The sequence below is a fragment of the Rhineura floridana genome, chromosome 16, assembly GCF_030035675.1.
Source record: "Rhineura floridana isolate rRhiFlo1 chromosome 16, rRhiFlo1.hap2, whole genome shotgun sequence".
Classification (NCBI taxonomy): Eukaryota; Metazoa; Chordata; class Lepidosauria; order Squamata; family Rhineuridae; genus Rhineura; species Rhineura floridana.
Window position 1 is genome coordinate 20229236 of NC_084495.1, and position 143091 is coordinate 20372326.

At 45.3% G+C, this 143091-nt stretch overlaps 4 protein-coding genes across 10 annotated transcripts; 3 read left to right on the forward strand and 1 right to left on the reverse strand.

Moving 5' to 3' along the window:
- The first annotated feature begins 13142 nt into the window (after positions 1–13142).
- On the forward strand, positions 13143–60233 carry XPNPEP2 (X-prolyl aminopeptidase 2). The gene is made up of 21 exons (XM_061598335.1): positions 13143–13374; positions 23068–23141; positions 23824–23934; positions 25452–25515; positions 26722–26826; positions 30579–30665; positions 31580–31726; positions 35150–35251; positions 37869–37950; positions 39774–39972; positions 41439–41528; positions 43303–43412; positions 43507–43584; positions 46066–46137; positions 48460–48520; positions 50852–50921; positions 52671–52775; positions 55737–55796; positions 56727–56803; positions 59054–59152; positions 59728–60233. Exons 1-21 carry the CDS (start codon positions 13326–13328, stop codon positions 59920–59922), a joined length of 2037 nt encoding a protein of 678 aa, XP_061454319.1. The 5' UTR covers positions 13143–13325; the 3' UTR covers positions 59923–60233.
- A 4463-nt stretch (positions 60234–64696) lies between these two features.
- Positions 64697–79382, forward strand: SASH3 (SAM and SH3 domain containing 3). Its single transcript, XM_061598925.1, has 8 exons — positions 64697–64897; positions 69266–69361; positions 70663–70815; positions 72480–72585; positions 73101–73261; positions 75504–75710; positions 77716–77866; positions 78441–79382. The coding sequence occupies exons 1-8, from the start codon at positions 64757–64759 to the stop codon at positions 78620–78622; spliced, it is 1197 nt and encodes a 398-aa protein (XP_061454909.1). The 5' UTR covers positions 64697–64756; the 3' UTR covers positions 78623–79382.
- ZDHHC9 (zinc finger DHHC-type palmitoyltransferase 9) lies at positions 68803–101698 on the reverse strand. 6 transcript variants are annotated; one of them, XM_061598930.1, is made up of 10 exons: positions 101515–101698; positions 99164–99420; positions 87744–87904; positions 86847–87005; positions 85868–86005; positions 85661–85709; positions 85382–85484; positions 84588–84691; positions 82424–82568; positions 68803–82160 (listed from the first exon to the last, which is right to left on the reverse strand). In XM_061598930.1, exons 2-10 carry the CDS (start codon positions 99328–99330, stop codon positions 82059–82061), a joined length of 1128 nt encoding a protein of 375 aa, XP_061454914.1. In that variant the 5' UTR covers positions 99331–99420; positions 101515–101698; the 3' UTR covers positions 68803–82058. The 6 variants fall into 6 exon arrangements, with proteins under 6 accessions (XP_061454914.1, XP_061454912.1, XP_061454910.1 ...); XM_061598928.1 differs by lacking the exon at positions 101515–101698 and adding an exon at positions 101107–101501; XM_061598926.1 differs by lacking the exon at positions 101515–101698 and adding an exon at positions 101100–101501.
- UTP14A (UTP14A small subunit processome component) lies at positions 101544–116017 on the forward strand. Of its 2 annotated transcripts, none has more exons than XM_061598922.1 (15): positions 101544–101782; positions 102576–102739; positions 103612–103685; positions 103805–103869; positions 104203–104345; positions 105105–105260; positions 107552–107671; positions 107799–107893; positions 109341–109464; positions 109577–109654; positions 111179–111494; positions 112115–112470; positions 114427–114617; positions 114704–114803; positions 115238–116017. In XM_061598922.1, exons 2-15 carry the CDS (start codon positions 102677–102679, stop codon positions 115526–115528), a joined length of 2172 nt encoding a protein of 723 aa, XP_061454906.1. In that variant the 5' UTR covers positions 101544–101782; positions 102576–102676; the 3' UTR covers positions 115529–116017. The 2 variants fall into 2 exon arrangements, with proteins under 2 accessions (XP_061454906.1, XP_061454907.1); XM_061598923.1 differs by lacking the exon at positions 101544–101782 and adding an exon at positions 101974–102078.
- The last annotated feature ends 27074 nt before the right edge of the window (positions 116018–143091 follow it).

Sequence of the window (143091 nt, forward strand, 5' to 3'; positions counted from 1 at the left end):
CAAATCACATAAAAGTTCACATAACACACACACGTTTAGATCATTTATCACTTGTTAATTAGTTGAATATCTTGGAGAGAGGTCATGTCTTTGTTTTTTTATCCACAAAGGGAGAATTTTTGCAAAGTAGAGGAGTTTGGATTTACTGAAACACTGAAGGGAACCACGGTTCAAGTCTAGGGTTGCCAACTGGCCAGAACAAAGTAGAGTAGGGATTGAAAGTTCTCTCAGTCTCGGTTCTCTCAGTTTCTCATTCTCCAATCTTAAATTCAGTTCTCCACATTTCTGCAGCAATTTGCAATTTTAAAAAATCCTCATGAAAATTCTGTAGCATTTTAGTGTGAATTTCTCCTAGTAAACACATGTTTGTAGGCACTTTTAACTAATGTACACATCTTGGCAAGCAGTTTCTCATCATATAATGCATTTTTGTATGTTATTTTCATACATATATTCATTTTTAAGCACACCTTCCCCTCACATACGTTTTTGTCTGGATGGCAAACTGCATTGAAAAATTCAAGTAAGTGCAAATTTCAAAGGATGGCTCTGTTTCGATTCTCATATTGTTTCAGACAGTGCAAATTGGATGGATTTGGCTTGAAATGTGAACTGAATCAATTATTTTGCCCATCCCTAATCCAGAGGGAGTTGCTGTTAACAGGACCGCTACAGTTCAATGTTGGCAGCCCTATTTAAGTCCCATCCTTTACACAGCAATACTATAGGGTTTGGGGCAAGTTCCATAGTCTCCAGTTGTCTCTTAGCTTTTTAGAGTGTGTTTTAACCTGGCTTGATGCACTGGCATATCTCTGATTACTGTTTGTTTGATATAATGTCGTTGTTTTATTGTGCTTTTAATTATTGTTAGAATTCTGAGAGCCTTTGGGCTGAAGGATGGGATAAAAAACACTGGCTGCCTCCAGTCTGTCAGTATTCTGTGGGAGAGATTCAAGCCAGAAATTTAGGTTTGAACACTTAAAAGTGGATTAAAGAGTTCTTTTAGGCCCCTTCTCAATCACTGTCTCTATCTTTGAGGAACGGATTGTTAACATTGTACTGTGAGATGCTATCGTTTCTTGAGATGGTAAATGTCTGTCCTGTGTTTCTTCCATTATGGAACTCAAAGCAGCATACATGAGGTTCCTAGGTATCTAGCCATTGACCAGACCTAGTCCTGCTTAGACTGTACCCTGGGATCTGTTGTGCTTCTGGACAACAGCTTCCAGGCTGTTGCTATTTTTGAGTGGGGTTCAATCACATACCTGCAAATTCAGGTTGAGCAATTCAAGTTCATTTGGAGCTCTAGTGCAACAAACCCATTTTGAGGGTTGGGGGAGAAGTTCAGTTCAGTTCGCTACTGAATGTGCGCAAAAACATGGTGGTGGCAGAGCATAGCCATCATGGCTAATAGCCATTGATAGCCGTATCCTCCATGTATTTGTCTAATCCTCTTTTAAAGCCATCCAAGTTGGTGGTGATTGAACTTGGGACCTTTTGAGTGCAAATCAGATGCTCTACACCACTGAGCTACAAAGCCCTTCCCCAAGGAATAAAATAAAAAAGCAAAAGTTCAGGCCATCCAGTCTGCCTCTCTCCTCATGTTTAGATACTTGCACAGAATTAAATATTTACTGATAGTATTATCCCTATCTCTGGCATAAAGTGAGTACCGAAATATGAGATCTTCTCCCCTCCCCAATGAATCAGCATTGCAGTGCAGGAAAGATGACATTAGACTCAGTACCCAGACTGCCATTAAGAGAATTTAGATGCTCAAACAGCAGGCTGGTCACCATATGAATGGGAGACTAGATAAGTGGCCAGTTAGGGTGCTATTTTTAATTACCAGCAGCAGTGAAAAGAAAAATACCTCGCCTCCTTGTTGCCGTGGCAACTTCCATTCCCACCAACCTGAAACTTTAGTTTCCATAGCGATAGGAACTGCCGAGCCACTTCCATCAGGAAGGCCCTAAAAGGAAATCAAGATGGCTCCCTTAGAAGTTGATGTTGGAGGCTTTCCACACCTGAAAATCTTGGGTGTCACTATTTCTCCAGGGTGATGGTAGAGGGAGAAACCAGCCGTTTGTATATGTGTTGATTAATGTAAATGTCTAAGCGTTCCCTTGCCTTGAATTGAGGTTGATTTTAACAACAATAAATATTAAAAACTATAGTTTGAAAAAGTGGGGAAAAGCAATGCCCAGTTGAAGTATGATTCAACACCATGTGTGGCTACATACACTGAACAGGAGGTAATCTTCCTTTCAAAGAGTATCCCATTATTTCAGCATCACTTAGCATTTGTCTCTCCATAAGAAACTCCCCCAAATCCCTATAAAGGTGGGGCCTCAACCTCCCATAATGCATCTACCATTCTCCCAAACTAGGTCTGCAGGCCATCATCAAATGGAGAAAAGATGGCATGAAAAATGTAATAATCAGTTAATAAAACTGTTCCAGGGTTAGGGTTGCCAGGTTCAAGGCCTGAGACTGATCCTGTATCTTTAGGAGAAGAGAAAGTCAGCCAAGTGCAGGTGGAGGCCACCAAGAGGTCTTTTGTATCTTTAAAAGTTGTGCAGGGGAAAGGAAGAATTCCATCTTGTGGTTTTTCCCATTACAGAGTTGCAAGAACACCTGCATTTGGCTGACTTTCTCTTCTCCTAAAGATACAGGATCAGTCTCAGGCCTTGAACCTGGCAACCCTATCCAGGGTTCAGCCCCAGCTATGAAAGCAGAGTCCTGGCATAAATTAAATGCACAGGTACCCTGTCAGAACACAAAATGACCACAACAAAATGACCACAAAATGACATTAAGTTCTAGGCCTGCTACTGGAAATAAGGCTCGTGGCTGAGCTTTAAAGAACTCTGGCTTCAATAAACCCTACCCAATTGTGCCATTGTGTGGGAGACTCATATATACCATACCTAGAAAGCTGCTTATACCATTTCAGACTATTTGATTTGTCCAGCTAGCTCAGTATTGCAGGGTCTCAGAAGGAGCTCTTTCGCATCATCTCACCTTCTGCTTGATCCTTTCAACAGGAGATACCTGGGATTGAACCTGCAGCTTTCTGTATGCAAGGCATATCCTTTACCACGGAGCTGTGGTCCCTTTGCTGTAGCAGACTCTATAAAGCCAACACCACTAGAGGGCAGTCAAGAGCTGGAGGGGGATTCCTGTTACTACCCCAGCCTTACTGCATCTCAATAAGATGCTGCTGACAGCTATTCTGATGTCAGATGTGATGGATCGGGGGGGGGGGATTCAATCAGTTTGTATTTAAAGCCAAATTTATCAGATTTGCACTTTCCAAAACAATATTAGAACCAAAACGCAGCCATCCTTTGAATTAGCACATATCCAGAGATTGCCATGCAGTTCTCCAACCTTGTAGTGTTTACAAAAATGAATACATTAAGGGAAAGTGTGTATAAAAATGAACATATTAGTGAATAACATACAAAAATGCATTGTATTAGGAGATATTGCCTCCCAAAAATGTGCTTATTAGGAGAAAATTCACACTAAAATGCTGAAGAATTTTCATGAGAATTTTTTGTCTTAAAGCAAATTGCTACAGAAATGTGAACTGAATTTAAGGCTGGAAAAATGAGACGCGGAGAGAACCAACATTGACAGATCCCTCAGTGCCCAGATCAGGGGTGACCAGGAGCCTCAGGCCTGGAGTTCAAATGCAGCCTCTCAGGACTTTCTACCTGGCTTTTTGTTCAGGCCACACCCTCACCGGTTCTGTTTGGCACCCTTTGAATTTGCCCTTAACTGTGATCACGCCCCTTGCTTGCCTGGTTCTAGGATACAAAGATGTGTGTCTGTGCAGAAACAGCTGACATTTATGTGGCGGGAATGTAGCCTACTGTACAAAGGTAAGAGTCACCTCTGTTGTTCCACTCACTTTTGCCTCTTTTGCTGCCTACCACTAGAATGCGGTCCCAGGAAGCTTACCCATGAGGAAACGCGGCCTCCAGGCTAAAAATGTTCTTCCACCCCGACAGAGCTTGGAAAAGTTACTTTTTTGAACTACAACTCCTATCAGCCCCAGCCAGCATGGTGCTGGCTGGGGCTGATGGGAGATGTAGTTCAAAAAGTAACTTTTCCAAGCTCTGCACCCCGAGACACAGAAAGAGAGAGAGAAATCCTAGAATGGCAACAGGAATTGAAGGGGACCCATAGCTCAAGAGCAGAGAGCAAAAGAACATAAAAACACGAGAGCCTGCTGCATCAGGTCAGTGACCCATCTAATCCAGCATCCTGTTCTCATAGTGGCCAACTAGATGCCTGGGGGAAGCCCACAAGCAGAACCTGAGATCAGCAACACTCTCCCCTCCTGTGGCTTCCAGCAACTGGTATTCAGAAGTATGCTGCCTTCAGCTACGGAGGTAGAGCATAGCCGTCATGGCTAGTAGCCATTGATACCTTATCCTCCATGTATTTGTCTAATCCTCTTTTAAAGCCATCCAAGTTGTTGGCCATCCCTGCCTCCTGTGGGAGCAGAATCCACAGTCTAACTATGCACTGTACGAAGAAATACATTCTTGTGTCTGTCCTGAATCTTCCAGCATTTAGCTTCATTGACTGTCCATGACTTCTTGTGCTATGAGGGAGAAAAATATTTTCTCTATCCACTTGTTCCACCTCATGCATAACTGTATACACCTCTGTCATGTCACCTCTTACTTGCCTTTTCTCTAAACAAAAAAGCCCCAAATGCTGTAACCGTTCCTCATAGGGGAATATTCCTTGTATGCTTAACGGTCTCTGATTGAATCCTTGGCGATTCCAGGCAAAAGCCTCTCAGGTCCCAGGACTGAGGGCAAACCCCATCTGAAGTTGCTAAGAGCCATTCCCGGCCGCAGTAGACAGGGCCAGGCTAGGTGGACCAGTGGTTTGATCCAGTAAAAGAGAATTTCATATCAACCACAACCACTGGACAGCCTTGCCTTCTCCTGGCAGTTGTATCCATTCAAACACCATCTGCTTCCTCACAGCAGGACAGCATGTGTCATGACTATCCTGCAAACCTCCCCTTTTATTTTCATAAAGGGCCTCAGCCCCCTCCGGCCAGTACCCAAACCCAGCCAACCCCATCTGTAACTATAATGCAACTGGAGTGCCATCTAGTGGTATGTCCAAGATGCTGCTAGGTAGTCTTTTTATGATACAGGAAGCTTTGTTATTTTAAAAGATTTGCCTCTCTTATTCCAGGACACTCTTTTGTGGTCATGTTGTCCTGCACTGATGGATACAACTATGTTCCTTGTTCTCTTTCCTGTGGCACCATTCATAGATAAAATAGGGACATAGGAAGCTGCATCATATTGAGTCAGACCATTGGTCCATCTAGCTCAGTATTGTCCACACGGACTGACAGCAGCTTTCCAGGGTTTCAGACACGGAACGTCCCCAGCCTTACCTGGAGATGCAAAGGACTAGATCTGGGACCTTCTGCATGCAAAGCAGATGCTCTACCACTGAGGTACAGCCCTTCCCCAGCTTACAGCCTTCCTGTGAGCCAGATGATTGGATCATCTAGCTCTGTATTCTATACACTGACTGGCAGCAGCTCTTCAAGATTGGGAGATAAGTCTTTCCCAGCCCTAACTGGAGGTGCTGGGAACAGAACCTTGGACCTTCTGCATGCAAACCATGTGCTCTACCACAGAGCTATGGCCTTTCCTAGCAATAGTGCAGAGGACTCAATTTCCCCAGTAGCAATAGATGGGACATTTGGACGTGTGCTGAAATATAAAATATCTTTACGTTTTCTTTGTTTGTTTGTTGTAAACCACTTAGATTTTCTATTTACAATCAAGTGGTATATAAATTTTGTTAAATAAAAACAATTAAAAGTAGGAAAGGTGGCAACTTTCAAGTACTGTTAGTGTTTAATATCCAAAAGATTCCAAGTTACGTCGAATGCTTTGTCAGGCAGCTTACACACTTGAATACTTAACAGTTTGAGATACGGGTTTTACAGTCACCAGAGAGAGAGACTCTTTCCCTTTGTTCCGTTATAATAATTTGACAGGCATACTATCTTACTTTCATGCTTGACCCCACCTTACTCTTGCTCCTCCTCTGGATCCATCCCCCATTCCTATACTCTTTCAAGTGAGATTGCTGGGGATGGACTTCAGCACAAACTCCTTGACCTCTTTCTCTCTCTCGTCATTATTGAGCCAACCACTTAGCATCACTCTTGGCCTATCTCAAAGCAGCAACATAAGAAGGGCAGCCACTGCTATGTTGGTTTCAAGTGATCTTTACGAGTCCCTTAAGTTTCGGTCATTCGATGCTCTTCAGTTTCAACAGATTGCTGAATAAATGGCTGCATTTCAAGAAACTGCAGATGTTTGGCTCAGGATCATTCCTACCCTGCCCACATCTTTTTTTGGATTCCAGGAAAACAAAACACTAAACAGCTTGAGACACAACAACAGTTGCAGTCACACACCTTTCTCTCTGGCAATGGGCAGGGTGTGCGGGGGGGGGGGCTTGCTCAGCAAAAAGCAAATAGGGCTGCATATTTCTAATATGAGGGAAACAATCTGAACGTCCGGTTTTGCTACAGCCATGTGTGTGCGATGCCAATGGCCATTCCTGCAGAAGGACGTCAAGTGATAGAAACTGCAGCTGGACTTGTCTCTCTCTGTCAAGTCCAGCTCCTCAGCTTGAAAGCAGGTGGCCCAATGTCAGCCTCAAGGAAAGAGCTGGAGAATGCCCTTTGGAGACCTTGAGGAGCGACTTTTCAGAGCTCCACACACTGTCAGCCTCCCTGAAATACAGAGTCTTGCTACAGACTACTGTATAGCAGGCCCCACCGGGAAGAAGTTTCTACCAAACCAACAGATGCATCACCTGTGGACTCATCTCAGTGATAACTTTCATCAAAAGTAGGGAAGGATAATCGATTCTGGTTCCCTCTGTTTCTAATTTTTCACATCTTAAATTCATTTCTCCACATTTCTGCAGCAATTTACAATTAAAAAAACCTCATGAAAATTCATAATAATTCTAGTGTGAATTTCTCCTAATAAACATATTTTTCCTATGCAATTTTAGCTAATATGCACAGTTTTGCAAAGTGATTTCCCAAATATAACACATTTTTGTATGTTATTTTCATTAACCCATGCATTTTATGCACACTTTACCTTAATATATATGCATTTTTGTACACATTACTTGATTGGAGAACTGCATTGCAAAATGCGAGAAGTGTGAATTTCAGAGGAAGTTTGGTTTCAATTTGCATATTGTTTCAGAACGTGCAAATTCGGTAGTTTTGCCTTTAAAAGTAAACTTGATCGAATTTCTCCCCCATCCCTAAGGAGCAAACAACACAAACTCTGCATTGACCAGAGGCATTGGTTCGTGAAGCTGTTAGGGTTGCCAACTTTTCAACAGGCTCCTGCCACTGTGTCTTTAAATGCTGTTTGATGTGCAAATATTAGTAGATGACCATGTGTACCCTCCATGCTGGGGACAGAAGGGACACTTCACCTGCTGATTTCTACAAATTTGAATGCTGTTAAAAGCACAATTGGAGAGGGTTATGTTGTTGTTGCTGCTTTCTTCCATGATTGCTGTTGGCCATATGAGTCCAAGCAGGTCAAGGAACTCTCCCCAGAAGCAAAGAGTTGGCTATTCTAAGCCTGTTATGAGTGCCTGCTCAATCTCCGCTGTATACCTGATTTCCTAAGCACTTTGCACGTTAAGATTTCCATATGTGTTCTGGTGGCTTTAATCAGTTGAGCAAGCAATGCGGAGATGTGAAAAGGGCAAGCTGGCTGGCTTCTGTGTGTTGGCAGCCAAGGAAGAGGCTTCCTGGGGAAACTGCAATGTAAGGGATCAGTTTCCCTTGGAATTTGCCTTTGACTGGGTAAGTGTTCTTGAGGATCCAAGAAAGCTCAGTGGTGGAGAGAAGTGAGTCGTCATGGCACAGGGACTGTAACAACAATGACTGTTTAGAGCACCTGTAGGGCTCTCACTATTCCACAAGATAATCATTCAGGATTTTGAAAACATTTGGTATAGACATGTGTACTTTGTGATTATTGAAACTAATACAAATTAACAGTTTAAAAACTACATACATGAATAAATATTATTACGTACAGTAATACTTTTGTATAGAAGCTAGTTTCTACACAAGTTCACACATCGCTTGCTCTCTCCTCCACCCAGACAAAAAAGAGGTATTATCAAACTTCAAGAACATATTCTAGCCAAGCAAAAACACTTGGGGTGCAAAGCAGGGCCAGTGAAGGATATGTCCTGGGAAGAATTCCAAGAGCCAAATAGAGAGGCCCGGAGGGCCACATTTGGCCCCCAGGCCTAAGGTTCCCCACCCTTGCTGTAGAGGGAGCAAAAAAGGGGGATCAGAAAAGGGGTTTGGTGAGTCCTGGGGTGAAGTGAGGAGTTGCTTGATAAGATGAACCGCTGCAGCCCATAAAGTCTTGAGGACTAAGAACAAATATACAGGGGAAAGGAGAATCCTTGCAAAGTGTGGTATCTACCTGACATAGCTGTTGAAAGGGGATAAGCATACACCCTGATGGGAGTGGCTGTTATATTTGTACTCCTAGATCAGGTAAAGCAAGGGAATGTTTTGCCTGTGGATCCAAAATTACTGTGGTCTCTCTTAGGGATGGGTGAATCTGTCAATTTCGACTTCTCTTCCTTTCTAATTTTTCCAATCTTAACTTCAGTTCTCAACATTTCCACAAGAGTTTGTCATTTTTAAAAAGAAGTCCTTGTGAAAATTCATCAGCTTTGTAGAATTTCTCCTAATATACACATTTTTGTATGCAATCTTGCCTAATAACATACACAGTATATGCAAAGCAACTTCCCCTAATATAATGCATTTTTATGTTGTTTTCACAAATATATACATTTGTATCTACCCTAGTATATGCATGTTTGCACACATTGCTTGGCTGGAGAACAGCATTACAAAATGCAGAGAATTTCAAAGGATGTCTGTGTTTCGGCTCGCGTACTGTTGTTGGAAAATGCGAATTAGGGAGGCGCACCTTTCAACATGAACGGAAGCAAATTTCTCCTCCATCCCTAGACTTTACATCCTTGAATGAGTGGTTGTGAATAGATACAACAGCAGAGTTGTTACTTCTGACAGGTGCTACTTGCAATTCCCCCAGAAAAACACAGTGCCTCCAGGGGTAACTGAAAAACCCTGAAAGATCCTTCTTGCAGTTGGCAGCAGTTGTTAGCTTAGGGCAAAGGGCAACCCTAGAGCAGCCTGCAGGTTCTGATTTTGCCTCCCTTTGCACTACCCTAGCAGGGAAGACAGAAGCAGAAGGAAGATAATCTGTAGGCAGCGAAACTCTTGCTAAAATCTGGGAGTGGCTAATGGAAGCACTTCCAGGAATTTCTGCGTGCATTTCTGCACGTTAGCAAAGACATGGGAGGCTTCCAACAAAGAGCAGGGGGAGAGAGAGAGATGGTATATTTCTTTTGCCAGGATGCCCCGAGTGAGGCCTGCCAGGTCTAGGAGGGAAGAAATGGTGCACCAGCTGCCCTCTGAGTGCTAGTGCCTTGGCATTGCCCATGGAAAGGAAAGCAGCTGACTGTCTCCTGCTTCCTAGAGAGACTCCTGTTCAGGGCCATGGCTTGAAGGCACAGCCGTCTCTGCTGTAATTTGATCAGCATTTATTAGACTTACATAACCCACGCGGATCTTGGCACTCACTCTGCCAGATGCCTTCTTGAGCAGCAGAGTCAGAGCAAGGGCATGACCGACTGGGACAGCAAGCGAAATCCTCTGCTGTTGAAAGTCAATCTGGAGATGGGAGCAGAGGTGTTGTCTCTCCCTCTCTGTATCTTTCTCTCTGCTGCTGTTGTACGAGAGGAGAAAGAGGAGGCGGCAACAGAGCAAAATGTACCAGTCAGAAGCCAATGCCAGGCTGCTGTTGCTGTTCCCATGGTAACAGCATCCCTGAGGATTCTCTGAGCAAGGCTATTCCCCTTCACCCACAGAGGTGCAAGTAGCAACCCTTGCATTATTGTCAGGGCTAGGGGGCAGCTTTGCTAGTTCCTCTCTGAATGTTCTATTTGGGCAGGTTATGGTCCAGCATTTTGGACTGTAGAATCGCCTTTAAAACACCCGGCCCATACAAACTTGGGAAGGTACATCCCAAAACCTAATCCAAGAACAGAAATGATCTCTGAGGTAACATTTGATCATTCACTTCTTACAAACCATCAGCATGGTGGCAGCATCCAATCACCATTGCCTTGTGATTTCCCTGTTGCTCTTATATATATATATATACACACATCTATCTATCTATCTATCTATCTATCTATCTATCTATCTATCTATCTATCTATCTATCTATCTATCTATCTATCTGTCTGTCTGTCTGTCTGTCTGTCTGTCTGTCTGTCTGTCTATCGGGCACCAGGTTGGTGAAGACTGGCCGAAACAAATCTAAAAAAGCAGAACAGCTTTCTCAGAGGAACAGCTGAAATAGCCTCATACAAAACTCCACCTGTTTTTTTAAGCAATTCCTCTGAAGAAACTGGTTCTGATGTTGAGAATGACTCAAAACTAGAGATGGGCAAAACTGTCAGTTTTGGTTTTTCTTGGTTTCTCATTTTTCCAATCTTAAATTCAGTTTTCCACATTTCCACAGCAATTTCTCTGTGTTAAAAAAAATGAAAATATGGTCAGCATTTTTGTGCAAATTTCTCAAAATATACTCATTTTTGCATCCAGTTCTAATATACACACTTTTGCAAGCACTGTCCTCCAATAAAATGCATTTTTGCATGCATTTTATACACTTTAATTGTAACCGACTAAGTCCTTCTTAGAGTAGACTCACTGAAATTAATGAACTTAAGTTATTAACTTCAATGTTTTTTTCTTAGTAGAACTAGCACTGAATACTACACTATGATTTTAGCGTGTATCTCATATTCCTCCATTTTTAGGGTACTATTTATAAACGCCTGTTATTTAGAGTTCTTTGGTAAGCAGGGTATTTTGGACTATCAAAGTTGGGTACTAAATGGCAGAACTTTAGGTCATGTAGAAAGATACTTTTAAAAATGTTGATAGTTTGGTAAATGAGAGAGGGGCAATCACAAACATTTTTTACAACCAAACATTGACCACATCCACACTATACATTTAAAGCAATATGAAACACTTGTAACAGTTATGGTTTCCCCCAAAGAATCCTGGGAATTATAGTTTGTTAAGGATGCTGAGAGTTGTTAGGAAACCTCTGTTCCTTCAAAGAACTACAATCCCCCCAGTGGTTTAACAATCAGTCCTTCCTCCCAGGGAACTCTAGCAATTCTAGCTCTATGAGAGGAATAGTGGTCTAAACTCTTGGCACCCTTTGCATACTACAATTCCCAGGATTCTTTGGGAGGAGCCATGGTTGGTAAGTGGTATAATACTACCTTAAATGTCTGGTGCAGATATGGGCATTCTTTGGTGTGTTTTCAATTGTTTTCTTGGGGTTACCTTTGGACCTTATGGTGAAGGGCAGGCAAGAAATCTCTTAAATAAATAAATGCCTAATAATGATAAATAAATAATAATGAAAATCTCCATTATTGAAACAAGAAGCATCATAACTGAAACAAGAAGTGTCTGGTGTACATTCCACATTTTTCCTTGAGTAGAATATCTTACGTTTGGACACAATTCATTCATGTCGTCTTCATGCCCTTTGTTAAACTAAAATCTGCAAAATCCTCTGCTCTTGAGGCCACAGACCCATTCTCTCCACTCTTCAATCCAACCAGAATACCTGGAATGGCATTTCCTACGTGTCTTATTCGAGAATGATTTCGTCCTTTTTTATTTAAAAAATCTCATCACTCCTTTCCTCCTCCACCACCAGATTTCAGGCTGAGTGTTTTCAAGAGAAATGTCAGGCTGACCTCCAACTTCCTCTTCAAACTTCAGCAGCATCAAAGGACAATTTCCCCTGTTTATCTTCTTCAGCTCCTTTGAAGTTCTGCACTTCTGTTGTAAGCAGCTTGTGTTAGATGAAACCACAGAGCAGTTTGGAGTACCTTCATTCTGATAGGAAAAAACCTTTCCCAGCCTGCATATTCTGGGTTGGGGCAGGGCTTATAGTTTGACATAATTCCCAAATTGCTTAACCCTTCTCGCACTTGCAGTGGTACATTAGGTAATTTTAGGCTGAGTACACACAGCAAATGTTTAGAACACACTGAAAGCATGTGACTTCCTCCAAAGAATTCCAGGAACTGTAGTTTACATCTCACAGAGCTACAAGTCCCAGCACCCTTAACAAATAACCATTCCTAGGGTTCTTTGGGGGGAAGTCATGTGTTTTTAATGTGCTCCAAATGTATGGTGTATATGCAACCATAGGTTCTGGAGTGTGCGAGGGGGCTCTTTAGATGGCAATATACTCCACTTCAAAATGGGCAGCTTTGCTTCATTTGGGGGCCCTCCTGCTCATTCCGCTGAGTGGGACCCTACACTTCTGCCCCAAAGTCCTGCTCAGATGACACCACTGCCTGCCTGCCAGTTCTGCTCTCCACTGCAAGGGCTCACAAGACCAAAAAGAAATCCCACAGGATAGGGGAAGAGAGAAAACAACCGGAGGAGATGTATGCAGTGGAGACTAGTCGCTCTGATGTCAGTGCAGCAGTGACTCCACTCTGGGTTTTAGACTGAACTTTCAAGGGGCTCCTTGAAAGTTCGGACTAAAACCCGGGGCAGATTCACTGCCCCACTTACACTGGAGCCAACAGTCTCCACTGGATGTAAGTTCTGGGAAGAATATGTAGCCATGAGAGGAATGAAGCACCCCACCCTCCTCCCTGCCCTGCCAGTTTCCCCCCACTAATGGGCCCTGCCCACCTCGAATCACATTATCTCAGCAAACACACAAGACAGGGAACACTCTTTGACCAGATAATGTGCTGGTTTGCCCTCAGACGTTAGAAGTGTTGAACAAGTCATTACAGATAATAAATAAATAACTGTCAAAACCACCAGGAAAAAAAGCTGCAACAGAAAACAAGGTTTCTGGGGCTGTCTGGAGGTTGGACTTTGTAGCACGTGCCTTGTTATCTGTTTGTTTCATCTGGCCGAGAGAACCTGATCTTTGGAGCACAACAGCCAGTAGAATCTAGGAGGTTACTTGGGCTTTCTTGTGCCGCTCTGCCACCTCTAACAAGTCCCAAGCAGTGGCAAAGCCAGGTTTTCTCGCTGTGGTTGATGTTTTAATCCTTCTTCAAAACCTTTACTTTGGTGAAGTGCCTCTAGTCTGAACAAAGACATGGTCCATTTCAGCTGCAGCTTGGTGGTCTGGATTTTTCTCCTTCATGGTACGTATGCCGGTGTGAGAGGTGGATCCTCTTCCCTGAAGTGTAGAAACAGGGAGGAAGGGCTTGCCCACTGCACCACCCCAAAGGCCAGGCCAGACTCGTTCACATGACCATATTTGCATGGTGAGTAAGGAGGAATTGAATGGATCTTCTGGGCTGATTTGGCACATAACGTAACAAATTGTGGGTTGCTTTCCTGGCCATCCAGTTCACAATTCAATGCAGGCGTACCACGCCATCCCACTTTCCTCAGTGCTGCAGCGCCTGCGGAGTCAACCACTTCAGCACCTGGTATCCATGGAGAAAGCCTTGGGGCGCCTCCAAATGACCCATTTATTGAGCATTCATCTTAATCTGCTTGCACAAAGTTTACGGAAAGTTTAGATTGCATCCAGTCCTTATTGAGCATTTGTTCTAATTTATTTTCAGAGTGGTTATGCAACAACGTGCATTTATCCTGATTTGCTTGTGGGGTGTTTACATGTCTTCCAGTTAATTATCCGGTGGCTTTGTTTGTGCTGGAGTGACAGAGCCCTTAATCCACTTTAGTTGCACAAAAAGCATACCTCAAGTTCTGATATGCCCTTGAACCCCTTTTGCAAAACATGAACTTTTTGGAGACATCCTTGATTGTGTTGATTCCCAGTGTAAAGGCACAACTACATGTTATCCAGGCAATACAGGGTTCCCAGCCATGTCATGACTTAATACTAATTTTCAGAGGGTAGAAATGTTAGTCTGCTGAAGCAAAACCAAGAAAGGGTCTTGTGTCACCTTAAAGACAAACAGATTTATTATGGCCAAGCCTTTCATGGACTACAGTCTACTTCATCAGATGCACAAAGTGTTATCTTGAGTTACAGGGATATACTATGTACACATGTTTGGGGGTGGAGGTGGTAATATTAATTTTAATGTAGGGTTGGTGGAAAGAGGTTCAGGGCATCCTCAGCAAGGGCAATCCATAGGGGATGGAACATAGTTCTGGAAGAATGCATGGAAGACCAAATTATTAAGGCAGCCAGAGTGAAAAAAAATTAAAAGCTGAAATATCAGTCCAGTAGGATGTGGGGAGACAACAGATAGATAGGGAAATAAGAAGCTGGAGTTCCATGGGAAGTGGGATTGTTAAACCAATCTGTACCTCTGCAAGGGGAAGAGGGGTCTCCTACCAACTCTCAGTAACCTTCACAAACTACAGTTCCCAGGATTCCTTGGTAAAAGCCATGACTGTTTAAACTCGTGTGATAATGTTTTAAATGTATAATGCAACTGGGGCCTCAGACAGGCAAGGCTTCTTTCAACTAGACTAGACTAGGCAAACTTCTCGGGATTGACCTGGAAACTCTTTTGGCCAGCCCAGTGGTCCTGGGATGCTAATAGGCTTTTCTGGTGTGGAACTTTGCTAGATCCTGAAAGGGGCAGTATTCTCCCTGCCCACCTCCTCACTCTGCACAATGGTGGCAACTCTTGACAAGGGGCACCTGTGGACAGAGCAGGAAGTTCTTGCTTCAAATCCTAGCTAACTCGGTACCCAGCCAATTCAGTCTCTGGTAAGCTGGTGAAGGACATCCTTTCCTTCAGCTCACAACATTTGAATTGTAAGCTGGAGGCATGCTCAGCAAATCATACATTGTGCCAAACACAGCCATTTGACTTGCAAGAGATCTCATAGGTGATCTCAGCAACCGCTTTGCTGCAACAGACCCTGGTTCATTTACTGCAGGCAACTAAGGATGGATAAATCTGCCTATTTCAGTTTCTCTCCATTTCCCATTTTTTCAATCTTAAATTCAGTTCTCTACATTTTGCTCTTCATAGGAGACCTGGTTCTTCCCGTTTTGTATCTGAGTAACCAGGAGTAGCTCCTGGTTACTCTGCAGTCCTCGGTCCTCTCCATCCTTTGGCATGTCAGCAAAGCTTTTGGTGTGTGTGGCGGGAAAGGGAAGGGGAGTCAGCACACCAGAGCACAAAAAGGAGCCCCAGGCTGCATACACACCATACATTTAAAACTTTTCTGTTTAGGCAAGCTTTGCCAGACACATAGATGTTGATCTGGTTTAACCCTTTTTAGTTAGAAGCTAATTGTTTCGAATAAGTTTTTCATTACTTGTATTTAACTGTTTTATTGATAATATTGTTTTGGGTTTTTTTGTAAACCCCATAGAGGTCTTTCCATTCAAGCAGTATGCCATATTTTGTTAAATAAATAAAATAAAATAAATTTAAAGCTCATTTAATCCCGACAACCGTTGTTGTTAAGGGTGCTGAGAATTATAGCTCTGTGAGGAATAAACTCCCATCTAGGATGCACACCTTAACGTGGTGAGGGGGTTTGAGAGTGTTGAAGAAGCTGAGAGCAAAGCCGTCAGGAGTCTAGACCAAGAAGCTAGACTCCTAGCAGGGGCACCCAAGGCAGAATGGTCAAAGCTGAGACACTAGACTAAGATGCATCCAAACTCAGAGGAAGGCAATGGTAAACCACCTCTGAATATGTCTTACCACGAAAAGCCTACAGGGTCGCCATAAGTCATAGTCAACTTGAAGGCACATAACAACAACAATGAGGGATAAACTATAGTTCCCATGATGCTTTTTTGGGGTGGTGGTGGAAGGTGCCTTAAATGTACTTTGAATGTATGGTGTGTACACAGAACAAGCCTCCAAGTGATACTGAAATATAAGAAATATGAACAGGAAATAAGATGCTCAGAATTATAAAATGACCACTGCATTTTGGTGCTCCTTGCAAGGACAAAGGAATATAACTTACTATGATACTTTGGTAGGGTATGATGTGTTGCAACATTATATGCTGAAACATGTTGGACATTTTATATTTTGGGGCATCTCATTTCCTATAAAAATGTCATATTTTAGCACCATTGCCAACTTTGCCTCCTCTTCGCCTCCCACCAACTGACTTTGCATGCAGAAAGAGAGAGAGAGAGAGAGAGAGAGAGAGAGAGAGACGTTGGTGTGCACAATTTCCTGTTTAAGTTTTTTTAAAAAAACAAAAAACCTTTAATCCCAGCCCAAACTAGGGATGGGGGAGAAATTAAATTCTGTTTGCATTTGAAGGTGAATCTATCTAATTCACACTTTCTGAAATAATATGAGAACTGAAACACAGCCTTCCTTTGAAATTTGCTCTTCTCCGAATTTTGTGATGCCTTTCTCCAACCAATGTCTACAAAAATGCAGATATTAGGGGAAAATGTGCATAAAAATGAATATATTAGTGAAAATAATATACAAAATATATCAGGGATAATTCCTTGCCAAAATGTGTATATTAGTCAAGACTGCATACAAAAATGTATTTATTAGGAGAAATTCGCACTAAAATGCTGAAGAATTTTCATGAGGATTTTTTTAAAAATCACAGATTGCTGCAGAACTGAATTTAAGTTTGGAAAAATTAGAAATGGAGAGAACCAAAACTGCAGATCCATCCATCACTAGCCCAAACTGATATCAAGAGGAGGAAGTACCTAGGTGTAGGAAACACTTGAGGAATAGCAGATGGATATCAAAGGACACAGAAGAATGGCCCTAAACAATTAGTTAAGAATTGCAAAAGTGCAAATGGAAAGCTCAGAGGACGCACCCAGTCAGGAAGCTAGACAAGAACTTTATTGCCTCCGGCAAGGAGAGAACCAGCACGGGAAACTCCTGATACAACTAACTCCAATGTCATCTAGTGACTAAACCATAGCATATGCCGTTATCCGCACAAGCATCCTTTGGGCATTTACCCCCAAACATGTGGCTGAAATAAATGTAACATGATCTCTCCATATCTTTTGCAAAACTTAAAACCAGGCGGGGAGGTGAAAAGTGACTCACAGCAGCAGTGTTAGGGAAATATTGTTTATTTATTTATTTATTATTTCAATTTATATACCGCCCTTAGCAGAATAGCTCTCAGGGCGGTGAACAAACAAGATAAAATACAATATATCATAGTAAAAAATCACAAAAACATGTACAAACAAACAACAGAAAGCACAACAAAAACGAAATACAACACAAATTAAGAAGGATACATGTTAAAAGTAGAAAGATTAAGAAAATTAAAAGATTAAAATGCCTGGGAGCATAAAAAGGTCTTTACCTGGCGCCGGAAAGATAGAAGTGTAGGCGCCAGGCGTACCTCTTTGGGGAGGCTGTTCCACAACTCAGGGGCCACCACAGAAAAGGCCCTAGATCTAGTAACCACCCTCCGGGCTTCCCGATGAGCTGGTACCCGGAGGAGGGCCTTAGATTCTGAACGAAGTGAACGGGTAGGTTCATAGCGAGAGAGGCGTTCCACAAGGTATTGAGGTCCCACGCCGTGTAAGGCTTTATAGGTCAAAACCAGCACCTTGAATCTCGCCCGGAAGCAAATAGGGAGCCAGTGCAGACGCGCCAGAATAGGTGTTATATGCGAAGACTGACTGGTCCTCGTCAATAGTCTGGCAGCTGCGTTCTGCACCAGCTGAAGCTTCCGAACTGTCTTCAAGGGCAGCCCTACGTAGAGCGCATTACAGTAATCCAATCTTGAAGTTACCAGAGCATGAACAACGGAGGCGAGGTCGTCCCTGTCCAGATAGGGGCGTAGTTGGGCTACCAGACGAAGATGGTAAAATGCATTCCGTGCCACCGAGGCACTTTGAAAGAGCCAGTGTGGTGCAGTGGTTCGAGGGTTGGACTATGACCTGGGAGACCAGGGTTCGAATCCCCACACAGCCACAAAGCTCCCTGGGTGACCTTGGGCCAGTCACTGCCTCTCAGCCTCAGAGGACGGCAATGGTAAAAACCCCTCTGAATACCGCTTACCATGAAAACCCTATTCGTAGGGTCGCCATAAGTCGGGATTGACTTGAAGGCAGTCCATTTCCATTAGCACTTTGATTTTTTTTTAATGAATAGCAGTATTGAAATATTTGTATAAATAAGTGCCTGTAAGCAGCTTTGTGAGTTCCACCTATGTGGAAATAGACATACAAATACACATACAAATATGTGTTTAACCCTTGCCCCCTGTGCATTTTCTTTTATCAAAATTCCTCCCCAGGTTGCTAATAATATCCTTATGATGTGGAGGTGGGAACCTCACGAAAGGGGGACCGGCTGTGTCTTTCCAGGTGGTTCTATCAGGACTCTTTGCAGGCCCTTCCCTTTCCCCTTAGAAGTACTAATAGCAGTTTCAGTAATCTCTTTTCATTGTTCGGTATGTCAGAACTTTGGGACTTGGGCTTTGTTTGTTTGTTTGTTTAACCACATACTATAATATACTACATGCCTATATGTTCTTGTTATTGGACGGGGTTCCCGTCATTTCCCTAGCAATCAAATCCTGTTTCATGACACATTAGTGCCCTTGAGGTCTTTCCCTGGTGCCCACAAAGCCTCTGAGTCCTCTTGGTCATGAAGCACAAAGAGTGGTTAGTATCTTTTTCTCCCTTGAACACAGAGCTGGAGGAAGTTGGGAGAGTGACGTTCTTTCCCACCACTTCCTCTTTCAGCTCTATGTGCTTTTCATGGCTCAGATTAATTCTGCTGAATCTGACTTTTACCCAGATCCCTGGGGAAATGACCGGTGTATGTGCACATTTTCTCTTTTTCTTTCTCTTGGAAAGGGGGTCTGATATGGGGGAGAATGGTGACCAGAGTGGGATGCTTATAGCATTCAAATCAAAAATCCAAATGTGCCCACGGGCAGTGGTGGCTATTCCATTATGGCAAATGGGTCACTGCCCCACCAACCTCAGCCAGCTCCCATCTACCTGCCTTCTTACTTACAAACAGTTCAGAAGGTGGTGGCCCTGCTGTTAGCTTTCTCCCCTTCCTTCATCTCAGTGTTGCCCTTGTAGAACTCCACAGGAAGGAGCCTGGGGAAAAAAATATAATTAGTTGGATCTGCCTGTCATTGGCTGTGGCTCCATCTACAGCTGGGCTCTCTGCTTTCTGCCCCACGAGTCCCATTGGGCACCAGCCACCTTTGCCCCTGTTCTAGGATCACCAACATTTTTTTACTGGCCCTGTTAAGTAAAGGAAACTTTTCCTGGTATGAAGATAAAAGTGATGGAGACCATTTTCCCCGCATGATTTCTGCATGTCACCAGGCGACTATTGAAAAAAGCACAGGAACAAGGCCAGTAAAAATAAAAGCACACCCCCATTTCCCCTCTGTTCCATTAGCCCTCTCCAAACATGCTTTCAGTGTTGGTCATGACTAGCCACATCTTCAGTGCTGCAGTGCACACAAACCCTCAAAATAGAGGCGCATGCTCTTCCAGCGATGTCAACCTTCGCCTGCTGCCAGCGGTAAGAACGTGGCACATCTGCTGCCAATTCTTAGAGCTGATGACTCTCTTGCCATCCTTGCTGATGGAATGGACCACAGACTGCCACGCAAAGTATGCCGTCTTTACAGGAAGCCAGTTATGACATTAACCTAATGGAATCAGCTCTGCTCAGCCTCCTCTCTTAGCAGGACACAAAAGCTTGTAAACTTCAGACACTTGGCCTGGGACACCAGGATCAGGCAGAGCCATGCACCTGAAATCAATCAGGCGGCAAAGCAAAATGATCCTTGGGACCCCTAGACCCAGTGATTAGGGGAAGAGCATCTGTTTTGCATGTAGAAGGTCCCAGATTCAATCCCTGGCATCTCCATGTCTGAACCTCTAGAGAAGCCACTGCCAATCACTGTAGACAATACGGAGCTAGGTCTGACTCTGCAGAGGCAGCTTCCTATGTTACACATTTTTAAAAAACTGGGTATCTTGTTGGTAAATTTTGTGATGGTAGGCTCATTCAAACATTTGGGTATCTTGTTAGTAAATTGTGCTGCATTGGCTGGTGAATTGGATGCATGAATAAGCCATCACAGAGGTGATGGCTAACATCAGAGGTCTTGTCTAAGGATGGTCAGGTGTTTTAACTTTACAGAACACTCCTCCATTTGAAGGATTTGAAGACTGTTGCTTTATGCAGCAGAGTTCATTGGAGATATAAAGGAATATGAAAGAGAGTGGGATTTATCTTAAACAAAATAAACTCATTTTATTAAGAAAGTACACATGCATATGAAAGCTTAATCATGTACACTAGCTGAATTCAAAAGAGTAGGGAGAGAGAAAACTGGGGGAAGAAGGAGAACTGGAAGTGATGATAGCCCTGAGAATATTGCACTCAGGTCCTGCTTGCGGGCTTCCCCCAAGCAACTGGTTGGCCACTGTGAGAACAGGATGCTGGACTAGATGGGCCACTGGCCTGATTCAGCAGGCTCTTCTTATGTTCTTATGTTCTTATCAGTCTAACCAATCAGAGGCATGCTTAAACTCGAGGAAAGTAACAAGCAGAGAATTCAAGCAAGGGCTCTTTCAACTGACTACTATATCTATTGCCTCTAGTGGTCAATAGATTCAGAGCACACAGCAAGACAATGCATTGATTGAAGTGAACCTTCCAACAGGATTGTCAGAGAACAGTCCTTTATTGGAGGTCGCCTTCTGTTTGAAGGGTTGTCCAGTTTAAAGAAAAGAACCAGGGGCATCGCTTGGTACTTAAAAGCTGTACAAAGTTAGAGAAGAACAATTCAAATTATTGGATTAACCCAAGGCTTTGTGTCATTTGAAAATCATTTTCATTTGGATCTCCACACTGGGACTATTTATTAATGCTGACAGATAGAATCCTGTATTTGAACAAGCATGATTTATGTTCCAGTGAAGAACTTCTATATTAAAGCCACTGGCATTGTTTGGCCACTGAAGAAGAACAAATGGCAGATACGCATCTGGCCAACTTATTCTCGGAACACTTATTTTAAACTGGCACACATCTCATTAGGACATATGTTGTTAATTGCTGTGTTTAGTTTGCTTAATGGTTATTAAATATTTTAGTGTTTGCAACCCATTTTGAATTATCCTCCTTCACTTTTGTTCTTTCTCAGATTGTCTTTTATTAAGGAAAATCAAACCTTTTTGTGTTTTAAGCCAGAGGCACAGACCCCATGCTAATTTAAATGCATGTATACAAATTTAGGTTGACTTTCAAAGGGGAAGAACCAGACTCTAGTTCTGAGGGTTTACTCTGAGCTACGGGGTGCCAGTAGGAGTTTCTGGGCCCAGTGCACCCCACTCACATTGGCAAGATGCATATGTATGTACATATTAAAGGTAAAATAAGGTCCTCTGGGTGGATGACGATGGCATTGGCAGGTGGCTGGGATTTCACTGGCACTGCACTTTTTAATGCACCCAGTTGCTGTCCAAGCAAATTTTTTTTCTCGAAAAAAAGAAATTTAAGTTTAGAAAGGGGGGGGGAGAACTGAGATGGAGCAAAAAAGGCCTGAAACTCAGGCCCCCTGGACCACCCCTTAACAATACCCCTAAGAAGGAAGAGCAGGGGCTCTGAAGTTGTGTCTCAGCAGTGAGTAGCTGGACAGCACACTGGTCACAGCCTTCCCCACAGGCAGAGCAATCCAAATGCTGGGGAGCTGGCAGAAGGGGGGCCGGTGGAGGAGGAGTCATCAGAAAGGCCAGCAGGATTCTCCTCCTGCTCGGGAGCCGGTGGCCTGGCTGAACACTGGCTCCTTTGGGGAGCTGCACTTACGAGCCAACCAGGGACTGCTGGCTCCCACAAACTGGCCTCCTAGGGAGTAAGTGCGCCCATAGAGGCCCATTACAATTTTTTACTGCCTTCTCGCCGGCAGAGTTTCGGGCAGATCAGGACCTGGGGGACACAAGGAGGATCTAGCATAAATCCCCCCCATGGCTACATCCCCCGCGCCCCGGGAATGCCCTGTTTTTGGGGCTTCTGCCAGCCCCCAGTGTCGCCAACAGGCTCCTGGTGGTGCTGTGGCTCAGCCACGGCAGAGTGCTGCTGCTGACAGAGGCCAGCAGAGCCCATTGGCGCCAGGAGCCTGCCAGTGCAGCTGAGGGTCCACGGCATCCAACTCCCCCCAGCCCAGCAGAAAGGTAAGTTGGATTGCACCCTAAATTGGGATGTATTGTATATCTATTTAAATTATAGTAATTATGTCTAAATTTATATTGGAATTTGCATTCATTAGTATATGCAAATGTTATGCAAATCTGTATCCTCTCTTGCCCTCTCCTTTTGATGATGCATTTTCCTTTTTCGGGGAGGGGATGTGTTAAGTGGCCACCCAGCATGGTCTACACATACAGTAGAATGAGAAAGTAGAATGGAATGTGCCAATTTAGGCTCCAAAAGGGTATGCAAAACTCACTGCAGGTTAAAACAAGATAAATGAAAAGCCTAGCACATCAGGGGAAAGTGTTTCAGCCTAACATGGTTTTTGCTCTGCTAGTTTTCTGTTTGCATACAGTCCCCTTTCATGCTGATTGGTTCTTAGGATGCTGGAGACATCGGGACCCAGCTTGGACCCTGCTCCCAAAAAAGGAAAGGGGTCTAAGACCCCCCAAGACCCCAGACGACTACACCCTGCTCTAGTCCCTTTATTTATAGAGATACGAGAGGGGATGTGCAAGCAACCAGTATTCCATGCAATTGCTCAGTAAATAATAAACCTACTCCTGACTTCCAGCATTTTAGCAAATGAGTGCAACAGGACAGGGATGACAAGCAAGCATTTGGCCGGCTAGCCTCTCCCCTGTCCCCCATACCCAAACCACATGGACTTAATTGTATGAGTGTTTCTTTCCTTCCTAGGGTGCATCACAGATAATTCCAAAGAAAGAACATCTGAATCAGAAGACATCAGAAACTGTACATCCATCCCTCCGGTGAGGTCTTTAACATTGCTAGAAATTGGAGAGGTCTATAATCCGTGTATGTGTGTGTGTGTCCATGTGTGTGTGCATATATATGCCCTTTCCAAAGTCACTGGCATCTAGATGGGGGATACATTCAATTCAGTTCACCTTTAAAGGCAAGTTATCAAATCTCCACTTTCTGAAAACAACATGCAAGCCAAAACACAGCTGCCCTTTTGAAATCTGCACTTCTCCAAAAGTTGTGATGTAGTGCCCCAACCAAATGGTGTTTACAAAAATGCATATATCAGGGGGAAGTGTGTGTAAAAATGAACACATTGGTGAAAAAAACATACAAAAATGCATTGTGTGAAGGAAAATGGCTTGCAAACAAGTGTGTTTATTAGGGATGCGCACGAAAATGCTGACGAGTTTTCATGAGGATTTTAAGAGAACTCATTGTGAATTGTTGCAAAAAGGGAGAGAAGTGAATTTAAGATGGGAAAAATGAGAAACTCAGAGAAATGAAATGGACAGTTCCTTCCATCCCTACTGGCATGTGGTCTGGCAGCTTGTGAAGCCTCCTGAAGTGTCAATGAACCAGCAGTAAAAATGGAACAGAGGATCAGTGTGAATGGTTGGCCTCTTCCCCTTTTGTCCTCTTCCTTTGCCCTCACAGCACGCTGATCATTTTTTTTCTTTGCGATGTCAGTACTTGCCTCCCACGGCCACCAACACGAGTGAACGGCTGAGTGCTCTGCGGCTGCACATGCAATCTCACAACCTCTCTGCCTACATCATCCCTACCACAGATGCGCACATGGTAAGGCAAAGGGTGCAGCAGCTCCACCATAATTGGCAGCGGGAGATGAGGGTGCTCCTCCTTGCTGTGTCGAACTAGGACACTGAAGGAAATACCCACCTGAGGATGTCTGTTGACCTGTTTCCCTGTCAGGCAAACTCACTCTGTCTCTCTAGGGCAATGGTTCCCAACCTTTTCTCCCATGGACCGCAGAAAATTGCTGATGGTCTTGGTGGACCACTTAATGATTTTTTCTGCCTGTTGTAGCTATTGTAATGTGCTGGGCTAGTTGCTGTATGGTCTTAATTGTATTTTTAATGGCTTATTTTCTTTCTTATATTATATTACAATTTCCATTCTACAGAATTTAAATTGCAGTACAATGCAATAAAAGAAATAAAAGAAGTAATAAGAATACAATTAAAAATCAATATGAATATTTAATGTGGACTTGCCATGGACCACCTGAATGAAGCTCGTGGACCATTGGTGGTGGTCCACAGACCACAGTTTGGGAACTGTGCTCTAGAGTATAGGAGGATAAGAAGTTGCCTTATGAGTCAAACCCTTTGCCTCATCTACCTCAGTACTGTCCACCCTGACTGGCAGCAGCTCTTCAGGATTTCAGACAAAGTTCTTTCTGAGCCCTACGTGGGGATGCCGGGGATTGAACCTCGGACCTTCTGCATGCAAAGCAGATGCTCTACCACTGAGCTATGGCCCTTCCCCTGCTTATGGCTTTTGCCGTGCTGGCAACAGGACTATTCATTCCTTCTGAAACTGAAGACAGGAACTGGGGGGCTAAGTATTCTAAGCATTTAGATAGACAATATTATGATTTTGCTGTGGACCTTGGAGGAAAATATAATCACTGAGCTACACAGACTAGCTAATGGCCGAGTGGTGTGCATTTTTATGAATCAAGAGCAAAGCACAGAATTTGGTCTAAGATACAGAATTCATCAACCAAAGAATCTCAGTTTTAATTTAAAAGGAAACAAAGCATTGCATAAGCTGCAAAGATAGGATGGCAAGCATGTGGCAAGGCAAGGCCTTGCAAAATTGCTTGCCTTGGATGGGGCTGAGCAGGAGTTCCTATATATTTCAGGGTGGGGCTTCAGATTCCTGCATGACAGGCAGATGCAAGATATATTATGCAAAACAATCCCTTTGCATAATATGTATAATGTATGCAGATTGCAGAATTCTGTATTTTGGACAAATAAATGTGTGTGTGTGTGTGTGTGTATGTGTGTGTGTTTAAGTGCAGAGAACAGTTGCGCAGTGGCTCTGTGTCAATGGGGCAGTAGAATCTGTTCTGAGGTTTAGTCTGAACTTTCGAGGAGCTGTCCAATGTGCTTTGGCCAGCTCCTTGAAAGTTCAGACTAAAACCCAGAGCAGGTTCCACTAACCCACTGCCATGGAGCTGCCACTGGCAGAATATACACAGGTATGTTATCGCAAAGGGGAGCCCTTCCTCACAGCAGTCTCTGAGGAGGAATATTGTTCCATACATTCAGAACTTTTCTGCTTTCCAGAGTGAATACGTCACAGAACGAGACAAAAGGCTTTCCTGGATGACAGGCTTCACAGGATCAGCAGGTGAATCCTCTTTCAGACTTGCCATGCACTTTGCCTGTTCAGCTTTGCCCAGCACCTCAAGCCCCACACATCCTAGGTAAGGATGGGGAACCTGTGGCCCTCCAGATGTTGTTCGCCTCCAGTTCCCATCAGTTCCGCCAGCAGGGCCAGGGGTCAGGGATGATTGGCATAGTTGTCCAGCAACATCTGGAAAGCCACAGGTTCCCTACACTTAAAACAAGTTGTTACTCACCAAGAATTGGAATCAACACGTAACCTGAAAATGTGTAAGAAAAGATGAGTAAATAAGTAAATATTGGGATTTGTGGAGAAATAACAAGAGCACATAATGTTGACTCATTAGGAATACATGGAGGAAGAAAGACAGAGAATAAAATGTCTTCACTGAACTTTGGAATAAGAAAAATGTGTGGTGCAATAACCGCATTTAATGTACTGAAGATGTTGGAATGTGTCAGATTCAAGTCACTGGATTAATTTGTTTTAAAATAATAAAAATGAAAGAGGAAAAAATGCACAAAGGGCAAAAATCTCCCACATCTGTAATTTGAGTGCGAACCCTGCATTGGCTCAATTGTGTATTTGCTCTAAAAATAGCTCTCATTTGCTCTGTGTCTTGCCATTAACATCATTGATAAATTATGCACTCCACATTAAAGAACACTCACAACATTAGTTGTGAACATTCTTTTAGGTCACATCCATTCCACACCATACATATAAAGCACATGGCTGCCCCCAAAGAATCCTGGAAACTATAGTTTACTTCCCACAAAGCGACAATGACCAAACTACAGGTCCCAAGGATTCTTTGGGGGAAACCAAAGCTCTAAATGTGCTTTAAATGCACTTTAAATGTATGGTGTAGATGTGACCAGTTTTAAAGCCTGGTTTCATTTTCATTGGGACTTCACCCAGGAACATCTAGTACAGAAGTTTCAATGCATGTACAGAGTGCCTTTCCCTCACCAAAGCACTTCTAGCAAGTGCTTAGGGAAGAGAGCTCAATATTGAAGGAATATGTTTTCCAAATAGGCTGAGGTCACAGCACCACTGATTTTAGAAATTAACCCTGATACACACATATTGGTGTGGTAATCAACAATAGTCCTCCTCAGCGTAGACCCATTCAACTCAATGGGCATGACTAACTAAGGTTTATTCTTTGAATACCACCCACTGAATCTTTCTGCTTGCTTATCTTAGGGACCGGTGTGGTCACTTTGCAGAAAGCAGCCCTCTTCACAGACAGCCGCTACTGGACCCAAGCCACGCGCCAAATGGATTGCAACTGGGAGCTGCAGAAATCAGGTCGGTCCTCACCATAACTGTCTTGGTGTGCAGTTCTCTCCCTCTCTCTGGCTCTAGGATGGGATGGGGAATAAATTCAATTCAGTTTGCATTTATTTATTTACTTATACATACATACCCTACGCTTCATCCCAGTTAGAAGCCCAGGGGGGCAAACAAAAGCACTAAAACACTCTAAACATCATAAAAACAGACTTTACAATATATTACAACAAAACATCATTAAAAACATATTAAAGCAAAACATCTTGAAAAACATATTTAACAAAAAAAAAATTCAACACTAGGATAAGGTCTCTATTTAAAAGACTTGTTGAAAGAGAAAGGTCTTCAGTAGGCACCGAAAAGATAACAGAGATGGCGCCTCTCTTAATATTTAAGGGGAGGGAATTCCACAGGGTAGGTGCCGCCACACTAAAGGTCCACTTCCTATGTTGTGCAGAACAGACCTCCTGATAAGATGTTATCTGCAGGTAGCCCTCACCTGCAGAGCACTGTGATCAACTGGATACATAAGGGGTAAGATGGTCTTTCAGGTATCCTGGTCCCAAGCTGTATAGGGCTTTATACACCAAAACCAGCACCTTGAACTTAGCCCGGTAGCTAATAGGCAGCCAATGCAATTCACTCAGCAGGAGGGTGACATGTTGGCGATACCCTGCCCCAGTGAGCAGCTTTGCTGCCGCATTTGCACCAGCTGCAGCTTCCAGACCAACCTCAAGGGCAGCCCCGCATAGAGCACATTACAGTAGTCCAGCCTGGAGGTGACCAGTGCATGGACAACAGTGGTCAGGCTATCCCCGTCCAGAAACAGCCTCAGCTATCTTACCAGCCAAAGCTGGTAAAAAGGCACTCCTAACCACTAAGGTCACCTGGGCCTCTAGCGACAAAGATGGATCCAGGAGCACCCCCCAGACTACCCCCAGAGGATGACCCCATCCAAAGCAGGCAACTGACCAATTACCCGAATTCAGGAACCACCAACCCACAGCACCTCCATCTTGCTAGGATTCAGACTCAATTTATTGGCCCTCATCCAGCCTACCACCGTGTCCAGGCAGCAGTCCAGGGCTTGCATGGCTTCTCCTGATTCAGATGTTACAGAGAAATAGAGCTGGGTATCAACAGCATACTGCTGACACCTCACCCCAAATCTCCTGATGACCAAGGGCTTCATATAGATGTTAAGCAGCATGCGGGACAAGATAGCACAACTACCAGTGGGCCAAAAGATAATCACCCAAAGCTATTATCTGAAAACTACCCTGGAGATAGGATTGGAACCACTGTAAAACAGTGCCTCCAACACCCATCTCACTAAGTTGGCCCAGAAGGATACCATGGTCAATGGTATCAAAAACCGCTGAAGGATCAAGTAAGAATAACAGGGTTGCACTCCCCTGTCCTTCTCCTGATAAAGGCTATCCATCAGGGCAATCAAGGTTGATTCAGTCCCATAACCAGGCCTGAACCCAGATTGGAATGGGTCAAGATAATCTGTTTCATCCAAGAGTACAATCCTCTCAATCACCTTTCCTAAAAAAAGGGGGGTTGCAACCAGGTGGTAGTTGTCACAAACCAATGGGTTCAGGGCGGGCTTTTTCAGGAGTGGTCGGACCACCGCCTCTTTCAGGGTGGCTGGAACCACTCCCTCCCACAACAATGCATTAACCACACCCTGGATCCACTCGGTCAAATCCTCTCGGCAAGCTTTAATAAGCCAAGAAGGGCAAGGGTCGAGAGGACACGTTGCTGGCTGCATCATTGCAAGTACCTTATCCATGTCATCATGCCGCATCAACTGAAACCAATCCCTAGAATTTGCAGCAAATGTTGCACTGGACATCTCACTGGGGACTACAGTAGATGTGGATGGGACATCAAGATTGTTATGGAGGCAAGCAACTTTACCCTCAAAGTGCCTTGCAAACAATTCACAGTGGGCCTCCAGAGGGTCTAAAACTGTATTTCCTGGGATTGATGTCAACAAACCCCTGACAATACAGAAAAGCTTCACTGGATGGCTACTTGAGGATGCGATAGTGACAGAGAAGTGAGCCTTCTTTGCTCCCCTCACTGCCACCTTAGGCATGGTTATGATGTTTTACTCATGCCCGATCAGCCTCACAATACGCTTTTCACCACTTGTGCTCTAGCCGTCATCCAGCCTGTTTCATTGCCCTTGTCAATCTTCCTGACATTTCCTTATATGTTCATTTTCATGTTTTATGAGATATTTCACATAACATTAAACCCACTTCTGGAAATCTAGTGGAATCTAGTGGAAATTTTGTGCTCATTTCCATGTTAATGGTTTCCAGAAAAAAACCTGTCTGCAACCCTGGAAACCCGGAACATTGCGGGGAATAGGGTTGCATTGTAAGTTTCTTGCAGTGCTCAGAGAACCTGCCACCATCACTCAGAAAACAAAATTCTCGGTGGTATTTCGGCATACCACACAGTCAATCAAAAGTGCACCTACGTGGAAAAGGTGGGGGAGTGGCAACATGTCCGATGACTAGACACTGAGCTAGATGGACAAATGGTCTGACTCAGTGTAAAGCCACTGCTTATGACAGTAGGATCCACAGCAGAGCAAGAGGCTCCAGGGCTTAGCGGTGGGACCTCTGCTGGGGCTTAAGTGTCATCAGGAACCTGACTGTGCCGACTCCTAATATTGTGATCCTGTCCTGCCCACAGCAGCAGGACTTTAATGGAGGCTTTGGTCTACAACCCCCTCCCAACATAGGAAGATACCTCTGAGCTATGGTTCTTCCCCTCAACATTGGAAGCTGCCATATGCCGAGTCAGACCGTTGGCCTGTCTAGCACAATGTCATCTACACTGGCAGGCAGCAGCTCTCCAGACAGCGTCTTTTCTAGTTCTACTTAGAGATGTTGGGGATTGAACCTGACTTTCTGCATGCAAAGCAGGTGCTCTTCCCAGTAGTGGCTGATGTGATAGGGTACAGCAGCCCTCACAACACTGGCATTGCTGCAGTTTACATGGAGGTGGCTGGGAGCAGGGCATGGTGAGGCGGGGCTGCATGAACCTATCAGCGGGAGGGCTGGATTGGCTCTGCTGGTGCATCCATGCAGCCCTGACCTTGCTGCCACTCTGCCGTGCCTCCGGACCCATCTAGGTAAGTTGCAGCAATGGTGGTGTTAGGAGCAGTACCACACAGGCAAATTCAGAAGTACAGAGTCCATTCATGATAGTCACACCATGCCCCTTCATAGCCACGTCCCCATTTCCATTTCCCCTCATCTCCCTTGCTCTGTGTGTCTTCTGAGTCCACACTCCACTGCAACAGGCATCCCTAGGAAATAATCAGCATGAAAGACGAGGCTGTGTGCTAGCTACTGAGAAGAGTCTTCTCAGTGGCTGACTCACCTCCTTTCGCTCTGTTTGGCTCCAGTCAACATGAAAGGACAAGGACTCTTCACAGTCGCTCACACATTCCTGTTTCATGCTGATTGGATTGTACATAAGGACCTGGCTGGGACTCTGCTCCCAAAAAATTAAGGAGTCTCTGACCCACCCAAGACCCCTGATGACTACACCCCTGGTCAGGAGGGTGGCTGCATCCCACCACATTGACTGTGACTGGCTCTACCATTGACCTGCACTGTTAGCTGACTCAGTGGCCAATGGATTCGGAGTGCGCATCTGTTGTGATGGCCACTGCTGTTGCCGGATCCTTCACCAAAGGCACTGAAGGAGTCTTTGCTGATCTCTCCTTTGTCTTGCAGCCTGGCTTCACTCTATTGGGGAGTGGATTCTTAAGGAAGTTTCAGCTGGAGAGAGAATTGGATTGGACCCCTTCCTCTTTTCTATTGGTAAGAAGCATCCTTGAAGTGAATCATAGCGAATCGCAGCAGTGCCAGCCTTGGGAAAGGGATCCTCAAGGGCTGGCCTGACAAATGCAAAGAATCACTTCCTCTGAAAGATCCCAGGGTCACATTCTTTCCATTGCCTGCCTCTACCACATTGGCATGCTTGGGTAGTCAGGCAGCCAGTAGCACCACCAGGGCAGGACTTTGGGGGAGAGGTCCAGGGCCCTACTCAGCAGAACAAGCAGTGAGGAGGGGAGGAAGGACACCCAGACACAGCAGAGCTGGTTGGCCACATTTTGAAGTGAATGAAGACACATTATTGTCAATCAGTCCCCACTCAGCCATGATTCTCAGCAGTCACAACTCTGCCATCTAAAGTGGGGTGGGGAGGCCAAAGTCTGTTACATTCAGAGTCTGAAATTAGCTAACTGCACCACTGTGAATAGATTCTCTTGCTCTTCACTCTCCCACAGCCCCTGGCCCAGGGATGTAAGGAGGCATCACTTTCCATTCCACCCTTTACTTGTCAGATGCAGCACTGTTTCCTTTCTGCTGCAGTTTGTCTTCCACCAAAAACATTATTCCTCTCACTGTCCGCTGTAGCAAAATTATGTAATTTACATTTAATTGTGTAAATTACATTGCCTTTACAGTATTCCACCCCATTCATTTCAGTGCAAAGGAAGCACAAAGCAAATGGGGGAGGGAAACGTAATCAGTTATGTATCAGTTGCAGAGTGAAAGCAAGAACAGTGAATATCAATTGTATTCAGTGGATTGATTTCTGTTCTGGACGTGGGAAGAATAACAATTTCTGCTCCCATTTCCATCGGAATTCTCTGACATCCTCTGGCCAGCTCTGGGCAACTGTGATATGATTTTTCTAGGCTAACCTGCCTGACATCCTCTTTCCTCAGCTTACTGGAACAGCTACAGCCAGGTCCTGGAGGGTTCAAATAGAAGCATCGTTCCTTTAGAGGACAACTTAGTAGACCAAGTATGGGGTGCACAGAGGCCTCTTCCACCTACCAGCATGATCTATCAACTCTTGGACACCTTCACTGGTATGTTCTTGAGCCACGCATGAAAGCTGCTGCCTGCCTTCTTGAGGAAGGGCTGCAGCTCAGTGGCAGAGCATCTGCATAGCAAACAGAAAGTCCCAGATTCAGCCCTCAGCATCTCTCGGTAGAGCTGAGAACGTCCCCTGTCTGAAACCCTGGAGAGCTGCTGGTTGTCAGTTCAGACCAGAGGTTCTCCAACTGTGGTCCATGGGCTTTATTCACATGGTCTGCAACATATGTGTGAAGAATGGCGGGAGCAGCAGCTGCTCTGTCATTCTTAGAACCTGGTGATCCTGGGAAGGTGAGCAGGACAGGGGGAGGCACTTGCAAGAGTGGAGCGGATTAGCAGCAAAGTTAATGGGAAGCTAGAATTAAGAAGATTAATCTTGATTCAATTAAAAATAGTGCAGCATTTAGCACAGCTCATCAGAGCTGCTTGCTACAACAGGCAGAAAAATCATGATGTAGTTCACCAAGACCCTTGGCAATTTTCGAGTGGTCCCTGGGGAAATAGAATTGGGAGCCACTGGTGTAGACAATACTGAGCTAGATGGACCATTTATCTGACTCAATTTAAGGCAACTTCCTGTGTACTTATATTACATCATCCTTGGCAGGGTTGGCCTGTTTTCTGCCTGCAAGATTAATGGAATGCAGGGGAACCAAGAAGAAACAGTCAAACTTAGCCTGGCCCATTGCCCTAGTTATTCCGGCTTGGCCGAGCATCAAGCAGATATGTTCTACTGTATACATTTCTGATGTTCATCTGTTGTTAGCCTTGTCTCTCCTCCCTTTCCCTCCCTCTGTCATCTTCCTCCCCTAGTCTAAATATAATGTCTAAGCTTCTCAGGGCAGGCACCTTTGCTTATGTTGCTATACGATGTGCTCTCTATATTGATGGCCCTAGGTTATTGCAGCTGCCTCCAGTCCAGGTGTAGTGCACCTTTGGCTCTCCGGATGTTGCTAAACTACAACTCCCATTAGCCCCAGCAAGCATGGTCAATGGCCAGGGATGATGAGTAGCTCAGCAACTTCAGGAGGCCAAAGGTTCCTCACATCTGCTCTAATGCTTTAATTTCTGGATCGTCAAAACTGCCTTTGACTTCACAAGGTTGGCCCAACTGTTAGGTAGAGCTGAGGGAGCCGCCTCGAGCAGATGATTTTGGTGGTCACGGAAGACTGGCAAATTGTTATTTTATTTATTATGATTATATTTATCTACTGCCAAGGAGGGATAGAGATGCTTGTAAATATTTCCACCTTGATTGGCCTTGGTTACTGCGTACCTTGGCTTCAGTGGTGAAGAAGCACCATTTTGTTACTCTGCCTCAAGCAGCAAGATGTCAGCGGCAGGCCCTGAGGCTGTGTACAAATCATGTGACAAAATCCAGACACAGAAGGTATTTCTGAGTAGGCATCAGCATGTACATCAGACGCAGAGCTTGGAAAAGTTACTTTTTTGAACTACAACTCCCATCAGCCCAAATCAACGGCCATGCTGGCTGGGGCTGATGGGAGTTGTTGTTCAAAAAAGTAACTTTTCCAAGCTCTGCAGATGGGGAAACCTTTTTGGACCAAGGGCCACGTTCCATTCTGGGCAACCTTCCTGGGGCCACATGCCAGTGGTGGGCAGGACCAGAAGCAAAAGTGGGTGGAGCAATTAATGTAAATTTTACCTTTATACAGTAGGCTAGTTTCTACATACGCTCTTCTGTATTCTCCATCCAGGCAAGCAAGAGGCATTATCATGGTTCAAAGACACATTCCAACTAGGCAAAAATACTTGAAGAGAGTGCAACTGGCAAGAGGATATGGTCTGGGGAGAGTCCTGAGGGCCAGATAGAGAGGCCTGGAGGGCCAGAATTGGCCACCGAGTCTGAGGTTCCCCACTGCTAATGTAGATTATAACATATGACTATAGTACATGTATTCACTAGAAAAGACAATAATACTGGGGAAAACAGAAGGGAGTAGAAAAAGAGGAAGACCAAACAAGAGATGGATTGATTCCATAAAGGAAGCCACAAACCTGAACTTACAAGATCTGAACAGGATGGTTCATTACAGATGCTCTTGGAGGTTGCTGATTCATAGGGTCACCATAAGTCGTAATCGACTTGAAGGCACATAACAACAACAGTAGCACATGTATGTGTGACTTAGCTGCATCATAAGGAGTTGCATCATGTGTGTCTGAGATCATGGCCAGATTACTGTAACACGCTCTACGCAGAGCAGCTTTTGAAAATTGTTCAGAAACTCCAGCTGAATGTGGCAACTTGAGTTTTAACAGGGCCTTGGTTTTCCGAGCATTTGATTTCGCTGCTATATCACTGGCTTCCAATTCATTTCCAAGCCCAATTCAAAATTCAGGTTATTTATGGCTTTCTTATGGGCATTTACATCCTGCCCTTCAAAAGAATTCCCAGGATGGCTAAGAAAATCGGATAGGCAAATTTAAAATGCATAAAATACCTGGCGTACAACACAGGGATATACGCCATAAAGATATAAAAGCAGTTAAAAATCTACAGCAGAGATGATTACCAGTGAAAGCTGAACAGTGAAAGAGATGAAAAGGCCTGAGAAAATAAAGCAATGCACGTCGTTTCAGCCATTGTAGGGTAGTTTTGCAAACAGCTCATTATTATCGGTGCAAACGCTTTCAGAATTGTGTATTAGACCATTGCCAGAACTGTGGCAATTTGTAACCTTGTTTGCTCAAAATGTAGACATGAAACTTTGCTGCCTTTGTACTGTGCCATTGAAGAGATCCATGAAAATCAAACGCTTTTAGACTGTAAGCAAAAAGGGCTGTTTTTAACATAAGCCAGTGATGGGGAACCCTTTTCAGCCTAAAGAGCCGCATTCCGTTCTGGGCAACCTTCTGGAGGGTTACATGAGAGTGGTTGGCGGAGGCCAGAGGCAAAAGCGGGTGGAGCAACACATGCAAATTTTACCTTTGTGCGGGAGGCGAGTTTCTACATGCACTCACACACCCCTCTCTATCCTCCATCAAGGATAGCAAGAGGCATTTTCAGGCTACATACACTCTCACATCCTCCATTCCCAGACAAGCATTATCCGAGTCCATGTTCCAGCTAGGCAAAATGACTCAGGGTGCGAAGCAGGGCCAGTGAGGAGTGTGGCCTAGGCAGAGAGGGTGTGGCCTGAGTACAGTCCCAAGGGCCTGATAGACAGGCCTGAAAGGCCACAGTCAGCCCTTGGACCTGAGGTTCCCCACCCCTGACTTAGGCATTCCACAACTCCTTGTTTTCAAATTGCTTATTACCGTTCTTATTGTTCTCTCCTGTTCCTTGGGGTTAACATGGCAGCTGCTCTCTGCATGGGAGGCAAACAGGCCAAAGCAACCCAAGGTTTTAAACAGCTGGTCCTCCCATTCCATCTCACCTCCTTTTCTTTCAGGGAGCACTTGGCAAGAGAAGGTTACTGATATCCGGACCCAGATGGAGAATCATAGCAAGAAGCCCACAGCTGTCTTGCTCTCTGGTCTTGAGGAAACGGCCTGTGAGTGCACTATCCTAGTCACTTAATGCACACGACATGCCTCCTCTGTACTCAACACCGCCCCTTCTCATCCCCTTCCCCACTACCGTAGCCTCCTCAGGGATGACGGTCCACCTTCCCTCTGCCCTCACTCACTAGTCCTCAGCTAAAGTGGTGGCTGGTCCATTAGGGCAAGCAGGGCACTGACCCACCAACCTCCATCTGCCCTCGCCCTGCCCTCACCTGCCTGTCCTCCTACCAGTTCATGGGGTTCTTGTCAGCCTCCTTCTCTTTAGTTTCAGTGTTGCTCCTTGTAGAACTCAGCAGGGTGGAGGATGTTAGTTAGCTCCACCGATTGTTGGGCTCCCTGTCTTCCGCCCTGCCTGCTCCAATGAGGACCATCCACTACTGCTAAGCTGTGGGTAGGGATGGGGCATCTTGATTGGCCAATGGTCTGACTATGGTCGTTTCCTATGTGCCTATGTTCCTAGGTAGGTGTCCAGCAGAGTTTTCTGCCCTTCCTCATGCCTAGAATAAGCAGAATTAATTATGAAAAATTAGGAGATTAATTAACATAATATATACAGGCATCTGAAATCAGCTGTCGTAGGCATATAATTTCATGACCCAGAGTTTTGATATATTTAGTGCAGTCTTCACAGGCCTGATTATACAGCCATTATACAAAAACAGCTTACAGTGCAAAGGCAGCTGGGTGATCACTTCTGCAGGCATTTCTCTGGCTGGCGGTTCTTGTTATTAACTTCCAAAGCTAGACATTGCCCAGGGAGAGGTCATAGCTCAAAGGTACAGTGCCTGTTTTTGCATGCGTAAGATCCCCAGTTCAGTCCCCAGCAGCTCTGTCTGACAAAGATCTCAGGGGGTGAGGCTCTGAAAGCTTTCTTCCAGACTGCTTCCAGACTGTTCCTTTGGGGGTGGGGTGGGGTGGATTTCAATCACATGCAGGCAAGTTCAGATTGTGTAATTCAAGTTATTTGGAGCTCTTGCACAGCAAATCTGCTCCCCCACCCCCAACAGTCAGACTTCTTGCGACAAAGAAAGTGATGGGAAGAGGGACTGGAAAGTATGGAATAAGATTTGATGCAGTGTTGTCGAACCTCCGTGCAAACAAGCCAGACTGAATGCTCAATAAATTGCCAACATCATCCAACCTCCCTGCAACCTTTGTGCAAACAAATCCTGGTAAATGCTCAATAACCCTGTTGTTTAGAAGTGACCCATAGATAGCTACGCTGATCAGAGTAGATAAAGCTGGGCTAGGTGGACCAATCCCATGATATAAAAACAGATGGCCCCATGAAATGAAATGCAGACCATGGTAGCACTCTCCTGTAGTAGTTGGGTACCCAATAAACAGGTCGTCTGGAAGCAGGCTTATATATTTTTTCAAGCCTCCCTTTACAGCTTTAAGGGATGCAAACGTGCAAACATTGAATGCTGAGGTTTTCAGGATGTTCAAGATCTGGTCTCGTCTTTTCATATCCCTTTCTTGTTCCCTTTCTCTGTTCCACTCAGTGGGTTCCAGTTGCCTCCTCGTTCCACAGGCTCCTCCAGATGACTTGTTTATTGAGCGTTCTTCCTGATTTGCTTGCACAAAGCTTATGTGGAGGTTATGTCAGCTCTTTACTGAGTGTTCGTTCTGATTGGTTTGGAGAGGTGATATGACAAGGAGTACTCATCCTGATTAGCTAATATGGAGGGGGCAGTGACAGCTGATGGCTCCCTGTCAGTGGGGCAGTGGAAGCATCTTGGACAGATCCTTGAAAGTTCAGATTAAAACCCAGAGCAGATTCCACTGCGCCGCTGACATGGAGCCAACAGCCAGCACTGGGACGAGCTTATATATCTTCCCATCAAACAGTTGTTGATCCCATACTATTCAGGGCATTTTCCCCATTCCGAACTGCAAAAAGTCTGGTGCTTTTTAAAAGTGGATTTGTTGCAAAACAGCACTTTAATCCCATTTAGGATCACAAACTTTAAGATCACATACCTACGTTTTTGGAATGCAATTGAATCCCTTCCTCAAAATACTGACACTTCTGTCCGAGAGCTGTTTTCCCTGCTTCTCTCTGTACTTCCTGGGAATGGAAGGATCTATCAATTTTGGTTCCATTTCTCATTTTTCCAATCTGAAATTCAGTTCTCCACATTTCTGCAGCAATTTGCATAATTTTTTAAAAATCCTCCTGAAAATTCTTCAGCATTTTAGTGCAAATATGTCCACATATACATTTTTTTACATGTAGTTTTGACTAATGTATACATTTTTGCAAGCGGTTTTTCCTAATGTAGTGCATTTTAATGCGATTTTCACTAAATATGTTCATTTTTATGCAATCTTTTTATGCATTTTTGTAAACACTGGTTGGCTGGAAAACGATATTGCAAAATTGAGATATGTGTGATCCAAAGGATATCTGTGTTTTGGTTCTCATATTGTTTAGGAAAGGGCCAATTTGATGGATTTGGCTTTAAATGCAGGCTGAATCAAATTTCTCCGCCATCCTTAACGCCTATTCCGCAAGCTAATTCTTCCAATCACTCGTCCTTCAACCACTTGAAGGCCACCCCAGCACAACAATGGAAAGTGTAAGAAACGCCTATCTTTTCACAGGGCTCTTCAATCTTCGGGGAGATGACATTCCTTACACACCCGTCTTCTACGCTTACACACTTCTCACCAACACAAATATCAGGTACATGATCCCCCTACTCCCTATCTCTGCCAAGAGTCTGGTTCACACCAGTAGGAACTACGACCAAATGTTACCGTGTCAAATGCTCCCGTACAGGGTTTTTGCTAGCCAGCCATGTCCCCTTCCAGGATACTCCATTCCTCCCCCCATTATACTCCCCCCCCGACAGAAATTCATCATTCTGTGTCCACTGCGCATGCTCAGTCCTCGTGGGGCTATTCTGGGGATTGCCTCCCCGCTTACCCAGGGAATCCCAAGTTTTCTCAAGTTTTTATGTACTTCTGCCAACTTTGGGGTTCCCCTGAGCCTGTTGATACTTCTCTCTTGAGTGTAGACAGTGCTGTTTTGGCTGCATAAGCATCCACACCCAGAAAATGAGATCACTATGCACTTTATTAATGTAAAGCTTTTTTTAAAAAAAAAAACCTCTGCACCTGCTCAGCAGCACTCTGTTATTGTCGCCAATGATCCGGGACTAAAGCGTGGCTCTACTAAGATGCTCCAGGACTCAGCTTTTCAGTACAGGAGTTGTTACAAATAATGCAAATTTTGGAATTTAGCTCATGGATTATGAGTACATCAATTGCTATTAGCCATGATAGTTAAGTTAAACCTCCATGACCGGAGACAGTGTACCTCTAACCACTAGGTGCTGGAGACAGGTGACAAGCAAGGACTTTTACATGCTTCCCCCCCTTTTTTTTTTTTTGCTTGTGAACTTTCAGATATGTTTATAGTATTAAATTTATGTCCCATCCTTCCTTTGCAAAGGAGCCCAGGACAGCACCAGCAGATATCTGGCTGGCTGGATATCTAACAACAGAGTACCAGCTGGAACTTTGAAACCAGACAGAACTTTGGTCTGATCTGCCGAGACAATTAATTGTTGCATTCTTAACAAAGAAACAGATTGCTTATACAACCACAAAAAACATTAGTGGGTCAGGAGGAGAGCATGAGGGAGAGGCCATTTTTTCATCAAGTTTATTTTGAAGCCAATGTAGATCTTACATGAAAAGCACCAGACTGAATGTGTCCGTGTAGTGCAGCTTCTCTAACCCTGGTGCACTCCAGATGTTTTGGACTACAGCTGTAAAATATAGTCTAAAATATCTGAAGGCACCAGGTTGGCAAAGACTGGTGTAGTAGCTTGTATTAAAATAACTTGGCCATTTGTGATTAAGGGGGTGTTTTTTTTAAAAAAAAATCATTCTAATTGATAGCATGTGTTTTATATTGTTTTTAAAAAGATGTGTTTTACATTGTATTTGTTTTAATGTTTTTAGTTGCTGTAAACTGCCCAGAGAGCTTCGGCTATGGGGTGGTATATAAATACAATCAATCAATCAATCAATAAACAAACAAACAAACAAATAAATAAATAGCTAGTAAGTGCTACATTTGCATATACTTTAAATAAACTAAGGTATGCACCGTGCCCAATGGCCATTCTTTAAACCTCTAGTGACAACAGTGCCTAAAAGACATTCCTTCCACACCCAGAATAAACCCATTCTACCCTGCTCCAAGACCTCATGCCCAAGCCCCACTGCAGTGCGGTGGACGGAGTGTTGGATTTAGACTAGGGAGACCTGAGTTCGAATCCCTACTTGACCACAAAGTTTGTTGGATGACCTTGGGCCAGTCACCAGTTCTTAGCCCAAAACTACCTTGCATGGTTGTTGTTGGGGGGAAGGAAGGGGTGGTGCTAGATGCTGTCTGAGCTTCTTGAAGGAAGGGTGGGATAAAGGCCAAAGGGAATAAGCAACTGAATTGCCTACAATTGGGTGTTCTTCTGACCTCACATGGTTTGCCCCCCTCAGTCTGTTTGTGGGCCAGAGTCGGCTGAGCCGAGAGGCATCCAACTCCCTGGCTTCTCAGTGCCCAGGGGCCCTGTGCGTGAGGGTGGAGGACTATGGGCAAGCAAGTGCCAGTCTGAGAAAGTATGCCCAGCAGGACAATGTTCGAATCTGGATCGGAACAGAATACACCAACTTGGGGCTCTACCAAGAAATCCCTGTGGTAAGATTGAAAGGCAAGAGCCTACGTGGAACATTAGAAGCTGCCTTATATTGAGTCAGACTGTTGATCCTTTTCGCTCAGAATTGTCTACACAGCTGCTGTCCGGGGTTTCAGGCAGGAGTCTCTCCCAGCCCTACCTGGAGATGCCGGGGATTGAACCTGGGACCTTCTGCATCCAAGGCAGCTGCTCTACCACTGAGCTATGGCTTTTCCCCCATGGAGACGAGGGACAGAGCAACATTTGAAAAGGAAAGGACCTGCATTGGAAAAGCGGTGGAGAGAAGCAACTGCTGTCCTATGGAGTAGCCAGTCATTTTAATGATTGTTTGGATGGCTTTAAATTGTTTTATGTTGCTGTACACCGCCCTGATGCTTTGCAAGAGGGCGAATATAAATATTTTTATAATTAATATTTAAAAATATTATGAATGCAGGGCCCCCAGTTCAGATTGAGATCATAGTGGAGGGGGGGGCAGAGGGATAGTTAAAGCTCTCCTGCTACCCATGCTAGGTTCCAATCTGGATTCCCCACCAACCTACCCTGTGCTGGCAAAATTTGAAAGAAAGAAAAGCAAGGGCAAGTGATGAAGTACACCTTGCGTCTAATTTGGCCGTTATTAGACTGCTTTAAAAGGGTTTTTGACAAACTCAGGGAGGATAAGACTATCAGTGGCTACTAGTCATGACTGCTATGTATTTCTCTGAACTACAGATGCTAGGGTGCAACAGTTAAAGAGGGCTATTGCCCCATGCTTTTCTTGTGGGTTTCCTGGAGGCTGCTGGTTAAAAAGAGGATGCTGGACTAGTTATAGGGATGGGGGAAGAAATTTTATGCAGTTCACATTTAAAGGCAAGACCGCCTCATTTGCGCTTTCCAACACAAGAACCAAAATGCTTATACTCAGGTAAATGTGTGCATAAGAATGCATATATTAATGTAAATAACATAAAAACACATTATATTAGGGGAAATTGCTTCACAAAATGTGGACATTAGGCAAAAATTTCACAAACTGATGTGGAAGTGTGAGTAACTGGGCTTAAGACTGGAAAAGTGAGAAACTGAAATTGACAGGTTTGTCCTGGCCCTAAATCTCTACAGACCTTTGTTCTGATTCAGAGGGGCTCTTCCTATTTCCTTATGTCCATTACTGCACATGTGCTTTATTGCTAAGCTCTTCCAGGACCAAAGGTAGCGAGTCCTGTCTCAAATGAAGCTTAGTTGAAGAATGCTGCACACATCAAGAGATGATTGTGCATGCATGTATGCATAGAGCATGGAGCAGCTCTAAGACATCTTATGAGAACTGTCATGTACAGAACACAGCAAAATCAGAGAGAGAGAATGCACAAAAGCCTCTGTGAGTGACAGCAAACGCCTGTCCCCAGCTGGTCTGTGGCAGGTGCATCCCTCTAGAGGCGTGGGAAAGGCCTGCTGACGTGGCTCCCTCCTTCCTGTCTTACAGGAAAAGCTCTTGGCAGAGGCTTACTCTCCTGTCATGATCACCAAGGCAGCCAAGAACTCCAAGGAGCAAGAGATGCTGCGAGCCGCCCATGTACGTAAGCCCACCCCGTGCGCAAGAGCATGGGACCATTGTGGTATGATGATGATCTGTTGTGAATTCAAATCGGGTGGGGAACCTGTGGCCCTCCAGATGTCGTTGGACTAGAACTCCCATTGTCCCAGTGACCACGGGCCATGCTGGCTATGGGGCTGGTAGGAGCTGGAGTCCAACAACACCTGGAGGGCATCAGGTTCTCCGTTCCTGGTTTAAAACCAAAAATATCAGGAGGGGTTCACAAAGAAGAGCGTAATCTTGAGTGTGCAATAGAACTCTTCAACAGATTTAGAATCAGTCAGAGGTCAGCAACCTTTTTGGGATCTGTGCGTACATTTGGAATTTTGAGAGAGTACCATGGCACCCCACCTCACCCCATGGTTTCTTCTCCTTTTCCCTGTCAGAGAGAGAAAGAGTCTTTATTTTTTTCCATGGGTGTCTGGGTAAAAGTAGAATTAAAATGGATTCTCTTGAATTATTTTACATGATTTAACATGATTTTTATTGTTTTATCACGTGTTGTTTACTGCCTGGACTCCTTCTGGGAGGAAGGGTGAAATTTAAATTTAATAAACATAATAAACAAAGAAACAAATAAATGGGGTTTCAGCAAACAACCATCATCAAATTAAAGCTTGCTTTGGTAACTGCATAGATCCAGTGCTTGCCAGCAGCACAGAAACATTGATCTAAGCCATGCACTGTCATGCTTCATACACAGGATGACAACAAAACCACCAACACACCACAGAGGTGACCTACGAGTTGATGGTGAGTTTGAGGGCTCCCTTGTCAAAATTATGAAGATCCATACGGTTCCGTGGCTCAGATCTACTGGAAATCTGCATATCCATGATTCTTATGGTTTAGCCAAGAGAGACAGATGTACCTGTGATTTGATGATGGTGGCGATGGTGGGAAACCCATGAAGAAATAATGCAATTTCAAGAGGATCCATTTGACTGGATCCGACCGGGGTGTGTGTTTGTGTGTGTGTGCGCCTCCTTTCTCTCTGGCCCTCTATTCTCTCTCTCCTTGAGACTCCATTCTCTCTCTCTCTCCCCCCCCCCGCCTCCCCACACTCCATTTTCCTCCCTGCTGTCTTCCAGATCACTCCCCTTTCCCTCCTGTCTGCTCAGATCAGGCACTCCATTTTCTGTTTAGGTTCCTCAAAAAGCACATAGAGATGAAAGAGGAAGTGGGAAAGAGCATTGCTTTCTCAGCCTCCTCCTCCAGTTATATGTTGTGGCACCAACACTTTGGAATTCCCTCCCTTTAAATATGAGACAGGCGCCATCTCTGCTACCTTTTCGGCCCCTACCAAAGACCTTATTCTTTCAACAAGCCTTTTAAGTGGAGATCTTATCCCAGTCTGTGTCTGTGCTGGAATTGCTTTTTAAGATGTTTTGAATGTTTTTTTTAAAAAAGATGTTATTAAAGTTTTTTTAAATATGTTTTTAAGATGTTTTGTTTTAATATGTGTTTAAAGATGTTTTGTTTTAATATGTTTTAAAGTCTTTTGTTTTTAAGATGTTTTAAAGTGCTTTTGTTTGCTGCCCTGGGACATAAATTAATTAAATAAATAATACTTTTCAAAGGGCAGGGGAGAGGCTCGCCACCTTTGCCTCCTCACGAGGAAGGAGCAGTCGCAACTGGTGGCTCCATGTCAGTGGGGCAGTACAATCCGCTCTGGGTTTTAATCCGAACTTTCAAGGAGCTGTCCAAGGTGCTTCAGCAGGATATAAATACTAAATAACAATAACCATCATAGGTACGAGATGCCGTCGCTGTGATCCGGTACTTGGTCTGGCTAGAAAAGAATGTGCCCACTGGTTCTGTGGATGAAATCTCCGGCGCACGTTACGTGGACCAGTTGCGTAGGTCAGTCTAAACAGGGCAGTGCCTCAGAGCTGTGCTATTATTAGGCAGAGGATAAAAAGATACAGAAACCAGAGGTTTCTCTTTTCCTTCACAGGGAAGAAGCGTACTGCCAGGGTCCCAGCTTTGAAACTATCTCCGCCAGTGGCCTGAATGCAGCTCTAGCCCATTACAGGTAGGGAAGCATAGAGGATAAATTTGGTTTTGTTTGCATTTATGGATGAGGGAGAAATTTGATTCAAATCACATTTAAAGCTAAATCTATCAAAATCCTGGGAACTGTAGTTTACCCACACACACACACACACACACAGCATCCTTGGCAAACTACAGTTCTCAGGATTGTTTGGGGGGGGGGAGCCATGTGCTTTAAATGTATGATGCGTATACAGCCTCATATTAAAGGGCCCAGCCTAAAAGCTCTGAGCACAGAGAAGAAAAGCACATTGCCAGCAGGACTCTGCACAAAGGGAGACAGGATCTAAAAATGGCGTGGCCAAATATAGGCTGTGGTTTGCACACATGGGTTCAAGCGCAGGCCTGTTGCATCTGTCTCTGCAGAGCATGGAGAGCCCTGCTGGTGATGAATGTAGCATCCTGTTTCTCACACTGGCCAGCCAGCCAGATGCTTCCAGGAAACTCACAAAAAGGCACAAAGACAGTCTTGGAACATGGAGGTGCTACTATTGAATTTGCTTCCACAAGGTCTCGTGACGGCCACCAACCTCAATGGCTTTAAAAGGGGATGAGACAAATGTATGGAGGATAAAGGGATCAATGGTTACTAGTGGTTCTCTTTATACACTACCTCCAAGATCAGAGACAGACTGCCTATCTGAATGCCAGTTGCTGGGGAGCAACTGTGAGAGAGAGAGCTAGGCCACAAAAGCACTATCAAAACAGAAGGGAGTAGAAAAAGAGGAAGGCCAAACAAGAGATGGATTGACTCCATAAAGGAAACCACAGACCTGAACTTACGACATCTGAACTGGGTGGTTCATGACAGATGCTCTTGGAGGTCGCTGACTCATAGGGTCGCCCTAAGTCTTAGTCAACTTGAAGGCACAAAACAACAACAACACAACATACCTCTTTAAACAGTCATGGCTTCCCCCAAAGAATCCCAGGAACTGTAGTTCTTTAAGGGTGCTGAGAGTTGTTAAGAGACCCCTCTTCCCCTCACAGAGCTACAGTTCCCAGAGTTCCCTGAAAAAAAGGGTTGATTGTTAAATCTCTCTGGGAATTGTAGCTCTGTGAGGGGAAGAGGGGTCACCTAACAACTCTCAGCATCCATAACAAACTACAGTTCCCAGGATTATTTGGGGCAAGCTATGACTGCTTACAGTGTTATTGTAATGATTTACATGTATGGTGTGAATGTGGCCCTATTGCCCTCATGTCCTGCTTGTGGGGCTTCCCAGAGCCAATCTGTTGGCCACTGTGGGGTACAGGAAGAAGATGCTAGTCTTTAGTCTGATCCAGCAGGGCTCAGCTTTTCAGTAACAGCCGGTGTGATGGAGTGGAGCCATCCTCCCAACACCAGCGTCTCTGCCACTTACCTGGATGGAGCTGGGGTGGGCTACAGCAGTGGTGAGAATGGGGCTGGGTTGACACACCAGTGGGAGCGGTAGGTTGGCTTCCAGTGCATCCACGCAGCCCTGACTTCACCACCCCCTTGCCCCATACCAGCCCTATGCAAGTAAGCCGCAGCAACACCATTGTTGGGAGGGTAGCTCCGCAGCTCAGTCCCACCACACACAGGCCACTAGTCCTCATTAGGCCCCATCTGCACCCTACATTTAAGGCAGTATTGTACCACTTTAAACAGTAATGGCTTCCCCTAAAGCCATGGGGGGAATTAGTTTCACAATCCCTCCTCCCGCGGAACTTTACCAGAGTTCCTTAGGAAATGGGATTGGTTTTTGGTTTTTAAGTGTCAAATTTAATAAGAGAAAGAACAAAGATTTTTTTAAAAAAAAGATGGGAAAAACAAACACAATACATACTGTCAGCTCACACTGAAAATACAACAGCATCAGTTCCATCTAAAATTAAACATATAAAGAATTTATTGTTGAACTACTCTTGGAACTGTAGTTCTCTGAAGGATAGAAGGGTCTCCTAATATCTCTCAGCACCCTTAATAAACTACAGTTCCCCTTCTTTGGGGGAAGAAATGGCTGGTTGACGTGGTACGATCCTGCTTTAAATATATAGGGCAGATGTGGCCTTATATCCTTATCCTGTTCTGACTGTAAATTGCTTTAAATGATTTTAACGTATTTTTATATCATCATCATCATATTTACTGCCTGCCCTTCACCAACATGTCCCAGGATGGGTTACAGCAGTCTAAAATTCAATATTAAAAGCAATTAAAACAAATTACAAATATTCTTGTAATTACTCTGGGATCTTATGGTGACGAGTGGGGGGGAATCATCATCATCACCTAAAGAAGGCCTCTGAGTATCTAGGGCCACATTTTCTTAAGGGCCTCCCAAATCAGTCTGAGAGTATAGATTTCCTTACTATTAGGGGGGAGTGTTGCCACCTTGTCCTGTTTTGAATTTCCCTGGGGCTTCTGCCTACCGAACCAGTTGCCAGACCCAACATGCCAGTGCTGATGTTCCTCCCTCCACCTTTCCTCTTTCAGTCCATCCAACGCTACCAGCAGAAAGCTGTCTGTGGATGAGATGTACCTGTTGGACTCTGGCGGCCAATACTTGTGCGTATGTGGGGTGCTTGTTGGTAGCTTGTTTCTTTCTCTTTGGTCAGGCTCAGGTGCCTGCATTTGGCAGAGGGATTTATGGAGAAGCAGCTTGCCGGGTGGGGGAGAGCCTCTATGCCAATGCCCCTGCAGGTGGGTCACCATTGCTTACTGAGAGGGAAGTCTGCATGGCGCAAATGTGCTAGTGGAGCCAATCTGGCATTCTTGCTGGTGTATTTGCTCCACACCAGTCTTCCCCCCCACCTCACCCCTCCAGATAAGCAACAGCCACTGACCTGCCGAGAACCTAGAGTAGTGGCTCTGCCCCCCACCCCAGCAAAATGCTTCTTGATCCGTGGACTTCCTCTTGTCAAGGGTAGGGATGGGGGGAAAGTTTGATTTGGTTCCCATTAAAAGCAGAATTGATCAAATGTGCACTTTCCGAAGCAGCATGAGAACCAAAACACAGCCACCCTTCAAAATGTGCAGTTATCCAAACTTTGTAACGCAGTTCTCCAACCAATGTTTACGAAAAATGCATATATTATGGAAAATGAGCTTTAGAATGAATATATTAGTGAAAATAACATACAAAAATGCACTATATCAGAAGATTCCTTGCAAAAATGTGTACATTAGTCAAAACTGCATACAAAATGTGTTTAGTAGGAGAAAGTTGTGCTAAAAGCTGAAGAATTTTCATGAGGACTTTTTTTAAATTGCAAATTGCTGCAGAAATATGGAGAACTGAACTTAAGACTGGAAAAATAAGAAAAGGAGAGAGCCAAAGCTAACAGATCTTTCCGTCCCTAGACAAGTAGAGCACTTTGGGTGTCTTGGGAAAACAGCTGCTTGTACCGTAGGGTTTGTTTGCTCATTTTTAGGCCCCTTTCTCAAAAAGCTCCCCCCGCTAACTTTTGCAAGCACTTTACAACGTATAAATAGTCAAAATATATACTACCCATCACAAGAGATTGCTAAAATAAAAATGACTATGTCAGATACATAAAACATCAACAGATACCTAGGAGGGTGTGTGGAAGGAAGTGCAAGGGTACTTCCAGACTGTCGCTATTTTTTGTTGGAATGTATGAGGTTCAACTCCAACTTGTGGGTTGAGGCTGCATGGGGTTAAAAAGGGTAGCTAGGGAGGAGACCTCTTGGTTGCTAGGCTATACCTGTCCTTTGATCTCCAGCTGTCTCTCCCTTCCTGCTAGGCTGATATGCAAAGGATGTTGATCCCAGTTCCTTCCCGCCTTCCCAGTCTTCTTCTTTTTTCTCGAGAGGGGAGCAGCCATTTTTCCTTTGTCTCTCCCTTCCAACCAGCATGAGGTCTAGCACTGGGACCAGTGCAGGCTGCTCCACCATAGCTAGATCTAGAACTCTTTCCTATCAAGCATGTACTTCCAGAATAAAGTAGTTATTTCTTATTTTAAAGCTTAAAGTCTCTGTCTGACTAATTTGCAGGGAAGGTAGAATCTTAGCAAGGATTCAAACACACACACACAAGCTCGCTCAAAACTCTCCGTTCCGCTACGCAACTCAATAGAATTCCGACATTTTTCAGGTGGGATTCAGTCACATATTGGCAAATTTGGGTTGCGTAATTAAAGTGGATGTGACACTCTTGTGCAACAAACCCACTCCCCACCCCCCACCCCGTTCCCAAAATTGGACTTCTTACAGTAAGGAAAGGGATGGGGAATTGCACTGGGAAGTGTGGAATAACAATTGCTTGACATGATGTCATATAACCTACCTGCAAAACAATCAGAATGAATGCTCAGTAAACGGCTGGCCTCCCCACAAAGTTTATGCAGGATGTGTGCTCAATAAACAGGTCACCTGGAGGTCACCCAGGGCACAAGTGCAAGAACTAGAATGGAAAAATACACCTATTCAGGATAAAAATAGGTAGCTGGAGGAGAGGGGTAAGGGCATTACTAAGAATGAAGCCTTCACTTCCTAAGTCAGGCTAAAAGTGATGCAAGTCTCTGGGTGCTACAGATTCCACGCTGCAGAGGAAAAACTGCTGTTCTCAGCAGAGCGCCAGGTGCTGAATATATTTGGCATGAGTTTATTGGGGCTACGTGAAGGGAGTTCTGTCCATCAAACAGTAATTTTAGACTCTGGGCTTAATGGCCTCCGAGAGTGGGGGATGTGCCTCTTTGCATTACTTGACTTACTTCAAAATGTGATATACTAGCCTTGCTGGGCTTTGGGAGGCTTTCCTGCTCCTTCTGCTGAGTGGGGCTCTGGATATCTGCCCTAAAGTCGTGCCTGCCCTGATGGCACCATTGTTTGACAAACCTTTCACACTTGCTTCTCTTTCCGCTGCAGCGACGGAACCACAGACATAACCCGGACTGTCCACTGGGGGGAGCCCACAGATTTCCAGAAGGTGATGCTTCTTATTTCCATACGCAGACACCTGGATTGCACACCTGGGGGCTTGGGGACAGCCATAGACCCAAACACCTTGCTTTCCTGCAGCTGACTTTTCCCCCAGCTTGCTCCTTCGTTGCTTTGCCCTTCTTTTTTCCACTACCATCAGGATGGCTTTGGCACCGCAGGTGGCTCTCAAGGTGCATTGAGGATGAGAGGCCACCTTTGGCAAAAATCTCTCCACTGACTTACCCCATGTCATCTGTCCTGATTCTGGGGAGACTCCAGCTGTAACCAAGCCAATCAGTGTACCCATTCTCTTGTGGAGTTCATGTCCCTGATACTTTTGCCTGTAATTGGCAGTTAGTGAGAGGTGGCACAGGTCTGTTTTGAGAGGCATAAAGAACCAAACATTTAGCCTAATGCAATGCAAAGCTTATTGTCATTCCTTCTATTTCCATTGCTCAGCCTGTGAGTGCCGTTCCTTATCTAGACAAAATGGCACCAACTACGCACAAGAGGGAAGTCTTAGCAGGGTCAAAGAAACCCCAAGATTTGCAGAAGTAAAAGTTTTTTTTTTAGAAAAAAATATGAGGGAGAGGATGGGAGAAAAACAGCCCAATGAGAACCAAGTATACTCGGTGGCCATGAAATGTTGGGCGGGGGCTAGGGAATGGAATGGAAAACGTGGAGTGGAGTGGAGTGGCTGGACCACAGCATCCTACAATGCAACGTTTTGTTGCAGGGGTCACTTGTCAATTTAAATTCATTATGCTGAATTGAAACTCGCCTCCTTGCTCAGCAGTGGGTTTGGCCTTGCCAAACCAGGCAAGGAAATGGAATGCTTAATAAAGTATATGATATTTTACTACAGAAAGAGAAAGAAATGTTTGTGCTTGGGGAAGTACAAATATGGGATTATGTTGTAACCCAAGGAACTCTGAGTGAACGGACACCATGGGGGTGGGGTGTCAGAGATCTTCACAAACTTGCTGTTTCCCTGCCATCCTTTGCTTTCTCTGTAGCGTGTGGTCCAGCTGACTGACATAGGCAGCAGAGTCCTAGACCAGGGGTGAGTTGCCTGCCCCTGTATTAAATACACCATAAGAACATAAGAACATAAGAAGAGCCTGCTGGATCAGGCCAGTGGCCCATCTAGTCCAGCATCCTGTTCTCACAGTGGCCAACCAGGTGCCTGGGGGAAGCCCACAAGCAGGACCCGAGTGCAAGAACACTCTCCCCTCCTGAGGCTTCCGGCAACTGGTTTTCAGAAGCATGCTGCCTCTGACTAGGGTGGCACAGCACAGCCATCACGGCTAGTAGCCATTGATAGCCCTGTTCTCCATGAATTTGTCTAATCTTCTTTTAAAGCCATCCAAGCTGGCGGCCATTACTGCATCTTGTGGGAGCAAATTCCATAGTTTAACTATGCGCTGAGTAAAGAAGTACTTCCTTTTGTCTGTCCTGAATCTTCCAACATTCAGCTTCTTTGAATGTCCACGAGTTCTAGTATTATGAGAGAGGGAGAAGAACTTTTCTCTATCCACTTTCTCAATGCCATGCATAATTTTCTATCATGTCTCCTCTGACCTGCCTTTTCTCTAAACTAAAAAGCCCCAAATGCTGCAACCTTTCCTCATAAGGGAGTCGCTCTATCCCCTTGATCCTTCTGGTTGCCCTCTTCTGAACCTTTTCCAACTCTATAATATCCTTTTTGAGATGAGGCGACCAGAACTGTACACAGTATTCCAAATACGGCCGCACCATAGATTTATACAACGGCATTATGATATCGGCTGTTTTATTTTCAATACCTTTCCTAATTATCGCTAGCATGGAATTTGCCTTTTTCACAGCTGCCGCACACTGGGTCGACATTTTCATCGTGCTGTCCACTACAACCCGAGGTCTCTCTCCTGGTTGGTCACTGCCAGTTCAGACCCCATGAGCGTATATGTGAAATTAAGATTTTTTGCTCCAATATGCATAATTTTACACTTGTTTATATTGAATTGCATTTGCCATTTTTCCGCCCATTCACTCAGTTTGGAGAGGTCTTTTTGGAGCTCTTCGCAATCCCTTTTTGTTTTAACAGCCCTGAACAATTTAGTGTCGTCAGCAAACTTGGCCACTTCACTACTCACTCCTAATTCTAGGTCATTAATGAACAAGTTGAAAAGTACAGGTCCCAATACCGATCCTTGAGGGACTCCACTTTCTACAGCCCTCCATTGGGAGACCAATGGTTTGTTCCTCCAGGAGACCAATTATCTGTGAACTTGGTTCATCCTTTTTCTTATCATTGTGTTTCATATCATCTCTTTTTTTTACCCCTTCCACTTCTTAGGAAGCCTACACACGGGTGCTGATGGGGAACATTGACCTGTCCAGGCTCATCTTTCCACCCCAAACTTCAGGTGAGACTCCTTGGTAGTGGTGATGGGGGAGCAAGTAAAAACAGTACAGCTGCTGATAGCAAGTGTTCCCTCCACCAAATTTAGGCTGTGTACACATCACCAGCTGAAGACGCAGCAAGGTCATTGTACACATCAGTCTAACTGGATGTGTTTCCAAGTCGTTCACTGTCCAGCCATACTTGAGGGTGGAGAAGGGGCTTGGATGTGTTCGTATGGCTTCAAACTGACTGCATCAAACGACAATATCTCTCGAGAAATTACAGGATAGGTGTGGATTGTGGCTAACATTGTGTGTGCATGGCTTCACAAACCAGCAGTGGAAGGGCAGTGGGCGCTAAGTAAATGGCAGTCCAAGACATTTTGCTGCCTGAGTCAAAGGACAAGATCTTGACATCCCCCATTCCATGGAGAGAAACTGACTGGACTGGCAGTTGAATTTGACATGAAGACTGGTGGTATTGTCCACCACAACAGAGGGCAACATACTAGTGTAGGGGGTGTAAGGCAGGGCATGGATGGCACATACTGCTCTGTCTTCCAACACCTCACGACTACCACCACCACCTTACTACCTCTGCTGCCAGAGGTAGCTGCCTCATTCTCCCTAATGGTAGAGCTGGCCCTGTGGACACACTTTTAGAACAGGTAGAAATCTTCCTGCAAGTTCTTCTGTCCCCTCACCCTGAAGGGCAGAGCCTGGATGCTGGTCTACAATCTACCCAAACTGGGAAGGACTACTATATATGTTACTTCTCATTTCCCTTTCTGAATGCCCTGACCACTTCCCTCTTGTGTCTCATCTCTATTACATTTATGTTCTTACACAGGGGTTGCCAACCTTTTTGGATCAATGGGCACATCTGGAATTTTGAGGAAGTGCCATGGGCACTGGTCACAAAATGGTTGCCATGGGGGCATGGCATAACACAAAATGGCAGCCCCTTCTAAAAGAGCAGAAAAAGAGGCAGGGCCACGAAAATGTGTGAGCATGTCCCCCCTCAGTCGACCCCTCCCATCAATGCACTTGCTTGCAGAGAAAAGCTATTTGCACCTCTCATCTGTTGAGAACAAATGGAAGGATGTGTATCCAATCCCCCAGATCCAATGAAATGTGGACATGTTTAAGGAGACGTAGGAGATGCTGAGGCAGTGCAAACAGGAACTACCAGGAAGAGCAAAGAGTCTCTTGTGCATTGTGGATTTTTGAGGGAGTATTTACTGAGCCGTTTTGCAGGTGCCATAAAAGGTACTGGCAGGTACACCGGTGCCCATGGGCACCACATTGGCAACCCCATGGCAAAGGTGATTGATAGGACCTCATTGGTCCTTTCGTGTTGTGGCACTTCCTCTTTGGGATTCCCTCCCCATAAATATTAGACAGGCACCCTCTCTTGTTACCTTTTCGGTGCCTACTGACAACTTTCCTCTTTCAACAAGCCTTTTAAGTAGAGACCCCATCCCGGTCTGCATCTGTGTTGGAATGGTTTTTAAGATGTTTTAAGGTGTTTTGTTTTTAAGATGTTTTTATTGTTTTATCACTTCTTGTTGCCACCCTGGGCTCCTTTTGGGAGGAGGGGTGGGAATAATAATAATAATAATAATAATAATAATAATAATAATAATAATAATAATAGCAGCAACAACAGGCAAATGGACTTGTATGGATGGAAAGAAAGACAGATGAATGTATGGGAAATCTAAACGTGCTCCCATGCTGGTACTCCACAACACCTGACTTTTATGTTTCAGGGAGAGTAGTGGAGGCCCTCGCTCGCCGAGCCTTATGGGAAGCTGGACTCAACTATGGCCACGGCACCGGCCATGGCATTGGCAACTTCTTGTCTGTCCATGAGTGTAAGTAGCATCAGGATCAGAGTGGGCTGCATCGACCCTGCTCTTCAACAATGACAAGCCATGAAACAAACATTTCTAAAATTCTGCACTATGATAACCCAGCTTTAACACCACTGGAAGCTGAATTCTAGAATCTCTATAAAAATGTGCACATTTGCTTATAGAACCTGTTCGCTATAGCAGAGGGCAGTCATCTGTGCAGAGCACTGAAGCTCTGCCCTTTTGACCATTAATGGTTCTGCTTTCAGCAGGAATTCTGGATACGTAGAATTATATTCAATGCTAGTTCTTATCAGAGTAGACTGAAGTTAATAGACATGATTCACTTTAATTTAAATGGGTCTGTTTTGAGTAGGACTTAGTTGAATACAGCCCATACTTTTGGTGGTAGCTAGTGACAACTGGACCTAGTGGGGTGGATAAGGGAGGTCATCAGAGGTGGACCAATTTGTTCAAGTTTCCTCTCCATCCTCCTACCTTGGGAAGATACAGTGGACACTTCAGCAATGCAGTAGGAACATAGAGCAACATACATAGGAAGCTGCCTTATACTGAGCCAGACTCATTGGTCCATCTAGCTTAGTAGAGTCTACACTGACTGACAGCAGCTCTCCAGGATTTCAGGAAGGTGTGTTTCCCAGCCCTACCTGGAGATGCCAGGGATTGAACCTGGGACCTTCTGCATGCAAAGCAGATGCTCTACCACTGAGCTATAGTCGTTCCCATTAGCATCAAATGTTACTCAACCCTGTAAGGATATTTTCAAGCTTGTCTTTGTAATCTTTAGGACTAGAAACGTTGTGTGTGTGTGTTTAAAGAAAAATGAAAGCTGAGATTTTCATGACAGTTTCTGCCTCCTGTGCCAACTTCTTGCATAATTGCAGAATTTCCACAGCTTTGGAAAAAAGCTGTAATGGGAGAACTGGTTTTCCATCAGCTAAGAGATGTAGAGGAAGGGATCATAGCTCAGTGACAGAACATGTGCTTTGCATGCAGAAAGACCTGCATGCAGGTTCAATCCCTGGCATCTGCACATTAGGGATGGGGTTCACTGCCTAGTTCTGATCTGCTTGTATTCTGATAGTCCGTCGTTCAATCCCGATCCACTTTTTTTGTTCCTGCTTGCTTTTGCACTTGCTGATTCGATCCGCAGTTTGTTTGTTTTGGCGGTGAAAAAAATTACGTAATTTTTAACATAAATTCTTCTGTGAATCCATGGAAGTTAATGGATAATAACGATTGTAATTACGAAGATAATTAAGTAAAATTGGGGGTGAGTTAAAAGCCATGCTGATTACAGCTGTGGTCTGCTGCAAGAAATCAGTGCGGGTCTGAAAAGACAGCAGACTGTCGGATTCAGTCAGAATCCGGTTCTAAGTTCGATTTAGCAGATATTCTACCCCACCCCTACTGTAGATAGGGCTGGGACTGTCCTCTGCCTGAAACCCTGCAGAGACACTGCCAGTCATAGTGGACAATACTGAGCTATATGAACCAATGGTCTGACTCAGTATAAGGCAGCTTCCTACCTATTGCTTCTGTGGTCATGTGAAGTGGCAAGCCTTCAGGTGTGCCAATGAGACAGCAATGCTTCTATAAGCTACAGGACTTTTATCTTAATGGCCAACCTGTTCCAGAGATATGTGGAGGAAGCAGCTTCGGGGTACAGATATTACATGGTTAGCATGATACCGAACTGGGGATTTTATTAGGAGACTACAAATAAAAGAGCAGGCACTTTGGTTGCTCACCCCTTTTGAAATTTTTCTTTGCTCTTTTGATATGGATACCTAGAATGTATACATTGCGACTCGCTGCTGACCCAGGATCAAATACAGGGATGGAGTGACATGGGACCAGGATTGGACTATTGACATAGAGCAGCCTGGACTATAATTCCCATCATCCCTGACCATTGGCCACGCTGGCTGGGGCTGATGGGAGTTGTAGTCCAACAGCATCCCAAAGGTTGGGGAAAACTGACACAGAGGTTTCTGTATGGAATCGGTTTCCATTCTCCCCTGCCTCAGCTTCCATCAGAGAAACGACACAATCTTTCAAAAGTGGTATTTGACTCCTTTATGCTTCTCACAGATCACATCAAATCACTCCCCCAGGTGCTGGAGGGGCATGTGATGGCATTGTAATAAAGCAGTAGTATTTTTAGAGGCAGCGTTTGCTGAAATATCTAAGATTACAGGTCAATGTGTAAATAAATCACCTGAGTTAGCCTTAATGAATTTGGTTTTTTGGGGGAAATAAGGATGTACAGTTTAACAGTGCAATCCAACATAGGTCTACTCAGAAGTAAGCTTTATTGGGTTCAATGGAACTTACTCTCAGGTAAGTGTGTATTGGATTGCAGCTTTAGTCTTGAATCAGTTTTTTACTTATAGCAGTGAGGCTGGTAATAGCCCAATTTTGGAAATATATTAAAGGGGCCTACCCTTGATGTTTGGTTTAAGAAATTTTGGTTTTAGAAAAACTAACCAATACAATGAGATTGGCGAAGGGTAAGAAAAAGAAGGATTTATTTCCTACAGACTGGCATTGGCTTATCGAATATACCAGTGATGAACGCAATAACAAAGGAATGCCACCAGTATGGTTAGCTTAGGTTGACTTAAAGTTATATTATTGAGTTCAGTGATGGATTTTAAGTTGTGCTCAACGGATACATTATAGAATATTGTAATTAATTCTGACAATACCATGGCTGTAATATTTGGATTAAGGGGGTAGGGAACAGGAAATCTTTGTATTCTTTTGGATTATATTGATTTTTATTTTATTAAAAAAAGAAAAGAAAAAAGAAACAGCAGTGCACCATTTGATCCCCTGCATTGCCACATAGGATGTGGGAGTCTTGCTCTCAGATTTAGCAACAGAGTTTGTTGGGGGAGAAATATTTCTTGGGCCGGTTCTGGTAACAGCAATAATTTACCATCAATCTCACTCTAGGGCCTGTGGGCTTCCAAACCAACAACTTGCCCTTGAGAGAAGGCATGTTCACCTCCATCGGTAAGTGCCACACGATCTCCTCCGGCCCTGATGCCACCAAGCTTTGCTCCTCAGCCAGAGGCTGGAGCCCTCCCCACCCCCTACCCCCAAGTCTGGGAATTGCTAGAAGCTTCCTTCATCCCGCTAGAGGAGTAGTCATATTTATTTATTATTACATGTTATGTCCCACCTTTCCTCTAGGGAGCTCAAGGTGGCATACAGACATGGCTCTCTCCCCCCTCCCCCATGTTATCCTCATAACAACCCTGTGAGGCAGGTTAGGCTGAGAGGCAGTGACTGGCCCATGGTCACCCAGTGAGCTTCATGGCCGATCGGGGATTTGAACCCTGGTCTCCCAGGTCCTAGTCCAACACTTTAACCGCTACACTACACTGGCTCTCTAGCCATAGGAACATAGAAAGCTGCCTTATACTGAGTCAGAGCATTGTTTGGTCCTTTTAGCTCAGTACTGTGTACACTGACTGGCAGTGACTCTCCAGGGTTCCAGACTGAGGTCTCTCCCAGCCCTACCTGGAGATGCTGGGGATTGAACTTGGGACTTTCTGCATGCAAAGCAGATGCTCTAGCACTGAGTTATGGCCCTTCCTCATCGGATTAGTCTGCTACCGCAAGCAGAACTGAGAGTCTCGTGATGCTTGAAAAGACAAACGGCGTAATAATGTGCACTTTTACCAGAAGTAAATGTGTTCACGATTTCGGTCTAACATATTTATTGCCGCGTTTGGGGCTCAGAGCCTGCTTGGTCAGATCTGCCTCCTGCCCCAATGCCCCTGCTCCAGGAATTTGCATTGATAAAGAAGGTCTCATTGAGACAAATAACCTCAGTTGTTGGAGCAGGGAACAAAAAAAGCTTGCCAGGTGTCGGGAGGGGGGCATAGAAGCACTCTCTGACGTCTTTCTCCTGTCCTTCCGCTTTGTCCCTCTTTCCAGAGCCAGGTTATTACAAGGATGGTGAGTTTGGGATCCGCCTTGAGGACGTCGCACTTGTGGTGAAAGCAAAGACCAAGGTGATGCTCCTTCTCCACCTTTGATTGGTCCATCCACAGTGTCCTGTCCACCAATGGGCGGTATGCTTTGCACAGGCTTAGGGACATTGTGGGTGCAAACTGAAAGATATAACCTTGAACAGGTAGAGATTCTGCAACATAAAGACCAAGGCTGCAAACATGACACCATACATTTAAAGCACTATCCAGACACGTAGCTGCTGATGTGTTTAAATACCTTTTCCCGTACTGCTGATTGTAATTGTCTTTAAAATGTTTTTAACTGTTTTCATTTTTAATATTTCTTATAAGCCACATGGAGGATTTGTTACACTCAAGTGGTATATACATTTTATTAAATAAAAAATAAGTTTAAAGCTGATTCTTCCCCCTGTCAAAAAATCCTGGGAGCTGTAGTTTTTTTAAAAAGGGTGATGGGAATTGTCACTCCGTGAAGGGAAAACTAGTTCCCAGGTTTCTCTGGGGGACGCCACGTGCTTTAAATGTTGGTGGGTACACTGTGTGGATCTTAGAGTATCCCCCCCCAAAGTTTCTTTCATTCCTGTTTGCCTTTCTAAAGGCCTTTCTGCATATTCAAAGAAAGGAGCTTTGACATTGACTTTTGTGTGCAGTGCCTGCAGTCCCTCATCTAGGGCCAATTGCATAGAAAGAGGAGACAGGGAACTATTATAAGTAAGGGATCCTTTTTTTGGCAGAAGAGTGGTATAAGAATCCAGAAGAGTGGTATAAAAAAGGCTGGCTGGGGCTGATGGGAGTTGTAGTCCAGCAACCTCCAGAGGGCTACAGGTCCCCCATCCCTGTTACAATTACGGATGGGGTTCTCTGCCTAGTTCCAATCCGCTTGTATTCTGATAGTCTGTTGTTTAATCCTAATCCATCCTTTTTTTGTTCCCGCTTGCTGTGGCACTTGCCAATTTGATCAGCTGTTGTTGTTTTTTGGTTGCGAAAAAAATTGTGTAATTTTTAACGTAAAAGCCTATGTAAATGATCACGGTATTCCATGTGGTTTGTTTTTTCCTATTTATCACACCTTTATCACTGTTACAAATGCATCAATTTAGAGGAAATTACGAAGATAATTACATAAAATTGGAGGAAAAAATTGGGGAAAAAACCCTTGTGCCGATTACAGCTGCAGCCTGCTGCAAGAAATCAGTGCCAGTCCAAAAAGATAGCAGGATGTCGAATTCAGTTGGAATCCAGTACTAAGTCCGATTTAGCTGATATTCTTCTCCATCCCTAGTTACAACACAATATCCCTGGCAAAGGTAGGTAGCATGTGTCACCTGTAGGATGATGCAGGAGAAGGGGGATTTCCCCAGAAACAATCCACTCATGCATGGCCATCATTTGATTTTTTCAGCCTATAAACTGGATGGCTGTCTGTTTAACGTGTGAATGAACTTCATTGAGGACCAAATTAGATTCAACCCTAAAGATGTCATGACAAACCATGTCTGTGTTCTGTATTTAAAAAGAAGAAAAAGAAGTACAGAGGTCTGTGCTTTTCATCAGGACCAAAGAATGCAAGGAAGTATGCAAGGAAGTGAGGTCAAACTTACCCTCCATATGTGCTATGATCCAGATGAAAATTCCCCCATGCTTGCTTTTTAAAAAGCTAACTAATTGTGGGAAGGGCCAGAGGACAGTGGTAGAGCATCTGCTTTGCATGCAGAAGGTCCCAAGCTCAATCCCTGGCATCTCCAGGTAGAGCTGGGAAAGACTCCTGAAACCCTGGAGAGCCACTGTCAGTCAGTGTAGACAGAACTGAGCTAGATGGACCAATGGTCTGACTCAGTATAAGGCATGTTCCTGTGTTCTTATGTAAGAAACACAGAGGTGGTTTGTAACGATGCACTGAATGTCATGTCTCGTTTGGCTCTGAAACAGCCTTGCCTCTGAGAAGGTACAACGGATTTAACAGTGGAGTTTTTGGCTTGTTCACACGTTCAAGTCATCTCTTGATGCTGCAGCCACGAAGTGAAAAAAGAATGTGCATGTCAAACCAGGCCTCACAAAATTGGTATACCGCTTCCTCCAAAAAGCCTTCCAAAAAGCCTTTTAAGCAGAGATATTTCCCAGTCTGCATCAATATTGGAATTATTTCTAGGTGTTTTTAGGTATTTCATTTGGGTTATCGTTTGTGTGTTTGCTGCCCTGGGCTCCTTTGGGAGGAAAGGTGGGCTATAAATTTAATAAATAATAATAATAACAAATGTGAGCCTTCCTCTCTCTCTTTGTCTGCCACAGTACGGTGTGACTGAAGAACCCTACCTGACTTTTGAGACAGTGTCGCTGGTGCCGTACGACCGGAACCTCATCGATGTGAACCTCCTGTCTCAGGAGCAGGTGTGTGCAAGCCAGGGACAGTCAGAGCCAGCCATTTCTGGTTCATTCAGTAGTTCATTCTCCACAATTTAAACAACAAAAACAAAAATTAACATTATTATTGTAGGTGCCTTATCCTAAAATATGAACTTTTGTACACATTTGCCCTGAAGCATTCATTCTGTAGACCCGTTATCCTAAAATATTCACTTTTGTATGCACTTCAAGCAACAATATGCTTTTTTATGAGCCAAGAACTGCAAAATTTGGAGAAGTGTGAAAGCTAAAGGAGAACTGTGTTCCTTTCTATATATTTCTGTATAATTAATTCATTCAGAGATTTCTTACCCACCCTCCACCGCAAGGTCCCAGGTCAGGTTATTACAACCATACGATCATATAGTATTAAACTCCAATAAAGCACTTTCAATAAAGAATGAGCTGGGAAGTGCACAAATTAAGTCAGTTTGCTTAAAATTGCAGACCGAATAAAATCGTCAGTGCAAACTGGGTGGGCAACGACAGCAGGGTAGGGCAGCGAGGGAGAACCTACCACCTCACAGAGCTGCTACCTCTTCCTCTCTCTCTCTTTGCAGATCCAGTACATCAACAGGTACTATGAGGCTATCCGTCAGCGCATTGGCCCTGAGCTACAGCGACACAACCTGGATGAGGAGTACCTGTGGCTGCAGAAGAACACGCAGCCTCTTTCCTGTACCTTCCTGCTGACAGCATCCCTGAGTACCTTGGCTATCAGCAGCCTGGCTTCTACGGTCCTGCCTGGGGCCTAGGACTGGGTCTGGGTATTTTCCTGCCTCTCACTGCTGATCCTCCTCAGTCCTTAATCTGCAGGCCCCCACTGAGAGCCAGGGTGGTGTAGTGGTTAGAGTGTTGGACTGGGGTTCGAATCTCTGCTTGACCATGAAGCTCACTAAGTGACCTTGGGCCAGTCACTGCCTCTCAGTCTAACTACCCTTGCAGGGTTGTTGTAAGGATTAAATGAGGAGAGGGAGAACCATGTATGCCACCTTGAGTTCCTTGCAGAAAAGATGGGATGTAAATGCAATAAATAAATAAATTAGGCCCTTTAAAAACAAACAAACCCTGAGATGCCCATGTCTGAATGTTCATTTGAGGCGCTCCTTCATTCCTGCTGCATCCTGTGTCAGTGGCGTTTTTCCTTGTTAGGAAAAGAGAAACCATATGTGCATGTAATATTTTCACACATGGAGGGGGGCAGGGAATCTGCATTTGACATCGGCATTTACTACAGCAGTATATTATATTTAAAAACCTGGAAAAAGGGGGGTGGGATGTACTGGATTCACTTGAGTTGGCATTTCATCTGCATATGGGAGCCTCTTTATTATGTTTCATCAATGAATATTAAACATCAAATCCAAAGATAAAGCCTGTGGCTACCCCTACCTAGTGTCCTCCAGAAGTTTTAGATTACAACTCCCACCATCCCTGACCATTGGCCATGCTGGCTAGGACTGCTGGGAGTTGTAGTCCAATGGCATCTGGAGAGCACCAGATTGGAGAAGGCTGCAAAAATATTTCTTGCTACCATTTGTTCTGGTGATAGCTCCACCACCCTGCCCTCTAACCAGGCCAAGCTGCTGGGGTCAAAGAGGAAAGGAATTAACAGACTATGCATTGATGAAATTTGCAGGACAAACAGCAAGAGAACAAGATCAGATCGCTGCACTGAAAAAATGGCCTAGTAACTGAAAGGCTGGACCAACCCAAAGCACTGAAATTTCTATTGGTGCTGGACTTCCATTTCTATTCAGCAAGATTTCTGCCTTGAAATGGAAAGGATTTGATCATTTGAAACACTGCAACATAGACCTTTTTTCCAATGTTGATGTGGCCCCCTCCATATGTGAGACCTGGGGCAACTTGGCCACTCTAAAAAAGGACCTGCTTAGTAATATCCAATGGTAGAGCACATGCTTTGAATGCAAAAAGTCCCAAGTTCAGTCTCTGGCATTTCCACTTAAAACACCTCAAGTTACAGGGCTCAGCCAAACCTCTGCAGGACAACACAGAGAACTACTGCTAATTCGTGTAGTACGGGGTACTTCCAAAATGTTACACCTTTGCTGGAGGCATTCAAGTATATACCAGAACTTTAGGTTTGTGCGATGAAAGTGCAATAGTAACCATTGATAGACCTTGCCCCACACTCACCCTAGAAATATTTCAGTGGACACTCTTGCCTGCAAACAAATCAGAACGAATGCTCAATAACGAATTTATATAATCTAATCTCCGCATAAGCTTTCTGCAAGCAAATCAGAATGAATGCTCAATACACAAGTCATCTGGGGGAACCTTAGATGGACAACCAAAAAACAAAACACAACACAAAAAGTGTGTAGACGCTTTAATATGTATCTGGAAGACATACTGAATAAAAATATGCATATGAAAGTAATTATATGTCACCAGATCATGAGCATCATCGATATTCCAAAATGTGTTGTGTTCAGTTATCAAACAGTTCAAATTGGATAACTGTTTGTGTAAATGTCATGCTCCTATTCCTCCCATGTGAAAAAGAAGCATAATATAAACACATCTCTCTCTCTCTCTCTCTCTCTCTCTCTGAAATCTAAACAAGTGCATTTGGGATGCTTGATTGTCATTATCTGGTTACATATTATTTTATATATTTATAGTATGCCTTGCAGATTATATACCAAACCCTAATGGAATGACACTTCTGTTGCTTCTACAAATGTATCATGTTTTCAAACTTGGTTACAGTACCCTCTTTTTTGGCTCAGTATAAAACAACTCCTGGTATGATAGTTCCATGATAGAAGGTCCCTGATTCAATCCCCAGCATCTCCACAGACTGAAGTATCAGGGCTCAGAAAGACTATGAAGAGCTGTTATCAGAGTAGACAGTATGAGGCTATGTGGGCTAACGGTTTGTCACATAGGGTGCTGCCAGATGTAGGTACTGAGCAACATCCAGTCACTGTGTTCTGCTTTAAGCCACAAGTCAAATGGCAACTCTGCTTCCAGACTGCTGGAATCTAAATAACATTCCATAGCCAGGTAGACAGTCCCACTTTCCGTAGCCCCAAATGTTTTGGGAAGGACAATTTTCATTGGGACCGTGATGGTGTGTGGGGGGGAAGGGGTTAAATACCCACTTCCCCCTCACTGCACTTCTGATCAGGATCCCAACCCTGCTGCAATTGGAGAAGCGGGGAGAGAGAAAAGAAACAAATATAAAAACAATGCTGTTTAGGAAGTGAAGGGTTAGAGTTGGTTCCAAGAGAAGAGAGATGGATCATACAGAAGGAAATGGCTAGAGCAATCTATATACAGTAGACCATCTACACCTGGGGGGAATGCACAACTGTTCCACTACATTTTAAAAGTCAGATTTTGTGAGCACTGGGTGGTGATGGTAAACAGGGAAAACACGAGAGGGGCATGTTTTGAACATGATTCCATGCAGGTGCCCCATTAAAAGTGAGTGAACAAAGCATAAAATTCCACAGTAAATGCCCAACATGGAAGCAGCCAAAGTGTCAACTTCATATGTATTTCATGGGGGCAGAATCTACTAGATCACTGTTCTTCCACCTTGTGTCCCCAGATGTTGATTGACTGCAACTCCCATCATCCCTGACCATTGACCATGCTGTCTGGGGTTGATGGGAGTTGTAATCCAACAACATTTGGGGACCCAAGGTTGAAGAACAGTATACTAGGTCATGCAGCTGGGCCATGCTTGGATGCATCATAGAAAAAATCCTATGCTCTTTTTTATGAAGTCCAAATGATCCCATGATCTGTAAGCATGAGCAGTGTCCTTCATTCTTGACTTTGCGTGAGGCTGGATTAAACATGCTGCACAAACCTATTATGCATGCTGAGTTTGTGGCCCTTTATAAACCGTGCGTGCCTGGATCCTCCTCGGTAGTGCTGGAAGTGTAGTCAGTTTCTCCCTCACCTCTGGTTTTATTTAGACATTTATCTTCTGCTTTCAGCACCAGAGTATTATTCATCCACTTTGTTGGATTTCTTCTTTATTGCTTTCAGCTCATTGCTTCAAATCACCAAGGCCATGTTAATCTTCTGTGGGGGAGATTCATTGTGGGCCAAAATAAGGTGGCTGCAAGAGCAGCTGAGAGATAAGAGCACATAACACACACAAAATGAACACTAGTACAGGGCTGTGTATATTATTGTGCTGGGTAATGTTTGCCCAGGGTTGCTACCAAAGGGCTCCTCCAAACTGGTGTTTTATTGCAGGTACTTTTGGCAACATGCAACATAGTGCATTAGTGGTAGATTTCTTCTGCTTCAGCATATTCTGCGTTGCATCCCCAATATTACCACATAGATTTAAAGCACTATTATGCCACTTTGTCATGGTTTCCCCCAAAGAAATATGGGAACTGTAGTTTGTGAAGGGTGCTAAGAGATCCTTATTCCTCTCACAGAGTTCTTTGGGAAGAGGGACTGATGGTTAATCCACTCTGTGAATTGTAGCTCTGTGAGGGGAAGAGGGAGCTCCTAGCAACTTTCAGCACCTTCAACAAACTACAGTTCCCAGGATTCTTTGGGGGAAGCCATGACTGTTAAGGTGGTAGAAGAGTGCTTTAAATGTATGGTGTGGATGTGATAATAATTGCTGTCTGGAGGGTCTATAGCGCAAGAAAAGTGGGACAGACAGACACCAGAACATTTGTGTTATAAAAAGTTATGGGAGTTCAGAAAGTTACAGGATATGCACTGTTCGGAAACGAAGCAGTTTGACCACCCCAAAACTTCTGCAGGCGCAAACTACATTGAAAACAGGATTGTGTGTGACCATCATAGCACAAATCATCACAAATGTGGAATAAAAAGTATGTCTTGAGGGGCCCTGCTCAGAATGGAATTTGTGTCAAGATGCAGTGTTCCGTCAGTGCAAAACCATGCTCTGAAATTATATGCAAACTTTCTGAAATTGGCATCACTATTTACCCAATAAATGCTCTGTTGCTTTTAATGCCTGCAAAGTTAGCATTCTATGTTCTCTCACTATCCTGCAGTTCAAATCCCTACTCAGCCATGATGTTCACTAGGTGACCACTTTCAGCTAGTCACTCGCTCTTAGCCTATCCTTCAAGAGGGAGGAAGAACCACATACACTGCCCCATTGAATCCCTTACAGCAGGCCAGATGTTACTGAACTAAAACTCCCCTCAGCCCTGGGTAAGCATGGCTATCGGCCAGGGATGATGGGAGTTGTAGTGCAACAACATATGGGGGGGGGGTCACAGGTTCCCCACAATTGCCTATATATATACACACACTCAGATATGTGTACACACATATACACATGTACCACCACTAAGGCAGGGGTCCTATCCTTGGTTTTTTTTCCAGGGGAAGTAGTGCCTTGTGAGTCTCTCGTTCACAGACAGGCATCTACCTCTTGCTCTCAGGCAGAGAAGTCTGTATGAACATGTAAGTTGCCACTTCCTTCCTGTGCAAATGTGCAAACACAGGGCTGGGCCCCGGCTTCTGCTACGGGAGGCTCAGTTGCTGAGAAAGGGGCTCATGTGATACAGTGATTTCCTGCGTGTTTCCTGGCTTCTGCCGCTGCTTATGCTCGCCTGCCCTCTCTCCCTCTCTCTCTGGCTTATTCTTTTGCTTTGTCTGTCGATAGATGCACTCTCTGGAGAGAGCACCATGTTGCGCCGGAAGCCATCCAATGCTAGCGAGAAGGATCCAGTGCAAAAGAGGAAGGTGAGTTGCAGGGGAGCCAGGGATCAGGCCCTTGCCTCTTCCCAGAGTCTCTGCTCTGGAAAGCAATCTGATAGCAAGGTCACAATAGCAGTGCTTGCATTACAAGGGGGTCAGAGAGGACCAGGGCCTGGACCGCTTTTCTGTTGTGTCAGCCCCTTGTACCTACTGTTTTTTGAAGGCGATGGGGAGGGGAACATCATCTGTCAGTCACAGGTTTGGATTATCAGTGGTGGCTGCTGCCCACTGGGACAGGTAGGGCGGGAGGCAAGGAACCCAACAGTAGGTGGAGCCACAGCCAATGAGAGGCAAAGCCAGTGAATTCTAGTTTTGTCCTCATCCTTCTCCCTGTGGAGTTCTATAAGGGCAACACTGAGACAAAGGAAGAGGAGGAAGCCTACAGCCAGGGCAACCACCTCTTGAACTGGTTGTGAGTAAGAAGGCAGGTGGATGGGGGCTGGCTGAGGTTGGTGGGGCAGTGACCCATTTGTCCTAATGGAGCAGCCACCGCTGCCCGTGGGCACATTTGGATTTTTGATTTGAATTCTAGTTTTGCCCGTCCTCCTTGCTGAGACTAAGGAGGAAGAAGCTGGCGGCAATACCACTTGCAGTGCCAGTAAGATGGCAGACAGGTAGGGACTGGTTGGGGACAGAATGAGGTTGGTGGGGCAGTGCTCCATTAGCTCTAATATACCAGCCTCCGCTTCGGGTGTGCAGTTTTCCTTAGGGGGCCACACTCCCTTTCTCCAGGAATCCAAGCACTGCCTGGCACCGGCCACACTGCAAGCTGCCTTAGGTATCTTTGCGGTCATGCTACATTAGGCAGAGCTGGCCCCAGCATCCCAAGTGGTCTCTTGGGGCAGCAATATTGCCTTTGCTGGGGGCAGGGATGGGGAATGCCACACCAGTGGCTCTGGGTGGTGCAATCTTAAAGAGATGCATTCCAGGACAGTTTACAGCCCTGCAAAGACTTTCCAAAAAGCAATCCCAGAATGGTGCATCATCACAGCTATCGGTAGCAGTAAAGCGTCTCAAGCAGATGCTTTTAGATGAGTTGGCTAGCTTGCTTTATAGGCAGGGCTAGGGAAGCTGTGGCCCTCCAGACATTGCTGGACCCCAACTCCCATCAGCCCCAGTCTGCATTTCTTTACTGCATTGACATCCTGCCTTTCCTCCAAGGAGCTTGAGGTCTACATGGCTCTCTCCCAGCTTCCTTTTCATTCTTACAACCCACCTGTTACATAGGTTAGGGCAGCTAAGACAGGGATGGGGGGACCTGTGGCCCTCCAGATGTTATTGGACTTCAACTCCATCAGACCAAACCAGCATGGCCTGTGATCAGGGATGATAGGAGTTGTAGTCCAACATCTGGAAGGCCACAGATCCCCCACCCCACCTTTTTGAGGTCCATTTGCATCAGCAGGCACCCCTGTGATTCAATGCATGTCTGTTCATTTCTGTGTGTTTGCTGGCTCTAAGCTTGTGCTAGTTTAAGTGGTACAACAGGCAGAAAGTCAACAGGGACACTTCCTCCTATTGCATCTCCACACCATGGAAAACTGCAGCTGATAAGAGCATAGTACTTATACAGGGGGGGGAGGGGACTTTATCTGTATCCCAGATTCACAGCACTGGAAGAAGCAGAACCTTAAAAGGTCTGTGTTCTGTGCCCACTTTGCTTTCCCAGGGCATGCTCTTTCTTCTAGGGCTCAGGCCAATTAAATAAATGTTAATGAATTAATCACATGAGTTTTATTTGTTAATCTATCAAATTTACACACAGCAAAAAAATGTTAATGAAGCAACAAGCCTGTTTTAGGAACATAAGATGCTGCCCTTGTACTGACCATTGGGTCCATCCAGCTCAGTATTGTCAACACTGACTGGCAGCGGCTGTCCAGGGTTTCAGGCAGGGGTCTCTTTCAGCTCTACCTGGAGATGCCGGGGATTGAACCTAGGATCAGACTCTCTGCCCTAGAGCTACAGGCACGGTCTTCCCCAGATTTAAACTATACAGATGTGCTGTAGTTTGCATCAGGAGATGCTTACATTCTATGAATGAAACGAGGGAAATGGTTTTGTTATCTGCAGTTTTTGTATGCAGTCGCATAAAAAACGTATCAGTCTGCTGCCTGGTTGATCGCTGGGCATTTTCCCCCCTCATGGATTAATACATTTAATGTTGCAGCCCTAGTTTCTTCTCATTCTAAGTTTGGAGGATACTGCTCCCTCTCTCCATCTCTTCCTGTAGCCTCCCTACTTCATACACTCCTCTCTCTTCCAAGACCCCACGATGATAATGGCGCAAATTCCAACAGAGCATCACCCATTTTAGAGACTGGCAGGTTTCTTAGTAGGGGCTGAGCTTTGCTAGGCAACAGCGTCCCTCATCAGATGCTTCCATCTCGGCCCTCTCAATGCATCTGATGAAGCACAGGCTGCGGCCCGTGAAATCTCAAGCTACAGTTCAACCAACATACTCTGCGAGCAGACTAATAGCTGTCCTTGTACGCTTCCATTGCGGCCGCTCCACCTGGGATCCTCCGAGCAAATTAGTCCCCCAGTTTTGCACAGCGTTGCTGCAAACTGCACGCGGACTGAGCTGCAACGAGCTTCCAGAAGGGTAACCAACAAAGCGCAGAGATGAGTGTACGTGTTGGGTGTTATGGGCTGTAGTTCCTTTTCCCCCAAGGAAGTTGTGGCGCGGTGGGGGGGAGGGCATTGCAATGATACGTTTTTGTATCTGTGTGAACTGAGAGCAGTCTGGGCTCGGGACTGTGTGGATCTGGTGCGGGCTACTCTGCAATGTGCCAGTTCTCCCCCTCCCGCTGTGCAAAATGCCCTGAGGTGTGCATTCCGATTTACATGCGTTTGCAAGTCCAGACCTTAAATGCGCACGCGTAAGGTTGCAAGACGCTCTCTTCTGCCTTCAGCGGCTTCTCTGTTCGGAAGCCTCCCCGGCCTTTGCCGCGCTCTCTTCCATGTGTTGCGGCTTCAAGAGGCGCACTTGCTGTTGGTCACGTGGTACTAACCCACTTCCTCCCTCTACCGCCGATCTAACTAGGTGTCGGTTTTTGAGCAGCCTTATGAAGAAAAAAAAAGCACGCGGAGGGGCGAAAGGGCTAGGTTGACTTTTAGGCTGGCGATTCTTCCCTGTGCAATTCAAGTTTCCCGTCTCCGATGGCGGGCAGCGCCCACTGCTCCAGAGCAAGGCGTTAATAACGCACGGACAGGGGAATCATGATGCTAACATTGTACTGAATTGGACATCGACCTGTTGTTGTGTCTATCAAAACGTGCAGGCAGATTTTGAGGAGTGTTGATGAGGAGCTTCCCTTTCCCCAATAACAATTCATGCTTCCTTAGAGAGGCCTACTTCCTTCTTCGATAAGCAGCTACCTCTCCACGGTTCCGAATTGCCAGATCATCCCCTATGTTAGCTTAAAATGTAAATATACCGTACTGCGCCTTCAAGTCGATCCCGACTTAGGGCCACCCTATGAATAGGGTTTTCATGAGGCTGAGAGGCAGTGATTGGCCCAAGGTTACCCAGTGAGCTTCATGGCTATGTGGGGATTTGAAGGTCGTAGTCCAACACCTTAACCACTACACCACACTGTTAGCTTAGCTATTAAAATAAGAAGAGCCTGCAGGATCAGGCCAGTGGCCTATCTAGTCCAACACCTGACAGTGGCCAACCAGATGCCCCCTCCAGTTTCCAGCAACTGGTATCTGGAAGCACACTGCTTCTATGATAAAAGTTGATAAGGGAAAGGATTTTACGACACAGCCTTCACCAACCCGGTACCCTCCAGCAGTTCTGGACTGATGGGAGTTGTAGTCCAGAACCGCTAGGGGCACCAGGTTGGCAAAGGCTGATGAAATTAGTGCCATCAATATCCATGGTGCTGCATAAGAGGCCAGTTCTCTGCCCCACAAGCTTCAAATCTAAAAATTCAACACAGCAGACACAAGAGGAATGACAGGAAATCAAGAGGCCGGGATAAATGGAAAGGATATGTCATTTTTTCAGTCACACTGGCTTGAGCTTGACTGCAGGATTAGTTACAAGAGCCTGTGTTATAATGAGTCAGACCCTTGGTCCATCTAGCTCAGTACTGTCTACACTGACTGGCAGCAGCTCTCCAGGGTTTCAGGCACGGAGTCTTTTCCTAGCCCTGCCCAGAGATTGAGCCTGGCACCGTCTGCGTGCAGAGCAGATGCTCTACCACTCACCTCTGGCCCTTCCCTGCATGAGAACTAGGAGGCTGAGCCCGACAGGTCCCTAGTTGCCAGTGGGCACTGGTGGCTCTTTTGTATTTACCTGCTGCTGCAACCACCCACACGGGTCTCTTGTGCTCCTCCCATTAGCTGTCCCTGCAGCGGTCTGGCAGCTTCAAGGACTTTGCCAAGTTCAAACCCAGCTCCCCTATGACAAGCGAAAAGGAATTCAACCTGGAGGAGGAGGTAAGTACACACACCCCCATAATCTCAGAGCATCCAGCTGTGCCCAGGCTTATTGTTTAATCTATCTAGTCATTTATTTTCTTACATTTATATCCTGCCTTTTTTCCACCATGCAACCCAGGGCAGCATACATGTGGTTCCCAGTCACCCGTCCAGGCACTGACCACCAGGTTCAGCAAGGCAATGGTCTCGTGTAACTTCTGACCGTACACAGGGACCAGGGTATGGGTGAATCCAGCCCCTCTCAAACCTGCCTTGGGCTCCTACTGCTACTCCCCCGAATCATCTGCACAGATACATTGCTAACATCACGATTTTGTGACATACACATCATATGTTTAAAACATATTGGTCCCCTCACCACAAACCCTGGGAATGGTAGTTTACCCCGACAAAGCTACAAGCTCCAGGATTCTTTGGGAGAAGCCACATGCTTTAAATGCGCCTAATCCAGCATCCTCACAGTGGCCAACCAGATGCCTATGGGAAGCCCACAAGCAGGACCTGAGCACAACAGCACTCTCTCCTCCTGTGGTTTCTAGCAACTGGTATTCAGAAGTGTACCGTCTCCAACTGTGGAAGCAGCACACATGAGCTTCGCCCAGGGGTGGGGAACATGGACCCTCCAGATGCTGTTTGGACTCCAGCTCCCATCAGTCCTAGCCAGTATGCCCAATGGCCAGGGTTGAAGGGAGGTGCGGTCCAGACAACATCCAGAGGGCCACAGGTTCCCCATTGCTGTCTTGGTGTTTATTGCAGGTGTATTCTGCAACATATTCTTGGCACACTAATAGTGCATTAATGGTGGATTTACTAGCTGTTCTGTGATGCTTCCCCAGTGCTACCACATTACTGTTCTCTGGAGAGGTTATAGCACAACAAAAGCAGGGCAAGAATGAACCAGAACACTTGTGGTATAAAAAGGTATGCACTGAATGGGGGAAAAGCAGCATGTCCACCCCAAAACATTTGCAGGTGCAGACAGTATTGAAAGTGGGATCACGTATGACTGTCCCAATAGCATCGTGAACATAGATCAGCATGAATGCACAATAAAAAGGACATCTAGAGGGGGACAGTGTTCTATCTCAATATCCACAGCTCACCAATGGCCTTGTGAAGGTTCTCTTCTTTGATGGAACCCTTCTTACCATTACCTGGTCTGTTTCAAAAGACCGACTTCCGCACATCTGATGCTGGGGATGTATGGAAGGTTTGGTTCATCTCATCCCACGTCCAACTTGAAGGCGTCCTCCTTTCCAAAAGGCCAGCTCCTCCCAATTTGTTACCTCTCTACACAGGTCCCTGAAAGCAGTCAGGCAGACTCTCTGCCCAGCCCAGATGACTCAGGCCGAAGCAGCAGCTCAAAGCTGAGCAAGAGATGGAGGGCTGTCATCTCCCGCACCATGAACAGGAAGATGGGCAAAGCGGCAGCCAGAGCGCTTGCAGAGCAGGTGAGGAACAAGGCTGTTGCCCAGACAGAGAGGAAAAGACAAGCAGAGGATTGTTCTTTTCACTGCCCCAGTGCTTGGAGGGCAGGTTAACAGGCAGATGGCAGCAGCAGAGCAGGATGGCGGTGGGAGCTCCAGGGATCAGCAACGGGCGCCTTGTCCACACGCAGGCCACAGCACCTGCCTGATAACACCAAGTCCTGAAGCAAGTTCTGGAATCCAGCATCTTGTGTGAAATTCTACCATCAGGACCTGTGCTGGCACCTGCTTCCATATGCCCAGTGCACCTCAGCTCAAGAGTCCAACAATCTTATGTTTTTCATACATGCTAAAGACTTTTCAACCAAGCCTTTCCACAGTGGCTTGTTCGCCATGCATTTCACTGTCTCTTACTTGGCCACTGTGATGTTTGAACAGTAGTTTATGCTATTTTGGTAGTTGGTGTTGTTTACCCTTTATCCTTTTCTGTACCACTCTTGAGATTTTTTGGATATTAAGTAGCTTATAAATATGTTTTTTTAGATCTCTGAAAATGCTTGCCCAAAGACTATTAAGACTGAAGTCTGAGGACCAAGCTAGATGCCGCACTAAATGAGTCATTAGTACCCGTTTGTTTTTTAAAAATCAACAGCAAGAGCAGAGATCTCATTTTTTTTGTGAGGATCATATGGATAAAAGGTTTAACCCTCCCTTTTTTTTTTTACACACACTGTGGTCCTGCTAAAAATGCTCCCTACAAGCTGCTATTAGCCCATCATGAAAGTACGCACAGGAATTTTCCTTCTGAAACTAATAGCAGCTTAGGGAAGGGAAGTTTCACACACAGGGAAGGGGGAGAAACTGGTTAAAACTCCCTGCATCATGCAGGTAGGGAAATAGGAACCTGCTTATACCAAGTCAGAGCATTGGTCCATCTAGCTCAGTATTGTCTACACTGACTGGCAGTGGATCTCCAGGTTTCAAACAGAGAGCTGTGTCCCAGCCCTGCCTGGAGATGCCGAGGACTGAACTTGGGACCTTCTGCATGTAAAGCAGATACTATACCCTGCCCCTGCTTGGGGGAGGTGTTTTTTTAAAAAACCTACATGCACAGATGTAGTTGCTAATGACATTTTTAGCATTTAAACTAGCTAGGTTAGAACTTTGGGGTAGAAATCCAAGGCCCCACACAGTGGAATGAGCAGGCCCAAAACCAAACACAAGAGAGCTGGCTTACTGTATTTTGAAGAGTGAAATAATTCATCTTACCCTCTAGAGGGCACATATCATTAAGCCCAGAATCTGAAATTTGACAGCGCTGCTGACATCAAGTTTGGGCCTGAATAGCTCAATGCTGATAGAACATGTGCTTTGCATACTCAATGGCCCAACTCAACCCCAACACCTCTAAGTTAAAGGGTTACCCAGCTGGAAAAGACATTTGGCAGATGGATGCGGCCAAGCAGAATAGTTAACATAGGGTCAGGTTACTAAAAAAAAAAGCCACTCAATAATTTCAAATGGGAAGAGGTGTCCTCAGAGTTGGGGAGCAGAGAAGGAACAGAATCAAACAAGAAGCTGCAAAGAAACGGGGTCGGGAGACGAACCCACAGCAAATCAAAAGCCAACCTTCTGTCTCTGCTTCAAGAACAAAGGGACATTAATGGTGCCTTGTTGCCTTAATGCAGGGGGAAGCTGATGACGCTGCATCTCCCATCAGTAGCCCCATTGAAGACGAAGCCCCCATCTTCCCAGAGGCAAGTGACGAGACCAGCAGCCCTCAGTCACCAAATGGTGAGTGGGTCCTTCTTCAACTATCCCAGCATGAAGGCTAAGAGGTGGTAAACCTGGGGCTAGGTTACAGCACTTCAGATTGCGGGTTGGAGCTCACATAGCAGGATGCTAGTCCATACCCAAAGCAAAAAAAAAATCTAAAAGCCCAACAACTCCCTCCCTCTGTACAGAAGATATTGCTTTTGAGCCTCACCTTTTCCTTGACATACTAGCTTTCAATGTGCAGGGATTATTTATTTATTTAGATGGCTGGAGGAATTGGGGAAGAGCACATAAGCTGGAGTGTAGCATTACAGCCACACCCAGCCAGACTGAGGGATGTGCCTTGGAGAGATTTCCAAAAAACACAAGAAGTTAGTCCCTCAGGGAAACTGCTGAAAGGGGACAGTTTGCGTTCACTAGGCACACAGCCTCCCCTGCACCCAACCTAAAAGAGGCCCAATGTCCACAAGCTGTAAATTCCTGCAAAATCAACCCACACTTTCTTGCTTCTGACCTAAACTCTCCTCCTGCAGGGAGTAAGTTGTCCAGTCCCAGACTGATGGGGAGCAGCTGCAACAGCAAGATGGGAGAAGAGGGTGGCCCCGTGCCATATGTTGGCCCCTTCTGTGGAAAAGCCAGAGTTCACACAGACTTCATCCCCAGCCCATATGACAAAGATTCTCTGAAGCTTCAGGTGGGTAACTAACCATGCTACACTTTGCACTACTTCTCCATTTGGAGTCTGGGAAGGCAGCCCGGTCTAGCAAAGATGGCTGTCGGCAACCTACAAAAAAGGTCTTCCACTTCAAACTATTCATCAGCACATGTGGCTTTGTGGCATCATCCTCCCAGCAGATGAAAAAAGCTGCCCCCCTGTAGGATTTACACCAGATGTGGGGAAACCTTTGGATCTGCCGATGTTGCTGACCTACAGTCCCCTCATCCCCAGAAAGCATGGCTAATGGCAAGGGATGATGGAGATGCAGTTCAGCAACATCTGGAGAGCGAAAGGTTCCCCGCACCTGATTTAGACTCTATAGTACCGGCTATAAACTTATCAACTGTTGTTGGACTATAGTGTGGTGCAGTGGTTAAGAGTACTGGACTATGACCTGAGAGACCAAAACCCCACTTGGCCACAAGCTCACTGGGTGACCTTGAGCCAGTCACTGCAACTCAAACCTAACCTACTCACAGGGTTGTTGTGAGGACAAAAGTCAGGGGGAGGAAAACTGCTTGCACACTACCTTGAGCTCCTTGGAGGAAAAGTGGGATATAAATGTAATAAAATAAATCCGCCCCAGACAGCATGGACACTAGTCAGGGATGATGGGAGCTATAGTCCAGCAACATCTGGAGGGCCATGGGCTCCCCATACTTAGACTCTTATAACAAATGAGAGGGGGGAAATTGAATAGAAATCCCTCTTTGTCATTTCTCAAATGTTAGTTCTGCCTGTTGTCCACAAACCACTCAGCTGTACCTAACAGCAGGCATGGGACCCTCTTTCAGCCTAGGGACTTGTGTGGCCAGATAGGCGGCCTAGAAATAAATTTTATTATTATTATTATTATTATCCACACAGGAGCCTAACTTCGTACTAATGAAGCTGCTTTTACCATTGCAATAGCTTTTCAAGGTCCACACTTCTTGCTCAGTGGTAGCTTCCAATCCTCTGTTCCCCTTTCACAGAAGTAGGTGTTCCTCTGGAAAGGTTTAGTATTGTAGTTTCATTGTGGCCCCGCCCCCAATTTTACATGTTTACTTCTTCCTGAGTGTAGATATTGCTAATGGATAAAGGGTTTTTTTTTTGGTCAGTTTCATTGTTTCTTGTCAATTGCCCCCTCTCTCCCAGCAGGAGAGCTGGGGTGCACTTGAGAAGAAACTATATGAAACAGATTAGAAGGGGGAGTGAGTGAAAGGCAACGTAGGCAGCTTTTGTGGGCCGCAGAGAGAGCGAGGGAGCAGGCAATGGGGCATAAGAGCGCCTGCCCACTAAAAAAAAAATCAAAACAAAGCACCTACGCTGAGGAGCACAGCAAAGTTGAAACGGGTTTTCATTTCCTTTTTGCATTATAATTGTCCAGGCAAACTACTGGGGGCAGTAGTTTACCCCTCACAGAAGTACAGTTCCCAGGATTCTTTGGGAGAAGTCATGCTTTAAATGGATGGTGTGTACGCACTCCCCGTTTTTCAGGCAGGCAAAAGCACTCACGATAAAGCAGGGATAGCAAGAGGTGAGGCCTAGAGAGAGTTTTGAGGGCCAGACAGAGAAGCCTGGACAGCCACATTTGACCCCTGGGCCCAAGGGTTCTCTGCTTCAGCCTAACAACACATGCGACTAGCCTTGGCCATAAAGCTTGAAAACATAGTCTTACCTGCCCTAGCAGTAATAGAGAATTTGTGGCCCTCCAGATATTGCCGGACTGCAATTCCCATCATCCCTGACTATGGGACATGCTGGCTAGGCCTGATGGGAGTTGGAGTCCAACATCTTCATCACATAGAAGGCCCCACGTTCCCTATCTCTGTGCAACAGGCACAGTACCGGTGCCTATAGAACGGAGATAGGGGACAGTGAGGGATGAGCTCCCTGCACCATTGTTAAGCTGGACTAGTTTTCAGGGGGAGTCATCCAGCATAAGGTAGATCCAGGCTGATCACTACTCGGTGCTAAAGACAGCAACTCAACAGTAACATTCCTATATGCCACCCTGGGCTCCTGCTTGGAGGAAGGAAGGGATATAAATTAAATAATAAATAAATAAATATGTGACAGAAGTACCACATCTATCCTCCGCTCTGAGGGAAGTGGACAAAGGCTAAGCTCATACCAATACTTATGTTACTGTAGGATTGAGCATTCATGCTAGATCTCACCCAGAGGCAGATCAGAACGGATGTGACTAAAAGATGTCATTTTGCATTTGGCATAGAAAGGGGATGTCATCCACATCATTGCAAAGGCCCCTGCAGGCACGTGGACAGGCCTGCTAAACAACAAAGTGGGCTCCTTCAAGTTCATCTATGTGGACATCATCCCAGAAGACCCTGCGCCAGTTACAAAGAGCTGTTTGCGAAGCAGAAGCAAGAGGCCCAAACCCAAGACCTTGCATGAACTGCTGGAGCGCATGAATCTTGAGGTGAGGATATTGCCCGTCCAGCTGAGCTGTATGCAAATCTGCAGTGTTACTGGAGGAGAGGGTCCGTGGCTCAGTGGTAGGACACACATTTTGAAGGTTCAGTCCCTGGCATTTCGGGCTACGGCTGGGAAAAGACACCCATCTGAAACTCTGGGGCATCACTGCTAGTCAGCATCACAATACTGTGTGGATGGCCTAATGGTCTGACTTGGTAGAAGGAGAGGTTCTGTGTTCCTTTGTTTCTCATGGATAAAATAATGGCCCTGGCTCTAACAAGTCCCTGAACACTCAGATCACAGGATTGTCTGGCACAGAATCATCGCTGAGCGTTACTTTATAAGCAGGAAAAAGCAAAGGCCATTTTCAGAGATGGTAGAAAGCAGAAATGCAAGTATACTTTTGAATGAATATTGTGCCACCATTTAAAAGGGACAAAACCGTTCTAAAAGCTAGAAGCTCTGATGGTTGCCATTTCAGATACACAACATTCAGCACACGTGTGCTTATTTTATTGCAACAACAGATTTTTCCCCTCTCTCCAAAAACAAAGTGATGCAGCACATTAAAGACTGACAAATTTATTATGGCATAAGCGGTCATGGACTCGAGACTGTGTCATCAGATGCATGAAATATTACCCTTGATAGGCAAAAGGGTGGGTACACATGCATGCACACACTAGGGTGTAGAGAGATTAAACACACACTCACAAGGAGTGAGGTCAACTGGCAATGAAATGCAAGAAGTACAGTCTATGACAATTCAACCCAAAAAAATGTATACAAAACAAGCGGAGTGGCCATTCACAACAGCACTATGTGATAACACAAGTTGTAACAACACTAGCACTGCTTATGGCATAATAAATTTGTTTGGTCACCTTAAAAATTTGAAAAACTCTTTTGAGTCATTTGTGGGAAATGTTTGGAGGTTGTATGTAGCTCTAGCTAATCATTGGCATTCTGCTGTAAAGGGAGTAGGCTAGGAGCATTCACAATTAACCAGCACAGGCTAAGATGTAGACCACATATATATGTACAGTCATAATTTGCTCCCAAAGGTATAATAGGCCAGCCTGAATTTTAGCAGCCTAAGTTCACTTACATAGAGCCATTCCAAAAAAACTCTTGCGCATGTGGCAAACAAGGGTCTAAACGTCTCTGCACACATTCCAAAGGTGGTAGTATTTATGAGTTCCACATGCACCATATATTTACTGAAGGCTTGCTTCTTCCGATTACATCTATTGTATAGCTGGATGCCATTTTCTGCATCAAGCTGCTGGTCCTCTTTAAATTCTCCATCTCCCTATTCCAACACTTGTTCCTGTTGTTAGGCCTGTTTTACATAAATGCCTGTCAGAGCTGTCATCTCCCTGTTCTTGTTCCCCCCTTCATGGCTGTACATCAGGACTCGCATCTTCAGCAAACCTTTGCTAGAGATCCGTTGTCAGCTCATGATACCTTTGGGCAGCTGTTGAGGAGCTAGATCCTTGGAGGGGGCACAACTAACATCTGAACCAGACCTCACTTAAAAAACAACAGCTTGTTTCCTATGCTCCATTCATTGTTGCATGACTGTGGCTGGAAGCCACCATTAAATTTCCCACATGGCTCAGGAGTTCTGGGACATTGTGGAAAATTTAAAAAGGCAGCTCTCAAAGCCCAGTACTGATCTGAATGCTTCTGTGGCCAATGCCAGATAAGCCTTGTAGTGACCCTTGATGTAGGAAGGGGTCACTTTACCAAAGGCCTCCTCATAGATGAAAGCGGCCCTTCTTTCCTGAACCACCCTAACCCATGCTGGACAGTGGGTCTACTCTAGTCCCATCTTCTCCCTCTCATGTAGGTTATAAGCCCTCTGGGCTGTGGCTGCATCACTTCTCTTGTGCCCCTAAAATAAGGTTGGCACAATCCTAGTAGCAGCACATGCACTCCCCCTTCCTCTGCAGCTAAACCTGGCGAGCTGGTCATAGTCAGCACACTGACGCTTCCTCACTCACCAGGAGCACACCTCGACATTGCTACTGAATGGCTACCAGACCCTGGAGGACTTCAAGGAACTGCAGGAGACTCACCTGAACGAGCTAAATATCACTGACCCACAGCATCGTGCCAAGCTGCTGACAGCAGCAGACCTCCTGCTAGATTATGACAGTATGTGTTTTAAAAAAAGTTTGTTTCTTCCCCTTCCATTCACACTCTTTGAAAAAAAACAAACAGAAAACGGACTGCCTTCAAGTCAATTCCAACTTTTGGCGACCCTATGAATAGGGTAAGCAGTATTCAGAAGGGGTTTACCATTGCCTTCTTCTGCGCTACACTCTTTAGATCACTGGTAAAGCCCCTGCTTCGCAGGCAGAAGGTCCCAGGTTCAGAAAACTCACCAGTTAAAAGGATCCAGTAGCAGGTGATAGGAAAGACCCCATTCCTGGAGAGCCACTGGCAGTCAAGGGTAGATGGCGCTGGGCAAATTATCTGACCTGATGTCAGACAGCTTCCTGTTTCCCTACAGGGTGTCCCCCCCCCATGGATGGTTTGAACAACGAACAGCATCCTGCCCCTCTTTCACAGTTGCTGTAGCCGCTGCTTCTCATCCTCTAGGAAGCGATACAGCACCAGCTAATACTAGGCAGGCAAGGCCCTGGGGCAAGACAATCTCCCATCTCTGCCACGTGTAGCTCCCAGAATAGTCATATCTTCCTGTAACAGCTTATTTCTCTCCCTGCAGCAAGCAGCGAGGCTGAAGATGAAGGAGGAAGCTTGGAGGCTCAGGTGGTCCCTGGAGAGCCGAAGGGGGACATTCCCCGGGATTCCGGCTGTTTTGAAGGGACAGAGACACTGGACGGCGGGCGAGATGACTCCAAGCTGGGGGAAGGACTGCAGCCTCTCTCTGTGGCTGGCTCATGCTGAGATAAGGCCTTTCCCTTTCTACCCTGGCAAATGCAAGCAGTCATCTCAGATGCTCCTGCCTCCAAGCCAGAAGATAACAGCTGCGCTGCAAAAGCATACTTGGCCTTCTTGCATGTTGGCTGAAACTGCCCCCTCCCCACCCAAGCTCAGGAAGTGAGAACTACTGAACAATCTCTTCAGCCAAGGATGGCTGCAGCTATCCCCATAAGCCCAACCCCTTCCGGCTCAAAACAGCCCCCACCACCACTCCAATGCACAACATATGCATAAATGAAGGCTGGAGGTAGGAATAAATAAATATGACCCGTAGGCCTGCAGAAAAGCAGCAGATACAGAGATCAATGCACTGAGTGCAGCCATTGCTTCCCCCGACTTCCCCTCTGTGCTGTGAAATGGGAAGAGGCTCCCTAGTAGCAGCCACAACTGAAAAAGTAGCAGTGGCCTGATCTGAAGTGGGGGATGAAAATGGACACTTTGATTCTTTTCTCTTTGAATATACCCCAAATTATCTTTGTTTAAAATGGTGTGTGGTACTACAGGAAGATCCTGGTCAACAACAGGTAGGTACATTCCCAGGCCAGCCGAGCTATCTCTAGAACAAGCAGCACTGTTTGGATTAGGAGATCTGCACACTGCTGGCTAGGGATATTGGCCTCTGTCTGGCAAAATGAACTAGGGTCTCTTAGGCATCAACCTCTTGTACAGGATTCCCAATAAATAAATAAACCTCCAAACCACAGCTCTGGCCTCCCTGTCTTATGGCTGAGACTACAGAACTCTTTTGGGGGAAATAGAGGCAACCCTTCCCAACCACATCCCTGTGCCCAACCAGCAGAGAAAGGAGTCCTTAACTCTACTGTGGAATGAGGTCGTAGTGGCCTCCCACACAGTAACAATAGCCAGTTCTTGTAGTTTGTCACATCAACCTCTCACCCAATTGTTGGGGGGGGGGTGTCCTCAGAAGCCAAGTTTTAAGAAAGCCTGAATCATAGGAAGGGGATTCACCAAGCAGGGTTTCTGTTGTGACGACTGGCAGTGAGAGATGTCAAGTACACCTCGCTTGGTCCTCCTGCTCTGCCAACGGGTACGGCCAGTTGCCCACAGCGTGGCTACTTCTGTATCAAAAGGGTATTGTCCTAGCAAAGCTGCTACTTCACGAGGCAGGCTGCCTCTTGTTTTTACGACAAAAGAGACAGTTAAAGTAAATGCTGAACCGTGCACTGAGGCAAGCCTATCTCTGGCACAAACTGCACACCAAAAATAAAGCCTAGCAGGGGAGACCAACTGGTGCCAAGGCAACGCACGCGCACACACACACTCCAACAAATTCCAATGCCTTCATTGAGATCACAGGAGCACACCAAAGATTCAAGGCAGCCAGGCCCATCCTGCTCCCTGGAGCAATTTGACACAGTACATTAGAAAATATACTCTTAACAAGAAGGTTGCAACACTGTTGAAAGATGGTCAGTAACGGGAGATTTGGGGGTAGTCTCTATCCTTGCCTCAAGGAAGGAGGACAACACTGGCAACGGGTCAGGAAAAGATTGCCGGAGGTGCATCAGTCTGCTCTTGGGTCCCACCATATAGAGTGGGGGGGGGGAGGAAGGTACATGGACCATAACCACCACTTCAGAAGGGGATGCAGCTACTACTACCCCTCCCACACATCAGTTGGAAGGGACTTGCTGGAAACACTCTAATCCTACCTGTGCAAACTGAGAGCGCACACTTAATCAGAGTGTGTCACTACCCAGAAACACAGTGGGAGCTTTGCCAGGGTGTTCCACAATCTTCATGCCCCAGCAGAGCTGGCTACGTGACTGTCCCAAGACAAGCAGGGATTTGTTAAGATTTAGCAGACCTGTTCAGCTCAGGGTAGTGGGAAGCAAAGAAGTTTATCGTCCCCTTCCCCCAGCTTTCTCTTCTTTCACCAATGATCTACAGCGCAGAAAAAGATTAAACCTTAGGGACACGTAAGCAATGCTGAGCTCCCCCCTCAAGGGAGATGTGGGCCATTGCACTCTGGATGTGCCCTGCTCAGTGACAGCTGAACTACACGTTAGAATTCCACGATGCAGTAAATACTTTTTTTGTAATATGCCCCACAAAAAATTCCGTGCATGAAGAAAGCTTTTCAGGGAGAAAGGTTCCACTTAGTTCTCCCCACCACATAATTGGTTTCTCATGTGCAGGGTTGGGTTTTTGTTGGGGGGGGGAATGGAGTGTTTAAAAAAGTGTCCCTCCACTTACAGTCTGACGGGCACAGTACAGTGCAGGTTTTTACACTTGAGCTGTATTAATGAGGAGTGGGTGGGAAATGGCACTGAAATCTACCCCCTCCTCAAACATCACTACAGAGTGAACGTGGCTTCCTTGTAGCTTCTTTTTGGCAGCTTCCTCCCACTTATCAACAGGGAAGGGAATGGGAAGCACAAGAAGATCTGGACAGAGCAATTACCATTTAGTCAGATAATACCAAGAGCATCACTTAGCACTGGATCAACTGAGCTCAGAGGACCACAATGTTTATGGGCCACAGAGAACTCATGGAATGGGGGGCCCACCTCTCATACCTGCACAGCATTATCCTTTCCAACCAAGCGCCATCGGTTCCTCTGCTCCCATGTTTTACCCCCTTGTGACTCGCACTGCCTCTTCAATAACCATGACTGAGCTGCTTGTCAGAACGAACATAGTCAGCCTTGATTAGAGCCAATCCAAGCACCAATGCTGCCAAAGAAAGGCTGGGATGGTGGGAAGGAGGGATTGAGAGAAGACCAGAAAGACATACTAACTGTAGAAAGGAGGAAGAGAAAAGAGCAAAACCGCACCAGAGTTCCAATATCTAGACAGATGGCGGCCAAGTGGAGCCTGGCGCTCTCTCCTGGGTGACCGTTTGATGATTTAGGACCACTTGGGGCTCCAAGCTACCCTATGGCACCGTTTTGCAGAGAACACTTAGGAAAGGTGCTACTTATAAACCTGGTTGTCTATAGCTCCCATTAGCATTTTGGCTCCACTGACAGCCATGTTCAGCCAACATAAAATACTGCAACCACAGGTAGACAGATGGCACAGAACGCTGCCGTCAGCTCCATCTTCCCAGTCTGCTCCAGTGATGTCAGGGCCGAGGCTAGAGAGGCACTCAATAAGTGTTAAGAGACCAAAGACGGGAGAAGAGGGCCTGCTCCAGCCAGCAGCAGCTGCCTTTTCAGGGGGAAGAGTCCCTCAGCAGCACAGTGGGCGCTCAGCACCCATTAGAAAGGGGACTGCTGGCATCCATCAGTTTGTAGACACTGGTCACAACCACTGGTGAACAAACAGCCAAAGGGAACGTGCAAGGCCACTGTCCTGCCAGGCTGTTCCCTGCCTTCGCCCACTCCACAAGGAGTAAGCCCAAACAAAAGCAGCGTTCATATGTCCACTTCAGATGCTAGTGTGTCGTCTGCTCTTCATCCAGGGATGGAACAGACGGTTCGGCCATAGCAGGTGGCTGCACCGTTTCCTGTGGCACCTTGCATGTTGGCCCACGGAGCTGGGGAGGGAGGGAGGGAGGGAGGGAGGGAGGGAGAGAGAGGAAAAGATGATTTATTGCAGAGTCTAACAAAAACCCTCTTTCAAAAGAAAAGCCATCAGTTCCTGGAGGTAGAGCTTGACATATGGAGCTAGCACCTCTGCACAGCAGAAACCATTCTCCAGAGAAACTCCCAATCAAATCCCCTACCCCATAGCCACCAATGCCAAGCACGGGTGGCCACTTGCCACCCACATTCTGAGCACAGTCTCTACCACACTTACCACACTCTCCTCTGGGAGGACACTGTCCCCACTGGCTTCCCGGGCACTCGGCTCTTCTGTGCTTCCCTCTTCTGGCACTTTGGGCTCAGGACTGCTTTCATGGATAGCACTCTCCTGCAGAAAGATACCCCGCCTATCCAGCACACTGCAAGAAAGAAAAAAAGGGGGGAGGAGAAATCAAGAATAGCAGTATATGTATTTGATCTTGTTTTTATTGTGTTTTAATCAGCAGAGGCTACCCATTACGGCAAATGGGGCACTGCCCTACCATCCCCAGTCTGCCCTCAGCCAGCCCCCACCCGCTGTCTTCTTACTTACAGCCAGGCCGGTTCTAGCTCCACCTGTTCTTCAACTCCCTACCTTCTGCCCTACCAGTCTCAATGGGCACCAGCCACCACTTGTTTTAATTAGATGTATTTCTGCCCTGGAACCGTTTCGTAAAGGGCAAATTATAAATGTAACAGATAAATAAAGATAGGAAAGCTCAAGATACTCTTTCCCTGCTCCACTGGGAAGAGTAACCAGGGACTAGCCCAGCAAAGTGGTAGCAATGTAAAGCCTTTGCCTTATTCATCTCCTTGTGGGATACTTGAAGAATGTGATCATTTCCACATCCCAATAAAAACTGATTCAATCTGCACCTCCTGGACTAATGTAAACATAGAACATAATTGGCTGTCGGTTTTTGCACTCCTTTGTATTTTGTTCTTGGGCTCAAAAAAGTACCAAAGTACCAAAATGCATATCTTGATAAAAATATGTACTTTGAAATAAAATACATTTACAAATGCATATTTTGTAAGAAAATATTTCAAATACACGTATTTAAGTACTATGTAATTATGAATTTTCATGTGAATTTTTTTAAATTATATTTGCATAGAAACTGGATGGAACAGATTTATGAATGAAGACATTCAGAATTGACATGAGCCTGTGGCCCTCAAGATGTTGGATTCCAGCTTCCATTAGACTCACCCACCATGACCAATGGCCAGGGATGAGGGGCATAGCAGTCCGACAATGTCTGGAGGACCACAGGTTCTTTATCCTTGATGTAACAAACTATAGCGTTATCAGCATACTTTTGGTTGCATGCCAGTAAAAGTATCTTCTCCATAGGCAGGAGTGACATGCCTCAAATAGGAGCATAATTGCTGTTGATAGCAGGAAGTATTATTTGATTAGTTGCTCGGTACCTGAAGGTCTCCAAGTGACTTACAACATTGTTAAAAACAAAAGTAAATACGCCATACAATAAAAACAAATGACAAAACAATAACAACCACCTCCATACAGCCACAGAAAGCTGCAGCACACCCTTCGGGGGGGGGGGACCTGGAGAAGGGACCCAAAAGAAAATCTAAGGGTCTGGGTAGGTTCATACTGGGAGAGGTGTTCCAGACAATATTGGGATCCTGAGCTGTAAAGAGCTTTATAGGTCAAAACCAGCACTTTGAATTGGGCTCAGAAGCAAACATGCAGCCAGTGTAACTGGGACAGGATTGATGTTGTGTGGTCTGTTCGCCTTGAACCCGTCAACCATTGGGCAGCTTCGTTCTGCACTAACTGAAGCTTCCAAACTGTTTTCAAAGGCAGCCCCACGTAAAGCGTATTGCAATAATCCAACTTTGAGGTTACCATAGCATAGCTTACTGTAGCCAGGTTATCCCTGTCCAAATAGGATTGCAGGTGGGCCAGCAACCTAAGCCGATGGTAGGTACTCTGCACCACTGAGGCCACTTGTGCTTCAAGCAACAGCAATGGATCCAGGAGAACCCCCAAACTACAAACCCACTCCTTCAGAAGGAGTGTGACCCCATCTAGAGCAGGCCACGCACCATTTAAGCAGTCAAAGGAACCGCGCACCAACAGCATCTCAGCCTGTTTCTGTGGTTCAAACAGGTTGCTTTAATTACATGTTTTATATTATTGTGCTGATTGATATTATTTTTCAATTGGGTCATTGTATCTCACCGTCACATCACTTGTGATGAAGGGTGGGCTAAGAACATTTAAAATAAAATGAATAAAATGGACGAGAAACAGAGTGGTCTGTCCATCTCTCCTTGTAACTCCAGGGAAACAAGACTGGGAAAGGGGAGGAATTAAAAGATGGAGATGGTAGCCTGGGAGAACATTCAGGCCCCGATCAGACCGTTACCTGGGAGGCAGAGGTCCACACAGAACCTCACAGCAGTTCTTTACAATGTTCCCATGACTATAGGGATTCTGCACACGGTTCTTCCCTGTCCAGGAACCCTTAATCTGAAAGAAAAGCAAGAGGCAGGAGGAGCCCCAAACACCAATATCATCATTGATCTGCATGGCAACAGAGCCTACCCACGCTCCAACAAAAAGTACCTGTCAGGTTATACTGATTTCTTTTCCTTTTACAGTATGTTTCTCTACCGGGGGGGGGGCTTGCTGCACTCTTAATTACCTTTGTCCTACTAGAGTCCCTTCCTCATTCACAGATCAGCTCCATTCCCAGAGTCTGGCACAGCAACAAAAGACTTTTACTTCAATGCAACAGAAGCTGTTGTCTGCCAGAGCTTTATTTTGCCTAATAATCAGCACTTGAGAAAGCTACCTCTAGTTTGGCAGTCTATGAAGGCTGCGCCTGAAAGAGGGGTTCTAGGAAATGGAAGAACCACCCCAAATGGTAACAAAACCGAAGGAGTCAGAGTTGCACTTTCTCCCCACTCTACATCTCTTCAGAACAAGGGACGGAGATTTAAAAACACACTAGAAAGGCTCCCCTATGTCACTTGAAGGAAACCCAATCTCCATCTGAGAGAAATTGGACAATCTCTTGATGGTATTGAACCACTCTTGCCTAGGCCCAAACTTTCATGGGGATTCTCAACCAGTGTTTTCATCCGGCAGCATTCCCACTGACAGAGTGAGGAGGCTGGAAGGCTTCTTGCTGAAAAGGGTGTATCTGTTGACACTCACATCTTCGTTAGTTGTCTGGTTCAGTGCTACCAGAAAAGTGTGGAAGCCAGTTAAACCCACTACAGACCAAAGAGTGAAGAAGCAGATCAAAACCTCCAGGACGGTGAGCAGCTGAGTTAGGGAACACAAACTGCACTACAGATGGCTTAGCTTCTCCCCACGCTGCAGATACCCCCCCACCATTGCCCCTCTGCCAGGAGAGAGATGGTGATGGCCTCTCCCATTGTCCTCCCATAATGGGCAGGTCAGAGGCTGTTGCAGTGGAAGCAGAAAGGATATGTCCCTGGGGTTTCTTTCAGAGTATTCAAAAAGCCAATCTTCAGGGATCCTGGAGAAAAGGGAAGGAGGGGGAAAGGTTAGTCTACAGATACCAAAAAAACCAGGAAGAGCAGGGACTGTTTCCCACCAATACCACCCCCTTTCCCAGGTACCCTTTCAATCACTAACATGACAGCCCCTCCCCTCCTCAGCACAATACAAACTCACTCAAGGTAATGTAGACAATGTTGAAGGAGAAGATGTAGATTGTGAGAAGAGACAAGGAGAGGATGAAGAGGTAGAAGTAACGGTAGTTCCTCTTCCCCACGCAGTTCCCCACCCAGGGGCAATGATGATCAAACCGCTCTGAAAGAACCAGAGAAGCATGTCAGAACAGCCAGAGCTGTACCTCTATATCCTAGCCATACGAGTTTCAGTAAGAAGCCAGCATACAGATATGCACCTAAATTCCACTAACGTGCCAAACACACATGGCAATTTCCTGTACTGTGCTAGTTAGGGACAGATCTGCACACCCATATTTGAGGTGGAAGAGTTGCCAAGTAGCAGCTCTTCCCTTCACTACTCACATGGTAAAAACTGCCCTTGTATAAGGGGCCTTCCGTGGTAATATTTTAAGTGGTCACATCCTAGAAAAAGATAATTCTTCTCTAATCTTTCACAGATATAGTAACTAGCATTTTATGACATGGATATCAAAGGGGTGGTGCGTGGCAACGGTTATCAAGGAAATCAGTGTGCGGCAATGCCCTCTCCCTCCAAATCAGTCATGACTATAAACACTGATTGTTTAGAGTCTGTTGCCCTACACTCAGGAAGAAATAACCTAACCTTGCTGTGGGAAGGTTCCAGAACACGATACACCCAGACTTCCTGACAATCACCTCTGCACAAAAATAGGAACCGAGAATCATAACTTTCATTTAACAACAACAAAATCAAGTTGCTAGTCTTGATGGCTGAAGAGAGGACTGAAGGTGTGGAAACCAAGCGCACTGAAATTTCACGTCAGAAATTCAGTGCCCTCCATGACTAACAGAAGCAGGACAAAGAATTCAGCCATTCATGGCAAGCAACTTATATTTTTGTAATGCACTATAATAGCCTGCTCATGCTCTCTGGCCTGATTATCAGAAGTCCCTTATGAAGCTTTCTTTTCAAACCCAAACATAGCTCCACCACTCACCCACACAGTTGTCACAGATGCTGCAGTGGGAGGCACGGGGTGGACGGAAGATCTTGCATGTGTAGCAGTACTTCAGCTTCACTATCTGGTTATTGATCTGGAAATTCTTAATGCGTGGGGGAGGCCGCTGGCCTGGTGGCACTGTTCCGTTGGTTGCTTCTGAAAATGAAAACTAGTTTGTATATGGCGGGGTGGCTAACCTTTCTTGGTCCGAGAGCCGCAACTGCTACTGGCCACAACTCCAAGGACTGCATACCAAAGGCAGACATAGACGAAGTGAAAGTGGGCATTGCCATCCCACTCTCTCTCACACAGTGCAGTTGCCATAAGCACAGGCAGACACCCACATCCCACAGACGACAACAGGCAGATACACACACAACCAGGCACACGTCCAACACACACACCACCCAACACAACTTTACCTCAGCTTTTCAGAGACAGTGATTTTCTTCCCCATCACAGCACTGGGCTGGGAGGAAGCAACAGCACTGCTTCCCGATGTTGCAAAAGTGCCTCTTCTTCTGCACTACCTCTACTAACAACTTGGAAGTGCTCTGGAAACAGCAAGGAGTGTGTTTCCTGTTTCCAGAGCGCTCTGATCTCCAAAGCAAGGGCAGCGCACAAGAAGAAGATATGCCTTTCTAAGGGAGCTGCCAAGCCACTTCAGGCAGCTTGGCATGTCTGATTCAGCTCATGGGTTCAGCACCCCTGTATGCAGCATAAAGTGCATCCATATCTCTGGATAGGAACCCACCCCCTCACATAGCTGTGTATAATAAGTGCACACATGTCCCTTCGTCATTCAGAAGCAGTGGGGAACACTTTTCACATCTGCAGGCTAAATTAGCTGCAACCATGTTCGGAAGGCCTGAAGAAGACACTACGGTGACTTACCAATCTCCATTTCAATAAAAGCTGCCTCATCAGGCAAGGCTCGTGGGATCACGCCTGGATCACTGAAGCTTGTGCGTAGGAGGGTAGCCATCGCAAAGAGGAAGAGGACGACTGCGAAGACAGGTATAGCTGGGGAGAGATGGACAGCAAGATAGCGACACCTGCAGCAAGACAAAAGCCCACAGGGACTGAAATTAGACACAAAGCCTGTTGTGTGCCAAATTAGGCTTCAGGAGGGGGTTAAAAGACAACAGCATTGCTTTAAAATGTTGCCCTTTGACTACATGACTCCTTGATGCTCAATGTCACTGAGGCATGAAGAACAAGACCTTGTACCAAAAGAATAAGGATTGTGTAAAACAAGTCCCTTGCTAGATTACAAAAATTGGTATTTGCTGCAGAATTTTGCTTTCTGAGAATCCACTTTTCTGCTGATCACTTTTTAAAACTACACTTTTCAATCCCATTGTTAGTTGATAAGAAGGGCCTGGAAACAGCTGAGCAACCTCTAGTGAAATCTTATAATGGAACAAAGTTTATGCAGCGTGCTTTTGGGCCATCTCGTGTATCTATTATTGAAAGTTAACGCTTGAATGTGTTTATCTGCCCCGGGATGCACTGCAATCAAAAGGTAGCCTATAAAGGTAAAACACTGACGAAAGTACTTGTTTACATAAGATTTTTGTACTTGAGAATTAAAATTTTTTTTACACAGCCTTCAAGAACAATTTGCATGCAGCCAACATATAGGCTGGCCTTTCTCTTTGCATTCTAGCATCTGAGCTGTGTGAGCAGCAACATACATGCGACTCAAGCAGCACTTGCTTTAAGAACGGCAAAGGTGTTGTGGGAGATAAGCACTGTAATTAGAAAAAGGCAGAGTGCACTTATTCTATCAGCTGTTGACACCCATTTCCAACCATTACCTGGGATTTTATTTCCATTTTATTTCATTTACATGTCATCTTCTATGTTAGCACTTGGGATGACAAAGACAAGGTTTCCAGATGTTGGAAACTGTCATATACAGGGCGAGATCAATGATCCATCTAACTCAGTATTGTCTACACAGAGTGGTAGTAGATCTCCAGGGCTTCAGACAGTAAATCTTTCCAAGGCTTTCCTGGCAGGATTGAACCTGAATGAAAAACTTATCTTCCATCCAAGCACTGACTGGACCCAGACCTACTTACTTTCAGAAAGGTTACTGCAACATGAAAGACAGTCTCACCCCTTATACTGCCTTCTGTAGGAAAGGGCCTCCTGCAGATACCATCTTATCAGGAGGTCCAGTCCACGCAACATAGTGCCGTGACAACTACCCTGTTGGAATTCACTCCTCTTAAATATTAGACAGGTGCTATTCTGTTGTCTTTTCAGCACCTACTGAAGAACTTCCTCTTTAAGTAGATACCTTATCCCCGTCTGCACCTGTGCTGGAATTGTTTCTAAAGATTTTTTGAAAGATGTTTTTAAGATGTTTTGTTTTAAAATATGTTTTATATAGGTTTTTGGTGTTTTATTGCCTGATTGCCACCCTGGGCTCCTTTTGGAAGGAAAGGTGGACTATAAATTTAATAAATAATTAACAAACATATGTCTTTGCATAACAGTGCTGGCCTTTTATAGTAAAACAGGAGAGCAGGGATTAGGATTGCCAGGTCAAAAGCATCCCAAACCCTGAGATTTCAGGGACAGGCCTGAATGATTCACTAAGCATGATACATTAAACATCAACTACATTTGCTTGGAGCATACAATTCAAACAAAAACATTTCTCCGATTGGAAATTAAGATAGAAATCTTAGCTAAAAGATGAAGTCTGCGTAGGGAACATTTAATCTAGCCTACTTGCTTCTGGCAAGAAAGGTTTAAGTGCCCTCAGGGCAGGGCAGTCACCAGAAGGCCATTGTAGGAAGAAAAGAGCCTAAACTTCTGTACAAATTTGACCCTTCACTTCAGAAAGAGGTCTGAGAAATGAGTAAAAGTAAGAAGATTCTCTACCCTTTTTTGTCTACCCTGTGGGCTGCTATAAACTCATTTTGACAGCCAACCTAACTCCAGTGAATAATAATTGACAGAGAGAAAACACACATGGTTGGTCTACTTTCACAGGTAGCATCTTGGAAAGAACAATTGCAGCCACAATGCCCAGTATGTGAATTCTCTTTACCGCTATTGGACAAGAAGCAAACCATCATGCAACCAACAAGACACGTCATCAGTGGGTTTAAGGGGGTTGGGCTGAGCACATGCAGTCACTGTTGTTGCTTCTATCGATGTAAGGAACTAAGGTTAAAGGTAAATGAAATGCAAACAGAAAAAGAAAAACAAAAGACAGTGATGATTTCCTAAATGCATTACCATACCAACCACCTATGAGTAAGGCAGAAATTTCTTTGAGTTTACAAAGTGGGTCCCATACTCAAAGGTTGGGAACCACTGATGTAGAGGAAATAATCATGTACAACCATAGTGTGAAATCAGATGCTTATCAGGACGTAGTATGAAGAAATATTTATATAAGCATGACTTTCAAAGATGTTTATTATTTACACAACTTGTAAAGGTATTTATAGTGCAATCCTATGTTTGTTTACTCAGAAACAAGTCCCAATGTATTCAATGGGGCTTACTCAAACAGCAAAGAATGCACAGAACTGCAACCTCAACTTCACTCACCCAACCCAAAATTCAAAATCATGCCACTTTAAGCTGTTTTGCAACTGTTTATACTTGTTAGTATGGTCACTGGATTTTAAAGGGATTTATTTCTTATTGTGAGCTGCCTTGGCTTCAAGTTGGCAACCCTACCTCACAGGGTTGTTGGAAGGACTCCATACACACACATGCTGGAGGTGTAAAATACATGTACCTCATACAATAATTTATTGTCAAAATTAGTTGGTCATTGCAGAACATTAAAAAATTTAATAAAACCAGTATTACTTTCCTACATAATAACAGCACAGATACCTAAGTAAGCCCTGCCTAATCGCTGTAAAAATAGGACTGGAGGGGCAGAGAAAGATTTACAACACAAACACACTCCTTTGCTATGTTCACTCAAAAGTCCTATTAATTTACAGCACAATCCTAACCATGACTACTCAAAAGTAAGTCCTACTGAATTCAATGGGGTTTACTCCTGTTATGTGGGATTAGCATTGCAGCTTCATTCCCAGAAAAGCAAGTACTAGATTAAAGCTTCGTATTGGGAAGGTTTTCAAAACACTGCCCTCTTCAACAGGCCAGGGAAATTTAAACTTGTTCGACTCCTGCACACAACAGAGGAAAAGACTGAAAGCTATATACTTACTCAATTGCTGAGATTTTCAGATAAGCAGGAAAAAAACAACAGTTTTCTGGCTTTGCAATAGCTACTGCCTGGGTCCAACTACTGCCTGGGGTCAACAAATCACAACCGTGACTCCACTTATTGGCTACAAACCTGAAAGGGCAGGTTTCGAGCTCATTTAACAGAAGTTGCAGGGGTGGGCTGATGTTTTGGTGTATATCTCATGAACCAGACCACCTAGAAACTTAATCTTTTTAAAAAATGAAATATGAGAGTCAGGAGATTAAGGTAACTTACCCGGAGAGGACCCCAAAAATCCAGGGTCTCTGGGCAAAAACCAGAGACTTGGCAACCCCCTAGGAGGGATTGATCTATGGAGCATCACTATATCTGTTCTATCCCTAGCCTAATAGTGTTCCTGCTTGCAAGGAAAATATCACAGGAGAGAAGGGGGGGATCTAGCAAGAGGAGCAGCTTCTAGAAGCAAGAACAAGCAAAGAAAGGAAAAAGGGAGACCGAAGTCCTGCCTGCAACGGCCAGCAAAGGCAGCTCCTCTCCTGCTGCAAGAGCGGGAAGTGGAATGCTGACAGTTGCTCTGCGGACAGGACTTCCCTGTTGGAGCCAGCAGGGAACAACCTCTGCATGGAGCGCAACCAATAAAGCAGCTGAAGCCATGCATTGCTGAAAGCCTTTCTCCCCACCCCCACCTTGTCTTCTCATTTTACACTCGCTCTCATATTGAATTAATATCTAACAGGAAATGCTACAACACAATTTCCAAGTTTCCACCTCTAGTCTGAATGCTCGCTTCTACAGCAACACCCCCAAATTCTGCCCTTGAACATGAATTATTAGACTGTACATACTTCTTTTGCATAAATAATTCTGCTGTTAACAATGAGCATGAGAGAAGAGAGGAAAGGAAATATATCTATGCATTATGCATTATTACATTTGTTGTTGTTATGTGCCTTCAAGTCGGTTACGACTTGTGGCAACCCTATGAATCAGCAACCTCCAATAGCATCTGTTACAATACAAACCGCTCTGTTCAGATCTTGTAAGTTCAGGTCTGTGGCTTCCTTTATAGAATCAATCCATCTCTTGTTTGGCCTTCCTCTTTTCCTACTCCCTTCTGTTTTTCTCATCATTATTGTCTTTTCTAGTGAATCATGTCTTCTCATTATGTGTCCAAAGTATGATAACCTCAGTTTCATCATTTTAGCTTCTAGTGATAGCTCTGGTTTAATTTGTTCTAGTACCCAATTATTTGTCTTTTTCACGCTCCATATCCGCAAAGCTCTCTTCCAACACCCCCTTTCAACTGAGTTGATTTTTCTCTTATCTGCTTTTTTCCACAGTCCAACTTTTACATCCATCCATAGAAATTGGGAATACCATGGTCTGAATTATCCTGACTTTAGTGTTCGGTGACACCACTTTGCATTTGAGGACCTTTTCTAGTTCTCTCACAGCTGCCCTCCCCAGTCCCAGCCTTCTTCTGATTTCTTGACTATTGTCTCCCTTTTGGTTAATGACTGTGCCAAGGTATTGATAATCCTTGACAAGTTCAGTGTCCTCACTGACAACAGAAGATTTATGTAACTTTAACGTTGACACTTCTTGACGTTCAGCTGTAGTCCTGCTTTTGTGCTCTCCTCTTTAACTTTCATCAGCATTTGTTTCAAATCATTACTGGTTTCCGCTAGTAGTATTATTACATTTATATCCCACCTTCCCTCCAAGGAGCTCAAGATATTGCAATAGGAGTTAAGTTAAAGGGCCAAAGGAGTTAGTTAGCAGCCCTAGGAAATGGAAAAGCAGGTGAGCAGGGCACAAAAGGCTGTAAACACTGTAAATGCTCCAACACTCCCCAAATTTCAGAGTATTTAGTGGGAAGACAGATGATCTTACAGAAATCAGAGACAAGCCTATGCCATTTTCAGAATACTTTATCTGAGGGCCAAACTGCATGTTATATTATTCACGCTTTTTTAAAGCAGTTGGCTGAAACCTGACTACCTTTATTATGAAGAAAAAGCAACTGTGGAGCCCCAATCCAGATCAAGAGCCTGCAGCACTTTCCTCTGGGAAAGCACCTACTCAGATGCCCATTTACTGCAAGCAACACATTCAGGATATACACTATATAATCAGGGAACAGGTGATTTTCAGCAGGACATTGGTATGGGCCCCCAATCTGACTCGGGGCCTCACAACTGCTTTCTCCAAAATAAGGGGTCAGTTTTAAATACACTTTTAAAAGGAAGGAAAAAGAAAGAGCGAATAACGTAATGTGCTGTTGGGCCCCAGGTCTAGTACTTTATAATTTTTAGAAAGCAGTGCTGTAATTTGCACCCACACCACCAGGCAGATTATCCCAGAAATGTAATCTTACTTCACATATAGGTTTGGCATCCCAAACACTCAGAAGACTTGTTTCATCACCCATCTGATATGCTATGTTTGGCCAACTCAACATAAACTTTCAAAACAGAAACACCACTGTATAGGAAGGGTGAGGTCAGGTGCACCAGCCAGTTGAACTCGCATCTCCACCAAAACAAAACAGGCAAAACTGACACATGGAATTTCCTTCTGCACATTATAGTGGGAATATGGGAAGCACCCCATAAACAGGAATGTATGGCTCATGGGGCATCTTGTATAGAAGCCCTGTTTGACAGAGCTACCAAATATGCACAAAAACAGACCAGTCCTCTCTGTCCCGTAATAGGAACTCTTCAGTATCCTGGCACAAATACATACCACACTTAAAATATTTCTAACCTGCCTTTCACTGCAATGCAATACCAGGAAACGGTACAAAAATATAAATTCAAACCAACAATACTGTTAAACAGTAAAAGGAACAGATAAAATCACAGCAACCACCAACAAGATCTAGTCAACCCCCATAAAAACCCGATGGAATAGGTCAGTTTTCAACTGGTGCTGAAAGGCTATCTGCGTCCCAAAAGAAACACTTTTCAATGTAATCTTCTGTACTCCAAGCAACATTCATGTTACCAGCAAGTGCGGCTGCCAGCCGCTATCCTGTGAGAGAAAGCAGGCCTCCAACGCTTGAGGATTACGTATTTAACCAAGTGTATGGAATGTTTTATTTAAAAGCACTACAAGCTTTAGCAAAGAATATGTCCAAATTTAAAGGGCACTTTTTCATAGAAAATATAGGATTATATGAACTGCAGAATACTTACTTGTAAGTACGACTATGATGCAAAAACTTGGAACTTTGACAGGATTTTTACACACCACCCATTATGAAACCAAATCCAAAACAGAACTATGCTGGTTGCCCCAGTGGCACGCTCTCCCCCACCCTTTTACCTTAAAGAGCCAGTAACTCTTTGAAAGCAAGAGAAATCAAGCATACAGGCAACTAGATTCTGTAGTCCAGAACCTATGAACACAAAGTCAGGGAAATTCAAGCTGCTAGCCCCTGCTTTAGATATCTGATGCTAAGAGATCACATAATCATTGAGTTGGAAGGGGCCTATAAGGCCATCAAGTCCAAACCCCTGCTCAGTGCAGGAATCTAAATTAAAGCACATCCAACAGGTGGCTGTCCAGCTGCCTCTTGAAGGCCTCTACTGCTGGACAGCCCACCAGCTCCCTACATAAGTGGTTCCATTGTCGTACTGCTTTAACAGTTAGGAAGTTTTTCCTGATGTTCAATTGAAATCTGGCTTCCTCTAACTTGAGCCCATTATTCCATGTCCTGCACTCTGGGATGATAGAGGAGAGATCCTGGCCCTCCTCTGTGAGACAACTTTTCAAGTACTTGAACAGTGCTATCATATCTCCCCTCAGATGCAGCAGTATGAGCAGGTAACTGGTGGCAGATGAGAGGCAAGCTAGCCAGAATGAACGCAGCCTGGGATCTGCTCACTCATGCCCAAGTAGGCATGGCTACATTAAGATAATTTAAATGCCCATTTCTCTTTTGTTCTTGCAAATATTACCTCATAAAAGATACACATTCAAAGCCCTGATTCACTGCATCAGCTTTGCAAGAGACACGTTTTTGGTTACCCAAACAACTAACAGAAGGACAAATAGGGCAGGAGTGAAAGACATGCAACATGCCTACACCTTGCCAGGATAAAAGCCAAGCTGTCAAGTAACAGCAGTAAGAGAGCAAATCTAGGTCATGCCAAAAAGTATAAAATGTATATTAGATTGTTCTTTTAACTAGAGAGCTTGCATGCTGTCCCAAAAAACCTCATCATCAAGAAGATGACTTTTACCAAGACTGTAGCTCAGTAGTACTGCTTTGCATGAACAAGGTTGCTGGCTGAAACCCTGGTAAGCTGCTGACAGCCAGTGCAGACAATACTGAGCTAGATCGGGGCGGAGAGCTGGATCTGGCTGGCGAGCCAGATTGCCCCTACCGCCTGCACCTTATTACCTCTACATCCTGCACCTTGCCCACCTGTCAGTCATCTGAGATCACAATGATGTCAGGTAATACGGCACTTTGTAGGAACTTCAAGACACCATGCAGGACTCTTTGCAAGTGTCTTGCAAAAAGCTCTGATCTGCGTTTTGAAGCTGCTAGACAGACCTATGGTCAGTGTAAGGCAACTTCCTATGTTCCTAATTAAGGGTAAATAGATAAGAAAGTCCTGAAAATTCTTCCATAGCTCGAACAAGTCCCAATTCAGCAGGCAAACACAATATTGCTAGGGTCAAGAGAGCAGCCAATAGATTCTGCTCTTACTCAAAGAGTGACTCAAGTAACAGGCAAATGATTGATAAGTTCAGGAATCTGTGCCTATTTTAGAAGAAACACTGGACATTCCAGACATTCTTCATAATTCCACTTGAATCAGAAGTGAAATTGTATTTTTTTTTAATTTTAGCCACAAGAAGGTGGGGAAAAAATCAAAATAAACCAATTAATCTGACCCCTAAAGTTAGAAGCTATACTAAAATGAGCACTAAGTTCCTGAGTAGTTAATCTCTGAATGTACACAGGAGTCGTGTTACCCTTCACCATGTCCTGTTCTCATTTTTTGTTATTGTATTTGTGTAAGGAGGTGGTGCCCAGGGTTTTGTTTAGCAGGGCTTTGGACAAATACAAGTGAAGGAGGAGTACCAAGGTTCACACTCCTCTTTCCCCTTTTAGAAACCCTTCCCAACATTACAGGTGATAAGAAGAGCAGAATCTGCTGTCAGATGTGCAATGGGAAATCAGTAGTTAGGCATGCAAAGGGAGAACAGACCTTGAATCAACAATGAAATGGGAGCTGCTTTTAAAGGACTTAACACCCAAGGATAGAGACAAAAAGAAGCTTTCTTAATTTCAGATTTTACGATCTATGACACTTATACTGTAAAACAAACCAACAATCAATCAAAAACCAGCCTGCCAATAGCTTACATAAACATAGAGACTATATATTATGCTCTTTCCTGTGCTCTTTTATGCTCAAGACATCCAGAACATCTCCCCTGAGTTTAGGGTACCTTTCATACACTAAACAGTTATTTATTTCTAGTGTCAGAAGAAGCCAGTGAGGCAGAGCTGTGTGAAGTGCCATCACCTCTGGTTACTCCTAAATTTCTTCCTACCCATAGCCAATTCTTACAAACACACTTTAATGGCTTGACAAATGTTCAGCTGGGGATTTACCCTCCCCCTTTAAAGTATCAATCAAGGAATGGAGGTAAATGTCACCTCAACAAGATGATGCCAAATCACATGAGAAACAGAGGAATCTTGTACACCCACTGTCTTATCAATCAGTTCCTGATCTGGGGACAGCTCGCTGAGCAGTACTATGCCAGCTCTGACTATTGCCACTCCTGGCCTATGATGAGAGGGCAGCTTCTCACCAACCAGTGAGATATAATGGCTCCAATGTTGTATATAGATCAGGGAGATGCAAATTCAAATCCCCATTTATAAATGAAGTCACTGGGTCATCTTGGGCCAGTCACCATCTCTTAGTGCAGGAATGGGGAACCTGCAGCCCTTCCAGATGTTACTGAGCTTCAGCCCCCATCATCCCAGACCATGGGCCATGTTGGCTGAGTCTGATGGGAGTCCAGTAACATCTGGATGGCCAAGGCTCCCCATCCCTTTCTTAGCCTAACCTACATAACTGGGGTGTTTTAAGAATAAAAAGGGGGCTGGAAGAGAATCACATATACCTTAAACGAGTTGGACGAAAGGCAGGATACAAATGCAATAAAGTTATTATTTTAGAATTAAAGTATCATTTTTCTCTCATACACTTCCCCACAGGCAGCTCCTGGGGATACCTCTGCCATCTTGCTTATATCATACTTAGCACAGAAGTCAAAGTAAGCCTTCAGGCTGATAAACCTTGAGGTTCAATACACACAGGATTAGAAATACAAACTTAGTCCAGTCAACCCTTCCCTCTCTCCCCTCAGCCACAGAGTGCTTAGGAAGGTGAGCTGGCATGGAAGTGGGTGCCAACACACAATCTGGTTTTGTGCAACAGTTGCTGGGTAGAAACTGGATCAATCACTCTATTATTTGCCTGAATGTCACATGCACAATGCCCTAAGGGCCCATTACAAACATGAAGTTGCATCATCTCTAGCAAGGAAGACTGAGCCTGTGACAGCAGCAATATTTTCAGGATCCCGATTCCCAGTACCATGTGTATATGACTCCTTGGCTATATATAGGGATTAAGAAATCAGAGAATCATAACCATTCACACATATTGTGATTCCATATTAACCTTTTCATATACAATGCATCAGCTTTCATTAATCATTGGGGCTTATTTTTAATGTACACAGGATCAGGTCATAATAATAGTTTTAGAAGAGCCATTCAGAACAGAGAGTAAACTGGTCCAAGCTTATGTTCCAATTCAAAATCCAAGTTTGCTAATGAGAAGAGGTACCTTCTAACTCTGCTCATATCAAATATCAGCTTAGATATAGCATATTGCACTGATGTTATTTACTGGACAGACTTCATGTGCGACTAGATAAAATGTTCATGTTAAAGTTTCATTTAGAAGCCTCACAAACATTGTTACATCAAGAAAACAAATTGAGAACCTCAGTGACTTATTCTTTATATCATTTTAGTTTAAAGCTACATGAATTCAGGACAACAGCACTGCACGCATTTCCAAAAAGGCTATCCTCATTTCAGCTCCCAGCAACGCCGCTGAGATGAAACTATGGGGATCCTAGCAAGATTTTATTTTTTCTGCAAAAATTGGCTCCAAAAAGTTGCTTATAATTATACATAGCACACACACATCTGTCTTTAACTATACAACATCACAGTGTGGGTTCATCAGTGGGTCTAGAAAGCTACTTTCTGGAGAACACTCTCATTTGTCCTGGGCGAGAGACTAGCAACAAGGTTATTAACTGATGTTTGGCCAGGGGAGCGGACAAGCTTCAGACCCACTGCATTACCAAATGGTTCACTTGCTCTAGAGATGATCTGTTAAGTTAGCAAGCCAGCAGTTCTCACAAATGATGTGGTAAGCATAACTGGCAGAAAAGAAGCTGTAGTGACATCTCTTGCTATGCCACTTCCTAGTGTACAACCCATAATAATCAATATTTTCAAATGCAACTCCCACTATGGAAAAAGAAGCATCCATTCAGGAGAGTTCATGCCAGATCCAAAGTGGTGGAAGAATGCCGCTAATAAACTGTATTCATTTTCTCTATTACCAACCCAAAGCAACAGACATTACAACACTTTTTAGATGTGGTACAGTATTCTGTGTTGGCCGACAAGGCCCTATGAATCCAAAGGGCCTCACCCTTGTTCACCCATTGCATGCTACAAAGGCAAAATGGCACTGCAGTAAATTCACACACAAGTTTAAGTCGACTGTGTCAGTCTATGAACTGAAAAAGGTTTTAAAAAAAGAATTATCACACAGTTTTATAAATACTTTCCAAGATTGATCTCAAATAATCTGATTATCAGTTTGCTCTGCCCTTACAATAGCAGGCACCAGCTCAGTTTCCAAAGAATAACTGGACTTTTCTAACAGCCATAGCGCTACTCTAGAAGAGCCATACTGACTAACCACAGTCTTGGAAGCACCCACGCAAGCAAAAGTTTCAATCATTGTGAACTTACTCAAAAGCAAAGAAGAGGGCACATGTTCCCACGATCAGGAAGAGTGTCAGGTAAAAGATGCCTTTCTGTCGGGCCATCATGATGCGCCCATCGCAACAGAACGTGTTCCTTCCTGGCAGCTTCTCCCATTTCCGCATCACCTTCTTCCTTGCTATCATTACAGACATGGCTGCACCTTCACAGAAGGCAGAACAGCTGAGCAACAGCCTGTCTCCACTGGGATCCACACACCATTCTCAGAGATCCAGTCTCAGCCCCTGGAGAGAAAAGAGACAAGGGAACTAGTCAGCATAGCTCCTCACGTGGCACCTAGATTAGAAAAATTGTCTGAGCTATGATTACTAGGAAGCACTTCCTTCCTGGCACACCCACATCCTACTCCCAAGTTTCAGTCACTCACTGTACAGCTTGTTCTAAATTACAGAAATGCCTGTCTTAAGCCAACAAGAAGCACAGAAAATGGTTTGTGCCATAACTCCTAGTACAAGGAAGACATATTTCATCCTGGTACTTTATAGATTGCAAACAAGGTTAAAAGAACTTTAAGACACACTTGTGGGTGGGGTGTCTTTCTCAGACTCTTTCCTTCTACCACCCCCAGGATGGATGCCAGACAGGTCCTAAGAACTGCAGTAGCATCCTAACTTAATATTTGCTCTCCTCTAAATGACTTGCCAGTTTGGATTGTGCAGAGTAGAGCCTAACCCAAACAAAAGAATGTTTTACATGCATCACATTCTTGTAGCAGCCATAATGCCACGTGGGTTTCCAAACCAAATGAATACCAATCATTATAACACCCTGCATCACATAGGACACAGTACTCTCTAGTAGGCAGCTCCTGGACCAAGCCCAGTGCTTCTGGCACAGCACACAAGAAAGATCTTCCTGGTGCTTTGCTCTAGAATAATCCAATGATTGAATCCACTCAATTCTAAAGAGGCTAGCCCAACAGTTGTTAAAAATCACCTTCCCATCAATTCCTGCCCTACCTTTGTTTTCTCTTGTTCTTATCTCTTTTCAGCCTCCCCAACAATAAGGACACCACGATCATTTACTAACTAGCCCCCCCCCATTTCCCCCTTGGCTTTGCAAATCCTCACATACTCACTGCAATCTAACCTACCCACCAAGGATATTGTGGATACAAGTTACGTTTCCTCATGATGCACTAGAAGTAAAACAGATCACAGATTTTCTAACCAACCTTTGTCAATATCAGCAGCTGTTCACCAAAATAGCTAGGTGGATTTCTCCCACTCTTTCAAGAAGCAGATTTAGTCAAGAGAGAGAATTCTACCGCACTGCAATGCCTGAGTAGCAGGGAGAGGCAACCCAGTCTGGTTAAACGGAAGCAAAGTGTGGGCTGTCACAGATGTAAATTTTACTATTTTCTCTGTTCTCTGTTTTTCAGCACCTGGGAAAGCAGGAGCCGTGTTTGGGGATCGGGAGAATGGGCGGGGGGGGGCGAAGAAGGGACCCGCTGCCGATTGTACTGACGCGCCAAGCCACGAAAACACTCAAGAATCTCTGCATTTCTTTCTTCGGGATTAAGAAGCACCCGCCCAAGACCCGCTTTGTTTATTTTGGTTTGATTACTACAAGATCCATACTCCCTCAGCCGCTCTCTCTAGTGTCGACGCTTTACAGCTATATTTCCACACAGACAATTAAAACACATAAAATCAAGCGTGATTTCTATTCATGTCTCATCTTACCCCACCCCACCCATGCCCATCCCCAATCCAAGCACAACAAAAGCAACTACCATTAGCACGTTGGATTATTCATATATTACCAATAACAGCTACAACAACAACAGGAAGAGGAGAGACAACTAGAGCCCCCCACTTCCCTTACAATCTGGCTTTTGCAACCCGCACTCCCGACCCAGGCGCGGCTGCCGCCCATTGTCTTTCGCTGAGAGCTCCGCGACCTTGTACCATCCGCAAGGATCCCGACGACCGCTGCAAACCCGGGATCAGGTTCCTCGTCGGACACGCGTCAGTTCTAACTCCCGCGTGCGCGGCACGAAAAGCAGGAGTCGCCACACAATGAACACACGAAACACCCAGCAGCAAAGGGAAGGGAAAGCGCGCTCCGGCTACAGGCAGCTGGCTCCACAGAGATAGCAAGGAAGGATTGTGTCGGCGGGGGGGGGGTGAGAGATTGGAGGGCAAGGGGCCTTCTTATGGACCACGCCCCACGCGTGACAAAGAGAGAGAGAGAGAGCGCGAGAGAAGGACGCCACGCCCATCACCGCTGCGATTGAAAGCCGGGCCAAACGTTTGTGGGAGGGGCGGAGAGCACCATACGCCGTCCTGAGGGAATGGCCAGGGCCACGCCCTCACCCGTGTTAAAGCCCGTTTTAAGAAGGGGTGGGAGGAATTCGGAGGACACTACAGCCACTCCCTCCTCCTCCGGTCTGGATCTCCCCGTCCCCCTCCAGCTCGCGTATTTCTATGTCTCTTCGCCCCCCTACTCAGGCCAGGCCTGAGGCCTTGACTCTCTGCCGTTAAGGGAACATAGAAGCTCGTCCCTTTATTGGCTGAGCTGTGTTTCAGCACCGCCTCCCAGCCTAGAGAAGATGGCTTGATTGGTTGAGCTGCGGCTCGCGAGGTAGAGAAGGGAAGGGGGTGACGCTAACTGGCTGGGCCATTTCTTTCTCTTTCCCCCATTAGAAGTGTGGGAGGGGGACGAGCACTGGTTCACTTGACTCAGGAGCCGCTTCCTAAGTCCCAGAAAGCGGCTTCTTACTAGTGCAGCAGCAGGTTATGTACGTCAGGATCACAATAGAAAACGAAGGGCTTCCTCCTCCCTCTCTGAGGGGAAAAAAGGAGCTCCATTTCCTATTGGGCATCTCGCTCTCCAGAACCTCCCTCTAGCCCAGGCTCCAGATTTTCACTGGCCGAACTGTACGTCATTCGAAAGGATCGTGGAGGCGGGACGGCTGTGGGCAGGGCTAAGGGGCAAGATCTGGATATGGGCTGTCAATATATTTTGTTTGCGTCAATGGATCGAAGGCGGGAGGGGCGGGGTTTCGCGCGGTTCTGATTCGGATACATCATTGGCACTGGTAAGCCGCGCCCTCTGTGGTGTTGCCCAGACGCCAAAGGGGGCGTGGCCATAGCCTGACCCCGCCCTCTAATTTAAATCGCCAATAACCCCAGGGATGAAACAGCCTTTGTATCTTTCTTGTTGTTTGGCTTCCTTTTAAACCGCAAGGTACAGATCGTTGCAGATTTGCATAAATTTTAAATGATTAGCATATTCAAATGAGGGGGTCACGTGTGATGTGCCTTTGCCCTCCTAGAGCAGCACAATAGCGGCCCCTATGGCTTTCGCGATGAGGAAGTACTGTACAAAGCCTGGTTTCGAAGGCGGAAGTGTAACTGTGCTTTACGGTGGGCAGGTCGTAGTTTCTCACCGCCGGGCTGCTCACCCACGTGCTCCGTATCCTATCTGGACAAGAAGGAAATCAAAGGGGATTGTCGGAGACTGAGCTTCCCCCACATGGCGGCTATAGAAGAGGAAAACCCTATGAACACTGAGCTGGTCGCGAGTGAGGAGGAGGAGGTGAACTTATTTTATTTATTATTGTATGTATATGCCACCTTTCCTTCAAAGAGCTCGAGGTGACTTGCAAACATGGTTCTCCTCCCTTCTGATTTTATCCTCACAAAAGCCCTGCGAGGTAGGTTAGGCTGAGAGGCACCCAGTGAGCTTAACAGCAGAGCGGGGATTTCAACCCTGGTCTCCCAGGTCTCAGTCCAACCACTACACCACATTGGCTGTCTTCAACTCTGTCTTTATTTCGAAAGGAAAAATGTTGGGGTCTTCCTTTCCAACTGCACTCAGAGCCTTCCTCTCTAACCCTAGATGTGTGAGAGTGGGTTGCTCATACTTGTAAGGAAGGGGAAAGTCACCCTGCTTACTGCTGTTGCCTACTCGGGATGCTGACCTAGAAGATGGCACCCACTGAATAATTTTTAATTTTGGAGAGTTATTTCCCCCCCAGTGGAAAAAAACCAGGGTGGCATGCAGTAAAGTAATAAATATATTTAAATCCTATAGGAATAAAACAGCAGAATTGGATTAATGCCTCCTTGTGGGAGCTGAAATTGAAATTCTGCTCCCAATCAAGTTTTTAACCCCCACATTTGTGTCTCCTTTGGCCCTTTTCTTTTTGTGCTTCTTCTTTCGTTATGGTCCCTTATAAGATAATGGTCCTATCCCTCTGGAACGGAGAACAGACCAGTCTGATTTGCTGGCAGCTTCTTCGTTTCGCAGGTTAGAGCTGTCATGCCAAATACAAGGTATGCTCAGAGGTACCCTTTGAAGTTGCTGCTGTCCATTCTGTTGCAAATTTGTCACCAGGATGAGTTCTGGCGCAACCCTTGATGAGATACTTCTTGACGCTTTCTCATTGGTAATCTTTTGCTTCCCAGGCAGAAAATGAAAGGGCAGCAAAGACGCACCGTCGGCTTGTGGATGTACTCAGCGCCTTGGCTGGAGCGAAGCGGTAAGGAGGAAGGGAGATGATGTAGCCCCAATGAGGGAGGCAAAGAGTGAGCCATCTGAATAGCTTGCCTCCCTTTTCCATTCCTAACTAGACTATTGTCTTTTTTTTTCTTTTTGCAGGCGGAGAGCGGTTGAGCGCACAGAGGCAAGCGGGCAGATCTCGGAATTCGATGTGGGCGGTGGAGGTGGGAGCTTTTTTCTTGACCTTTTGTTGCATGGCAGATTGTGGCACAGATGGGGCCTCTCTTACTCAAAGGCATGGCCAGAAGGGAGCCTGTGGCCTGGCCCATAAACCACTTCCCAATCCGTAGCAGAAGGGAGTGGCTATAGAATAAATTCTTTATATGTAGAAAATTCCAGGTTCAGTATCTCTAGTTAAATCGTCTCACAGTAGCTGATGAGGAAGTTTTCTGCCCAAGATCCTGGAGAGCTAGTGCCACTCAGAGTGACTGTACTAGACTAAACAAAGAGTCCAGTCTGGTGTGTGATCCAGAGCTACCATGTGGTGTTCACTGCAGGTGCTGATGAAAAAGTTATTCTCTCGGAACTGCTGCAACCCATTTCCAGCTCGCCAGCTCTGGGCTCCTTTCGGAAACAGCTGAAGAAAGCCCAGCAGAAAAAAGCCGTCCAGCTCCCGCTGAGCAAGGAGGAGAGTGAGCGGGTGAGTTCACCGGGCTGTTGGTAGGTTCCTGTACCCAGGGTGGCAGCGGGAAGAAGTGCTGGCATTTGAGGTGAAACAGTTACGGAAGAAACACAGTAGGGGGGAGACCAAAGGAGTTTAGCAGAAAAAAAGTGTGCATGGGGGTGTCATTAGCACAAGCGGGAAAGACTGACAAAAGTATATTTTCATATAGTGCAGCATTAATTTCTGTTGTGAAATTCATTGTGTCATGATATGGTAATGGGCCTTTTTTTTAAAAAATCACATAAATTAATGAAGAGTAGGTCCATCTAGGTTTTATCAGCTGTAACAATCATTAAGAGGCAATGCTTTTTTAGTTAAAAAAATGAGGTACTGGTACTGATATCTAGATAAAGGTGCTATAGGCACCAGCACAAAATGGCTACCATGGGCAGCAAAAAAATTAGGTAACTGTATTCCATGCCGATGAGTACTGTCACAAAAAAGCCCTGAGTATACTAGATGGGGAATAAACAGGTAAAAGTCATCTATCAGCATCATTTCCTGCGTTGGAGTCCTAAGGATCATCTGGTTGGGCACTTTTGGGGATGGAATGTAGAATTTAGATAATCTCTAATGTGATCCAGGAAGATATTTTTTTTCTGTTCTTATTTTGGCTGGTCACACCATTGCAGTATCTTTAACTTCTACTAGAAGTGGAACTCCTTGCCTCTTTGATGGAATACCTGTGTCACTGGGGTTTCATTGCTCAAGAATGTGCTGTCTCTCTGTCTGTAGGTGGTGAGGGAAGCTGCCTACACCCAGACATCCCAAGCCCTGGCTAAGTGGGATCCAGTGGTGCAGCAAAACAGGCGTGCTGAGCAGCTCGTCTTCCCACTGCAGCAGGAAAGGGTGACGGTTGCGGCTGTTGAGGAAGTGATGAGTGGTTGGCAGGTTGGTATTGGTTGACCTCAGCAAGAAGTGAGGGTTGGGCTTGGACTGCGCTCAGCTGTAGCACTGTGCTCTTGTCCTGCTGTTCAAGGCAAGCTGTATTAACCATTTACTGTGGCTTCTGTGATCTGTAGTCTGGCAGGTAGAGCGTTGATGTGTACATTTGAGTTCTTACTTGAGGTCTCATCTTTGAGTTGTACTTATCAAGTGACTATGGATAAATTACTCTTTCTCAGCTCCTCTTCTATGAAAAAGGAAAATTGGAGAGACACTTACAAGTTTATTGGGAGGCTAAATACTAAATATTCAACAATCACATTTTATTGTACAGTCACTATATGGTAATTGGAATAGTAATGCTATCTTATATGGAACATACCAATGGGTTATCCAGTTCCATTAATCCTTCTGAGTTAATTTTAAAAGACAGTTGAAAAGACAGATCTAGAGAAAGTGCATTTTGTTGGAAGAAAAATATCCCTCTGCCACAATCTGGACGTTTTCGCAAGAATATAGGACACTGCATTAACAGCTAAGGCAGAGATCCTATGTTCACTTAGCCAGGAGCAAGCCCCATTGAACACAGGAAGACTTGACTTCCTAGTACATGTGCAAATTGGGCTTCACCTGTATTATGTTCATGATTGGAAGGGCCAAGTGGTTGAATGATATCTTCTTAAAGTATTTTTTTACACTGTTTTGAAAGAGTAGATTTAATATTGATGCAAGGCTGCGTGCTTTTTTATTTATTTGATTTTATGTTTACATTTTACTTAAGATGACGTGGCACTTTGAAAACTGGAAGTGCAGCATAAAAGGGAAAAGGTAGCAACAAACCACTTCCCTCAGTTACTGTGCCCATGCTAACTCTCTTTAACTGCTCTTCCTGCTTCTATCATGCTGTTTGCTCTCCTTGAGCCTGTCCTCATGGGGAAGGGCCATAGCTCAGAGGCAGAGCATTTGCTTTGTATGCAGAAGGTCCCAGGTTCAATCCTCGGCATCTCCAGATAGGGCTGGGAATCAAAACCCTGGAGAGCTGCTGCTGGAGTGTAGAAAATACTGAGCTAGATGGACCAATGGCCTGATTCAGTATAAAGCAACTTCCTAGGTTCCTTTATACAACTTCGCAATCTCAACCAAGGCAGCCTCCCTGTCACTGTGTTTGGAGAGAACTAGTTCTTGTTAGAACTCCAGTCCTTACTGGACCTGTGAACTATCGTACTGGGAGTTCTGGAAGGTGTGATCTTCTCCCTCTTTTAAAAAGGGGTAACTGCTCTGATGCACCCTGTAGAAATGATACACATGTTGCTCTGCAGTAGGGGTGCAGTATAAATGTAACAAAAGAGTAATGTATTCTCAATATTTATTGATGTATTTGCTGTACTTATTAGTTGTCCAATAACTGATGCTCTCCGGGTAACATGTTCAGCTTATAATAAAAGCAGTGAAACCATAAAATGCAAAAGACAGTTCTAAAAAAGTAGCATTACAACTGTCAACATCAAAACAGAGGAAAAACTCAAACTGTACCAAGAGCAGATAATTGCAGCTTAGAACACTCCTGGGGTAAAAGAATCAGATTTTAGAAATCCATACGTTGTTTTTTTTTGTCTAAGCACTCTTTGCCTGGTGTTGAACAACATTAGAGCTTGAGCGATCCTTGTCTTGGGAGGGCCTTGCACAAGAGAAGGGCCGATGCTGAGAAGGCCATGCCTCTGGTGGCCCACTCACCCTATCTCTGCTTGCAGGGGTGGGGTACTCAGAGAAGGCCTTTCAACTATGATCTCAGGGCACTGGGTAGGTACATGTGGGATGAGACAATTCGCCAGATACTGCAGCTATGAAGGTCTTTCAGGGTCAAAACCAGGACTTTAATTGAGCTTGGAAATGAACAGGCAGCCAGTGAAGATGGTAAACTACTTGTATAATATGTTACTAGCTGCCAGTTCCAGCTAGTTACCTGCAGCCTTATTCTGTACTCACTGCCATTTCCAGCTAGCCTTCAAAGGCATCTCCACATTATTAGAGACATAACCAACAGAGGGGAGGTACTATACCTCCCACTAAAAAAGGGGAAAGGGGGAACTGGACTAGTGAATGAAGTGTTGTGGGGAGGAGGGGTCCTGCCTTTTGTTAGTGGCCTTTAGTCAACCCCGCCATCTGTATGGTGCCTACGCTCCCATCACCTGCCTCCCAACAACAAGAGTGACCTTGTTGGGCCAGTGTTTGGCGTAGTCTGAGCTTACCCCTCTGTGTCTTTCCTTCCTTCCTTCCTCCCTCACGCCCGCTCCAAGGCACGGACACCCCTGGAGGAAGAGATCTTCAGTCTTCTTCACAAAGCAAAGCAGCCAGTGAAGGATCCGCTCCTGACGCCACAGGAGAAGGCCTCACTGCAAGCCATGAGTCTGGAGGAGGTGAGTCCTGATCCAGCTGGTTCTGTTCCCTTCCCCAGTTCACCCTCCTTCCCTACGGGATCTTGCTCTGCCTTGATCTGTCAGCTTCTACAGCCACACACACCCCTTTTCTTTGTGTGCATTTCAGGCTCGGCTGCGGCGGATGGAGCTCCAGAGGGCTAGGGCTCTGCAGTCTTACTACGAGGCTAAGGCACGACGGGAACGGAAGATCAAGAGCAAAAAGTAAGGGACTGCTTCAGGGCAATGGTGGAGAACCTCCAGCCCGTTGGGCCCTGCAGTGGCCCACACGCTCATCTGCCCCATGCTTGACATCAGATGTGACATCAGGAGGTGGGCAGGTAAAGACATGGCTGCAAAGGAACAACTGGGAGCCTTAAAGTGAGCTCCCCATTGTTCCTTGGCAAGAAAGCCATGCTGTCATTGCCAGTCAGCTGATCAGTCCTGACAGCAAGCCCTGCAGCTGATCTCTTCCCGAAGCAGGGATTGCTATAAACACTGATCAGTATGTGCCCACACTGCATGTATGCACCCATCCAACCGTACAAATCCTTCAAGTTACACAGGGTTTGGCTGTTATAAAGAGATAAGTGGGGGTGGGAGGCTATGCAACACGCCCTCAAAGTTGCATTCCCACTTTTTTAGGCTAGCTCTGTTCTATCTCCCAAGTTCCTTCCTAATTCTGTCCATGTGTTCTTGAGCTGTTTCCCCATAGCCACAAAGAACTGGAAATCTTGCTCTGTCAAAATTTCCGCCCTGGGCTCCTTTCAGAGGAAGGGCAGGACATAACTTTAAATAATAAAAAATAAAATTCACAGCATCTTACCATGCTGAATTCTGAACCAGATGTCTAATCCCTGGGCACATAGAATGAAAACCTACAGCCCCAAGTATATCTCCATACCTCAGCAGATGTGGACTGTATATGTGTATGCATTCATTTATTTATTTTTATTATTACATTCATATCCCACATTTCCTCCAAGGAGCTCAGGGTGGCATACAAACATGTTTCTTCCCCTCCTATTTTTATCCTTACAACAACCCTGTGAGGTGGGTTAGGCTGAAAGGCAGTGACTGGCCCAAGGTTACTCAATGAGTCTCATGGCCCAGTGGAGATTTGGACCCAAGTCCCAGCCCAACACTCAAAACTACTACAGCGCCGCTGGCTCTGTAGAAATCACTTTGTGAATAAACATAGTACATCTGTCTTCTAATGACCTCTCAAGGCTGTGTACATGGTTCTTTCTATGGCCCTATCCCCCTGACGATTTTATCTTTTTTTATCCTATGAGGGTGAGTCAAGCAGAGAGAATGACTTGCTCATCGTCACTCATTGAGCTTTATGGCTAGCAGGGATTTGAATGTGAGTCTCCCTGGCATTTGACTGATACTCTAACGAAGGGGTGAAGAACCAATAGCCCTGCAGATGTTGTTGGATCCCCAATTCCCATCATCCCTGACCATTGGCCATATCAGCTGGGGTTGATGGAAGTTGGAGTCCAGCAACATTTGGAGAGTGACAGGTTTCCCACCCCTTCTCTAACTGCTACACTGACTCTTTTGAGTTATATTGAGTCAGGAGATGGCCATGATGTTAGCCAGCTGGGTATCCTTTACTTTCAGCCTGACTATCCATGCCTCTGACATTGCTGTCTTCATCCCCCTGAAGGTACCACAAAGTGCTTAGGAAAGGCAAGAGTCGCAAGGTACTACAAGAATTCGAGATGCTGCGGACAAGCAACCCGGAGGCAGCTCTAGAACAGCTGGAGAAGATGGAAAAAGCACGAATTGAGGTGGGAGCAGCCCTCTTCCTGTGGGCGCTGAGATGAGGCTCCTCTGCCTTGTGGAACACACCCTTTTGCTGCACTCCACCACGCTGACATTTTCCTTTTTTTCTTTGAACAGGAGAGAATGAGCCTGAAACACCAGAACAAGGGCAGGTGGGCCAAATCTACAGTCCTCATGGCAAAGTACGACCTAGAGGTGAGAGGCACGGAGAGGGGAAGGTTCATGAGCAAAAAACGACACTCTTAATGTATAATTAAACCAAGATGGTTGCTCGAGAAATATTTGATTAAGTTGAAGTGTAGCTTGCAGAGAAAGAAAATCTCAGACTATTCTCGTAGAAGTGCTTTTAGACTCCCTTTAACAAAACTTGTGGATGGGTGATAAAAGGTGTTTTGTCTGCTTACCTCCCCACCTCACCCCCAGCTGGAGAGCATGATTTTTACATCCAGATCCAAAAAGAGACGGTAAACCCTTTTATGGCCAGTTTCAATTCATGGTCTGTCTTGTGGAAAATTGGCTTTCTGTTGGAAAGTATCATTTGAAAGTCCACATACACACTATACATTTTAAGCAGCATTATACCACTTTAAATAGTCATGGCTTCCACCAAAGAATCCTGTTTGTTAACGGTGCTGAGAGTCACAGAGCTACAATTCCCAGAGTCCCTCAGGAAGAGGGATTGATTGCTAAACCACTCTGGGCATTGCAGCTTTGTCAGGGGAATAGGGGTGTCATTCATTCATTCATGTTCCTTTGAAGAGGCTTCCCTCCCCAAGTCCTAAGTATGTTTATTCAGAAATAGCCTCTGTTGTCTTCCGTGGATCTTGCTCCCTGTTAAGTGTATGTCTTTTTTAAAAAAAATGAGTACAGTGTAGTCCATATACACTGTTTGCTAAGAAGTAAGCCTGCTATGCTCAGTGGGCCCTATGCATTAAGTCGTGTGTCTTAGGATAGCAGCTTTCCTTCTGAGTAAATGTGCATAGTGGGGTTGAAACTAATGGGCTGAAGTTAGTCATGCCTGCTAATTTCAGTGGGTCTACTCTGAGTAGGACTAGCCTTGGGTGCAACCCCAAAAGACCGCCTCCTTCCTCACAGACCCTCTCAGGTGTTAAGTTCATTAGAGGGGGCCTTCTTTGTAGTTCCACCACCCTCAGAAGCTCAGGGGGGATGGCCTAGGAGAGGGCATTCTATGTGGAAGCCATTAAGTTGTGAAACTCCCTCCCCACAGAGGTGCTCTGACACTGTACAGTTTTCTTCAGGTGCTGAAGATGCACTTCTTCACCCTGGCTTCACTTGAGAGAGATATATTTTAGGACTCTCTCTACTTGTGAATGTAATTTGTTTCAAACTGTTTTTCAGTAATTCATTTTATATTGCTGTGACCTGCCCTGGGACCTACTGGTGATGGGAGGGTAATAAATTTAACCACCACCACCCTGTGTGTTTTAGGATGGATGTACTTTTGTATATGCAGGTCATCCCAATGTGTGTGGTTCCTGGGGTGCAGCAGACAATTTGCTCATCTGTCTGAGCCTTTACTTTTGCATGTGACTCCAGCCTCAAAGATACTACTTTCTGCACCTGCCTTTGAGGTTGATGGGCCTGGGGGTGGGGGGTGGGTGTTCTAGTAAAAAAAAAAAAAAGTAGGTTCTGCAAGCCTAAATTCTGCTCCTGCTTGCTGTAATGAAAAGGATAATTCCGTCCTTCCTTCATTCCCAGGCCAGGCAAGCCATGCAAGAGCAGCTGGCCCGGAACAAAGAACTGACCCAGAAAGTCCACCCAGCAGCATCTGATAGCGAGGAAGGTGGCAACGACTCTGAAGCAGAGGGGGGTCTCGTCCCTGATGTTGTAAATGAGGGGCATGCTGGAGTGGATCCGGACAACCCCTGGATGTTGGGGAAGCCCCACGCAGAGTCCAAGGAGGACCCACCAGCTTCTGCAGAAAACAGCGGAGAGAGCGAGGGAGAAGAGGGACCTCCTGTGACTGAGGAGGAGGTTTTGTTGCAAGGCTTTGTTGAACGTCGGCAGAGCCAAGGTTACAAAGTGATGCATGGTGTAAAGGAAGTGGGGAGAGAGAGAGGTTTTTCTTCCTCGTATAATACTGGGACAGGGTCATCCAGTGAAAATGATTTGCAGTATATTTAGGATAGGCTAAAAATAAAGCACTTCTTCACTGCTGTAAGACAAGATGAGGGTCACAGCATAGCTTTGTTTTATTTATTTATTTAACGAAGTTTAATATAGTGCTTGCTTGACAGAAAACCTTTCAAACTGAAATGTTCATTAAAATAGCAATACAACCAAACATTAAAAACAGGTTACTGTATTTTTTAAATCAAAACATAAATAAAATCAGCTATTTTAAAACAATTAAAAATTGCACAGTAATATTATATGCCCAGGTAGACTTACCTAAACAATAGCTTTAAAAAGTGGTTAGAGAACTTTCTGGGTCTACCAGTGATTATTAACCATGATAGCAATATGAAACCTCCAAATTCAGACAGTGTACCTCTGAGTACCAGTTTTTGGGGAGTTAACAGTGGGTCAGAGTTTTTGTCTTCCTGCTCTGCAGGAGTCTGAACTTGATGGATGTCTGGACTGATGCAACACTACTCCTCTCACGCTAAGTTAATGATACTGATCTTGCTGCAGGTCCTAGTGGGGAGGAGTCTATATCCGTGGTACCTGACGTGCTTCCACCAGCACCTCCAAGTCCTGTGCCAGAGGGGCCCTTCCTGGCTGAGAAGTTAGAAAGGCTTCGCACCTTGGAGGATATGGAGGCCCTAGAGCCAGAGGAAGATCCACAGGAAGATAAAACGCCACGATCCAAAGACGCTGAGCTCCAGCAGCCCCTGGAAACTGAGGCATCGGGGCAACCCAAGGGTGGCAAGACCCAGATCTCCAAGAAGAGTGCCAAGCACAAGGCTCTGATTGATCTGAAGGCAGTCCTTGCCGGGCCATCTCATGCCACGCACTGCCCTCTTGTGCCTAGCACTGTGCAGGATGAGGTGAGCACCAATGGGAAAGCTGGGAGTGGGATCCAGTACAGGGGGCTGCTGTGAATTCAGAACTAACTGGTAGAGCTTCTCTTGCACCATGTCACTTCAAGCTGCAGGTTGGGCTGGGGAGTTTGCATCTTTGAAAACTCCCCAATAGGAAGCAAACCTTCTTAACTGAGAAGGTTAATTGGTCACGGAGAAGGCTTAAGCTCTCTGAAATGTTTGTTTTCTAGGTGTGGGGAGCCTTATCCTACTCGTCTATGCATTGGGAAAGGGACCAATGGTAGAAAATATGCTTTACATCAGGGATGGGGAAGCTTTGGCCCTTCAGATACTGTTGGTCTCCAACCCTCATCAGCCCCACCTAGCATAGTCAACATTCGGGGCTGCTGGGAGTTGTAGTCCAGCAACACGTAAAGGACCATGGGTTCCTCCTCCTTGCTTTACACATAGACGATCCTAGGTTCATTCGCTGTGTTACTTCTGGTTAAACACTGATGTCGGGTAGCAGAGCTGGGAAAGTTTTTTGCCTGAGTTCTTGGAGAGCCGTTGTCAGACAGTACAGAAATTAATGACAAACCATGGTTATTACAAGAAGAAGCCTTGGGCTCATGCATTCCTCCATGAATAGGAGAAGAGGAGGTTGAAAGCTGCTACTTTTACTTTAAAAAACAAAAAACAAATTTAATTGAAAATATATTTGATCGGATCCACCTCTGCTTGGAGTGGGCCCATTGAAATTAATAGACTCAAGTTAGTCATGTCATTAACTTCAATGGGTCTACTTTAAGTAGGACTAGCATTGGGTACAACCCTTAGTATGCAAAATGAATAACAATAATATATGAATATCAATGACAGCAGTTATTAAAAAAACCCTGGACAATTAACATTAGTACTATCACACGCTTAGTGAAACTTTGAAATTATATAGCAATAATTAATAATAAAGCCAAAAAAGAATTGAACATGCATTCACTTTTGATTTTATCAAATTCTCTGTTGCATCCTAACTTGGGGAACTGTGATTAGGTAACAAATGATGGCTTTGATATGCTGGTGTTTATTTTTTTAATAAACCACTGTTAAAACAAATTACTATTCCCCAAGTTCAGACATAACAGGGAATTGTCCTGCCTTGAAAAGCAGAAGCTTTCAACCTCCTTTCACACAAAGAGGGAAAAGAGCAGGATGCCTGCCTGTGACTTGTGAGCCAGTGTGGTGTAGTGATTAGTGTGTGGGACAGGGACCTGGAAGACCCGGGTTCAAATCTGTGCTCAGCCATGAAGCTCACTGGGTGGCCTTGGGCCCATAACTCTCTCAACCTAACCTACCTCACAGGGTTGTTATGAGGATAAAATCAAGAGGAGAAAAACTGTGTTTGTACACCACCTTGAGCTCTATGGAGGAAAAGTGGAATATAAATGCAATAAATAAATAATAAATTGTGCAGGCCTGCTCTCACATGACCAGCCTTCCCTGTCCTGGAGCCCTCCAGATGTTGTTTGACTACAGCTCCCATCATCTGTAACTGTTGGCCCTGCTGGCTGGGGCTGATGAGCATTCATGTCCATCAACGTCTATGGAAGGCTGTTGTGTGACAAAGCTTGATCATTTTGTTTGAATCATGCCAGCATGGCTTGAGCAGAGAACTTGTGCACTACAAGAAAGTATTTGAGGAGCGAACCACTAATTTGTGAAGGGTGCTGAGAGTTGTTAGGAGACCCCCTATTCCCCTCACAGAACTACAATTCCCAGAATTCTCTGGGAAGACGGACTTACAGTTAAGCCATTCTGGCAGTTGTAGGAGTAACTTTCAGCACCCTTCACAAACTACAGTTCCCAGGATTCTCTGGGGGAAGCCATGACTCTTTAAAGCAGAATAAACACATGGCGTGAATGTGGCCCCCATGAGACTCTTTGCTCACCCAAGGGCTCCTCAGATGATCTTGTTTCCCCTTGCAGCTGGAGACGGGCACGGACCAGCGGCGAGTGATCCAGGAGGCCTTTGCCAGTGACAACGTTGTTGCCGACTTCATGAAAGAGAAGCGTCGGGCAGAACAGGCTAGCAAACCGAAAGCGATCAGCCTGGTGCTCCCAGGATGGGGCGAGTGGGGAGGCACAGGGCTGCGGCCCAGTATCAAGAAGAGGCGGCGGTATGTTTGGAAGCAAGGCTTAGTAGCCTGTTGTTGTCAGCTCTTTCCTGCTTCACCTCTCTCCTTTTTTGTTTGTCCTTCATTAGGTTCTTGATCGAACCAGCAACTGGGCCCCCAAGGAGAGACAGACACCTGCCCCACATTATCCTGAGTGAGCAGCGCAATATTTTAGCTGCGGCTCATCAGGTGAGACTGTTGTTCTAGCCCGGGAGGCTGCCCTTCATGCTTCCACCTGCACAGACATAGTGGGAAAGCAGTAAGGGCAGAGGATGCGGTAGAAACATCCGTATCATTAAACTCTGTGAGTTTAATTGTAATGCGGAGGGGCGATACTTCCTTGGGAGAGCACCCGCTTTGCATGGAGAAAGTGCCGAGTGTGATCCCTTGCATCTCCTAGTTGAAAATGATTAGGTGACAGGAAAGATTTCTGCCTGAATTTCTGCAGAGTGGACAATTCTGGGACAGACAGACACACAGTCTGACCTGGTATAAGGTAGATGCCTATGTACTGTATTGGGATTTTTCTTCTTTCCATATTTTTATAAAGATTGTTTTACCAGCCCTAAGCTTTTGAAGGTTGATTGGGCAGACTGCAACACTGAACCTCTTTCTCTCTGCAGGTGAACCAGCTGCCCTTCCCCTTTGAGAACAGCCAGCAATTTGAACGCAGCATCCAGGCGCCTGTGGGCCCCACTTGGAACACCCAGCGTGCTTTTCAGCGGCTGACAGCTCCCCACATTGTCACCCAGCCTGGCCATATCATCCGCCCCATCAGTGCTGAGGACAGTGAGCTGATCCGCCAAGCAGATAACGCAAAAGCCACGGGACAGAAGCCAGATTTGGCACTGTCGTCATCTCCCCGCAAGCGTCGCCCGTGCCGCGCTTCAAAGAAGAAGGCTCAGTATAACTAAACCCTCTGCTGCCTCTGCCGTGCAGTCCAGGCTCATTAGCCAGACTGGGATTTTGATGACATGGCTCACAGAGCTGCATCCAGAACTGCTGCTCTGCCTCTGAAACCCTTTTCCTTCTTTGATCTTAGCTTCCTTTATCAGAGGGTCTTGCAACCCCAGGGTGATCCTACTCATAAGGAAGCCAAGTGGGCTTTCCAGTGCCCCCCCCCAACATCAGCTGATCTGGTTTTTAGTCTCTGCTTAACCGCTGAAACTAGTTCTGCCAGTTCTTCTTTGGAAATGGGTTTTGATGAAGGAAGAGAAGGGAAGGTAGCAGAGCATATTCCCTGTGAGGACATGAGCCTGCTAGCAGCAAATCAACAAGGAGGGTGGTTAGTGTAAAACTATCAGCTTGTATAGGCAAATATGTTTAATGCCTGACTATTTTTCAAGGGCAAAGTGCTTCAAAAATAAAACAGCAGTTGGATCTGTTCATCTATTCAAGAGTAATCTTCTGTTGTACTTCCATACTCTCTATGCGTCACATGTAAAGGGAGAAAACACCTACTTCTTTAAATATACAGCTACTTCACAAACCCAAGGGAAATAAAGTTCTTGCAATGTTCTGTCTCAAATGTAATTTCTACATCTGCTTGGATCGTGTATGGTTTTTTATTTTGCTGCTTCCTCCCTAGGTGTAAATCCACCTTGTATCACGGTCATGTTCCCTGCTTAAGAGGTAGTGCTGAAGGCTGCCTATTAATATTTGCACCTCAGTAATACTAAGAATTCCCTATATTTTCCTGCTACACCTTGTAGGCAGAAATGGAGGTGAGAGCACAGGATAAAAATAATTCCAAATGACAGCTCCATAGCAAATTATTTCTGTGCTGACTGTAAAGATTGACAGCACATTTTGTGGATCAGCACCCTCACCACTGTGTGGTTTCTGCAATCTCAGCTGTAGCATAGGAACAACTTGCTATAGGGGTAACATCTAAGGTATGTTCAGGCATGTGCTTGAGCTCTCCAACTCTGTATCCATGGGTGTGCATGTATGCCCTGTCTCCAACTCCTGTGTTCATTATCCCTCCTGCTGTGTCCCAAATCTTCCCCCTGTTGGAGAGCCGGTGTGGTGTAGTAGTTAAGGTGTTGGACTACAACCTGGGAGACCAGGGTTTGAATCCCTACATAGCCATGAAGCTCACTGGGTGACCTTGGGCCAGTCACCTCAGCCTCATGAAAAAATCCTATTCATAGGATCGCCATAAGTTGGAATCAACTTGAAGGCAGTGCGGTTTGGGCAGGAAAGGTCTAAAGGGACATTCTTGTGTTTGCATGAACACATGTAGAATGCTTCATATGAGCAGGGACCCTGCTTTATGTGGGTCCTCAATCACACAAGATGCTCTGTTTGTGTTCAAGCAAAAGCAAGTAAAAATAATCGTGCAGATCTTCCCTGCTCCACATAGGGCATGTTGGGGACACAGTTGCCAGGGCCATGCACACGGCAGTGTTAGAGGTGTTGTTTGCATGCACACCAATGCCCACAATTAAAAATCCACAAGGTCAGCTAAATGCCTTCAGCGTCCTCTGGATTCTTCTCAAGGTTTGGGGTCCAACTAAATGCAATTAACATGCAGGTTTTTTTCAGCTAGAGGTATATATGAGCTGCAGTTGTGGGGGAGACGAAAACAGCAGCAGAACAGAGCTTCATCCCACACACCTTCCCCATGGTCCTCATGAAAATCACACCCATGAAACTGCTGTTTGCATGGGATGTAACTTTCCCTTTCCACCAATGGAGGCTTCTCTCACAATGCAAATGGCTTCAGGAAGGTACTTTTTTAAAAAACAGGACTACAGCAGGGGCAAGAGGATTAAATGCCTCCTCAACATCCACAGTCTGGAGCCTGCTATTTATATTTTTAAACACATGGGAAGAAAAGCTGGCTAGATCAGGCCAGCGGCCCATCTAGTCCAGCATCCTGTTTTCATAGTGGCCAAACAGATGCTTCTAGGGAGCCTGAAAGCAAGACCTGAGCACAATAGCGCTCTCCCCACTTGTGATTCCCAGCAACTGGCATTCAGCAACATACTGTGGCAATAGAAGTAGAACCTAGCCATCGTGGCTAGGAGCCATTGATAGTTTTATCCTCCATTAATTTGTCTAGTCTCATTTTAAAGTCATCCAAGTTGGCCATCGCTACTACTTGTGGGCGTGAATTCTAGAATTTAATTCATGCAATTTACATAGTGTCTTTTTTGGCTCTTGGCAACCTTTAGCAATGTGATAAAATGGGACAGGGGTGATATAGGTACCTATCAAAACATTGCAGACTTAGTCTCATCGCAGGTCATTTGAGAGCCAGTGTGGTGTAATGGTTAGGGTGTTGGACACCTGGGAGAGGAGGGTTTGAATCCCCACTCAGCTGTAAAGCATGCTAGGTGACCTCGGACCAATCACTGTCTCTCAGCCTAACCTACCTCACAGGGTTGTTATGAGGATAAAATGGGGATGGGAGAACAATGTATGCCATCTTGAGCTCCTAGGAGGAAAAGGGAGGTATAAATGAATAAATCAAAGTTGTATAAAGTACTTTTCTGTTGTCTTCTCCCCCCCATCTCTTGTACCTGGTGGATCATCTTCAGAATGACTGCCTTCTGAACCAACATGCGATAGACTTCCTAAAGGAAGCTGCCCCTCTTGGCAACTTGAGAGGATGCAACGGGGCTGTGACTTGCATGCATTGTTGTTCCTATGAATTGCCAATAATGGGACCACTGGGGAATGTGTGTTCAAATGAAGTCTTTTCCCCTCCAGACTGCTGCTGTTTTTTAATTTAACCTCTCCAAGCCCAACAATAGCAGGCAACTAAGCACGAAATAAAAGCAAATTCCACCTGGGAACCATTAGGAAAGAGGTTGAAAATAAAGCTGTCGGTATAATGCTTGTCTATGCCTCTATGGCGCAACTGCACTTGGAATACTGTGTGCAGTTCTGGTCACCACACCTCAAAAAGGATATTGTAGATCTGGAAAGATGGAGGGGGGGGAGAAAAGGAGAAACGAAATGATCAAGAGGATGCAGCAACTTCCCTGTGAGGAAAGGTTGCATTTGGGGCATTTTAGAGAAAGAGGGGCAACATGATAGGGGTGTCTAAAATAATGCATAGTGGGAGAGAGTAGATAGAAGGGGTTATATCCAACTCAGAATAGACCCGTTGAACTAATGGACCTAGGTTAGCCATGGCCATTAATTTCAGTGGGTCTACCCTGAGTAGGACTTAGCTGACTACAACCCAAGGTTTCCCCCCCCCGTTCATAATACAGTACTAGAATCTGGGGTCATCTAATGAAACTGAATGGTAAGAGATTCAGGACAGACAAAAAGGAGGTCTTCATCCAGTGCATAGTTCTAACTATAGGGTTGCATTCCACTAAGTCCTACTCAGAGTAGACCCATTGAAACTGATGAACCTAACTTAGGCATGTCTATTAACTTCAATGGGCCTACTCTGAGTAGGACTAGTGTTGCATACCACCCATGGAATTCACTAGCACGATGTAATAAGGGCCTCCAGCTTGGAGAGCTTTAGACAAAGTCACGGAGGACAAGGCTAACAAAGACTGCTAGTCTACTACCTCCCATATCTGAGGCAATATATGCCTCTGAATGCCAGTTGCTGGGAATCGCATGTGGGGAGAGGGCTGTTGCATTCACGTCCTCCTGGGCTTCCCAAAGGCATCTGGTTGGCTAATGTGAGAACATCATGCCGTTGGTCTGATGCAGCAGGACTCTTTATGTGCTTATGAGTAATAAAAAAATATTTTTCTTGTGAATTTATTTTTTCTTTCGTGCTTCTTGTTGCCTTTTGCAATCAGGAAGTCAATATTTTGTCCCCTATGTGTGCTTGTAGCTACTCTGGTCCTCCCTGATGTTCTCAAGCAACCTCGGGATTCCTACAACCAGGGCACGGGCATGAAATTGTACTCAGTTAAAATTTACCTGGGAGGCTCACAGTTTCATTACTGCTCAGGATCTGGTTGATCAGTGAAGTCAGGAAGAAGGAAGTTTCTTACTTAACACAGCTTGGCAGGAACTGCTGATAGGTAGGCATCTCTTGCAGTTCATCTGTTTGATGGTATACAGAATTCAGCATCCTGAGAATCTGGTTTTGTCCCCCCCCCTAATATTGTAGTGTTTATGACTGAAAAGCTGGGGCTTTAACAGAATTAGGTACTGGTGAAATTTCACAAGCCTGAAAAGGGAATTTCACAAGCCTGAGAAGGGATTTCCGGTGGTCAACAGATGAGACTTCTATATATTTATCTCCTTGCCTGTGACTAGCAGGAACAGCATAAATTTTGCAAGCCAAGCAACTGCATGCAAATTTACTTAATACTAGTTACAGAATTTTCCTTCCCTTAATGATGCTTTAAAAAAAATGGTCCTGGTTTGAATGACAGGAGTTGATTGGTATCTGGTCCTGCCTCCTTGTCGAGCAGCAGTGGGGGACCTGTGGCCCTCCAGGAGTTGCTGGACTACAATTTGCATAATCTGTGACCACTGGCTATGCTGGCTGGGGCTGATGAGAGCTGTAATCCAACAATATCTGGAGGGCTACAGATTCCCCGAACAGCTGGTATAGCACAGTGGGATCCTGGCTGAGAGTCCAGAGTCTGTGAGTTCAAATCCCCGCTCGTGTCTCCTGGGTGTCAAGGGCCAGCTAAAGATCACCCCCACATGGAGTGGCTCAGGGGTTACGTGCCCTGCCACCTGTGCAGCCTTGGGCAAGCTGCAGAGTCCCAAGGAGCCCAGTTGCCCCCCAGCTGGCAGCTGCAGACAAGGAAGGGGCTGGCTTGTGCAGCTGTGGCAAGCTGAGCAGGCCCTAGCCAGCTGGGGAGGACTAGCCTTTGTAGGGTTGCCAGGTTCACGGCCTGATCCTGTATCTTTAGGAGAAGAGAAAGTCAGCCAAGTGCAGGTGTTCTTGCAACTCTGTAATGGGAAAAACCACAAGGTGGAATTCTCCCTTTGTCCTGCACAACTTTTAAAGATACAGAAGACCTCTTGGTTGCCAGGCCCGGCCTCCAAGAGGTCTTCTGTATCTTTAAAAGTTGTGGAGGGAGGAGGGAGAATTCCACCCTGTGGTTTTTCCCATTACAGAGTTGCAAGAACACCTGCACTTGGCTGACCTTCTCTTCTCCTAAAGATACAGGATCAGTCTCAGGCCATGGATCTGGCAACCCTCAGCCTCAGAGGGAGGCAATGGTAAACCTCCTCTGAATACCGCTTACCGTGAAATCCCTCTTCATAGGGTTGCCATAAGTCGGGATCGACTTGAAGGCAGTCCATCTCCATTTACAGATTCCCCATCTCTGTTGTAGGGGTTTTGACTCTGGCCTTCCACTGCCTTTCTTCTATGGTTAAGCCACATACTATTATATTTTAAAAGCTGTACTTTAGAAGTGAGGTGTGCAGACTCCAGGGTTGTGAATTCTACTTTATTTTTTACTGGAATGTCAAGGTCCACCAACTGAATAGTGGGCAGGGAATGCAAAGTAGTACGGGGGTGGGGATGGAAACTGAGACACTTAACCTCCTGTACTCAATGAGCCATACACCAGGATAACCTGTATATCACTACTTCTAATACTAAACTTGGGTGGTGAGTGACAACAGAATTGAAGCCAAAGTGGGGCTATTGAGAAATAAGAATGGAATTGGTATTATGGGTGGAAGGGGACTTGCAGAAGTAAAAAAAAAAAGTAGGGGAGAAAAAACTGACCATTGAGGGCTGAGCATGTTCAGCAGCCACAAAATGTAGTGTGGCAGATAGTCAAAAACTGAATTGGGGGGCAGGAAGTTGAATGCCTTGTTTGGGGAAATTACTGGCTGAGACCCTGAGGAACATCGTAGGAGCATTCACTGCAACATTTTGTTGCAGGTTCCACTTGTACAAATCTACATCTTAGTTAGCACAGATCAGGGATTCCAACACAAAACTTTACAGCTGGTCAGCATAATTCTGCAAAGAGGTGGCCAAAGGCAACAAATTAATATTCTTAGTTTACAGGTGAGGAACACTGATGCTGTGACACAGGCAATTAACATATGACCAAACAATGACAGAGTTTATTTTACTTGCAATTTATGTTGCTGTTGTCAATCTGTTGACAATCTAATGAGGCTGAAGTTGGTCACTAGTTCCTTAATAAATACAGAGCTGTGTGATCAGCTGAAATAAGGAAGTTAGTTTCTTGTTTATATGTCCACTGCATCCCAAAATAAGAACTGGGTGACTCCACATTATCCATCTCTATAGGTAGGAGACTGTCCCTTTGAGATGCGACAGCATTTTTTTTTCAGTCCAAAGGATTTTTGCACAGTACACTTCAACATGCAATGCCCTGAGGCCACACTTAGGAAGAAGGAACTACACCCCAGAATAAGTTTTGACACCCCAAATGACATACATATTGTCTCCTACAAAGAATGCTGTTAAATTTAGAAACCTTTATTGCAGCAGAACATGAGCTTTTAATAACTGTCACAGACTTTCAGGCAGATGTTTATGTTTTATTTTGGGGCTGACGATTTTAGTGAGCTATTAGAATATGCTGTTGTGGGCATTTTTGAAAACAGACGAAAAGTGATCTTGTTTTAAATGTCCCAAGGTTTTGAACCATACATCTAAGGTTGGGTGGACTGATTTGCTTAGAAGGGGGCTGTGGCCCTCAGGATGTTGTTTGATTCCAACTTCCATTAACCCCAGCTAGTGTGGTCAATAGTAAGAAACAGAGATGTGAAGGTCCGGAAAAATGGGAGGATGGATATTTGTTCCTGGGAGGGTTTCAAAGCATTTTTGTTTGTTTTCTGAAAAATTGGGGGGAAAGGGGGGAAAAACAAAAAAACATATTTCCCCCCTATTTTTTCTGTGTGTGTTTTTCAGGCCACATATCTAGTCAAGGATCATGGGAGCTGCAATCCAGCAACACCTATAGAACCATAGGTTTCCCATACCTGGCTTGCTGCATTTCATGCCTGTGTGGATGACACTGTTTCTTAATTGGAAACCCTCATTTCGAACCCGATTTGGAAGGAGGTGGAACTGTAGATACTAAACAGATAGGGGAATGTATTTTGCATATGCTCAGATATAGTTCCCCCCCCTTAATTGTTTCCTATGTTCCTACCGTGGACTGGCATTTTTATGGTGTTTCAACCTTTGTTAGTTTTTAAAAAAAAAATTAAGAAGAAAATATATTAAAAAGTGCACAGAAAATTTACATAGAGTTGTAGCCAACTATGTTTTACTCAGGGTAGACATTGAAATTAATGGATTAAATTAGTCAATTAATAAGCATGAATTTGTTTTTTTCCAAACCAGTTTTTACTCATGCTTTTATTTATGGGTTTATTGATCTTACTGTAATCTTGTTGTATACCATCTTGCTGTATTTTTATGAAAAAGGTGGTCTATAAATATTTCAATGAATAAATGTTCATTAATTTCAATGGGATTCCTCTGAAAATGACTAGCAGTGGATACTACTCATAGTTACGTACCATTACAATAGCATAAAACAGAAAAGAGTGAATAGATAGAAAATTAAAATCAACAAAACAGGTACTTAAATATGTATATATAGTAAAAAATACAGTAAATAACTAACTTCCTAATTGGATAGGTCAAGTCTTCTTATTTAAACAATAGTGGACATATCAATCACATAGCTAAGAAAACTGATAAAAATATAAATACACTTGCAAGATAAGAAGCCCAGAAAAACAAATAAAGCTTGAAAATCTGTCCGATTTGTGTTAAAAAAAAAATCAGAATCAGAGCCCAAATTGCTTATTCTAGGCAGCCAATCAGCAGACAGCAAATAAGCAGGTACTTTTTCATGCACTTTTAATGTCAACTGCAACCAGAGGCGCTCTTCCTGATGTACATCACTGGCTTGCTGTCCATTATTATTACAATAGAACAGTGGATGTTCTAGACAAGCAAAAGGGACGGGATGAATGGGAAATGAGATCTGCTCATGAATTCACTTGAAAGGAGTGTGGCATCCTTTACAGCGGGTGAAGTTGCACTTGTGATCAGAGGCCTTATGCTGCTTAGACCACAGATGGAGGATTGTGCCCAGTTCTGGATAATACATTTTAAGAAGGAGTGTAGTGGCAGAGCCCCCTCACAGCCATGCCGCCTTCTACGATTATACAACCTTTTACGATTATAGAATAATCTAAACAGGCTTGAATACTGCTGTCTTCTTCTCTGCCACTGTAATCATTTGACTGTCCTTTCTCACTGTCAGAGCTATTGCTTGAATTACTGAATTCAGTGTCTACATGTTCCTGCATTGAGCAGGGGGTTGGACTTGATGGCCTTATAGGCCCCTTCCAGCTCTACTATTCTATGATTCTATGTTTATCTCCTGCTGCTATCAAACTGCTTGATGATGTATATGGAGTGCTATTGTCAGGATTCACTGTCTCTTCTTCTGCAATTACAGAATTCTCACTCTTCACAATTTCTCTTGGCTTTTTCAGGTAGGAACTAATAAAGACTTGCTTGCAATTGATACTCCTTGGGACACTTCTCAGTGGCAAGGGATGGACAATGAAGGGAAGCAGATTTTGGCTAAACATTAGAAGAGGAGGAAGGAACCATTGTCAGCCTGCAGGCCAGGTTCAAGGTACTTGTGTTAATTCACAAAGCCCTGAAGAACTTGGGCCGAAAGCCCCTTGAGGACTGCCTGACTCCTCATGCTCCACCTCAGTCACTGAGATTTTCCGACAGGGCACCTTTGGTGGCTCCCCATGCCCAAGGTTAGGTTGGCCTTCACCGGGGGGGGGCTGAACTTTTAGCGTGCCAGGCACTGCCCTCTGGAACTCCCTACCAGTGGAAGTTCGGCAGAAACCATCCCTCCCTTCTTTCAGACGTCTTGTGAAAAATCTATTGTTTAGACAGACCTGTGTAATCCAAATGTTTTCCTTGACTGATGTTTTTACGGTTTCATGATGTTATTTCTATGTGCAGTACTCCACCTTAATATATTCTTATGAAACTGTGGATTATAAATATTACTATTATTAATTACATTTGTATACCGCCCCATAGCCGAAGCTCTCTAGGCGGTTTACAGCAATTAAAAACATTAAAAACATGATGTTTCATGATGTTATTTCTATGTGCAGTACTCCACCTTAATATATTGTTATGAAACTGCAGATTATATATATTATTATTATTTATTACATTTGTATACCGCCCCATAGCCGAAGCTCTCTGGGCGGTTTACAACAATTAAAAACAAATATACAAATTTAAAATCACTTTAAAAAACACTTTAAAAATACATCCTACAATACGCAAATAAAGACACAACACTCAATGTGCACTGTGTGTGAATTGGAACTGTTTCCCCCTCCAAAATGCCGCAGATAACACACACCCCATCTAGTAATCACGGAGCAAGTGTCTTCAGCCCCTTGGGAATAAGGGTTTGCAGAGCAGGCATCATATCTCTCAGGCAGGTGTGGGTCCCGTACACCTTTCTCTTTTAAATTGATTTGTTTATTTCATGATTACATTTATATCCCAACTTTCCTCCAAGGAGCTGAGAGGGTTTCCGTAGTTCTTTCCCTCCTCATTTTATCCACACAACAGAACAATACAGTGACTGGCCCAAGGTCACCCAAAGAGCTTCAAGGCTGTGTGGGGAGCTGAACCTTGATCTTCCAGGACCCAGCCCGGCACTCTTAACCACAATCCGAGAATATGGATTATACATATTGTCATCTGGCGCACAGGAAAATAATGATCAAATAAAGAAATGATGAAGAAATAAAGATAGCCACGCGGCTCTTAGCGTCACGTCTGAGAACGCACCAGAGCGACAACCCGCCTCCCCTTTAAAACGCTGCGCGCCACCAACGATTCCGAGGGACGCGGAAAGGAGTGTGCAGACTGGGTGCAGGTTCCGGTGGAAAAAAAGAAAAGTGAAATCAACGCCGGTTTTGCAACCAGACCAGAGGATGGAGTAGTTGCAGAACCTCCCTTCTACGTCCTCGCCCCCTCCCTCTGTTCAGGCCACCGTCTTGCTAGTCCTCCGGCTCCCGCATCCAAAAGGCCCACCGCCTCCCCACCTTGCGGGTGTGGGGAGGGGGATGCGTGCGTGTGCGCGTCGAGCGAGGATTCAGTTGCTGCAGAGGCGAGCGGCCGCAGTAGGAGAGTCTGCCTGGCCTACTTTTCATAAGCCACGCGCGTGTCCCCTACCGCCTTTGCGGAAAGGAGTCGCTTCTTGGCCTTTGATTATGGCCCTTCCTCGCCGCAAGCTCACCCGGATATCTCCCCTCCCCGGCACCCCCGACTACAGTTCAAGTAGATTCTCGGCCGAGCCAGTCTCTCCGCGTCGCCGCGTTCCGACGCCCAGAAGCGAGAGTTCTGGAGCAGCTTCAAAGTCGGGTTGCCACCGGGGTCAGAAACGGCCGCCCGGAAAGCACACAAACCCACCAGTCCCAGGCGGCGGACTCCTCCCGCTTGTCTGGAGAGAAGTGCAAGCCAAATCAGCCCCAATCGGCCGATTCACACGTTACACACACACGTCTCTTTTCCGTGGAAAGGAAAGCACTTCCTTGCGGGAAGCAGCGTGCGTCCAAGCAGCATGTATAAATCCTCAAGTGCTTTGGTGCTGATGTTAGGTTGTGAAATATATTCGTTACCCGTTCGTTCCACGGTCTCCCCGATTAAATCGACGTCTGAAGTGGGGACACGAGGAAGTTTGAGCTGCAGCTACTTCCGTAACTAGGGTCAACAAACAAAAACGTACATTCAGCATTTTTTTCCTAGTCGCGGAAGTAAGCACACCTCTATGTCCCCCCGCCTTCATTTGTTAACCCTGCGCGCGTCGGTGAAGCATTTGGAAGAACAGTTAGTTAATAGGGACTAGCCGGTTGTGGTAACTGGAGTTTGTACCGGCTGGGGGAGCCTGACACGCGCGTATTTTGTTGCATGTGTGTAACTCCACTTGTTTGGCTGAAGTTTCCCTTGCAGGAATGCAGAATGCCCGCCTGTGCTGTCCTTTCCAGGGACCAGCGACACGTGGCTAGCCTGCTGTTCCCCACAACCTACATGGACCCGCTTCCTGTGACGGAAATGCAGAAGCGGCCTTGGGCATCTCAGGGTGCATTAGGTAATTTCAATCTTGCCTAAAAGACCCTCGGAAGCTGTGAAGGTTAAAGTTGCTCCTATATGAGAACGTGTGCTGGTGTTGCTAAAGAATGAGTGCATGCGTTAAAAATAAAGCATGGGCTCCTGCCCGGAGGAAGGGCAAGTTATAAATCACATAATAAATAATAAATAAATAAATTAGTTCTCAGCATTAGGAGAGGGGGAGAGAAATACTCAGTTCCTACCCAGAGGTGTTCTGCTATTAATCCACATTACCCAGAGCAGCCTCCAGGACTCCTGGCATTTCAAACACGTGTTCCTTCCCACTCCACCCTGAACTAAGGTTGGGTGCATCATCCTTCAAAGCTGATTTAAGGTTAGAAGATGAGTAGAGAGTGATAAACGGTGGCTGCCTGTCTGAGTTGCCAACCCTTTTCTGGCGGCCAACGTCTGTGTACGTAGTAGGTTCAACCCACAGAGTGTCACTGACATTCAACTGGATGGGTCAGGAAATGGGGCAAGAGAGAAGGAAAAACAGGTTGTGCGAAGTGGAAGGCTTGGCCAGGGCGGTCAGACAGGTGGAGACAGGGCAAAGCAGGACACAAGCACTTCTGGCTTTGTCATAGGAAGCTGCCTTATATCGAATGAGACCATTGGTCCATCTAGCTTAATATTGTCTACACTGACTGGTTTCACAGGTTCCCAGTCCCACGTGGAGATGCTGGGGATTGAACCCGGGGCCTTCTGCATGCAAAGCAGATGCTCTAATACTAAGCTACAGCGCTTCCCAAACATTCTGCGGTGCCATGTGCTCCCATCCATACCAATGAAGCTTGCACAAGAGAACTTCCCCCAGTGAATTGTGGCCTGTTACCTTTTCCTTGACTCCCTTGCTGTATGCCAGGCAAGCTTCATGACCCTTGGTCACAGATTCCCGAGATGCAGCCTCTGAGAAAAAGGGATTTGTGTGTGTGTGATTTTTTTTTTCTGGCTACACTGCTGCATTAGAAAAAATGTTCTGCTTGTTTCAGCTGGTTATGACTGAAGGAAAAAATGCTGTTTGCAACATATTTGGAGGGTAGTCCAGATTCAGCTCTAAGTAAAGCCTTGTTGCTATAAAGCTCTGGACCAGGAAACTATGAATTAGAGAGTTCGAAGTTCCCATGGAGTAGCTTAGCAGGATCCCTTTCCTTTTTTCTGAAAACCGCCATGTCTGTGCTTTGGAGCAAGGCAGCAATCTGGAGAATTAAGGGAATTGTGTAAAAGGGTGGTTGTCTCTTTCATTCCTAGACTTCCCCCACCCCATGCCTGTCAGTCCCTCTGTCTGAAGTCTGAGAATGCTACATTCCTAAGAACTCCAAATACATTTTCTACTCTAATAATAATAAGATCACTTATATCAGGTGTGGGGAACCTTTGGCCCTTCAGATGTTGCTGAACTACAACTCCCATCATCTCTGGTCATTGGCCATCCTTGCTGGGGATGATGGGAATGGTAGTTCAGCAACATCTGGAGGGCCAAAGGTTCCCCACACTTGACTTAGCTCATTTGGGGAAGTTTTACTCATGGCACTGCACTCTACAAAATATTGCAGGTGGTAACCCAAAAACAGGCATTTTCTGCTGTTGCCCCTACACTATGGAATGCCCTTCCCTCTGCTATATGTGAAGCATCAAATATTAGTTGCTTGTGAATACATAACTTTTGGCCCAGGCTTTCCCTAAATCATAAGACTGTTATTTCTGATTTTTACCTGTTCCTGGTTTAATCTGCTTATATAATGCTGTTTTGCTATTTTTAGGATACTGTTTTTATGTTATTTTTGTATACCTGCTTAAGGATTTTTGGAGAGCCATTGTGCTGTAGTGGTTAGAGTGTGGGACTTTGGGAGACCACAGTTTAAAAAAAAAATAGGAGAGGGAAGAGGAAGCAGAAGAGTTAGGCTGAGAGATAACGACAGGCCCAAGGAATTGGGATTTGAACATGGGCCTTCTAGTCTGACAATCTTACACAGGGATGGGGAACCTGTGGCCCTCCAGATGTTGTGGAAATACAACTGCCGCTCCCATTCTCCCTGACCATTGGCCATGCTGGCTAGGACTGGTGGGAGTTGAAATCCAGCAACAAAACATCTGGAGGGCCACAAGTTCCCCAACCCTGCTCTAACCACTATACCCTGCTGCAGGTGCAGGGAACCTTTGGCCCTCCAAGTGTTGCTGAACTACAACTCCCATCAGCCACAAAATCATGGTGAATGGCCAGGGATGATGGGAGTTGTAGTTCAGCAACGTCTGGCGGGCCAAAGGTTCCCCACACCTGCCCTACTCACTTTCATACAGTGAACATATGAAGCTGCTTTATCCTGAGCCAGACCATCTAACTCAGTATTGCCCATGCTAACTGGTAGCAGCGGTCCAGGGTCTCGGGCAGAGGTTTTTCTCACTGCCTGGTACCTGACCCCATTTTAACTGGAAATACCAAGGACTTCTGCATGCAACGCATGTGCTCAACCACAGACCTACAGGCCATCCCAAAGATTTACAGTTGATGGAGCCACCAGTTTCCATTCTTTTTGCAAAAAGGATTCTTAACTGCTGTGACCACATGTGATATCAGTTCCTTATGTTTCAGCTTAATTGTTTTGCCATAAATGTAAGGAAACAATAACAGGTAATGATTTTAAATTCAAGCAAGTCGTGCGGTTCATTTTTTAGGGGAAAGCTTGTTGTTAACTGGGCACGGTAAGCACACGCAATAGAAGGTCCCACTTAGGGACGGGCTATAGCTCAGTGGCAGAGCATCTGCCTTGCAAGCAGAAGGTCCCAGGTTCAATCCCTGGCATCTTCAGGCAGGACTGGGAGAGAATCCTGCCTGAAACTATGGAGAACCACTGCCAGTTAGTGTATGCCAGTGTTCTTCAAGCTTAGGTCCCCAGAAGTTGTTGGGCTACAACTACCATCATCCTCAGCCAATGAGTAGGAATGATGGGAGTTGCAGTCCAACACCTGGGACCCCAAGGCTGAAGGTCTGACTCTATGCCCACATTTTCAGCATAATTACATAGTCATCTGTTACCTTCCGCAGTTTATATGGAATAACGTGCTACCTGGTCATCAACTTAGTACAATCCTCTACAATTGAAATTTTGACAGCGCAGGAGTCAACAGAGGAAAGGAGAAATGGGAGAGGCACATGGAAGAGAGAATATGCACGCTTAATCTACACGTTACCTGGGAGATCCATGTCTGTGGCCACTTCTAGACTGTTGGTATTTTGTGAGTGGGATTTAGTCATGTATGGGGAAATTCAGGTTGCGCAATTAAAGTGGATTTGGCGCTCTTTGCACAATAAACCCACTTTTAAAAATATATATATATTTTGCAATTAGGAAAGTGATATGAAAACGCACCGGAAAGTGTGAGTTAATAATTGTTTGACATGATATCATAGAACTTAAATGTAAATGTACTGCCTTCAAGTCGATTCCGACTTATGGCGAACCTAGCGTTTTCGTGGTAAGCGGTATTCAGAGGTGGTTTAACTTTGCCCTCCTCTGAGGCTGAGAGGCAGTGACTGGCCCAAGGTCACCCAGTGAACTTCATGGCTGTGTGGGGATTCGACCCCTGGTCTCCCAGGTCGTAGTCCAACATTCTAACCACTAAATCAGAATGAATCTTCATTGTTCAATAAACAGTGGACATCATATAATCTCTCCACAAACTTTGCACATAAGGTTAAGCAGTTGGGGAGGGGGAGGAAATTGGGATTGGGCCTAGGAGGATGTGATCCATCAACTCCTTATCCTGTAACTAGCCCTCCTTCCCCAATGCAAATTGTAACTCCCCAGGAACTATTTGCTGCAGAGCTTGTTGTGTCTTCAGTGTAGCCAATAACAGCTCCAGGGAGTTGAGGATTTGAATTTTAGAATCAGTACAGTATAGGGAAGATAGTTAATCATCCGCCTCCCCTGCAACCCTGCTCAGATCACCCCCCCCCTGCTGCCTTTAGAAGATCTAGACACAAATGTCCTGCATAACCTGCAGTTTGCGCTCTAGCCTTTATGACAGAGTGGTTTTGCTATGCCGCTGAGGTACTACACGCATCTGGGATGGGAGGCAAAAGAGAGAGAGAATGTGGTGTAGTGGTTAGAGTGCTGAACTAGGACCTCGAAGATCAGGGTTCAAATCCCTGCTTGGCCATGAAGCGCACTGGGTGAGCTTGGGCCAGTCACTGCCTCTCAGCCTAACCTACTTCACAGGGTTGTTGTGAGGACAAAATGGATGAGGGGGTGAACCATGAATGCTACCTTGACCTCCTTGGAAGGCATGTGGGGTATAAATGTAGTATAAAATAAATAATAAATAACAGGATCCTCAGGGTAGCCTTTGTTTGTCCGTTTGGGGAAAGGGATGCAGCTCATCTGCATGCAAAAGGTCTACATTTCCAAGTAGATCTTGGAACAATTCCTGTTTGAAACACCAGCAAGTCACTGCCAAGACTGGATGGACTAATGGACTTACTCACTATAAAGCAGTTTCTAATGTTCCATCTGCAGACACAGATCTTTTCTTATTATTATTACATTTATATCCTGTCTTTCCTCAAGGTGAGGTACATGGTCCTCTATGTCCCCATTTCATCCTCACAACAACCCTGCAAGGCTAATGAGAGAGTGACCGGCCTAAGTCACTGAGCTTAGTAAATCACTAAACCAGTGAGCTTAATGGCTTAGTGGGGATTTGAATCCTGATCCCTTAAGGTCTAAGTCCAATACTCTAATCCAGGGATGTGGAACCTGCGGCCCCCCAGATGTTGTTGACTACAACTCCCATCATCCTTGACCATTGGCTATGCTGACTTGGGTTAATGGGAGATGGGTGGGGTCTAACAACATCTGGAGGGCCACAAGTTCCCCATTCTTCTCTAACCGCTGTGCTATGCTGAGTCTCTTAGGCCAGTTTTAGGAACACAAAGAAAAGCCCTGATGTATGAGGTCAAAGCTCCTTCTAGTCCACTATCCTGTTTCCGAGAGTAGCCAACCAGATGTTTCAGGCAAGTCTTTCAGCCAACAAGAAGACAGAGATCTCTCCATGTGGTCCTAGGATCTTGGATATGGAGATACACTGCAGCTGAAAATGGAGGCTCCATTTTGCTATCACAGTTTACAGTTGTTGGGCTTATAATATTATCTTTTAGATTGTACTGGAAACCACCCTGGAGTAAAAGTTTGTGAAGGGCTGTACGCAAATATCTTAAATCAGTGGCTCCCCAACTTTTCCCCTCACTGACCCCTTGAAAATTGCTGAGGGTCTTGGTGGACCACAGAATGATTTTTCTGCCTGTCGTAGCTATTGTAATGCGCTGTGCTAGGTGCTGTATGCTTTTTAATTGCTTTTTTATTTCTTATATTGTATTTTATTGCATTACCATTATTCAAATTGTGATACAATAATATGCAATAGAAGCAATAAAAGCAATACAATTAAAAATCAATATGAATATTTAATACAGAACAGAGGTGTAGTCATCCAGGGTCTCGGGGGGGCTTAGACTCCTTACTTTTTTGGGAGCAGGGTCTTCAGCATCCTATGAGGCAATCAGCATTAAAGGGGAGTGTGTAAGCCACTGAAAAGAGTATTCTAACATGCTTGTCTTTTCCTGCTGATTAGAGCCAGAGTGAAAGGAGGTGAGTCAGCCACTGAGAAGTCTCTTCTCAGCAGCTAACACTCTCCCCTTGTATGCTGATTAGCTCCTAGGAACATCTGTTATTGTGGAAGGTGTTAACAAGGATCTCATTCTCATGCGAGCTGCAAAAAATGTGTGTATGTGTGTCTGACTTTCATGAAGGGACCCTGCGCTTCTGAATTTGCCACTATGCTGCTGATGCAGACATGCCACACACCATCTAAATGAATCACATAGACCGCTGGTGGTCCATGGACTAAAGTTTGGAACTTCTGTCCTAAATATAAATAATAGACCTATCTTCCATGGATTTATCTGTCAGAACTTAGCACTGTCTTATAATCCACCATGCATCTTAATAATGATACTGATATATTTTTCAAGGGTGAAGCACGCTGCTGGGTTTGTGGAATATTTTCTTTTCTTTAGCTGTCTTCTCAAGAGCCCTGTGAGGCAGATCACTTTTATTCCCTTTTTGCAGAAGGGAGAGCCAAAGTTGAGAGGTATATGACTTGCCTAATAAAAAGCCACAGAATGGGTCTGAGGCAGAGGCTGACGCTTCCTTTCCCGGCAGAGGTTTCTCAGCCTTTAAGCAGTTGAAATTTAACAGGTTCTGTCTGTGTCATGACAGCAGCCCCAAGACAATAAAAGCACTATTGGTTGAATTTCCACCTGTTTTGACACTGCAATCTCTATCAGGAAAGGAGTTGAAAGTACACCAGCAGCTAATCCAATAAAAAGTCTCTCTTTTACTGTTTCTCAACAATCAATCCAACCTACTTAAAACTCTGATCAACAAGATGATAACCCGCCTTCTCCATGGGAATGAAGAATGCACCTTGATATTGGCAAATGCATTAATGGGGAAAAGTGGCCATTAACACATACTTCAATATCAAGGTGCATTCTCATAGAGAACACAGGTTATCATCCATAGCGAAGGTGAGTTATTATCCTGTGCCTTTGACACCTGCATGGCTGCCAGAAATCCAACATGAGTCTGTTTCTCCATCATTGCACCTCCACAGTGATTGAAAACTTCACTTCTAAAATATCTGGCTGTTGTGCCGCTGCTAAAATTACAAGGGCCTGCCAGAAAAGAAGAAAAAAAGTTGGCAGCAATTTATATCTTGATTCATAGCCAAATAAGAGACACATTTTCTGTGGTGGGAGCATCCTCTGTTTTGGGGCAACCCCTGAAAAACACAGGAAACTGCAAACACACAAGCGCTGCCCTTCTAAGTCTCATTCCACTTTACCCAAACAGAAAAAGGAAGAGGCTAGACTGTCACTGGAAGGCTGCACCGTCTACTTACCAAGAAAAACATAATGGCAAGGGCCTGGGCAGTGCAGGCTGGTCATATAGGGCAAATGGGACACTCCCCCGTCACCCTCAGTCTCTCTACCCTTAGCCAGTCCCCACTTATCTGCCTTCTTCCTTCCACCGAGTCAGGGGATGGCTCTGCCTGTCATTGGTTCTGGCTGGCACCAGCCTTCACTGGTAAGGGGGAGACCAGCCTGGCTTCATCTATGGGCAAAAGGAGAAGCAGCTGCAAAGAGCTTGCTCTCCCCTCCACCCCCAGAAAAAAGAGCACTCAGCTCCAACTGCCAGTTGCCCCTTTGTTGTGTAGGTTTGAGGTTTATGTGTGTGTATATTATTATTATTATTATTAACAAGAACAACAGCAACAACAACAACATATCCCACCTTATTCCCAGTAGGAGCCCAGGGTGGCACTCTAAAACATCACAAAACAGACTTTAAAATCGATTAAAACAAAACCTCTTTAAAAACATATTTTTTAAAAAAGCTTTCTTAAATAGCAGTTCCAACACAGACTATTGTAAGCTGTCCTGATGATCATACCACTGAAAGGCAGGATAAAAATATTTTTGAAATAAACAATCATTTAATAAATAAGGCAGAACCCAACCAGTTATCCCTTTAACTCTGCCCTGGGCAAGAAAGCCACTCTGTGAAATCCGAATCGAATACAGACTCTCTTTTTTGTTTGTATTTTTTTTAAAATTCTCCCTTTCCCCTTTGTGTAACAACTTGCCTGATGAAGAATTCTGAAGAACTCAAAAGCTTGCTACTATGTTTGTGACATTTTGGTTGGTCCTAATACAGGCTTCACCTAACTGTGGATTGTAGAGTTCATTCAAATGTGATTCTTATTCTCTCCCTACATTCACAGACACACACACACAACTTTTCAGAGCCATGTAATCTGAGAATTGGCCCCTAGCTAGGGACTCCTAATTCAATCAACATCCCTTTGTTCTGTTTGTCTCTCAAGACGAGCGGCCCGAGTGATCTCGACATCAACAGCCTTTCAAGAACTTTTGCTAATTTAGGGGCTTGAACGACCCTCCCGCATAAAAAAAAGGAAAAACTCGCTGTGAATCTGAAAGCTCACAACACTTTCAAAGGAGGAGCCGGAGATTCCGAGTTTTCCTTTTGTGCGGGCGGGCGAAAGCCTCGGCCGATCGGGCTCCCCTTTCTGCTCCGCGGCGACTCCCGCTTCCTCCTCGCCATCCCTCCTTTCACACGTTGTCTCGGCCCCGCAGACCCCCTCCCTGGCCATCTTCCCCTAAACTCCCACAATCCTTTCTCAGAAAGCCAATCGCAGGGAGGTTGCTTGCGTACTTTCTGCCACAAACCCCGCCCCTTTCCCTCTTCACGCGACGATCCTTTTCGCCGAGGATGCCGTAGAACCGAGGCGAGCCTGCCCATCACGGGCGCGTTCAGATGCTACGGGAGGACGAAAGGGAAACACGTGTTTGTCTGCCATTGCGCCGCATGAGGTAATCCTTAGACACCATTCGGGGAGTACCCACATTCTGCCTTTGAGCTGCGCCGTTCTCGGCTGCCTCTGCTTCTCCCTCTCTCTCTCTTTTTAACGTGGAAGCCCATGCAAGTTTGCAGAAAAGTTTCTCGTTATTGGTCAGAATAAGACGCATAGGAATAAACTGGGGGATGAGGAAGGGAGCATTGAATACCTCTGTATTCACAGATGGGGCTTTCGCGGGGCTGTGCAATCATACACAGTGTATTATGGCTGCTCGGAAGTGAGCCTTATTGAATGTCATAGGACTTGCGCCCAGGTAAGTGTGCATATTTTATTTATTTGTTTATTGTTGCATTTTTATACCACCTTTTCTCCAAGGTGGCATACATAGCCATCAATCCCGTTTATCCTCACAACAACCCTGTGAGGTTTATTAGGCTGTCAGAGTGAGTGAGCCGGCTGAGATCACTTGGTGAGCTTTATAGCTGAGTGGCAATATGAACTCTGGCCTCCTTGGGCCTAGTCTGTCAATCTAACCACTGCACCACACTGGCTTTCTTACCTGTGCCCACTTACCTGGGAATAAGTTCCCTTTGAACTCAGTGGGGGTTTACTTCTGAGCAGATACTCATAGAATCGTGCTGTCATTTTATTTATTGTAACATTTCTGTGACAAGCATACTCAAGGCGGCTTACAGAATTTAAATCTGTAATTTCATTTACGTGAGTGAAAAACCAATTGTAGCAATAAAATAAGCAGCAATAACAGCATCGTAAAAGACATTAGGAAAGGGATTGAAAATAAACCTGCCAATAACATAATGCTGTTATATAAATCTACAGTGCGACTGCACACGGAATCCTGTGTTCAGTTCTGCTTGCTGCGGCTCAAAAGGGATATTGTGGAGCTGGAAAAGGTTCAGAAAAGGGCAACCAAATTATGATGGGGCTGGAGCAACTGCCCTGTGCAGAAAGCTTGCACAGCATTTGGGGCTTTTTAGTTCAGAAAAAAGGCGAGTAAAGGTATGATAGAGGTATGTAAAATTATGCATGAGGTGGACAAAGTGGAAAAACAGAAGTTTTTTCTCCCTCCTAACACTAGAACTCAGGGCCATCCAGTGAAGCTGAATGTTGGAATATTCAAGACACACAAAATAAGGACTTCATGTTGGAGGCAATATGTTTCTGAATATCAATTGTTGGAACTGCAGGAGGGGACAATGTGCTCAGGCCCTGCTTGCTGGCTTCCCATGCGCGTCTGATTGGCCACTGTGAAAACAGGATGCTGGACTAGACTGGGCCCCAGCAAGTAAAACCCATTGCCATGTAAGTTGTGAGAAGAAGAAAAAAGCCTGCCAGAATAACATGATTTTAAGAGCCTGCTTAAAAGCAGGCAAAATGGGGATCGCTGAGAAGGCTGGGTGCCACAACTGAGAAGGCCCCTTCCTGTTGTCCCTGTCAATTCCACTGACATTGCAGAGGAGACAAAGAGGGGGGCCTCAAAACCTGAAAATGGATCTCGGGGAGGTTCAAAGGTTTTTCTTTGCTGCTCACCATGGCTGGGTTCAGGTTGCTAGGGGGGCGGGGGCTTTCTGACAGAAAGCCCCAGTAGGATTCCTTGATAGTGGTGTCAGGAAACAGCGCTCAGAACAGAACCAGGTAGCTGAGTCTAGCTGCCATTTTCATTTCTCGCTGTGCTCCACAGTGATGCTACGTTGTTGGCATTGGGGGAAATGGGAGGTAAGGCGAACTTGCGTGGCACTGCTCAGAATGCCAGAAAAGAAACGAAATGGGGCTCCAGGGTAGGCATCAGCAGTGACCGCTGGCAGACTGCTGCAGTCCTTGGAGCCACCCGCGGATGCTGAGTGCAGACGCTGGCCCTGCTCCTCACACATGGTTTCTGGAACTTTGCGCCTGAGGACCCTCGTCTTGCAGCAGTTCTCAAGTCACTATGAATTGGGAACATAGGAAGCAGGATTATACCAAGTCAGCACAGTGGTCCACTTAGCTCAGTTTTGCCTACACTGTCTGGCCGTGGCTTCTCTAGAGTTCCCAGCCCTGCCTGAAGATGCTGGGGATTGAACATGGGACCTTCTGCATGCCAAACACATGCTGTACCACTGAGCTTCGGACCTTTTTCCTGCAAATCAACATGTTCCTTGTCTTCACCTCTCCCAGCTTATAATAACTGAAGCAAACTGTTAAAATTGGGAATACACTCAGGGCTGGATTTGGGGGCAGGCATCGCAGGCGACTGCCGGGTTTGGGGGGCATGTGTGATGGGCTACCTGCTCAACACATAATGGAAGCATAATCATTCAGCTGGAATGATGGCAACAGTGACCTGCACGGCCAACATTGTATTCATGTTGTTATTGCTGTTAATTAGAAGTACAGAGTTGGGCTGCGTGCATACCATATATTGAAAGTAAATATTTAAAGTACAGTCCTGGGAACTGTAGTTTACCCATAACAGACCTACAATCCCCAGCACCTGTAACAAACTACAGTTCCCAGAATTCTTAGGGGAGGGCAGGAAATGTGCTTTAAATGTATGGAGTGTATGTACAGAGGGGCATTGTAGGCCATCTAGGCTAATCCCCTGCAGGAAATCCAGGGCTGCATTTCCAAAAGATTGAAGTGAGGAACCCCTAGTTAATTGGTTCCATATCAAACCGCTCTTACCGTTAAGACATTTATTTATTATTTTATTTATTCATTCCATTTATATCCCACCTTTCCTCCAAGCAGCTCAAGGTGGTATACATGGTTCTCCTCCCTCTCCATTTTATCATCACAACAACCCAGTGGGGTAGGTTAGGCTGAATTACAGTGACTGGCCCAAGGTCAACCAGTGAGCTTCTTGGCCAGGTCATAGTCCAACATGCTAACCACTATGACACACTAGAGTGCAACAACAGCTATGGGCTTATAGCCAGTGCTACAGAGTCAGGTATGGGGAACCTTCAGCCCTCCAGATGTTGCTGAACTGCAACTCCATCATTAGGCTGAGGGACAGTGATTGGCCCAAGCTTACCCAGCAAGCTTCATGGCTGAAAGGGGATCTGAACCCTGATCTCCCAGGAGCTAGTCCAGCGCTCTAACCTCTATATGACACTGGCTCCCAGTTTCTCCTGATGTTCAGTCAAAGTCTGCCCTTCTGCAACTTAAGCCACTAGGTCTAGTCTTGCCCTCTGAGGCAGCAGAGAACAAGCCTTTACCCTCTTCTACATGAGGGCGCTCCAGGTATTTGAAGAATGTGATCATGTCCCTCCTTGGTCTTTTGTCTTCTCCAGGCTAAACATACCAGTTCCTTCAACCTTGCCTCTTAGGAATTGTTTTCCTATGAAGACAATATGGGGAAGGGCCGTAGCCCATTGGGAGAGCATCTGCTTGGCATGCAGAAGGTCCCAGGTTCAGTCCCCGGTATCTCCAGGTAGGGCAAGGAGAGACCCTTCTCTGGAACTTTGGAGAGCCCCTCCAGGGTTGTGTGAACAATGCTGAGCTAGATGGACCAATGTTCTGACTCAGGATAAGGCGGCTCCATATGTATTGATGTGCATAAGTAGGTAAGTATACATTGCCCTGACTAACTTCATTGCCGTCCTCTGAGTCTGTTTGAATTTGACTGTGCCTTTCTAATAGTGTAGTGCCTAAAACTGGACACAATAATTCAGATGGGGTCTGACATGTGCAGAATAAAGTGGGTCTATTATTTCTTGTAGTATTAGTAGTAGTAGTACTAGTAGTAAAAATGACAAATTCAATGTTCATTCAAACTATCCGCCTGTGAGTGATTGTGCTCAGTTCTGTGCATGCAAATTTAGTGTATTATATGACAGGAGTAAGTCATATGAGCAGATTGTGCATCAACATCATGAAATGGTCCAAATGCAATAAAAACAAAGATATTCAAAAACTGAGCAAACAGAGAAATGGCGCCAAAAACTGAGGTGTTGTTTAGTCTGGGGCCGGCACTGGGCGCACTTTGCCTGAAAAGATTTACTTTAAAATTGCATTGGAAGGAAAAATTACATGCTTTCAAGAGGCTCCCACCTTCTGTATTGACGGGCAGGAGAGGAGAGGTGCATGGAGAGGTGCAATGGGCATATCTGGCGCCAGCGCCCTGCATCCAAGGGTACCTGCCGGGCCCCAGTACTCCAGGAGGGCCCACTAGTGCTGCCACCTGCCCCAGACTCTGCATATTGAGCAGCAGAGTCTGTGAGCCTTCATTTTAACTTTCCCACAATGCTCTGGAATGACACCAACAGGCACTGGGGAATTAGGCTCCTGCTGCCACCACTGAGAGAGGTGTGGTGTAGTGGTTAAGGTGTTGGACTACAACCTGGGAGACCAGGGTTCAAATCCCCACATAGCCATGAAGCTCACTGGGTGACCTTGGGCCAGTTACTGCCTCTCAGCCTCATGAAAACCCTCGCCATAAGTTGGAATCAACTTGAAGGCAGTACATTTACATTTTTGCCACCGCTGCCAGATAAGCCTGTTGGGCGGGCGGGCGGGCGGGCGGGCGGGGTAAACAGAAGGAGGGATCCTTTGCCCAAAGATCAACTTGGATCCAGTTCTGGCAATGGGTAACCTCTTGGAGGTCATTCTGCAGCGTCAGGGCAGGTTAAATGCTTCAGCTGTGTCCAGCCATAGATGGGCAGAATTGTCCCCCACATTGGATGCTGATTGGAAGGAGACCAGACCAAACCAGCATTTATGCATGGACAAAGCAAGCATCTTCCTTTGTGGCTGGGGAAAGAGAGTGTAGTATAGTGGCTATAGCAGGTATGGGGAAAGTTTTTCAGCCTGAGGGCCACATTTCCTTCTGAGCAGCCTTCTGGGGGCCGCATGCTAGTGGTAGGCGGGGCCAGATGTAAAAGTGGGCAAAGCAATAAGTGTAAATATTACCTTTACTCGGTAGGCTAGTTTCTACAAACACACATGCACTTCTCTCTATCCTCCATCCAGACAAGCAAGAGGCATTAGCAGAGTTCAAGAACACATTCCAGCCAGGCAAAAATATTTGGGGAGCAAAGCAGATCCACTGTGGGACATGGCCTGGGGAGAGTTCTGATGGCCAGATGGAGAAGCATGGAGGGCTGCATTTAGCTCCCCACGCATGAGGTTCCCTATCCCTTCCCATCAGGCTAAGAATGGGGAGACCTGGCTTCAAACTCCCACTCTCTGAAGCTCACTCTCTGAGCCTTGCCTGCTTCACAGGGCTGTTGTGATGATATACCACCCTGCGATTCTTGGAGGAACTGCAGATAAAAATGTAGTTAATAATAATAGGTACTGTAGTCTCACAGGAGCCTTTTGGGTTATTTAATTCTTGTGGGTAGCAGTTCTTTCACAGTGCACAAATGTGCCCTGGCCCACAGTTTGAAAACGACTTCTCTGATACCAGTAAGTTTTAAAAGGGCATCTACACAAAACAGCAACGTTCATTTGTATATAGATGTAATTGTTTAATGCAAGATAACCAATTAATTGGTTAGATATATGTTTAAATCTTAGCATTTTTTAAAATAAAAGATATGCCCTCCCTAATTAATCAAGTTGCACAATTAAAAAAAGTTAATTATTTTTAATACAAACTGGAGTATATCCAGAGGAGGGTGACTAAGTTGGTGAGAGGCATGGAAAGTCGAGCAGTGTACACACCGTACATTAAAGCACATAACTTCCCCCAAAGAATCCTGGGAACTTTAGTTTTTTCTGGGTGTGGGGAATTGTAGCTCTGTGAGGAATAAACTATAGTCCCCAGGATTCTTTGGGGTTAGTCATATGCTTTCAATGCATGGTATGTACCCAAGTCCTATGAGGAATGGTTGAAAAAAGCTGGATATGTTTAGCTTGGAGAAGAGAAAATTAAGGGGAGTCATGATAGTGGCCTTCTAATATCTGAAGATGTGTCACTCAGAAGGTGGAGCAGACTTGTGCCTTGGGTGGGTTTGCTGGGAGGAGTTGACCTGACCCAGCTTTGCCCACCTAAATACTCGGTGCAACACCAGCACAAGCTGCAACGGGGTGTGTGTACTGTTGTCTACAGAACTTCCTTCTCTGTCACCAGGAAACCACTCTGTCTTGGAGCTGGCTGTGAGGGCCTGCACTTGGTGTTGGGCCGAGGAGACAGGAAACTAGGGTTGCTGCTGGTGTACCGTCCACCGTGCTGCCCAGCAGCTTCTTTGACTCAGCTGGCTGAGGCCGTCTTGGCTGTGGTAAGGGAGTACCCCAGAACAAATAGCCCATGCTGAGGCTGCCTCTAGTGTCCGGCTTGGGACTTCATGGCCTCCATGACAACCATGGGGCTATCTCAAGTTGTCACCAGTCTGATACACAAGGCAGGGCACACACTTGATTTGGTTTTTGTTCCAAATGGAAGAAAGAGTAGTCTGGAAATAGGATGGGTGGATGTCACCCCATTGTCGTGGTCAGACCACTTCCTGGTGAAGTTTAGACTTAACGGCTTCAATCCTCCCCTGCAGGGGCTGTGGACAGATTAAGATGGTCTGCCCCCTAGAGATTAATAGAATCCACTGGATTCCTGAATGCCCTGGGAGAGTTTCCAGTAGATAGAGCAGGTGACCCTGTTGAAGCCTTTCTTACACTGTGGAACAGTGAGATGCGTCAGGCTCTTAACACGGTTGCCCTGAGCACCCTCTGGCATTGCGGAGCCTGATTTTCACCTTGGTACACCAGTGAACTAAGGGCAATGAAACAGGCTGGACAATGGGTAGAGCACAAGTGGTGAAAGTCTTGCTGAGGCTGATTGGGCATGAGTAAAACATCATAACCGTGCCTACTGTGTGGCGGTGAGGGCGGCAAAGAAGGCCCACTTCTCTGCCTCCATTGCATCTTCAAGCAGCCGTCCAGTGGAGCTTTTTTGTATTGCCGGGTCTGTTGACATCATCTCCCGGAAATGGAGTTATAGACTCCTCAAAAGCCCACTATGAATTTTTGGCAAGGCACTTTGAGGGCCAAGTTGAGGGCCAAGTTTCTCGCCTCCGTAGCAATCTTGATGCCCCATCTCCATCTACTGTAGTCCCCAGTGAGGTGTCCAGTGCAATGTCTGCCGCATGTCTTGGGATTGGTTTCAGTTGATGTGGCCTGATGACATGAACAAGGTGTTTGTGACAATGCAGCCGACAAAGAGTCCTCTCGACCCTTGCACTTCTTGGTTTATTAAAGCTTGCCAAGGGGGTGTGACCAAGTGGATCCAGGATGTGGTAAATGCGGCTTTGCGAGTGGGAGTGGTCCCAGCCCAGAAAGAGGCAGTGATCCAATTGCCCCTGAGAAAGCCCACTCTGGACTCATTGGTTTGTGACAAGTACCACGCGGTTGCAAATACTTCCTTTTTAGAGAAGGTGGTTGAGGTTGTGGCACAACAATTGCAAGTACTCTTGGATGAAACAGATTATCTTGACCCGTTCTAGTCTGGGTTCAGGCCTGGTTATGGGACTGAATCAGCCTTGGTTGCCCTGATGGATGACATTTATCAGGACAGGGGGAGTGTGACCCTGTTATTCTTACTTGATCTCTCAGCAGCTTTTGATACCATTGATCATGGTAACCTTCTGAGCCGACTTGGTGAGATGGGTATTGGAGGCACTGGTTTACAGTGGTTCCAATCCTATTTCCCAGGTTGTTTTCAAAGAATAGCATTGGGTGATTGCCTTTTGGCCCCCTGGCAGTTGTGCTGTTTAACACCTATATGAAGCCCTTGGGAGCAGTCATCAGGAAATTTGGGGCAAGGTGTCAGCAGTATGCTGATGATACCTAGCTCTGTTTCTCCATAACATCTGAATCGGGAGAGGCTGTGCAAGACATGGACCAGTGCCTGGATTTGGTGGTGGGCTGTATGAGGGCTAATACACTGAGTCTGAATCATAGCAAGAAGGAGGCACTGTGGATTGG

Bases quoted from the DNA above. Each gene is read 5' to 3' on its own strand.
- XPNPEP2 (XM_061598335.1), top strand. From the start codon at position 13,326: ATGGTCCATTTCAGCTGCAGCTTGGTGGTCTGGATTTTTCTCCTTCAT. The intron at 23,935-25,451 runs GTAAGGCAAAGG...TCTGCTTTCCAG, and splicing joins CTACCACAGATGCGCACATG to AGTGAATACGTCACAGAACG. The intron at 37,951-39,773 runs GTACATGATCCC...TGCCCCCCTCAG, and splicing joins CTCACCAACACAAATATCAG to TCTGTTTGTGGGCCAGAGTC.
- SASH3 (XM_061598925.1), top strand. From the start codon at position 64,757: ATGCTCGCCTGCCCTCTCTCCCTCTCTCTCTGGCTTATTCTTTTGCTT. The intron at 64,898-69,265 runs GTGAGTTGCAGG...TCCTCCCATTAG, and splicing joins ATCCAGTGCAAAAGAGGAAG to CTGTCCCTGCAGCGGTCTGG. The intron at 77,867-78,440 runs GTATGTGTTTTA...CTCTCCCTGCAG, and splicing joins CCTCCTGCTAGATTATGACA to CAAGCAGCGAGGCTGAAGAT.
- ZDHHC9 (XM_061598930.1), bottom strand. From the start codon at position 99,330: ATGTCTGTAATGATAGCAAGGAAGAAGGTGATGCGGAAATGGGAGAAG. The intron at 82,569-84,587 runs GTAACGGTCTGA...TCTTTCTTGCAG, and splicing joins TGTGGACCTCTGCCTCCCAG to TGTGCTGGATAGGCGGGGTA. The intron at 82,161-82,423 runs GTAAGTGTGGTA...CTCCCTCCCCAG, and splicing joins TCCTCCCAGAGGAGAGTGTG to CTCCGTGGGCCAACATGCAA.
- UTP14A (XM_061598922.1), top strand. From the start codon at position 102,677: ATGGCGGCTATAGAAGAGGAAAACCCTATGAACACTGAGCTGGTCGCG. The intron at 103,686-103,804 runs GTAAGGAGGAAG...TTCTTTTTGCAG, and splicing joins GCCTTGGCTGGAGCGAAGCG to GCGGAGAGCGGTTGAGCGCA. The intron at 104,346-105,104 runs GTGAGTTCACCG...CTCTGTCTGTAG, and splicing joins GCAAGGAGGAGAGTGAGCGG to GTGGTGAGGGAAGCTGCCTA.